The sequence below is a fragment of the Anas acuta genome, chromosome 26 (assembly GCF_963932015.1).
Source record: "Anas acuta chromosome 26, bAnaAcu1.1, whole genome shotgun sequence".
Taxonomy (NCBI): domain Eukaryota; kingdom Metazoa; phylum Chordata; class Aves; order Anseriformes; family Anatidae; genus Anas; species Anas acuta.
This window is the reverse complement of record NC_089004.1, coordinates 3,987,944-4,129,708: the sequence shown is the minus strand read 5'-3', so window position 1 is coordinate 4,129,708 and position 141,765 is coordinate 3,987,944. Positions and strand designations below refer to the sequence as shown.

The 141,765-nt window shown below is 40.8% G+C and overlaps 6 protein-coding genes across 10 annotated transcripts in view; 2 read left to right on the top strand and 4 right to left on the bottom strand.

The window, feature by feature from the left end:
- MYO9B (myosin IXB) overlaps nt 1–43,015 on the bottom strand; it is a 45,391-nt gene extending 2,376 nt beyond the window's left edge. For 2 of the 3 annotated variants that reach the window (XM_068661418.1, XM_068661419.1), the window contains exons 1-38: nt 42,891–43,015; nt 36,496–36,605; nt 32,326–33,219; nt 24,000–24,094; nt 22,056–22,118; nt 21,825–21,924; nt 21,571–21,671; nt 21,213–21,342; nt 20,652–20,741; nt 20,302–20,418; nt 19,847–19,981; nt 17,804–17,925; nt 17,262–17,403; nt 16,775–16,970; nt 16,120–16,195; nt 14,423–14,533; nt 13,208–13,247; nt 12,610–12,732; nt 12,066–12,146; nt 11,775–11,885; nt 11,118–11,240; nt 10,461–10,610; nt 10,180–10,346; nt 8,860–9,810; nt 8,286–8,352; nt 7,792–7,922; nt 7,200–7,357; nt 6,888–7,078; nt 6,361–6,459; nt 5,679–5,855; nt 5,144–5,185; nt 4,432–4,543; nt 3,926–3,996; nt 3,260–3,452; nt 2,846–2,974; nt 2,121–2,226; nt 1,598–1,729; nt 338–461 (exon numbers count right to left, since the gene is read on the bottom strand). In XM_068661418.1, coding sequence (XP_068517519.1) covers nt 338–461; nt 1,598–1,729; nt 2,121–2,226; nt 2,846–2,974; nt 3,260–3,452; nt 3,926–3,996; nt 4,432–4,543; nt 5,144–5,185; nt 5,679–5,855; nt 6,361–6,459; nt 6,888–7,078; nt 7,200–7,357; nt 7,792–7,922; nt 8,286–8,352; nt 8,860–9,810; nt 10,180–10,346; nt 10,461–10,610; nt 11,118–11,240; nt 11,775–11,885; nt 12,066–12,146; nt 12,610–12,732; nt 13,208–13,247; nt 14,423–14,533; nt 16,120–16,195; nt 16,775–16,970; nt 17,262–17,403; nt 17,804–17,925; nt 19,847–19,981; nt 20,302–20,418; nt 20,652–20,741; nt 21,213–21,342; nt 21,571–21,671; nt 21,825–21,924; nt 22,056–22,118; nt 24,000–24,094; nt 32,326–33,162 — 5,793 coding nt within the window. In that variant the 5' untranslated portion in view covers nt 33,163–33,219; nt 36,496–36,605; nt 42,891–43,015. Of the gene's footprint in view, nt 1–337; nt 462–1,597; nt 1,730–2,120; nt 2,227–2,845; nt 2,975–3,259; nt 3,453–3,925; nt 3,997–4,431; nt 4,544–5,143; nt 5,186–5,678; nt 5,856–6,360; nt 6,460–6,887; nt 7,079–7,199; nt 7,358–7,791; nt 7,923–8,285; nt 8,353–8,859; nt 9,811–10,179; nt 10,347–10,460; nt 10,611–11,117; nt 11,241–11,774; nt 11,886–12,065; nt 12,147–12,609; nt 12,733–13,207; nt 13,248–14,422; nt 14,534–15,572; nt 15,663–16,119; nt 16,196–16,774; nt 16,971–17,261; nt 17,404–17,803; nt 17,926–19,846; nt 19,982–20,301; nt 20,419–20,651; nt 20,742–21,212; nt 21,343–21,570; nt 21,672–21,824; nt 21,925–22,055; nt 22,119–23,999; nt 24,095–32,325; nt 33,220–36,495; nt 36,606–42,890 lie in introns of all 3 variants that reach the window. The other variant, XM_068661417.1, reaches the window with a different exon arrangement.
- A 156-nt stretch (nt 43,016–43,171) lies between these two features.
- On the top strand, nt 43,172–49,943 carry HAUS8 (HAUS augmin like complex subunit 8). The gene is made up of 10 exons (XM_068661428.1): nt 43,172–43,700; nt 43,783–43,838; nt 44,133–44,229; nt 44,925–45,038; nt 45,495–45,577; nt 46,234–46,305; nt 46,784–46,942; nt 47,975–48,116; nt 48,209–48,350; nt 49,077–49,943. The coding sequence occupies exons 1-10, from the start codon at nt 43,631–43,633 to the stop codon at nt 49,195–49,197; spliced, it is 1,056 nt and encodes a 351-aa protein (XP_068517529.1). The 5' UTR covers nt 43,172–43,630; the 3' UTR covers nt 49,198–49,943.
- Nucleotides 49,944–59,324: 9,381 nt separating this feature from the next.
- Nucleotides 59,325–112,564, top strand: CPAMD8 (C3 and PZP like alpha-2-macroglobulin domain containing 8). 3 transcript variants are annotated; one of them, XM_068661964.1, is made up of 43 exons: nt 59,325–59,559; nt 61,842–61,993; nt 63,244–63,266; nt 64,106–64,271; nt 64,416–64,468; nt 64,924–64,941; nt 65,965–66,019; nt 66,163–66,276; nt 66,917–67,001; nt 67,297–67,405; nt 67,862–68,089; nt 68,258–68,428; nt 68,789–68,917; nt 71,162–71,351; nt 71,911–72,083; nt 72,193–72,342; nt 72,450–72,611; nt 74,734–74,876; nt 75,831–75,896; nt 78,297–78,528; nt 79,113–79,266; nt 79,807–79,949; nt 80,409–80,460; nt 81,156–81,454; nt 81,870–82,095; nt 82,658–82,834; nt 85,847–85,928; nt 87,398–87,554; nt 87,725–87,799; nt 89,682–89,847; nt 90,400–90,486; nt 91,280–91,416; nt 91,781–91,936; nt 92,341–92,403; nt 92,813–93,051; nt 95,608–95,695; nt 101,378–101,452; nt 101,803–101,908; nt 101,999–102,109; nt 102,807–103,019; nt 103,480–103,554; nt 108,320–108,482; nt 108,767–112,564. In XM_068661964.1, coding segments are annotated over exons 1-43 (5,547 nt in total). In that variant the 5' UTR covers nt 59,325–59,476; the 3' UTR covers nt 108,768–112,564. The 3 variants fall into 3 exon arrangements, with proteins under 3 accessions (XP_068518065.1, XP_068518064.1, XP_068518063.1); XM_068661963.1 differs by having other exon boundaries at nt 59,326–59,559; nt 75,834–75,896; nt 108,317–108,482; XM_068661962.1 differs by having other exon boundaries at nt 59,326–59,559; nt 108,317–108,482.
- F2RL3 (F2R like thrombin or trypsin receptor 3) lies at nt 112,273–119,842 on the bottom strand. The gene is made up of 2 exons (XM_068661966.1): nt 115,221–119,842; nt 112,273–114,681 (listed from the first exon to the last, which is right to left on the bottom strand). The coding sequence occupies exons 1-2, from the start codon at nt 115,309–115,311 to the stop codon at nt 113,606–113,608; spliced, it is 1,167 nt and encodes a 388-aa protein (XP_068518067.1). The 5' UTR covers nt 115,312–119,842; the 3' UTR covers nt 112,273–113,605.
- A 109-nt stretch (nt 119,843–119,951) lies between these two features.
- Nucleotides 119,952–134,466, bottom strand: SIN3B (SIN3 transcription regulator family member B). Its single transcript, XM_068661965.1, has 19 exons — nt 134,305–134,466; nt 133,671–133,777; nt 132,827–132,980; nt 131,568–131,831; nt 131,037–131,180; nt 130,690–130,812; nt 130,093–130,182; nt 129,541–129,659; nt 128,608–128,815; nt 127,799–127,915; nt 127,197–127,435; nt 126,320–126,503; nt 125,503–126,097; nt 124,841–125,010; nt 124,154–124,327; nt 123,782–123,874; nt 123,370–123,464; nt 123,020–123,224; nt 119,952–122,684 (listed from the first exon to the last, which is right to left on the bottom strand). The coding sequence occupies exons 1-19, from the start codon at nt 134,404–134,406 to the stop codon at nt 122,454–122,456; spliced, it is 3,414 nt and encodes a 1,137-aa protein (XP_068518066.1). The 5' UTR covers nt 134,407–134,466; the 3' UTR covers nt 119,952–122,453.
- Nucleotides 134,467–135,501: 1,035 nt separating this feature from the next.
- On the bottom strand, nt 135,502–141,513 carry NWD1 (NACHT and WD repeat domain containing 1). The gene is given in 10 exon segments (XM_068661298.1): nt 135,502–135,774; nt 136,405–136,506; nt 137,229–137,785; nt 138,115–138,439; nt 139,167–139,312; nt 139,997–140,057; nt 140,091–140,386; nt 140,544–140,666; nt 141,112–141,271; nt 141,274–141,513. Coding segments are annotated over 10 exon segments (2,040 nt in total). The 5' UTR covers nt 141,337–141,513; the 3' UTR covers nt 135,502–135,567.
- Nucleotides 141,514–141,765: the final 252 nt, after the last annotated feature.

Sequence of the window (141,765 nt, the reverse complement as noted above, 5' to 3'; positions counted from 1 at the left end):
TCCACCTCTGGAGTGAAGGAACTCCTCTGCCATGCAACAGACTCCACAATCTTAATTCTATTGATTTAATTATATGGAAATAGATTTAGACCACTATAAAAACAGACCCCCACTCCCACATCCTTTAATTATCAACCAGACTCCAGTACAGCTGTATATTTAGCAGCCACCTACAGTTTTGGGCAAGTGCAAATCCCTTTTCTTCTCTTCTCACAATTAGTCTTTGACTTATCAAAGAGGGTGGACAGGAAAAATAAGCAGCACATCCCCTCCCAAAGAATTAGTGGGATGCTTTCTGCTGGATGGTGTGGTTCTGTGGTTTATTTCAAAAACTTACCGTATTCTGCCGAAGCAACGAGAGTCGTCGAAAAGCAATGCTTTCAGCTGCTTCCAGCTGATTTATTTCATCCATTTTTATCTTGTACTTCCTTATCTGTTCCTTTATCAGCATCTCTACACACCTGGACAAAAGGGAAAGAGTTTATTGAGCAGTCTCATGCTATAAAAGCTCTGGGGACAACCATGGTGGGATGAGATGCCTCTCCTGTCTTGGGGATATTTCTCACACACACAGTCTGCAATCAGACTCTCCCAGTGGTGCTTTACAAGGGGCAGCACCGCATGATAGCAGGATGAAGAGTCTACCCACCACAGCAAGCAAAACAGGACACAGAGCATTGCAGGTAACAGCACATGCTCTGCCTGGAATAACTAGAACCTATAATGCTGACTCCACACAACAGTGGCAAGTGAGCAGCCATAGTGATGTCTGTAAACTGCTTCTGTTTTCTCTGCGTGATTTCCCTGTGCTGGTACAGATTCTAAGATACAAAATGATCCCGCAGCTGCCTTTTTCCACCTCTAAGCCCCTATAGGTGGGTTACAAAAAGCTGTCATTTTCCAAACTGTTTTCATTGGAGGCCAGATATGCAGTGAGTCTTTAGAGAGCCAGAGCTGCTAGAGGGTGAGGAGAACAAAAAGGATCAGGGCCAGAACCTTCTTCAATTCAATGAAAACTTCGAAGGGGGTTTCCAAATAACAACTCAGACGGGGGTTTCCAAGTATGCAGGAGTCAGTTTATACAAGTCATAACAAACAGTAGGGTATCTCAGCAAGATGTATATGCTTAGTGTACAGTCCCTGACAAAATATTATGCTGATGTAAGATAGAAACCTAATTTATAAGACTTATACATCAGTGAATTTAAAAGTCCTGGAAAAAATTAGTTGGAACATTTTCTAACATGAGTATCTGATATAAACACAGATTATGAAAGTTAAGACTGAACCACAGTTCCTCATGTTTTTGTCAGTTAGAAGAGTTATGCTACACTGAAGTTTTGTCTCTTTCATAATACTAGGCAAATAACTAATCCTATTAACAAACATCCTATTTTATTCTTTGTAAATTTGAGACAGTTGGAAGGACTCAGACAAAGACGTACAAATTGTCAGCACTAGCAGAGCCAGTATACAGTAACTTAGAATCCTCAGTTTCTCAGCTTGATGTGAATAAGGTTGTAACAAACTCAGGTGTCAGTAGTAGCCTTTCACCATATTTTGAAGGCCTACTTTGCAGCAGGCTGCTAAAACTTACATGGTTGTTTTTGAAACATCTTTCATGCTGGTTAAAGGGTCTGAGGTATCAGGACAACGCAAGAGGCACGGAGCAAAAACAATGGCCAAGGCATTGGGTGACATACGGTTGACATCTTCTATCAGAGCCACTCTGAAATGCAATGTTTAGAAAAAAAATTAAGCGAAACTTGCTAGAATATCAGCCATCTGGTCAAACTTTGCCAGAGTTTGCTAGTTCCCTAATACAGATATAAGGAGGCTCCTCGGGTACTGAGTACATACAACAGTACAAATAAGTGTTTTTAAATTGATTTCACACCTACTAAATAGAGAAGGTTTCATGCATAAGAAAAAGGAACAGAAAGCCACTAAGGTTAAGCATGTGTCTGTTTTTAAGCAGAACTATCAACTTCAATTCTTTCATTTTTAAACCAGCAATACAACCTCTACACCAACACATTCAAGGGGGCTAGGCTTTTAGAAGGCTAAGAACTCAAACGAGTCACACAGAGTTTTCCAACTGAAATAATTAAACTCATTACTTGACTAGATGGAAGATGAGTCGTTCCAAGGTGTTATGATTTGCTTGTGGAAGCTGTTCAAGGACGCTGTAAATGGCACAGAGTTGCTCCTGTTTTTCTGGTAGTTCTGCACAAGGGGAGAAAGCACAAAATTTTAATTGCTGTGCAACACTAGTGGAAAGGAGCCAAGCACCTTCTGATACTGTCTCAAACATTCTGCAATAGATAAGAGTTAAATTTCTTAGATATCATTTCACTTACTAATTGGTGTAACTGAATGTTAAAATAGCCTTGATGGCACCGCAATTTACCTACTTTTTCAGATGCTGTTATTGTTAGCAATCATGAGACGATGCACCATGATCTCCAACAATATTGAAGATGCCCTACTGCCACTGAAGGTAAATGAATCTAAGGGAGACCTATCTAGATCTAGTCCAAAACATTAAGGAGAACAAAAAAAGAACTAAGAATCTTGCTGTTTTTTGAAAAAGAGATTGTATAGTGACATTCAGCTACAAAAAAAGGGAATTCTGAAGAAAGGGCATGTAAGCTAGAAAACCAATGCCCTGAAAAATCCCCCCCCCTTTTTTTTTTTTCCAAACATGAAATGTTTAAAATCATTGCTGTAAATCAACTGGAAGAAAGCTGTTTAGCCAACAAGAGCATCTTAGAGATTATTTTACAAAGTAAATACTGAGATAAAGGAAAAAAAGAACATTGCTTCAGGCATTTCTATAACCTACCTACAGCACGAAGAAAATCATTGTACTGTGCCGAGGTCATTAGCGGATCCGGTAATTCCCGAAGCCATTGCTTAAGGATGCCCGTAATAGTGTGAATAGGGTAATTCTCCAGTTTCACTGAGTTTGGATCTGAAAAGAAATGTCTATTTAATGTAGTTCGTTTCTCTGATGCATACAATGGGCAACTGAGTGGTAACTCAGACAGAAAAAAAAAGAAAAAAAGTCTGCTGATAGGTACTTATATGTTAGAGTAGCTTTTGCCAGCCAGAAAAAGGAATATAAATTCTATGTTGAAAATATGCCCACCAAAAAGCTGTTTTTAAAACACTTAAGTGGCAGATGCTTTCAGAATAGAAAAGAATTAGAGAGAAAACTGGCATGCAAGGAAGTCAAGCGTGGACAACATTGCCAGACCTGCTTGCAACAACTGCTTCAGCTCCTTCATACGATTTGCTGATCCTGATTTCCTGTAAATGCCTTCTGTGTAGAGGCCATGCATCTCCACATACTCCAGCAACTTCTCCATGACAACGGGGACTGAATTTCTCTCACTGGTCAGAGAACTCACACATACTCCAAAGTGACGTGGTTCTGTATCCTGTTCATTCTGGAATTGATGCAGATTGAGCACTGTGAATGCCTGTTCCCAAAGCTAGAAAATTCTATTATTTCACGTTATAATTAACCTACGTGTCCAGAAAGCAAAAGCTGAATGCTTTATTCTATCTTCCTACAAGCTTTAGTAAGGAAATATACCTTAGGATCAAAGGCAAGCAGTAAAGAAGCTGTATGGTACACTGAAGGCCTTTTTATTTTAAACAGGTTGCCTAACACAGCACACACTCTAAAGGAATTGTTTAGAAATTAGCTCAATTATCACCTTTTAAGAAGAATGTTCCATTTCTACAACTGCTGGGCCTGGCTTTGACTATATGCAAACATAGAAAGGAACTTAACTATTTAATAAAAATTTATTCAGTTTCTGGACATCTGATTTTTATTTGCTGAGCAAAAAAGACAGTATTTTGCATGCATCACCTGCAGTATCATGGTACGGCACTCCAGATGTATAGTTCTTACCTTTTTCCCACAGGATGTACAGCTGCTCTGGATTTTGGACATGCACTTCTTGTGACAAATCAACTTGCAAACTGCAGAGAATAACAATTGTTATAAACATTCCAAATCATGTTACAGTGCTAAGTACCTTGTTTTATTCTCTTATTATATAACCTGCACATAATGCTCAGTAAGACTCAATCTCTATTGGTCAAAGTTATAAGGAAACTATGCTTTCATAGAATCATTTAGGTTGCAAAAAACCTTCAGCATCATCAAGTCCAACCATCAACCCAACCTGCTGAGTCCAATAACTAAACCACGTCCCTTAGTTCCATGCCCACACCTCTCTTACATACCTCTGGAGACAGGGACTCCACCACTTCTCAGGGCAGCCTGTTCTAATGCTTGACCACCCTCTCTGTGAAGAAATTCTTCCCAATATCCAACCTAAACTTCCCCTGGTGCAACCTGAGACTGGTGATTTTGTAAAGCATGTGGTAAGAATGATTTTTTTTTCCACTTACCACTGCAGAGACAGGCCTTTTCCATGGGCCAGATGTAGGATGAGCAGTGTTCACATGACTGCCGAATGCTCACTTGGTAGTTTGTGAATACATGGCCATTATGTTCTTCAATCTGGTGGGAGACAAGGAGAAACTAATGGACTTCATCCCTGCTTCCTCCCCCCGCCTTTTTTTTTTTTTTTAATTTAAACAAAGCAAACAAAATAAAACAAACAAACAAAAAACCCAAACCTACATACCCTATCTTAGATTTTTGACTTTTCTTTTTGCAAATACAGCTGATGGCTTTGACCTTGAAACCAAATTTCACCCTAGCCTAAGGAAGTTGGGTTTGCTGGGTCATTTTGTAACTGACCTCCTGCCTTTGTTAAAGTTCAGCAGCACTATACTTTATCCAACTGCTAAAATATTAATAACAAACTATAGCTAGCTTTATACATGTACAGTTCCATGACTGAGGAAGATGCTATGGACAATCAAGATGCTAGAGTACCACTGATCCCTGCATAAGCAAGATCTTTGATTTTTGGAAACACTTTCAGAATTTTTAAGAGTTTTATACTGTGTCATCCTTTCATATACGAGTTAAGTGATTTATACAGCAAAGAGAAACAGAACTTCTGTACAAAAGCCAAGCTCTTTAAAGCGTGTTTCCACTGTGTTCTTTCAGTACAGCTGAGGACTCAGAATATTGAAAAAGAGAAGTACTTACTGAACGATCTTGTTTTCGTTTCTTCTTCTGGGCTTTGGTTTGCTGCAGTGAAGTACAGAACTGATGTTAGCCTTTGAAATCCAGAAATTTCGTTCCCTTTTTTCCCTATTCAGTTTACCAGACTCCACTCCACCTCCAGATATTAGACACTGCACTGCAGCTTCAACTTATATGAGGCTTTCCTGAGCTCATGCTGACTGTGAACTTCCTAAAAGTCAGTTGAGCTCATAGCCTAATGACAAGGCAATTTCACCTCCAAAATCTTCAGAGAACACTTAAGTTTTTACCAAATAAAATGCAAAAACATTTTAAGATTTTGAAAATATTAAGAGCAAGTCAAATAATGAACAGCTCCATAATAATGTATCAGCATTCAAAATTTGTAATGCATATGATTTGTGTATGGAAAACATTTCCCATATAACGAAAGATGAAGTCATTGAAAAGCTTTCTGAGGTAACACAGGTTCTTTACCCAAGGAGAGTAACATTGTTTATAGTCATCCCACAAGTCAGTTGCAGAGTGGGTTTTATACCTTGGGCTGTTCAGATTCCTCTTTTTTCGCATATCCTCTGATGAATTCATCCAGAAGGGATTGGAAAAGATTCAAAACCAGCTTGACTTCTTTCTCTTCCCTTTTTTTGGCCAGATTTGTAACTAGAAGCTGGTAATTTTCCACCAGATCCTTGTAGCCAACGTGGATTTGCCCATTCTAGAGACGAAAAAAATATTACTCAGAAGATCGTCTTTACAGATACTGTTGATACAGTTACAGATTTTTAAGTGTTCAAGTTCAGAGGTGAGAAAGTCTGCTCATGATTAAAGTATAACAGCCCGTGACAGAAACAAATTAGCATACTTCCCTACTACACTGTAGAAGGGCACTACTTGGCTGAGACAAGGCTGAGATGGAAGAAGATTGGAAAAGGTGTTGGCAACTCTCTTTGGTGATTAAATACAGCAACATGAAGAGGCTGAGGACAGCAAAACCCAGGCATTCTAAAAATAAGTTACAACTGAATGAACAAAAGGAAAACTAAACAGTCTGCTTAAGACTACATCAGAACTGTTATATTCTTTTCTCGAGTTTAACATTCAGCTTTGAATTCTGTGCTAAGAATTGCTTTGTTACAGAGCAGTAGGTAAAACATTTAAACAGTACCCTCGATTAATTTATTAACTATCAATTTTTCACTTTACTGAGATTTACTACTTACAGGAGCAGAGTACATGGTCTTGATATTTCCTCTAAATTTCTCTGTGGCTTCAAAAAACAAACATTCAACACCAGACTTCTGGGAGCGCAAATCATTGATCTGAAACACAAATATACCTGCATCAAGTTTCATTACCTTAACACTGTTTTGTTCTTGTTTTACAGTTACCAGGCTGAATCATTTATGACCATTCCAATTATCTAAAACATCATTTCCTAATGCACTGTGATGATACGAAAAGAGGAGTTAGGCTCTGAAGAACTCTCTACCTCCTTACAAGGAAGTTTGCAAACAAACAAAGGACTAACAAATGTCACCTGGATTTATTGTAATATAACAAATGCAAAGGCTCAAAGGAAGGAATGGGAAGAATGAATTGAACAGACTCAATTCATTCAGGCTACCAAATCAATTCCCCTTTGCTTTAAATCATAACAGAACCTTGCACCTAGAAAAGTAATTGTAAAAAAATTCCACACGAATGATGAGCACAGACCTGAATTTTATCACAGTTGAGTGCATTTTACCTTGTTTAGAAGGAACTCATCAAGATGTTTCAGTTCATTGGCGTTTGCAATCTCACGGACCATGGAAGCTCGCCAATTCTGAGACACACTTGAGATCTTGCTGATCTTGATAGTACGGTTCTTCTTTGTTTTACTGCTCTCCTTCACATGGCGCTCCCCTGCCTGGAGACGACTTGGCTGTCCAGAAGAAGCTGAGAAAGAAATTTTTATTCTAAGGCAAGAGAACTGAATTCTACAGTACTTGTTCTCTCAGTACCCAAAACATTACAGAAAATATATTAGCAAGATGGGGATCAAATCAAAGAAAATCACCTTCCGAAACCTTCTGTGATCCTCCTGTTTCTGGAAACAGGATACAAGATGTAAGAGAGAGTCCGTCACCTTCATCAATCACATCAGGATACTCCTTTGGAATTTTCTTGTCTGGCTTTTTCCCCAAAAGTCTACGCAATGGACTTTTGAAAGCAGACCTGAACATAAAGCAAATGCAACCTTGTCACAAGAGAAACTATTTCACAATAGAAATAACCTCTCTTGTGGATATTTACTCTAAGGCCAACCTTACTGCATTCTTAAGCTTTTCCCCAGTGTCTTATTCCTAAATTGAGATGACAGTACAGTACCTGGACCTTTGATCTGAGTCTGTATGTTGCTTAAGTTAAAAAGAACTTGTTAAAAGACAAGTGTTATGCAAGAAGCAGAGAATCTGTTCCTCAACAGTGTCAGATATCACACTTATGTCAACATGAAGATCAAGTCAGCCAGCAACACAGCCACTTGTGTAGCTGATGTAAATACATCTCTCCACAGGCATGCTCTTGAGATGCACAATTCAAGTACCAGGGGAAAGCTTCCTTTTTTCATTTTCTTAAGGATAGCCCATAGTCACACCCAGAGTACATACTTGGCATCTATTTGCTGACTTGCTGGCTGCATGGAAACAGCTGAATCTGTGGTAGGTAAGAGGTCACTGGGCTTCTTTTGCAAAGGAGATTTCTTGTTGCCTTTTTCTTCTTCTATCGTATCTGGTGATTGCTACAGTAGAGAGAAGAAGAAAGTCTATAAACTACAAAATGATTGAAAGAGATTCTATAAGTGGTTTTAAAAAACGGAATGGTAGAAAAAGTTTGCCATTGCAAAATAAAACACTTCAGTTAATAGATATTAGCTTACTAAAACAAGATCCAAGCATATTTTATGCTTTAAGAGTCTACTTGTTAAAAATTAAGTTTTTGAATTGTCCATTTGCTAGTGAGATTCTTTTACATAGATATCAAGCTGAATATCAACTTGAAAGGAATCGAGGCATACAGAACACACTATAGTCAATTATTCACAGATCTTTAAACTTCATAAATGAGGATAATTAAACATAAGTATGCATGATGGCAACAGTACCTGATTCATAGCAACAGACTGGGCCAACGTTGAGAGATCATTTAATGAAGATGAAGTCCCCTTCTTTCTGCAATGTTACAAGATTAGCTTCAGAACATGTGTTTTATTGAAGCCTGTAGCCTAATACTTATCAGATTTTAAATAACCCCTACAACAATGTTACCTCTGAGAGAGAATCCTTATAAATGCTTGCGACTCACTTTTAAATGCAAAAATAAAGAAAAAGGGTATGTCAGATTTCCTGTCATAACAGAATGATCATGCTTACAAACTGTTTCTAGTGGACAAAATAGACATACAAATAAACTCCATACACTAATTCAACTGAAGCTCTGACTCTCTATCTCAATTTGTCAAGGCAGGCTTTGTATCTTTTGTTAGCTTCTGAAAACGTTCTACCCACACAGACTCAACTACAGAACTGGGGACTGGGGATGAAGCAGCACTTGTTCATTGCTCTGTTTTCTCCCATAACATAGCCAGATGTACTGGATTATCAGTTCTCCACCTATTCTGAAATATTACAGATCGCTGTTGCCTGAAAAAGTCAAAATAACTTGGAAGCTGCCCTTACGCCAACGGATCCTGAGGAGACTGATCTGCACGTGTTCTTCCATCCAAAGACTGGCTCAGTATGTCATTCTGCCCAGCATCAGACTGTCTCTTTCCTTTCCACTTTTCTCTCTTGTACTTCAGTTTCCCTGGGTCATCCACATATCTCTGGATATTGGAAGAAGTAGGACTATCCAGATCTTTGGTTGCCTTCTGAGCAAGACGTTTATTTTTATCTGCCCAACCTTCAGTTGGAGTTTGAGAGCTCCCAGTAGCAGAAAATGTGTTTTCAAGGTTCAGTGCAAGATTTGTTGGCCTTTCAGGACAGCTTTGGCTGCCTTTTAACAGGTTATTTTGGTTCCTTTCTGCTTCCACTCTATCAACTGTCTTATCTACTTTTCCTACTTCTGATGCAGGTGGTTGCTCAGGAATAGAACTACTTTCTTTTATCTCGCTTGAGGGTAGTGTGTCCAAAATGGCTTTTTCTTCATTTGGACTCTTTTCTTCCACACTACTTCCTTGAAGGAGAGCATCTTGTTCTGTGGATATTTTTGGGTCTGGAACAGTTTCCAGGGCCTCTTCAGAAGAGGTTTGTTCCTCATGGCACGTTAAAGCTGCTCCTTCAAAGGAAAGCAGGACATGCTTATTTTGTAACTCATTATGTTCCAGCCCCCTCTGCCGGCGGAATTCACGTTTCTCCCGGCTGTTCGTTACTTTCTCAGAGCCCTCTGTCATGTTCTTCTGAGGTAACGTGGCTTTTTCAGATGAGCTTAGGTTTTCAGCTTGCTCATTTGGAGCTTCGTCTTTGCCCCCAACAGCTTCTTCCGGCTCTGACTCATGTTTCACAGGCAATTGATCTGTTGCTGGCTCATTGCCTTCATCCTTGCTCATATCATTCTCTCTGTCTAGAGCTTCATGCATTTTTCTCTGTTCTTCTTCAGCTTTTTGCTTTTCTATAGCCATTTTCTGAAATCTGTTAAGATGAAAATACACGTAGTTTAATGCACAGCGGTCAAGAAAAATACCCACCAGTTTAAACAGAGCCTAAAAAACAATATAGACTTTAAGTGCAAATATATTTTCACAGTATGACAGCATGGAGGACTGGTTATTAGCACTCACATGCATCAATGCAGCTCAGTTGAATAATTCTCATGTACTAAGGGCTTAACCAGGTTCCACATACCACTAGCCATTTGATCCTGACTGCGGGATCACATGGTAAACAACTAGACAGCTATTACCAGGTCAAGTATCACACACAACTGAACTTGGAGACATAGTCATATAATTAAGTGGTTAAAACACATGTTTTTATGTCATTCTGCTCCTCTTTATTTACCTCTTACGCTGAAGATGCCCTCTCACCATGGCTTGCACGAGACAAATTCTCTTCTTCTGCTGAAGGTAATATTTTTGCTCCCTGTATCTTCGCCATACTGACTGAATATAAACAGCAGCATTATTCCTTTGCAGTGACCTCCTAACACAGCGGGAACGCCAGCAAGCCTAAGAAGGGATATTTCTGAAGTGAAGGAGGAGCACACCAAAGTGGGGAATGCTACTTGGGGTGGGGAGTTTGTTTCTTTTTAGGAAAAAGAGATTGGTAATTCTCAAAGATACCTGTAAAACAATTGCTGCTTGCCGTGTGCGGAGAAAGCGTCTCCTTTCTAAAACCATCCTGAGCCAGCTCTGAAGAAGAATGATTTTCCTGATCACTTCCTTGTGTAGTGTTTCCTGTAGTATTTGCCGTTCAGCCTCTTTCATAAAAACCTGCTCAGTTAAAGAAAAGCTCATCAACAAACAGCTAAGGCATATTTCTGCAAGTTAAAAAATAAGAATGACTTAACTACTGAAGCAAATCTTAGCAGTTGACAGCAATTAGCACTTGCAAAAGTCTTTTTTTTTTTTCTTTTTAAAGAAATCTCAGTGTTAGGACTATAATATATATAGCATAATATAACATGTACTTGCAGTATTCAAATCAGAGAACCCTTCTAAAATGAAAACATCGCCCTTTTTGACAAATACTAATAGCAACGATTTTCTAAAACTGATGCCTTTAAAATACAGAATTGTGCTATATTGTTTGAAAGACAGATTGGCATCAAAACCAAGGACAATATACAATAAATAACTACTAACAACTGTGTCAACATTTACAACAGTTACAAACACATTACTTAAACATGAACCACAGAAAAGAACACTTGTAAATGAACTGCACTGAATACAGTGTACATAAGCATTTCTTATTTTATTATGGGAAGTTTCACAGACCTTGGTCTTCCCTATTTGACAGTAGTTTTTATCCAGTTGTAGTTTATTCAAATAAGCAAAAATGTCTTCCTTAGAGGCTCTGGCATTTTTGGGAAGTAGCACCTGAAACTGATCTATGAATTCCTGTGAAATACAGAGACAGCAAAGGATCAGAGTTAAAAGTCAATTCACAAGTTTAGAGTTTCAACTAGATTTCTACAATTAAGCTAAGACATCTGAGCTATAGGGATATGAAAATAATTATTTATTCCAAATTGAGCTTTTTTTCCCCTCATCTTGTAAAATGCAGGCTTCGTGCATTCTCCAACTAAAGGTAAAGATCACCTATACATGATCTATAAAGCCACAAGCACGAAGTATTCTATAGAAAACTAATTAATGTATGGAGACAATGAGCAGCGCTGATTGCTTATACATGCAACGCAAGACTGGGAATGCTTTCCTTCATGAAACCAATAAAACAACATACTGGCAGATGACTCACACAATAGTTTAGACTACATCTTGTCATCATGTAGCTCTGTCAAAACTATAATGAATTTTTACAGCTCACCCCAAGCTTCTCATGAATAGACACAAAAGACTGAGTCAATGCATGTTTTTCCAACAGCAGCCAACATTTCTGACAGCACAATCCACTTCCAGTTCCTCACATACCTGGAACGTATACTTGGCACTGTAGCCAGATCTTCTGATTCGCACGGTTTCAAGCATGCCAGTGTACCTTAACTGTTGAAGCACCAAGCTTTCATCAAAAAGCATCTCTTTCTGAAAAAGAACATAAGTCAACAGCTAAAAAATGCCTACTTCTGTTCAGTAGAAACAGTAAACATGGTTACCTTTCACCTTTACACAAAGTGACAGTGAACAAGTCAGAAGAGATATTACAGGGCTAGAAGATCTGGGTGCACAGCACTTACATCAGCTCAATTCTTAGGGCAGTCTTACCTTCTCAGCATTGGAGCGGATACAACGGATGAAGAACGGCTCAGCCTTCCCCAGTGTCTCCAGTAATTTATTAAGTGAAGTCTGAAATGAAATATTCAAAAGTATTTTTCCTCTGTATGTCAGCATTTCGATTTACACTTGACAACGATACAGCTCCTTCCTCAGAAATAAGTTTTTTTCAGGTCCAATAGCTATACAAATCCTAATTCATCCAATATGGAAGTTCTTACATACTGCACAGGGGATTTGTGCACTTGTTTTTACCTTTCCCAGGATAATGAAAAGTGCATTAATGCCTATTCTGTTAAAGTAGCCTCATATGCAGATCTAGTGCTAATTGTACAAAGAACTAACACATTTCATAGCATAATGATAATATTTAATTGCAGCCTAACTTTATTAAAGTAACTAAGCATATTTCAAATAAATCCTAACAGTAAAAAACATTTTGGTTTTACAAGCAAGATCAGCCTAGATTGCCAAGAAGGCCTGTTCTCATGAGGTCAGAGTGCACCTAGAGGTGTTTACCACCTCAGTCACCTACCTGGAACTGCGCGCTTATGCTAGGGGGTTTCTTCTTTTTGTGCAAGTGCAAGAGGGATTTTGTAGTTCGATCATGTAGAGTCATGCTTACTATGAGCTTCAGAGATTTGGAATCCAACAAGTTCTAGAAAAAGAAATTCATAATCAACATAAAGTGTAAGTCTCTTAACTGAAGTGGAAATATTTCTGTCTGCATTAAAATAAGATAAAACCTACTGCTGAATGAAACTGCCTAGCTCCATATACAATGTACATGTTACACTTCAAGACTGTTTCATCTTAAATTGCCCCAAGAGTATCCGCTAAGCTACATAATTAGTTTGTCTTCCATGACTTGATTAAAAATTGCTTTATGTATTTATCACATCCCTAGTCTAATGAAACAAATGACAATTCACAATTTTTTTCTGTTCAGATCTTCTTATAAAAGTGAACATTTACATAGCCTTCTGACTGTGAAAACTGAAGTTTTAAAGGATAAATAAGACTTCCCTACACCACAAAAGAGTATTTTCTGAAGTCAGTTCTGTCAATCAAAATGAATAATCACAACATAAAAAAAACAACAAGTGAGAAATCAGTTTATGGAATAACCTTACCTTGGGAATGATCTGCTTTTGTTTGATACCTCTACTCTTCCTGTTAAAATATTAAAGATCATTATGAAAAAATACACATGATTTTGGTTATTCCAGCAAGCCATAAATTGGTGCAATTTATGAGGCAAGATGAAGGATAGAAGAAAATGGGCACAACATCAGGGCATGTTCATGCAGAGCCTCTTACATATGATCAATGCAAGAAATGCAAACTGCTTCGCAACAAGATTTTTTTTTTTTTTTTTAAATAAAACTTTAGGTACTGGAAGCTTTCAAAAATGAAAGCTCGGAAGTTAAAGCTATTAAAACCTGTACTTTTGTGTAGCTCTTTGTTTCACACACATATATTTGTGCTTAGGATTGCCAGGACCATGCACTTAGCCTTGTTGAACCTCATGAGGTTCACTTGGACAACGAGTCATTGACCACAATCTCTTTGAGTGAAACCATCCAGCCAATTCCTTGCCCACAGTGGTCCATCCATCAAATCCATGTCTTTCTAATTGAGAGACAAAGCTATCATAGGGGGCAGCGTCAAATACTTTGCACAAGTCTCAGTAGGTAATGCCAGTTGCTCTTCCCCTACCCATGAATTCTGTAACCTCATGGTAGAAGGCCACCAGATTTGTCTGGCTCAAAATTTGCACTTAGTGAAGCCATGTTGGCTGTCACCCATCTTATTTCACAAGTGCCTTAAAACAGTTTTCAAGAGGATCTGCCCCGTGATCTTGCCAGGCACAGAGGTGAGACTGACTGGCCTGTAGTTCCCTGGGTCTTCCTTTAAACCCTTTTTGAAGTAGAAAACTTGTTTACATTTACTTATTATACAAGAGACCACAGACTGATTTTCTTATACATGCATAGCTGCACACAGGTAAAGAGTCTTAACTCAGGAACATGCATAGCACTGACAAATCTAATAATTTCCTGAAATTCCGGATATTATTAGATTTAGCTTGAGAGGTTTCATTATCAGAAGCTTCACAGCAAGCTTGCACTACCTAACTGTCAACAGGCTTAACTGTCAGCATATGCAAAGGCAGCAACAAAGCACACTCTGTAGTCTTTACATTTTTAGAAGAAATTATTTTGTTCTTAATTGTTGTTTGATTTTTGCAGAAGACAAGCTTGGGATGAGTATATATTTTATGGGCTGGAATAACTGCTTGGTTATGGTTGCACTTTCAAAGCAACACCTAGAGCACCAGAACTCACATGAAGTGGGAGCGGTGTTGAAGTCGATTGAGTGACCGAAGCAGCTTACAGGGATCATCTCCCTGCCATGGAAGTCCTTTTATACTTGCGATGATTTGTTCATGCATGTCTCTAAAACGATTCACAGCAAAAGAAAGATAGCAAACAAAGACATATGGCCATGAAGGAGAAAACAGGAGTTAAACAAGAGATCCCATCACCAAGTGTGCTCCAAACAGCAGCAGGTCAATCCCAGACTACTTTTTCCTAAACATGAATGATTATGATGTCAAGTCAGCACTTTCTACTTTGTTAGTGCCCTAAAATTCAGTTACAAGGGTCACATATTAAGTTACTTTCTAATTCTACCTTTACATGTAAATTCTTAAGTCATCAATTCTGAATACACAGAGGAGAATTTACTTCATGTGCAACGGACCTTTCTACTAAGCTAAGAAGCCTTTTCAGGTAGACAAATACAGGCTTCTCTACAAGCAAGCACTAAATATTTATATACATATTTGACTACTAAAATGAGGCTGCATAAGCAGAGTGCCATGAGTCTAGCAAGTTAGAAACTAGCCACTATAGAATATTTGAAATTTAATTATATTGACTTTTTTCTTTAATATCCATTTCAAACTTATTTACACGTTTAGCTTTTCAAAGTAAGCCTGGGATGGTTCCTAATTTGTGGCTGATTCCATTATTTTAAGCATGCACCATGCTTGTGGAGTCTTGGCAGAGAACTTACCTTCTTTACTCTCCAGAGAGGCACAAACCAAAAATAACAGAAGCATAAGAGTCACTTTAGACTGTTAGATGCTATCACCTTTCTGAGCTGCTCAAAGAGGCAGTAACAAGTCTCAGAGACGGTTACTTGTTTCCCCTGATATCTCTGAACATTTTTAGAATATCAAGATTTTGTTTTAAGATATTGCAAAGAAACAGATACATTAAACTGTGACCAAGCCTGAATTGCATCTTTAGTTCTTGGCTGCCTCAAGTGACAGAGGCTGTGTAGGGCAAAGTAATTACGAAGCAGTATGAAGTCATTACTTGATGTGTATTATGCTCCATGTCTTCACTTTTACACAGAGCATGCTCAGAAGGTTACTCTGTCCAGGAATGTGCCTCCCTGGCCTTTAAGCCCAGGCCTATTTCTACTTACTTCTTGTTTTCATAAAAAGAAATGATGTCTTCAAAAGCATTTATATCGAAATCCTCAGAACAATCAAATGAGAAATCAAGCATTGAGCAGCTGCAAAAGGAACATGTATAAAACCTAAATATTCAACAGAAGGGCATATATGCCTATACAGAACAACGTGCGGAGCCCACTTCTGTAGGGCTTGTCCTACCTCCTAATAAATTCTAAGCCTGCAAAAACCATGAGTGCTCCTATGAATTCTTCAGTGACAGAGTAGCTGCAGAGGAATGCACAACGCTAAAAGCAATGTACACAAAATACAGACAGAACTCAAAAAACCCGTGGTCAATGGGACTGAGGCTGCGCCACCAATGTTTGGTAGGACTGAGTCTTACAAAAAATAAGCCAGGGTATTGTTTGAATACTATTAGAAAGGTCACACAAAACAAGACAGAAGAAATAAGACCTGCTATCCTTGCAGACAGATCAAGTTGACATCTCATATACAAAAACATGACTCAGCAATTCAAGTCTTTTCCCTGATACAGGTTAAGTACGCGTTTCTCACCGGTAAACTTTTTCTACTGGTGTATTTGATCTCTGGAGTTCTCCGAGGGGAACACGGGGTCCTTGGCGCACCACTCCTGTTATGAAATAATCAGTAGATTGAACATCGACAGAGACATAATATACAAAAATAACCCACCAATTATAACAAGCTAAGTATCTATCCAACTGTCTGGACTTTTCCTCTATTAATTTAGCTACAAAGCTAGACAGACCACTTGGTTTCTCAAACTCCCTACAACTATCAAGTAAACTGCAGCTGCTCAGAAAGGCTTTTCAGAGTTACTATTTCATCTTGAATACTCATTTGAAACTTTACGGAAGTCTGAGAAGATCAATGAAGATCAAAAACAGTGATAAAACCAACATGTACACTAGAACCTGTGATATCTTCCCAAATTTTTACAAGTAGGACTACAAACTTGGCACAGCCTGTTGGCAATGGTGCACTAATTGGAGAGGAAGTCTGAATGATCTCAGATAAAAAGTGACAACCTCTGTTGTGTACAGGTTAAGTCATTTTCACAAACTAGTTTTGTCTCTAGTATCAAACCAAGATTGCACCTGGAACGTTGACAGAACTAGCTGACTGCAAAACAAGCACAAATCAATTTAAAAGTATTTGAAAAGTATTTCCAGAATGATTCACATCATACCTGCAGTCTTCTGAGCTCTCTGGCGTCCAGCTTCTGCAAAGACAGCCATTGCTCGAATAGCTGCTCGCAGAACAGCCCAACGGAACACAGCTACAGGGTCCATTCCTATCAGCTCCCGAACATAAGCACTGTCACTGCTTCGTAGTAAAGCAACGATATCCGGTCTCATATAATCCATATTTTTCTCTCTGAAATCCTGCAGAACAGGGAGATTGAACCACAAGCTCTCAGGAAAGCGGTTACACAGACACCAGCCAGAACTGTGTTTTGACCTGATATTTATCATAATTCAGAGTAATTATTCTAAATATTTTTCACCATAGTGAGCATTATCCTCAAGTCTGAGCAGGGGAAAGTATCTAAAATATACCTGATCAAACATCTGATTCAGCCTATTCCCAGCAAAATTTCTATGCTCTGACAAAACTGTCATAAAGGCAAGGAATATTTTTTTTTTTTTTTTGTGGCCATCAGATCCATCACCTACTTTTATCTGGTATTTAACTTTCCCGGCAAAGTGTCGAATAATAAAAGCAGGTTCCATTACTGGGGTTCCAACAAAAAACTTGTTGTCCTCATGCTGCTGTTTGAATTTTGCAAGTAGAGTTTGGTTGGTGGCATGTGGAAAACTAGGAAAACAAAACAGAAAGTCAGCTATTTTTCTCCAAATACTGTTACATTTACTGATGTGCAAGATGACAAACTAAAGAACACCTATTGATCCTTGCAGAAAGCATTTATATCAAGATTTTTAAATTTCAGTTGCTACTTACACATCTGAATCTTACATTTCCAAATCTTCCTAAGCCAAGGTTCAATTTTAGCATCAATTTGTATCACTGCCATATTGAAATTCTTAGAAACAACTGAATGTTTGAACAATCCCAGCCATAAGATGACCCTTTGCTTCCCCCAAAATTCCTTTCTTTATAACAAAAAAGTGCTGCGTTTCTGTTCCCTTCCACAGCTCTTCCTTCTTCCCTTCCACATACATATTTTATTTTACCCCAGAAGATGTTTGTGGCTTACTTGCTTTCTTCATCCAGAAGATAGAAGAGACCAGTGGGCTTCTTGCTGATTAAGTGAATGCAGGCCACATTATCAGTATAGTCAATATTGTGCCAAGTGATCCCTTCACTCTTATATTCCTCCTGTGTAGCTCAAGAAAATTCCCTCATCAGTACAGCGCCCCGACCTTTAACATACCATGGTCTAAGTGCTTAAAAGACATCCTTAAACAGCTATGGCAAGTTGATTTTGTTAGCTCAAACAGCAAAAACAAAAATTAGGAAAATTTATAAACAAGCCCAGAACACCAGGCATACTGGGTCAGATCGAAGATCTACCTAAGCAAATCACTCAACAGCGGATGTTTAGGGTAGAACTATTTAAAAATCCAAACAGTGAAAGAATGTTCCCTCCCCTATTACGTCTTTCCAGCAATCAGTAGTCTACAAACTTGGAGTCAGAAATGACATCTACGCCATTACATTTAAAATCCTAGATAGACAGACTTGCATTCTACCAGCGCGTCTCTTTCATAGCTCTTCTTTTATAGGAAATTACATTTAATATGAATTTTCAGCACTTCCAAATTGCACTGTCAGATGAAGTTTCAAGACAGGCCGTTAAACCCTATACAATATCAACACCAGAACTTTACTAAGGAAGCAATCAATGTACATTGGTCAGGTTCAGAGAATTTAGAGCTCTCTTTGACAAGAAAATACAAAACTCTTCCGCAGAAATGATAATGCATCAAATGCTTGACAGAACAAGCTTCTCATCAAAATATGGAACCAAAATATCACTTTTCTTACTGCTGTAGATGACTACCAAAATGAGTTAAAGATAGGCTAATAATGTTAAAAAACTCAGAAAATTAAGTGAAATAATTTTTACGTTTAACAGAAGACAAAGACGTCTCTCACTGTTCTATGACGATAATAGAATTTTTTAAGTAGGTAAAATTAAATCTAATAACAGACAGCTCAGTGTGCACGCCACATTACAGAACTGAAATACCACTCTCCACAAACAATAAAGCCTTTCTTTAAAAGATATAGAGACCCCTCTACCCACCCCCTTCCCGAGGGCTCTCATGCTGCAAGAGATACAGGAAATGGGTCATTCAAGGATTAAGCTCATTTGGAGAAATGGCATTAGAAAAAAGAAAACAATGTTAGCTATTTACTCTAGTTAGCCTGGATAGCCACTTCTGTCATAAGTTACAAAACAGAGACCTCAATACTATGTTTACATATGAAGTTTGTATGCTTGGCAATTTCCTTCCCTTTAAAACGCTTGTTTAAAGTTATCTACATATTGTTGAAAAATACCACATATTACAGAATGACTTCATTCTTTCAGCAGAGCAACCAGAGAATAATGTTTTGGCACAACCCAGTAAAAAGTCCAAGTCTAGAGAAGAAAGCCACCAAACCTCAATCTAGAAATGCAATCTGTTAGCTCTTGCAGCACTCTGAGCTCTCTGTAAGAAGACAATACCTTCAGCAAACAAGTATATCAATATATGCCAGTAGCATCAGGATTGCAGAACTATTGCAAATATCAACATATAGTTGTATCCCTTATATGCAGTTAGGTGGAAGTAGCAGCAAACACTACTTATTAAATATTTACCAATTGACAAACATAAGAGAAACTGTACCAAAACTTTTTTTTTTTTTATTAAAAAACAAGCAACCAACCAAAAAAAATGAACCATACACCACACCTACTGACTTTCAAAGTTTACAGTTTATCTGATTTATGTCTGGGGTTGCCTGTTTTTTTTTTTTGTTGTTGTTGTTTCCTGCAGTCAAAAATTCACTGCTAGTTCTCTGAAGAAAAAGCCAGCTATCAATAGCTAATGCAGAGCACTAAATGCAGCAGAGCTGCAACATATAAATTATATCGTAATATGCAATATTAAAACAAGAAATAAAAAGGTAACACTTCTGGAAATATATTCAACCAATTATAAAATTATGCCATGAGGTTTTGCAGAACAGTTTGCATAACAGATGAGCCCTCACATTAAAGTTTTTGATTCAGTAACTACTTTCTTACCTGTTCCAATTTGAAAATATGCTGATTGAAATAATACTGAAGCTGCTCGTTTGCATAATTTATGCAGAACTGCTCAAAACTGTTGGTTTCAAAGTCTTCAAACCCAAAAATATCCAGTACACCAATGGACAAACACTATTGAAGAAGAGGAGAAAATCTTGTTAAGTAATCTGTCATACAGAGAGTGACTTAACACACAACAGCTAACAATCACAAAAGCTGCTATATCATACATTGATACATTTCAAATAACTGGAGTGTACATCAACAGATGTTGAATATTTAACAGTTGTCTGTTGTGAAAACAAAAATAATCAAATATTACGCAGAAATTTATTAGGAACTTGAGAAGAATCTAGGTTTATCCCAGATATCTGAACATGTCATCTACAACGTTCTCTGATAGCTCTAAATACAGAATTGTACAGAAAGACTTGCTTTTGTGCAAAACTTACTGTAACAGATTCCTCCATGTCCTTTTTATTAAGGAGTGCATGATTAATTCGCAGAACAATCCAATCAAACAGAGCACTGTACAAAGATTTTGCCATTGAATCACGAGCAGTTATTGCCTGTAGATGAAACAAAGTTCATAATTTCTTTTAGAAAAAGCATTTCTATTTCAGACCAGTGTCACTTAGAGGTTACGATCCTACCAGAGACAAAAACAGAATCTTCCTTTAATTTCTAACATTCCAAACATTCCTTACCAAACATGAAAGCATACCACATTAGCTTTTTCATAACCAAAAAAAGAACTAGGTTTCAATGATTTAAAATAATTCTATTAGTGTTTTTTACTCACCTCATTGAGACTATATGGCAAAATAAGTTTATCATTAGCGGTCACAGTTTTTCTTTTTGTTAGGACTTCCACTAAAATCTCGCGTTTGACCTTCAAAACAAGCAAAACCAAGAGTCATTGCCACCCTAAAATTCCCAGAACTCAGTACAGTGAATACTCTGATAACAACAGTGAAGTCCAAGCACTTTGAAAACTGCTACATTTATCATTCATCAGGAGCTTTACAATTTTCTGAATTCCCTTAGATTATTCTCAGCTCAGATTCATACAGATCTTTCCCTATGATGGCAGAGCACAGATCTCTAGTACAGTTATTCCTGCTCAGATCGTATTAGCAAGTAAACAAATTCTACTTCCATGCTATGGGCTAGATTCCATCCCTAACCTCAATAACTTCACCACATTCATCCATTTTCCATACCGTTAAGATGAATGCTGTTGAGGTACCATAAACCAGATATAAACATAACATACTGGGCTGCCACATAGTCAAGAAAAGTACTGAGGCTGAGCATGACAAAAAGGTATGTCAAACACTAGAGCTAGAAAGAAATACTCTACTTTCAAAAGCTGAGAAAGAATGTCCAGCACTTCAGGAGGTCCCACTTCCAATCCTTCCTCACGACCCGTAGCTTTCTTCTTGTAGGTAACGTTGCCCAAATAAAGAATAGCTGAAAGCACTGAAAAAATCCTAAGGAAGAAAAATTAATTTTATAAGAATTTTTCCTATGACTAGAAGTTCATTTTAACAGGCTAATAGATCCAATTCTGTTTCAAGAATTTGTCCATAAGCATTCACAAATATTCATCTCTCCTTGATTCCTACTGGAATAAACGTGGTCCCAATGTTTATACAATTTATTGCAATTCATGAAGATTAACTAGCTGTCAGTAACAAAGGCTGAAAAGTTACACTTACTGTTTTTTTGTTGATGAAAGAAAGCCAACCATCTCCATCGCTTGTTTTAATCTTTCGAAGTCATGCCGTAGATCTTCCCCATCTTCAATTTTCAAGTTATGCTGTGAAGAAAGCCCATTACTCAGATGCAAAGAAAGTAGCCCAAACATTACAAGAAAATATGTATAATCTGTTCTGGTTTTTTTTCATCTTTAGAACAACATCAGAGAGACAACAATTATCAATGTGATCTGTAAATCCCTGTCACAGATTACCTGGTTGAGGTAGAAATAATCTTCGGGTTGCTTGAGGTGAAATTCTTTACGCTCTTCCTCATTGACTCCAAGTAGCAAATAATAAAAGACATGATAATTCCTACAAATACAAAAGGTCACATACATTTCTCTTTCACGAAAATACGCTGATTATTCTTTTATTCTGTATACTTCAAATGATATTAAACTCTCATAACAATTATGATCATACTGACTGTATGAATCTCTTACCTTTCACCTTTTTCATGAGAAACCAGACGAGATTTTTCAAGCAGGTATTTTTCAACAACAGCCCTAAAGAGACCCCCCAAAAAAAAAGAAAACAGCATGAGGCCACACATACACACAAAAATCTTCACAAAACATCAGACAGCATCTTTCAAGAGAGTTCAAATAATGAAATCTACATTAGCATACATAAGAAAATAGCTTAGCCATGGGCACGACACCTCCCACCAGACCAGGTCACCCAAAGCCCCATCCAGCCCAGCCTTGGGTGCTGCCAGAGTGGGGGCATCCATCACTTCTCTGGGTGGCCTGTTCCAGTGCCTCATCACCCTCAGAGTATAATAATTTCTTCCTTATATCTAATCTAAAATCTCCCCTCTTTGTAAAATTGTTACTCCCTGTCCTATCACTACACTCCCAGGCAAAAAGTCCCAAGAACTATCCAAGAAGCACTTAACTTTAGTGTTCAGTTCTAGTAGATAACTGGAGAAAGGCAGTGGGAGCTGAGAAAAAGTGCTGATGAAAAGTTATCGAAAGAAACAAGATGCAGAATGCTAAGAATGTTACCCACTCCAACTATTAGCTGACAAAGAATGCAAAGACTACAAGACCCCAAAAATATACTGAATAGTTGCTTCTCAAGATAGCAAATTTGATGTTATATACATCAGCCTAAAGCAAAGGCAAGGAAGACAGAAGACTTACTAGCTTCACATAGTAAGCTCCTAAACAATAACCTGAACTCCGTGACATGGGCTACAAAGATAACAAGGCCAAAGTTTAAGCAGCTTTTTCTCACGCTGAAGACAAAACAATTGTACTCAAATTGTACCAATCTCCTGAGCTAGTGTGACTTATTGGCAAAGAAGCCAACTTTGTTCAGAACAATACTCCAAGCAAACGTGGTACAGAGTTTCCAGCCATTTCTGTTGCCATTTTGTAAACTACAAACATGAGGATAACCCAACGGGAAGCTATGCTGCTGCACAAAAGGCAGTAACAGCTAGTGGTGCTCCACAGAGCAGCAGGCTGCAGGGCCTGCTGGTACAAGGAAGCAGGTACAAGGAAGAATTCTACACCAATATTCTGCATTTTGACATTGCACCTGAAATAGCACAGGTGCATCTTGACAACATCTGCAACACACTGCTGTAAATTTTTCAGATATAGGCCTTTACAATTTAAGATGAATTTTACAAAGCAGGATCTAAAAAATGATTTTATGGTGGGATGTTAGAAAGGAACTACATGAGTATTTGAACACAAATTTCTAATATCACAGAAAAAAATTGGACAAAATTATTCACTTGAAGTGTCTACTAATAAGGAAAAGCAAAATATAATCTTCAGTCAATAATACTGAGGCACTACAATAATATGACATTATCGCCTCTACTACAAGGTGAAAAATGCAAATAAAACTCTAAGACTTAGCTGTGACTACCATATGTTAAAAAACATAAAATTAGACGTAGAATATTTCGAGCTTGTCCTTCAGACCTAAGCACACAATTTCAAGTAAGCCACGTAAAAACATGTATTTTTTAGATTTTCTTTGTAACTGGTATCTGTTTCTTTAAAATGGCTTCCTCAAATCTATTTCACTTCTCCCTTAGTCCTCTCAAGAAAAAAATCAGATCTTCTGGTTTTAATTACAAAATGGCAAGGAAAATGGGTGTTATGGAGAACGCCTTTTTTTAGTATGAAGGTGAAGAGGCATCAACGGTCAAATTCTAAATGTGATATGGTTGTACAGCAAGGTAAGAACATTATCCATCATCTGATTATTCCACAAAGCTTGGTCATAGTGTCTTGAAAACATTCTACATTGGCAAGCCATTCTCACACGAGAAGAGCCTCGATAAGGCAGGATTTTGTACACACCAGTCTTCACAGATTCCTAAAAGCACACAGAGCAACTGCAGCAGAACCTCAGACTGTACTTACCCTCGGACAATACCGTTCTCTAAATAGTTGACTTGAATGAACTTTCCAAAACGACTGGAGTTATTGTTATGTGCTGTTTTTGCATTTCCAAATGCCTGTAATAAAGCAAAATGAGGTAGTTTTCAATTAAACTAAATGGCATGGCATTACTAACTCATGTTCATTGTTCAGCCCCATTAGCTGGCAATATACGCAAAATTTTATAGAACTGGCAGCACACAGACACCAAAAAGCGAGCTTACAAAGCCTCTGTTGTTCCTCACAGGTGTGTACTCATTTATTATTTGCCATATGCAATAACGTTTGGGAATATGAGGAAGGCAAATAATAAACTTAAATACTTTTACAAGGATCTAAGGTAATTACAGGAAGGGTAATCACAGCAAGAGAGCTCAAATCAACCTCAATCATTAACAATTATGTACTTGGAGAGGATATTTGGGAGGAGGAAGGCAGCAAAATTACCATGATATTGCCTCCTGGATAGAAAAGCCACAAACCGTGTCTTATTCCTTCATGTACTGCTCCCTTGTAAAATTTGCACAATGAAAATAATTGTTCTTTAAGTGAGACCGGAACATACGATCCCACTGACAAAGCCAGCCCATGCATTTCCAGAGTTGTGTATTCAGAAAAGAGAGAGACAAACAGAAAAACTTTGGCTTACAGAAGCAGTTTCCTTAGGAGGTGTTAGGGAAGGGGGGGGGGGAAGGTCTGGCACAAATTCTAATTATTTGTGCCTATGCATCTTTAATACTTTAGCCCCTCAGATACTTGTTTGCACTTACAACACAAAATGTCTTCTGCATGAGCCTTTCCTAGAAACTCTAAGTACAACCTATTACATCTAAATGTTCAGTAGGATTAGTTACTGAGAATATCCTTAATGTTATCAACACTTAATTGCATTATTAACACTTAACTGCGTGTCCTTAGGTTAATAAAAACTTGTCATCCTCTTAATATGTAAAGTGCAGTCCAGTAGCTGGAGAAGTCAATGTAAATTCAATGCAACATGCTATTGCTTAGAAAAATACACCACCCAGCGTGGAGTATCTCCAGCAGTCCTGCCACAGATATTTCCTCTTCAGGCTCCAAGTAATTAAGGCCTCCATTAGGAAATCCGTCTCTCCTAATATAGAACGTTTGTGGAATGATTTCACAAAAATGCCGCTCTTCCTCTGCGCACACACATCCGGAGAATGACGGACATGTGAGCACTGCACACAACTGAGAACTGAGCTGCTGACATAGAAAACTACCCAGTTACGGCGTATAGCCAAGGGGAGTACAGTTTTCATGAGGTTGTATTGTTTGTGTATTCAAACTCTTCCCTCCTTTTATTATTTTTTTTTCAAGTCTAAAGTTGCAGCTTTATTGCAGTATGACACTTCCAAAATAGGTCCCCAAAGATCTCTTCCAAGTAGATTTTTACTTCCAGTTGCATGATGTTCAGAGGCTACCAGAACCATGCAAAAATAAAACACTTCTTATAGCTGGGAGAATTACCACGATTCTTCGGACAAACAGCACTCTCTATCTAAAGGAATAAGCTTCAGGAGCTCTTCCTGGGCAGGGTGAAAACAGACCCTGATGTAACTTAGAAAAGGCGGTGGGTTTCTGAAGAGAGGATTTGTGCCCAGCAGTGCTGATGGAGGCAGAGGTCAGCCTGGTCTCTAGAGACCCTGCTACCCATGCTGCGCTGCAAACAGCATCCCCACTCAGATCTGTCAAAGGCAGCATTGAGCAGTGTTTTTGTACCTACCATCCAACAACTGATTTGCATACTTCTTTCTGTTTCTTTTCCAGAGCCCACGTTGCATAAGCAGCATGTGAATGTACTTCTAAAATCCCAGCCAACTCTCATAGTTAATGAACAATATCAAACCAAATGTGGAAGGCCAGCAACATAAGCACAGCAAATTCTCAGCTCTGTAAGTCCTCTCCCACTGACGCTGGCTCAGCAAAGATCATCATCCAGCTTCTCTTTTATTGTATTATAAAAAAAAATCTCATGCAGTAAAGCTTTGCCAAGCTGCAGAGTAGTGGACTTGCAAATTCCTCCTGTAAGAACTTCTTTTCAAGAAGTTTTCTAACTCAAGCCCCCAGTTAACCATCAGTTTCCTAGAGATATTACAGAAACCAACACACAGAACAGCTACAATTGGCAAGTTATTTTTTTTATAATCCATATTTTGGCGTTACAGAGTTAAGAAATCCCATAACCCTGGCTTCCTGAACAACTTTTCTTAGTGATTACTCATGTAAGCAATGAATACAGTTTACAACTAATGGCTCTCATGATCTCATGTGTCTGGTATTTAGTCAAAGCATACAGCAAATTCTTAACAGCTGATCTAATATTATCAGTTTTTAGAAAAGTTTTCAAGTACTGAATGGTTTTCTCATAAAAGTCTTTAACATCCACAATTTTCTAAAGAACATTCCAAGTCACTTAACATTTTGGGTGGAAGGTTGCTTTTTCCTTTTTTTTCCCGTAACATTTAACTCTAGACCTAAAATCCCATTGCTGCTACCATATTCTTCCATATACTTTGAGTTAGCTACAGAAGAATCAACATTACTGCCTAAAATCAGAAAATTGCAAACACAATAAATATTTCAGTATTTAGTAGTTCAATATCTTTAACTGAACATAGCTTTATCCTAGAGAAAGCAGATTACAGATAAGATTTAAGCTCTCGTACTACCTAGCAAGTGCTCTGTAGAGAAAGCATCTTTCCTGGATAATTCTAGCCAGGTGCTCTATACAGAGCTCAAATTCAACTGAAATATCTCCCTGGGTTGCCTTCAAAGAAAGCCACCTACGTCTTTACAAAATAAGTTCCGAAGATGTGAAAGGACAAGATAGATTTTCAGCTAAAGAGAAGTGATCATTTGTATAACCAAAGCTATTTACTGTTTTCCCTGGTGAATCCGTGAGGAGACAGATAAAAATGAAAAACTAAAAGTGAACCACTCCAAAGCAAAATACTAGCTACAGAAAACGAGGGCGAGTTGAAAATAGCAGACCAAGGCCAGCAGGAATCAGAACTGGGATGGGCTATTCTGGGACTCAGGAAGTCATCCAACCCATCCCTTTACCTTGAAACAAGAGAGGCGAGAACTGGAGGCTGCTGGTGAAAAAGCTGCCACTGTTGTTGCAGGAGTTAAGGGCATTCAGGAAAAAAAAAAAAAAAAAAGCAAAGTTCTCATTTGCTGTAAGAGGAAACCCCCAAACGACATCAATGATCCACCTCAGGAACAGAACTAGAAACCTGATTTAATTCCTTTATAAGAATTGCCACAATCTGAAAAAGCTATCAGAGTTTCTATGTAAACCACTGTAGTCCAGGGCAGAACCACCACTGTTTGAAGGCACCAAATGACACTGAAGAATCAAATTGCACGCCCTGGAAAGGGAAATGACTACTTCAGAGTCGAACTCACTTTTGAAATGATCTTCACAAAAACGCTGCAAAATATCCACTCCCCAAGGTGGAAGTTGCAGCATTCATGGTAATTTTGCAACTCTCTGTGCTCCGGGGGGACAATCCTAATAATAAGACTGCATAAAGGACAAGGTGATTTTTCCCAAGAGACACGTGCAGCAGGGAAAAGTACATTAACAGCACATTTCTCCAAAAAGGAAAAAAAAAAGGCTAGCAAGAAGGAAGTTCCATTCCTTCTCTGATTATGATTCTTAAAACAAACAGATGCAGATAATAGCCTCAAAACAACCACTTTAGCCTAAATAGAACTGGCTACGCCCACTAAATATACATGCAGACTTTTATGGAGAATGCAAACACAAACCAGAGTTGAGGCAGCACTAAGCTTAAGCCCGTCCCATACAGAGCCACATGTGCAATGGGACTGTGATAAAGCAAGCTGAGAGCAAATTGCTTTATTCTGTTCTCCAAAGAATGGAGAAACATAAAAGTTCGCTTTCTACAGGGAAATGTAGGCTTTTAAGTATAGTGGGTGAGTTCTAGACAACCTCCCACCCCGCCCCCCACTAATCATGCTGTCAATTAGTTAACTCATATTTAAAACTGCACTCTTGACATAGTCACTTAATGAATACTTGCTCTTGGACTTTCCATTTTATTTAGGTCTTAATTCTTTTTGTGAATGGGTCAGTGCGATTAAGAAATCTTTAAGGACACCAAATCCAAAGGGAAGTAAATGCTTTTCAAAATAATACACTGAAGTTCGGACAACTACAGTGTTTCCATCTATCCACCTCTTCTCACCTTCTATTTCAGAGGGAAACAAAAGTCTCAGTGCACAAAGAAAATAATTTTGAAATAAACCCAAGATACTGAAGGTTACAATTTGACAACACACAGCCAGCCAAGTGCTTTGCTGCCAAAAGAGGAAACTCTGGCTCTCTTATTACGTCCCTTGCCACATGCTCTCATCCCCTTGCTTAATTTTCTGCCATTTTACTGATTTAATTGCCCTGAAGAATCCGTTAAGTGCCAGACCCAGTGCAAACAAAGCACAGAGAAAGGGAAAGCGGACTTCCCACCATTCACCAGCAGCTCACATCTGTCAGGTCACTGTCCTCACACTGTACCTCACTTGTACAGTGAGGAGCTAAGTTGGATTTTTAGCTGAGTTATCCAAACAAAAAAAAAAAGAAAAAAAGAAAAAGAAAAAAAGCTTTTTGTGTGCGTGTTTTGTATTTGTACAAGCTGGATGGTCAGATACAGCTATCAGGGCAATGAAACCTTACATTTTAATAAAATTTATCAACATGTTTATAAAAGCTTGTACTTATTTCAGAGATGTGCAGTTAACATAAAAAGTTCAGTCTCAGACTGTGCATTTTGTATCAAATGGTTTATGACATTTTTCCCCAGTGAAAGAAAAATACAAATTACAAATTTCTTGGAAACTTTATAGCTGTGCATGGAAAGGTTTAACCGTCTTGCTTGAGACTCTATAAACTAAACAATGGTTTGATTCACTATTCCCAATTTGACCCAAATAATAGTTCCCAAATGTAAATTCCTTCCTAGGACTTCAACCGTAAGCTAACTGAACATAACAGTTCTGGAAGGCACAACTCCAAGTCAAGGAGCTATACTTTAGTCTCTAAATTTAGGGGAGGATGAAAAAGTCAGGAGTATCTAGCTTTATTTTCCTGCCAGTTTTTAAGAACCCACTCTTCAGTAAGGATGATCTACATCAGCCTGGAGAAACATTAAAAAAAAAGAGAACAATTCTTGTATAGCTAAGGCAACTGTGTCTTCGGAACTGTTTTAACAAGGTAAGCTGCTGAAAAGCAGCACAGAACAAGACACGTGGCTTCAGGCTGTGCTGAAGCATCCGTGTCCCATGGAAGCAAGCAGATTTACAATATTCTTTTTTGTCTAGAAAGCTGCAAGCAGCACCAGACATAACCAGAACTAGTGCAAGCTCCCACTGCTTGTTCGATCCTCATTAGGAAGTGTTTTAACAGGTCGTACTTTGGTGCCAAGGCTGAGCAAGAAGCATCTGAGGATCAGAGGCTAATCCACGACCAGCCCTCCTTTCACTAGGGCACGTAACGGCAATCCTGCTAGTACCACATTTAATTTTTGACCTATCTTGTCTTGGTTTCCTGTATTTCATCTCTCCGATGTTTGAGAAGTAATATCATTCAACTTTCAAGGTCGCATCTCCTTTCATGGTACACCTCTAACTCCATTCTTCAAAGTCTATAGGTTGGGAGTAAGGGGCTAGAATATTTGCCGTAGTTTAACTACGGCTTTGGACAGAGGCTAGTGAGCCACTAAAGAAGAGGGATTTGGTAAGAAACATTTCCAAGATCCTTGTGTTCACGATAAAATTATAAATCGACCCTTACAGTAAACTAACATTGCTCACCTCTTCTACACTAGGAAGTTTGGCTTTAACTCCTTGAACTTTGACAAAAGGTCAACCTATCAAGAGACTTTTTTTTTTTTTTTTTTTTTTTTTTTTTTTTTTTTTTACTTAGGTGTCAGGAAAATTAGAGGTGACTGAAAAGAGGAAGCCCTGACCCAAAATGCAGCCTAATTTTACATCGTTAAAGTTACGGAGACAGATTTCAGTCAAGAGGACAATTCATCTGTGGATACCCTTTCTTGAGGACTCAAGATAAAACATTCTCAGATATTTCAGGCACACTACAAAATTGTTCAGGCAAAAAATCCCCTGAAACACCCATTTAAGAAAAAAATTCCCTTGTACCACTTCAGTTCCGTTAAGTAAAAACCCAAATGAGTCACGTACTTGGATTTAAAAGTGACCAGCTGAATATAAGAGTTTTTCAGCAGTTTAGCTTCCACAAAGCAAAATAAGCTTTGGTGCATTCCTCCTTGACATCGAGATTTGACTTATTTTTTTCTTGAATTGCTCTTACTAAATGGAATTGCACAAGAACAACCATAATTGGGAAAACTGGAAGCTTCACTGCCCAGCAAGTCTGCTCTGCAGCATCCAAATGAGGACAGTTTGATTCTACATCTCTATGACCTAAACCTATTACAGCTTTTTGATGCACGCTGCAGTTATGTCAACCGAGAATTAGATTAAAACAGCCCCAAACAGAGTTCTACCACGATTACAGACATCCCAGTGACTCTTTTTTTGCCTGGACAAGTCTTACCTTCACATCTACAGGTTTCAGAAATGCTTCTTTCTCCTTAATTTCAAGTTAACGAGCAATACTTGTAATACGAAAACGTATGTTCAATTCTGAAAGGTGCTTTAAGATTCAGATGTTCCTACATTTCTGGCATTTTGACCCTTCACTTTTTGCAATATTTGGCAGGACACATTTATGGTGAATCGATTTATAACTAACAAACACCCTCAAAGATGTACAATGAGAACTTTGAGAATTTCAGAGAAGGGCCTGACATTTTAGACAACACGTACTCCAACAGCAATGTTAGAATCCGTCTGGCAAATTTGAAGCTAACCATTCAATCGGTCATCATATTTCTAGCGAAATTTTCTTGTGAAATGCATGACAACGTGCTCAGTGGGTGGCTGAAGAAGCCACAGTACTTCTGACAACCAATCTTACCATAGAAAGTCACAAACATCTTTGCATGGAAATTCCCAACATATGCTACCTTTACCTGAGACTCTGGCAAAGTTGTTAGCTTTAATTTTGAACCTAGGGCTAGATGTGCTTCTCATTCGACAGACAAAATGCCACAAGATTTCACCTCTGCCTGCTCTGAGACAGCTGCACCACGTCCTGCATACCAGGGTCTGAAATAGTTAATTGTATCAAAGGCAGACGGATCAGCTGATCGAACAGTGCTTTCCACAGTGACCCCTTCCTGTTTTCTATTTAGAACTGCAAACTTGAACTCCAGAAGCCAGCAAACCTCAAACAATCTTACTTCTGCTTTCAAGCAGCAGAAAGCAGGGCAAAAAAGAACTTGGACATATTCCTCATTCTTTACCAAAAAGCTCTCAAACCATATTTATAAACGTAACATTTTAAAAGTAACTCCATTGCATTTTCATGTTTTTATCCAAAAGTTTGAAAAAATCCTTTTAGGAAACCATTGTTACATTTGAAAATATTTAAACCTGAAAAATATACTAGCTGTGTTCAACCTCCTTGCTGTTCAAGATTTTGTTGATGGTGACCGTAACATTTCAGACTTTTCAGAGCTTTCAGAGTTTTTTTCTTTCAAACAAGAGAAGAAAAGGGGGAGGCTAAAGCCTACAAGATCAGATTAAGTTTGTCCTACCAGTACCTCATGCAAGAGGGTTGTTGTACCCCCCTTCTCACGTTTAGTTTTGGTTTCTGTTGGAAATGATGTAGTAATTAAAAGCCAAACATGACTCTCACTTTCTCCACAACTAACGATGTTACTCTTTTCAAAGCAAACTTTTGTAGAAAGGAAATAACTCCCCCAAAAAGCAGCTTCATAAAATGCTGCAGGACATGCTTACACACAAAGACACAATCACGCTAAGTGGTGGAAAAACCTTTCTTTGAAACGTTTACTTCCAACTTGAGCAGTTCGATTCAACTGCCACCAAAACTAAGATGGAAGACACAAATAACCTCTGTCCCAAAGCGTTACTGTTTACTGGTGGAAAGTTAAGTCAAATATCAACTAACAGCAACAGGAAGTCAACTGCACAGCAGGACGAATTAAGGAAAATCAATTGGAAGCAGTCTAGCAACACAGACAAACATCAGTGTGACCCAGAGATATTTAAAGCCTAAGCCAAGTAGGTGACTCTCAAAAGTAGCATTCAACAGCCGCCATTTGACGGTTTCAAGAAACAGTTTTGACAGAAGACAGTTTTAGCATAAATTTACCTCCAGAACTGGTCCAGCTCCTAGAATAGTTCTCTCCACACCACTTGCGTACCCTTTCTGGCTCAGTGCTGTGAGGCAGTGAATTAAGAAGTTTGTGCTTTGAGTTTTTCCAGAGCCACTTTCACCTGATATAACTATGCACTGATTAATGTGTTTTTTAAGCATTGTGTGATAAGCCACATCAGCAATGGCAAAGATATGAGGCTCCAGCTTCCCAAGCTGATGATTCTCATACAGCTTGACATATTTAGGATTATAAATGGGCAAGAACTTGAAGGGGTTAATTGCAATCAAAATACTTCCTGCGTAAGTATAAATTTTGTGTTTTAGAAAGCGGCACTTCAGATTTTCTAGGAGTGTTTTCTCTGTTAAGTTGGGAATATTGCACAAGTCATCAAAGTCCTCCTGATGCCATGGAAGGAAACCTCTTTCAACCAATCGTCGAGCATCTGTCTCCTTTGAAAGCAGTTGCATCTGGGCATATTTGATGCTCCCATCAGTGTTCCTTTCTTGCAAAAGAAAGTAGTACCCATCCTTTTGAGGATGCTCATCCTGAGCACGGCGAGGCCAAAGTAAAACTCTATGAACAGGGGAATCATTTATATCAAGTACCCATTCTTCACCACCGGATTCTTTCACCTCCACAAGCACGTAATGTTTTGAGACATCCAAGTTTAAGATATTAATCACATCCTTGATGACATCTGAAGACGTGGTGTCCTTGGTTGCTGTCACTTTGCAGCATGGAGCACTTTCTGCTGAGAGTTGGGGGTAAATATGAAGATTATAGGCTGCTTTTGCCTGGCAAACTGCACTGTCAGCATCTGTTAAACTCATTCTGCCCCAAAATGGGCTTCAGTCTTCCACCCCTGCTCAAGATGCAGTGCCCATAGTCTAAAAAAAGAAAAAAAGAAAAAAGAAAAATAAGTCAGGTGTTACAAAATGTGTACAAGACATACTAAGGCAAGGTATTATTTTCCGGAAGATGAAAATAAGTTATTAACTAGACAAATTATTAACTAAAGAACCCTATTTGTGAACATTAGGGCTTATTTCAGTCTGTTTAGCCTATTCCATGGAATGGATAACCATAACAATATCTATCCTCTCTGCACTTTTGCTTCTATTCCCGTACCACCCTCTCCTCCCAATTACAGCAGCACAAGCATATTTATTTTTTATGGCCACAAGGCAAACTGAACTAGGATAAATGTCTACATTAAAACTTCCTTGTCTCCACAGGTTAGTTTTAACCTAGATAATTTTCCTGATGACCTGGTTCTCTGCATGGCTACACAAACATTTATTCATCCTCCCACACAAACTCTCCCTTAAAGCTGTGCGAGCAACTTGAGGTAGAAAGAGTTTGATCGTTTCTTAAATCAGAAGTGCCACAAAATACAGCAGAAGGAACAGTGTATAGGTGCAGAAGGAAGACAGTTCTAGCAGCGCTCACATGTTTTTTCTTCTTTCCCTGACTTCTTTTCATGAAAGTTCCAAGACAGGCATGATATTTACAGCACTCAGCTTTAGGAAACTGTGCCTAAAACTGAGCAATGCAAACAGCGCTGTGATCTCCTTCTAACCCTGCACGCCATGGTGATTTCTTGAGCATGAATAATTTACCCAGAAAAGAGACTGCTAATTTCACTTGAGTCAACCACATCCTTGGTACAGAAAGGTTCGATCTTCCCTTTTATCTCTTATTTTAGGTGACACAGTAAAATTAGTCCTATTGCAACTACATTTCAGTTCAGCTAACAAGATCCCAAACAACCCAGCTCATTCACAAGCCTTTATACCTAATCACATCAACCTTATCCTCGCTAGATTTTGGGAAGCTCATTCATGAGACTCCAAAAATCGTCTATTTCTTTTGCTTTTACTTCCTGTCAGCCCTCCCGGAGGCCAGCAACCTAACTTCAACCTAACAGCTGCCTCAAGGAAGTCAACCTCCTCCTTACTGCCAAACCTAAAAGCCTCTAGACTAACAATCTGAACCTTTGCTGTTGGGTGATTTTGCTCTCAACTGCAGCTGGGTACACCTGGATTACCAGGGCTAGGTTTGATTACATTGATAAATTAACAAACTGTTAAACTGAAATAATGTATATAATAGAAGGATAAAGAAGGATTCACTTTTTTTTTTAAACAATCCATAAAACTTCATACCCAAAACACCATTTAAATTTTAGTCTCAAGAACAAAAGCATTCTAAATATATAGCTACATACTGAGTATTTTTTTTTAAAAAAGAAAGTGGCAAAGAAATGCTATTGGCCAATGAAGTTGCTTTTTGCCACTAAAGAACTGAACAGGAACTTGCATAAGGCCACACAGAGCAATCATTTCAAATTAAAATCAGCAGAGCTGGAAACATTTAGCTGCCACTTCCACTGCAAGTAATGAATCACTTCAGAGAAACATATGACATGGCTCTGCCTCATGAACAGCCTCAGAGTAGAGAACGGTGCTTGAAGGGAGTTCTGAACAGTAAGCTTTCAGAAGACACTGTTGTGCAAGCTAGGTCATTCTTAGTGGCTACTCATCAAAAGGCAGGCTGAGCAAGCCAGACACAGAAAGACAAACCACAACACATCTCTGCTCGAGCTATATGATCCCTCAGAGAATGGTTTCCTGCCCTGTTAAATTCCTCATTCATTAAGGAGGCTTACTGCAAGAACTTGGTGATACACAAGGACCGACCAGTGAGCTCTAAGTCCCCTCTCCATTTTCTGTGATCATCACTGATCAGTGGATTGGAAGTCTGAAGTATCTTTGAAGGAATTCCACAAGTATAAAGCTTTCTTAACCTACAGAAACTCAAACACTAACATACAGTAGAACCCTACAGTAGACTGCTGCTGCTCATAGGGAAGATGAATCTGGAGCACTGACAGAAAAAAAAAAAAAAAAAAGAACAAGTGACCATTTTCCTTTCAAGCTGGCTGGCTAGTTCAAGGGAAACAGTCTTGTGCAGACTTCCTTTTTTTTTTTCCCCCCCAACAACTAGTTTCAGACACACAGTCTGCTGTGACAGAGGAAGTCCCCTCAGAGAGCCTTTTGACCAGCACAACACCCTAAGAAGCGTGGCACCAACTTTTTGCCCACAAAGAAAAGCTGAACCCAGGTGCTAACCTCTGACTGCACTGATAGACATTTCTGAAGCTCACCTCATGTGAGCTACCAAGATACATCTGGTATATTGCTCGAGACTTCCACATCACACTTTCTAAAAAGGAAACCAGAATACAAATGGCCTCTCTTTACTACTGAAAAACACAGGCCAGGATATTTACAGCAAGTAACAACGTGATAGATGACAGTCTCTGCTCAAGTGTGTCTGACAGAAAAACTGAAAAGAGAAAGACTCACTCATCCTAAACAAGAGATTTCTGGCAAAGCAATACGCAGGCATCAACTTTAATATTGTCATGCTACACACAGCTTTTTTAATTACACAGTCATCAAGCAACTTCATGGAAGTTAAAGCATACAAGCGAGTTCTGCTTCCCCAACCATCAGCCTAGAAGAATGATTTGGAAGATAAGCTACAGTAGAAAGAATTTGCTGAAACATGATTTCAATGTAAGGTCATATCAGCAGTAAACAGAAAGACAATCAGTATAACACTGCCTCTTTTTAACCAGATATGAAATCCAGGCAGTGTTAGCTTGCTTTTGGCAGCATTGAGCTTTGAGACTGCTCTTTCACCCAACAATAACTTAGAACAGATACGGTCTTTTGAATCATTTATTACTGACGATGAAGCTTTAAGGAAAAAAAATGAAATTCTGGAAGTCACTTAAGGAAGAGTAGCACCCAACTACTATTATGTCCTTTTAATCAATTGTCTTTTTGTTACATACAGCTTATATGTCAAAAAAATGCACCAAATGTGTTCCAGGAAAAAAAAAAAAACACTTTTAAATATTTCTATCCAAGAATCAGAATATTTAAAAACACAGGTTTGAGGAAAAGCTGCTGCTTCCCAATTAACGTGTGATTTTTCTTAGGCTATCAAACTTGTTTGATAATAACACTGCTCGAAGAGACAGACTTTGGTACACCTCTGACCTCATCCTAAGCAGTATTTTGAATAATAAATTAGATCATAAAAGTAAAGGATCATACACAGATAGTAAGAAGAACAGATGGTAACTTGGCTACCTGATGAGTCCCAGTATTCAATTATGGATGGATTATCATCAAGCAAATGGAGGATTAGATTCTAGTGAAGTTGGATTCCTGGCGTCAAAGTAAATATTTTCATCATGATTCTAAAAGGAAGAAAAAAGAGTTACTGATAAGGAATGCATCATACAGAGATTGAGAAGGCAATAAGTAATCAGAAAGCTAATTCAATGATACAGCTCTGCAGGATAGGAGCAAGTGAACAAATTCCAGCTGAGTTCACAGGTAAACAACTTCAGATTTACTTAAGAAGCAAGTCACGCCAGAGGGATGGAATGGGAGCTATCCTGAAAAGCAGTAACTGAAGCAGGCTTGGAAAGCGTAGTGGGTAATCATTTAAACATGAGATTCCTACATAACACCATAAGCATAACAGTTATTGTAAATCCAAGATGCACATCAAATGAATATTTAGTCAGGTGGCCATTCTACCCTTGTACTCCGAAGGTACACGACCTAGAATATACCCCAAATTCAAGTAAGAAGCTGACAATAACAACAGCTACATTAGAAAGTACCTCCTTATAGCAAAATACTCTAGAAGCTTTGTCTGTAAGAAACACACACTGCAGACTGATAGCAGTTTAAGTCCTTGCACGGGGAACTGAAGTTTGATAACGCTCACCAGTCTGGAGGACAAAACTATAACAAAAGCCTGTGGCTGGAATTCAAAGCTAGACAAAGTCAGCTAAACATAAGACAAATGTCACCAGAAGGCTACCCTCTGCTGCAGAAACTTAACTGGCAGTAATAATGAGGCCTGCTAAAGGTCTTTTTAGAAAGTCAGCCAGTCCCCAGTTTCAGATGTGCTGTACAGGTGCTACAGTTAACTAGGCACCACCCTCATTTATGTTGAGCAGTCTGAACAATCACTCCCAATTTTATGATCTATAATTACCTAGAATTCTGTTTAAGCAATCTGAATACTTATCACTTCTATTAAATTTGGCCCATCATGAAAGCACGAGCCCGAATTCAGGTGCAGAGAATACTGGAAGAAAAAGGAGAAATGCAAGAGTATAAGGTAATAATGAAACCATAATGGTCAGCATGCAAAACAGCAAGCTCAGGAAAACAGCAGCCTAACCACTGTTGACTTCTTTTTGTAGGAGATGGAAATTTCTGCAAAGTTACCTCAATTTCTTTCAGTACTCCTCCTTATAAGAGGCTCCTTACAAAATATAGGAAAAAACAAAGCTGTGTTAGAGAATTTAATAAGTGGGAGGCAGAAGCTGGCATTAGGTGAACATCAACTAATTTTAGACTTCACATTCAGACTCCTTCCTGTTTTCCTTAAAATGTTTTACTTTGTACAAGCCTCTAGTAGTGCAAGTATGCCTCTTCATAGCAATTAAAGTTGACTAAGTACAGCTGTCAGCATCTGCAAAACAATAAAGCGTTATTTTTCACCATACAGGTGCAAACACAGGGGAAGAATTAGGCAAGCTGGGCAAGAGAAAAAAGTCAAAACAGAAGTTAGAAACACAAAGTTTGATTCTAATCTTTTATTCAAACCATCGCACTGTACTACTTCTGTGGGTGTGAGTGGGGCAACAGCTGCAAGGGATTAGCATATTAAAAGATATAGAGATACATGATTTGCACCCTTCCAACAGCGGTTTTGTTATGCCAGTGTAACGCATGCAATTTAACAGTACTTATTTTGAGCAAGATGAAAGAGAAAAGGGAAACCTTGAATACTGCAAGACAAATTTAAACACAAGGTACTGGTTAGAGGCTGCCTTTACTCAGCTATCCTAGCAGGGTAATTCCTATAGGTCTACAAAAATGGAAGCAAGTCTTCACAACCTAAAATCTCTTTCCAAGATCATCTTTGCAAACCTACAAATGGTGTATTTGTCAATAGTACTAACATAAAACATCTATAAGACAACAGTCTAAAGCTATATTTGTTTTTAGATTGCCTATTAATTATTACTTTCACTTGCTTATAAAACAAACAAAGCCACACATAAAACCACTGGGTTTACCAAACAACAATCCAACTGAAAGTAGGCTGCAGTGTTTAAGTATGTTGTTGTAGGATTGGCTACATTTGCCACTTAAATCACCAAATAGGGCAACATTTCAAGTAACTACTTCAATACTTTATGAAAGAAACATACTAAGCTACATGATTTATCATTGATCTGTAATGTTATTCCTCCCCGCCACCCCAACAACATTACCAGGAATAGAGAACAGTCAAATTCTACACGGTAATTTTTATGGTATTTTCTAAATGTCTTCAAGTCTCCATCAAACTAATGAATTTTCATCATATGCATTAAAGCCAACATTGCCTATTTAGTAATGTTGTAAAATTCTAGAAAAGAACTTTTCCCCAATCAGCGCAGGGTATCCGTTTAGTTTAAATAAGGCCATAATTTGAAGCCACATGTTTAGTCAATGAATCATAGTGAGGCTAAAAAGGGAAAGCTACCATTACGGCAAAATTGTTGAGGATCAACTTTGTAATATTCCAGTTCTTCACATTTTCATGTACGTTTCCAGTGCTGCATTCCTCAATCCACAAGATCTGAGCTCCTAACATCGTTCATCAAGTATTTTTCAACACAGACGTAGAAAGGTATCACATGTACCTCTAATATTCTTGAGTACCAGATTTGTCAACTGCTGTCCCAAAAAGAGCCCCCTCCCTCCAATCAAACTGAAAACATTTAGCAATTGTGAAAATATTCAGCTATTACTTTTCCTTAGATTCCAAAGCAAGGAACTTCCAGCAAGATAAAGGGCTACAGCGACACCCTAGGATTTCAAGGACCAAGTGTGCTTTATAGGTAAGGCAAAGGCCTCAGCCCTTGCCTCACTTCACATCATGAGGACACACAGTTGCTATTAGCTGAGCTTTTCCTCCCCCCCCCCCCCCAAATATACCAGACTTTTGTAGATTAACCTGAAAATTGCTTTGTGCTCTAGTAACATTTCAATGTTTTTTTTCCTGTTTAACTTAACAACTCTTGACCCTTGGTTTTCTTTAAGTAAAAGCTCTTGTTTTCTACTCCAAAAGGCGTAGTTCTGAATGGAGCATGCCAATTTACAACATATTTGTTACTACTTTTTGCAATCAACCCTGGCAGAGATGTTCATGTATGCAACAGACTGCCTAACAAAGGAGAAGCTGGCCTGCAGTGCAAGTAATGCAATGTAATACAGGAAAAAGTCAAAGAAATTACCTCCATTGCAAGCAGTTCCTTCTCAGTTTCCTTCTCTCTCCTCCCTCTGGCCCTTGAGACCTGATCCCAATCTATGCCCTCAGCTCATCTAAGATGCAGGCCAGACTTCCTCTGAATGGCTCAGACGCACAATTTAACCTCAAGACAAGGCTATCTTATCAGGCTCACCGTGACTTTAAAGGCCTATAGCATGTTATTAACTTACACTGAGTGCGGTGTCATAGCTACAGATGTGCTCCTGAGTATGATTCAGAGGAAATGAAAATGTGGCCTTGTTGAGAAAAGAAGGACTGGAAGCAAAGCAACCGAGGGTGCTAGCAGCAAAGAATGAAAGTCAAAAGAAACTCTGAGACTATTCTCACAACCTTTCATAGTTGTTCTTTATTTCATCCTTACTGGTGTTACAGACATCAACAAAGCAAAAATCTTACTGGCCTAATGCTGCAACTGCACTGATAAGAAATTATCTTCAGAAACTCTAGGCTGAACGTTTGTGTGAATTGGGAAAAAAGAACTGATTCATCAGCAGCAGAACCTGTGTGTGTCAAACAGTTTTAAAAACACTTGTTTGTGTTAAATACTGTTGGTATTTTAAGGAAGAAGTTTTGCTAGGATCTGCATTAAGTTGCATTTGGTGACACGCTATCAGATACAACCTGAATTCTGAAATAAAGGCACTGCTAACCCTTTCAGCAGACAAATGAGCTATTAAACTAGCCAGCTATTAGAAAAATAAATCCTTATAAGCATCTCTGGATTGACTTCTCGATATTAGTTTTGGACAGTTTTCTCCTTAAAAAAATAAATACACAAATGCTTTTTTTTTTTAATAAAAAAATTAATCAGAACACACAAACCCTGAAGTGCTACTCACTGATTAAAGTTTTTAAAAAGAATTGTGATAGTATGTGTTTTTAAATGGCACCATGCACAGGTCTACCTGAAAAATATGCATCATATTTAACCACATTAGAGAATGTTGTTTCAATAAAATGTAAACATGATTGACAAAAAAAAATCCAAAAGTCAGAGGGAAAAGACAGGCAGAGTAAGCACATCTTGTTTCTTAGAACTGTGAGTTAATAAACACCTTCAGCCTTCAAATTCACAAAAAAAAGTACTGAACCACGGACTTTTTGTTGAATCATTTTTTCACTATTTTCCTTGACTGGTAAGATAGTTAACAGTGTTACATCTTTCAGGAATTTTGCTTCTGTAAATTCCCAAGATAAAAGAATCCTGTCTCATGGCTGCCTCACCTCCCCCCGTGTCCATCTAGCTAAGGAAAGACCATATCTAGCCAAAGTAATACCGAGCTATATGCATATGAGTCAAAGAGTTATTCACACACAGAATTATTCAAGAAGTCTAACGTTTGAATCATCATTTGTCAGAAAATTCAGTCTGTACAAAGCATTACTTACTAAATGAACCTCAGTTAAATTTTTCATCAGTTGTGTTTACTCTTCCTGAATTATTCAGTCCTACAAACGTTTTAGGTTCCACAGAAAAACACAGACCTATGAGTCCTCCCACTCTGATTAGACTATCCTTTTGCAGACAGCTGCCCTGTCACCGCACAGCCTACAACATTCAACTAATAAAAAATTAAAAAACACTTTTTGAGGCAAACGTTCAAGCACAGTGACAAAAAAGGCAAAAAAGCCCACACATATTTCACAGTTCTACAAAAACAGTTCCATCACGTTACTGCAGTAACTCTCGAGTCTGATGGTAATGAGTTAATGCTTCTAATGAGGGAAACGGCCTTAGAAGCAGCAGCCTGAGAAGTAGGGGTGTTACCAGACTTTAAATGTAGGGCAGGTAAAGGTAAAAATAGGTAATTGTTCCTGGAACTACGAGACAAAACTGACCAAAACTAACTCATCAGAAAAAAGTTACAGTGAATCTTGAAGCGAAGATATATTTATCTGCATTAAAAGTCACCCGTACCTCTTTTCCTACATTAAATAAATCTGTTTCTGACGAGACTCGGAGCTAAAGACACCAAAGACTTACTAAAATTTGACGGGCGTGACACCAACAGACTGAGCTGGAACGCAGGGTTACCTCACACTGCTACTTTAGGGCAAGTCCTTCAGTCATGTATTCCAGCTAACAAACCTGAAATCAGAAATCTTCTAATTACGCATAACAAAGTCTTATTTGCAAAGAGCTAGGTAGACACACCGATACCAACCCACCTCTAGGAGCAACGTGGGAGGATACTGATGACATCTTTGAAAGGCTAATTACATCTGCCAGGAGCCTGAGATCATCTCCAGCCACTCATTTCCAGAAGGCAAAATCAAGTAAAGCCGAGCTCATTTGGATACAAAGAACTTGTCACTTCCCACAAATAAAACTTGCAAACAAAGCTGGGTGATAATTCTGCCAGACTACTTACAGAGTAATAGAAAAGTTTTAAAACAGTTCCAGGAAGTCCCTTCGCATCAGGACCACACAGACCTGCATCAGGCACGGTTGAAATAGCCACGAAGGAGGACAATAAAAGCACTACATTTAGGACAGTAGGAGTGCCACATGTAGTCTGCAATCATGCAACAAAAGAGATGCCCCCAGCTTGCAACAGTTTGACTTTCCAGGGATTGCAAAACCAACCTTACCGAGAGGACCTAGCACAACCCAGACACAAGCACCAGTTAGGCAACACGGTCGGCGTGATAAAGCACAGCCTCAACACAGCAGCAGCCTTGGTATCATCAAGAGCAGCTCAAAACCAAAACACAACAAGAACCCTGAGACTTTGAAGGCCACTTTCCAGAAGTGCTGAGGTAGGAAAGCTTTCAGGCTGCTCTTAGAGAGAGTTAGAGCCACCAGAAGAGGCAGCGAAGCCGGCACACTGGGGATGAAGGCCAGCAGCATGCCTGGAGGCAGCGAGGGGTGTCCCCGCTGTCCACCAGGAGCCTGAGGCGAGCTCCCCGGCCTCAGGAACATCCAATTCCCCGGCACACCAAGCGCAAAGCGACCCCCGGCAGCACCCTGCCCCTACCCGCCGCTCGCCCCCACCCCAGAAACCCCCTCAGGGGCAGCTCCCGGCCCACCAGCCGCCCCCTCAGGCACCGAATTCAGTCAGCGGGCGAAGCAGGGAGAGAAAAAGATGGAAAAAGAGCGGGCACCCAGGGCGCGGGGCCCGCGCTCCACCGCCTTTACCTCAGCCGCCGGCGAAGCGCCGCCGCCGCCCGCCGCAGGCCCCGCTGAGGCGCCGCTTCCGGGTGGAGGGGGGGGGAGCGGGGGGAGCAGGGCGGCGCCCGCACTGCGCGTGCTCCATCGGCCCCCCCTCAGCCGGGCGGTGTGAGGGGAATGGGGCGGCAACGGGGGGGATGAGGGCGACTCGCTCCTCTCAGGGCTCCCAATACGGCTCGGGTGCGGGTATTCGCCGGCTGCTTTCTGAGCCTGTGGTGGCTGGGCTCCTGTCGGTAATCCCCCGCCTGTGGGGGCTCCCGCTTGGGGGTCGCCGCTCGCCTCATGAGGGACAGCCCCGGTGTGGGCTTGTTGAGCTCCAGCGGTTCAATATGTGAGGCGCCGCCTCACCCCACAGTTAACCGGGGAAGAGTTTACCGCGCTGAGGGCTTTGTCGGTCCCTCACGGTGACCTCGCAGACTCCCTGTGGTGCTGAAGGGAGCGCAGCACCCCATGTAGTCGCAGCCTGGGTAGGAGGCATCCCCCCCAACTCCAAAAAAAAAAAGCCCTGGGGGTGGCCGCTGTGGAGGTGCAGGGTCTGCCCCGCTCCTCCGAGCCGCCGGGGGGTGCCCGGCTCCGCTGCAGCTTGGGGGCGGTGCTGGGCGGGAGTTCCAACTGGCTGAGGGGAAGGAGCTGAGGGGGGCGGCAGCGGCTGGGCGCCTTTCTCTTCACTCGGAGCCAGCTGCCAACCCCTACCTTGTTCCTGAGGGATGTCCTCGCTGGAGAGCGTCTCCGGGACGCCGGTGAAGGACGGGGAAAGGTCCGAGAAGAAGCAGAAAGGTAGCTGGGGGTGAGGGGGGAAGCGCGGCCCCGGCTGAGGCGCGGTGGCGGGCCCGGCGGTGACCGCTCTTTGCTCCTTCAGGAGGAAGAATCGTGAAGTCCCGCTACCTGCAGTACGAAAAGAAAGACCCCAAGAAGGTACTCGAGCACAAAATTGCGGGCTCGGCAAAGGGTAGAAGCGGTCCGAGGAGCCGCTCGGCTTGTGGAAGAGGGACCTAAGCAAAAGACTGCTGTCGTGACGAGGGAGGTGTTATGCATCACCAAACTGATGCGGATTGGGATGGGAATTTGGGGTGTATTCAGCTGACTTGCCAAGAACCAGGTCACCCTAGGATAGTAGCTGTTTATTGTCAGCATTCGAGTAGGATGTAAGAGATACTGCTGATTGTGCTTACTACCTGTGTTCGCTCATACCTGTGTTTTGATTGATAGGATACCACAGCAACTTCCTTTTCAAAGTCGATTTCTAAAGCACCTTCTGCAGTTAAACCAAAATCGGTTCCTCCTCAGAAAAGTAAAGCTTCTGCTGGTAGGTGTTATTAGAAGAATTTAAAAGTGTTTTTTTCTTTTCTGAAACTGTTTTTCTACCACATGCAACTTCTAAAAACTCTAAAAACACCTAAAGGAGTGGATTTATATTCTGTCACGGGTAATTATTTGTATATGAAAGGTATTAATATATAAGAACTTTATGTGAGATTAAGGGGTGTAAACTGAAGTTCATTATATTAAACTCTTGTCTGGATATTCTCACAGAATATTAATCTGAAGTTGTGTAATTGGATTGTCTCAAATAAGCATGTCTCTTGCCTTTTTTGCAAGACTTTGAATTATTCTTTTGTCCTCACCATTGTCCTGCTTCTTGTATTTAATTTTCTTAATAAGCCCAGTATAAATGACCACAAATTTCTGTCAGCAAAATGATCCATTTTTATTTCTTCAACAAGAGTTTCAAAAAAAATTTCTCGTGAGATCTTGATTTGAAAATCTTGACGAAATATGATTCTATTTTCACACCTGGGTGGTATAGTTCAACTGTGGAATGTTTAGGAGGATAAGATTCTGAATTACTTCATTTCTAGGTAATTTAGGGAGTATACAAGTGATGTATAAAAAGAAAATGTGTACAAGGTTGCCCCCTATATTAGTAAAAGCACACACAACTGTGAACTTGTGCATAACCTATTCTATTTCTTTTAGTTTGATAACAGCTTCTTTCTACAGGTGTTGTTTCTGGCTCATTAAATCAAAGTAGCTTTGAGAAAAGTGATTTGCAGTCCACATTATTAGATGGAGATAAAGTTACTAGACCAGACCTTGATCTTTCAGCTATTAACGGTAAGCTTTCACTTGTGTTCAATTTGTTGTTTTAATATTTTTAATATATATGTTATAACTTGATTATAAGTAACCCTTATTTCTACTATATTCACGCAAGGTTGTTGTTAAATAAGGTAAATATTATTTTTATGTGTCTTTAAAAAAACATATTAAGGCCTTCAGGGTTTAAGATAACCTCTTGATTTTCAATATCTCTTTGGTGTGCTGTTTTAAGTTTAGGATCAAATATTAAAGAACAAAGTACCCTCAAGTATTTGTAACTGATAGTGTTAGATTACCGGCCATTGTGAGAATTGTACCTCATCTGTCGGTAACTGTTACTTTCAGCTAAGTGCTTGTGATCCATGTCTTCTAGTTAGCTTAATCAAAGCTGGAAATAGAGCACAAAATCTGATGGTATGTTGACTTACGTACATTGGTAGAAAAGAGTCATAATTTTCTCATGTTATACAGGTAAAACTACCTTTACCAGGACTCCTGGTTCAAAATCTTCTTCCAAAAAAGATACAGGGACATGTGGAGAAAACCAGGAATCGGTAAGTCTCACTGCTTTCATTTGTTAAGTATCTTTATTTTGAAATGCGTGAAATGAAGATTTTCTGTTTCTCTAAACTTGGTAAAACTGTAAAGGTTTCTGGGATAATCTAAAGCCTTATGGCAGAAGTCAGGTTTGTTGTGCTGCTAGAAATATTTGTCTTGTCTCAAAATTTTACTTCAGTTTTACTCAAAGTTTTACTTCAGTTCCTTGTGGTAAAGAATTTGCTCTAACTGCAGTATATCTTCAGCTTGATTTTTTTTGTGTTCTTGTGTATGCTTTGAAGTTATTTCATATTATCTTTAAGTATTTTCTATCACGTTTTCTCAGAAAACTAACCTTGATTCAACCTAATTTAAAGTGCCTTATTTAGATAACTTATTCAACATAGTACTGAAACTTCAAGTTTTATACCTGTGTTTCAAACATCTGCTGAAAACAGTATAAAGAGTGGTGGAACAAAGAACAAATAGGCATATTTAGTTAACATGCATTGTTTTTTGTTTTCTTAAAAAAAATATAAAGCTTAATCTAGGTGACAGTAGATGATAATACCAATTGTGGCCACAAACCGGACTTTCAGTAATTTGTTTACACACTGAAAATATAACCGTTTAAATATCAAAATTGATCTAGAATGTTCATTTCTTTATAAAGGAATGTGATGCTGATGTTCTGAGGGAAATGCTGGCATCTCAGACACTGATTTTAACTTACCTAAGCGTGAAGGTGAGTCAGTTGAGTATTTGGTGTTTCAAATTGAAAAGGAATTAAACAACTCTGGTGTCAAGTTCTTCTATGCATTCAGATTCCTAAAAGTTATATTCATGTTTATGGTTGTAAAACTATATGACTTGCTTTGAAAACTCTCTTAAAATGGGCTTCGTACCACTTTATTAAGCTGGTGCTGGTTCTTCATGAAGTAAGGATATGCAGAAGTTTCAGAAAAAAAAACAGGAGTAAGTGTGTTTTGTGTTCGGGGTTGTAGCAGTAACTTTGTTCTTTGCTCATTTGATGTTGTATATGTATATCTTCCCCCAAAAAATACCGGGGGAGAAGATGGTTGGAGAGCTTTAATTATAACATGCTGAGCTTATTCCACAATATCTACAATTCCTTCATTGAGACTTTTTGACCTGGATATGAGGCTTACATTTGTTGTTTCAGAATATGTTAATTACTTATGAATATTTTTTGGATGTAATAGGCTGAAAACGATGTTGCTGAGCTTGAGAAAAAAGCAGAAGAAAACTTGTTATTGTTGTGTGAAGAAAAGGAAAGAGAACAGGAGAAACTCTATGAGTTGAAGCGTGAGGTTCTGCTCAGAGAGAGAGAGCAGAGACTTGAAGAGGCGTTAGACAAACAGGTAGGCTTTATTACAGTTCATTCTTCTCCTGCGTTTAAACAGTCCATCTTAATAAGTGGTCCTTTCTCAAGAGAAGGTTTCTATGCTCCTGTGGCCTGCTGTGGTACAATTTTATGCATCTCAAATATCTACTTCCTGTTGTGGCATGTTGTGCTCTCTAATGATCTAAACAAATGCCTTTGTCACTTTTTTGGTTGTCCCTTGTGGATAGGCAGGAAGGAGAAGTTAGAGAGCTATTAGGCAAGGAGCAGCAACAGTGCACAGGTTGCCACAGCAGCTTACGTCTCCTGTGCATCGACTGTAAACATCTTAAAATTATGTTAACATCCTGAAAGTTATGCAATTACAGTTATGACTAGAGCCAAGATGCTAACCATTAAATGAGTAGTGAACATCTTCTGTCCTTTATCTGTCATATTTTTATAAGTTAGACAGCAATAGTTGTGCTCCAGTTGGAAGAAGGCAAGTTTTTAGTGTTTTTTTTGACAGTAAATGAACTTAGAAGCTAAAGCCTCCACACTTTCTCAGCATTTTCCCAGTTTTGTTGTGTCAAATAGAAAGAGTAACATGTTTTGAGTAATTGACTTTCAAAACTGAACTTTTATGCTTGCTTAAACAAAATGCATTGCAAAAATTAAGACTTGTCTCTTGTGAATGCGCTGTAAGCTGCAGTCAAAGGATCGAATGTAAAGCACCTTACCTGCTATGTTGCTAGTACTTCTTGCCGTGGTAACAAGGAAACTATTATTGATCTAGGCAAGGTAGGTAATAGAGGAAAAACCTGTTAAACAGTGGGACAGGAATATCACACCACAGACTTTCTGAATTCTTCTGTCAATGTCAGAGTAGCATTTGTATGTGGTTGTTTTTTTTTTTTTTTCTCTTATATACATATAATTCTGCAAATTGTTTTTCTGTATTGACCCAGACTAAATCACATTCTATATAGAGAAAAGCCAGGTCATACGTTCTGACTGTACTAGCAAAGTGGCTGCTTTGTGAAGAAGTGTTGGTTGTTTGTGTTCTTTTCAGATGGAAGTACTTTCTCCTCTTGTTTCTATTTTGGGGCGCTTTAAAGAGCAATACAAAAGCTTTGCAGCTTCCCTGGATGCTACTAGGCATGAATTACCCATAAGGAATATTCACATAGAGGGAGATAAGCCAACGTACTTAGGTATGAAAATTTCATTTCATTTATCAAGTACACTTTCACAAACTTTTTTTTGTATGTTCAATGAGATGTTTTCTAAATCTCTTAAATTGTAGATGAAATGCAAAAGCAGTTAACCATCACACAGGAACTTCTGGCAGAAGTTATGCCAAGCTACTCAGAAGAAAGTGCAGAAGCATGCACTGTACTGAAAGACATTAAAGAGGTGTCTCAAGAACTGGATAAAGAGCTTCAAAGGTACTTACAACAATCAGGTGAAAAGACTCTGTCTAAATATTCAGAGAAAAATCTATTTATCTTACCCCTGAATCCAGAATGGATATTAGAGGGTTAATTGAGTTTGTAGCAGACATCTCTATTTCTGTCCTTATGCTACCTACAAAATAATGTCTAATGTGCTGTTCTCTGGCAATTTTACTGAGAATTCCAGTGAGCAAGTGCAAATGTGCAGGAGAGTGGAGAACTACAGGAGGCAAAGCGAGCTGGAAGCACTCTGTCTGAATAACTGTACAAATATAACTGTTCTTGTTTTTCCTTCTTTCCCTATTAAAGTGTGCACTTTCCCTCTCTATTTGACATCATTATTGGGGAGGAACAAGGAGCGCAAAATTATTTTTCTCCCAAGTATTGTCAACAAATACAAAGTAGTATCACTGAGCACAAGGAATTGATAAAACATGGTAAATTTTCTTTCCTTCCTTCATTTCCCTGGAAGAGAATATAACTGAACTCTTTGAAGACTGATATACTGTGAAGCCACTCATCTCCCTCTCCTGCAAATTTCTATTCCTCTTCTCCAAATTTTAGCCTTTGAGGAGAAAATTCCTATTTTACTTTTTTTTTTTTCTTCCAGTGGCTATGCGGTAGGAGAATGATGTGTCTGTGTGCATAGTCTTTGTGGTTAATTAAGTAAAAGTTGTTATCCTCCAGAGAAACTCATTTACCCTGCTTTTTTTGTTCCAGGAGCTTCGCCCAAGTGCAGAACCTGTCATATGAAGTTAGTAAAGAAATTTCACTGCATAATCAAAGTATATGTGAAGACAATTATGGACTAGATGTTGTGAAACACTGGTACTTCAACTAAGTTTGTGTATTTTATTTTTTTACTAATGGGTGGGTGCTAAATCAGTATCATTAGACTTGTTATCTTTTTTGCTTCTTTGTTTCACACCCTTGATTTACATATGAACATACAACTTGTCCGGTTCTTCAGTTATACCAGAATATGAAAGAAGCAGCGTGGATGACTAAACTAACATAAGAATGGTGTTTTGTCCTGCATGCTGCCCTATAAGGAGACATCTTTTTTTAAACATGCATTTCTGTGGTGCCTTTCTCATCACTTGCTGCCTTGACAATATCGAAAGGTACATAATAAGAAATCATATTCTTGGCAAATATGAACTATGTGTTCTTACTTTATTGCACCTGTTTTCAAGTACGTTGCTTTACGTCTCTTCCCAAGGTAGTGTTCCTTAGAGGGCAATGTATCAGAACAGAAATGTGGAACTGTGTATGTCGTACTGTGTGTTGATTTAGTCAGGAAGACCTGTAGGGATGTACAGCATTGTACATCATTGGTGACTCAGTGAACAGCTTCTGGAGGAACTCTTAATTGTCCCTTGTTTCTGGATTTTCCAAGAGGAAAAGCTGTGTGGATAATGAGGCTGATGAATGGAAGAGGAGCCTGGTCACTTGTAACAAGTGGAAAGTTTTGGTAAATTGTTGCCTAATTGCCATGGAAACAAGTTACTAAAACATACACTTTTGTATTAACTTGAAACTTTCTTTTTAAGTACTTGATATTTTTACAATAAAGATTGTTTTCCACTGCTGTGTTAAGAGCCATCATGTTTGAAAATCTTCATTGATCTCCTAAAGAAGCTTTTGTTTCCATCTGGGTTTACATGGGGCTAATACTACACAATGTATACAGTGGTGGGCTTATGGGCACTAACCAGTCCCAGTGGCAAGCTGCATCCTACTGGTACCTAAAATTCTGAGGCCAGTAGATTCTGAATGTGGAGAGAAACCTTTTAATCTAAATATTGAGTAAGTGCCTTGATGAGACAAACTGTGAACATTATGAACATACGTGCCAGATGTGGAAGTTCTTTAACATACTCTTTGTTTTAGAAGTGGAATGTGTTTCTCTATGAAAGACATGCCGTACCCTGTATTTTTATCTGTGTATCCCTTTTCTGTGATGCTTTGCTTTGTATTGTCAGCATAATGGTACATTTCTGGTTTAAGCTGTGTCTGTAAAGCTTTTTTGCCTGCTGAAGAAACACCTGGAGCGTTCTCCTTATGCACCCTGAAGTAAGTGCTTTTAAATGCTATAAATGATTCAGGCTTGCTTCCTGCTATTAGCAAGGGTTTAAGTAAGTTCCATCTCCCCTTACCTTAATTCGCTCCTATTTTTTACTATAGTAACTGGATCGGTAGATGTACAGTACATTGAAATAGAAGTCCATAGGTGACAAGCTAGTAAGACTTTTCTTGTATATAGGATCCGTATCATTGTTTCATAGCAACTTATCCAGGAGCCAGTGAGAGGACGATCAGTTGTTTTAAGGTGTTATCTATTATTTCTTCTTCCTCAGCTACTGTACACAGCATGATTGTATTCCTGCTCAGGAACACGAGCTGCACCTACAAACTTGGCCGCTGGATGGAGAAATTTGCTAAGCAGTCAAGTCATGGGTTAGCGGTAAATTAGCAGTCTCGTTTTGGTGGATGGAGATGTCAGTAGAAAGGGTCCCATACAATGAAACAACTGGTCAAACAGTTTTTCCTAGGCTTTGGATAATTGCTAGAACATGTTTCCTTATGCCTTTAACCTGTTCATAAGTGTGCCATGCTAAGACTTAAAAGGTAAGAGGGCTCTTAAAATGGAGTTGGTAGAGATGAAATAATCAAGTTTACAGTGTCTTCACAATTTTGTCTCTGCACAGACACAAAGCAGAATGTCTCTCCTTGGATTTCTTGATGGTAGACCTCATTCATCTCAAAAAAATAATAATTTTAGGAAATACTTTTAAATCGAACCCATCACCTTTAGTTAAGTGACTTACTACCACTGAAATGCAGTTGTATGCGGTGCACCAAAATATTACTTAAGCAACAGACAACAAAATATTTGTTTTTTAAGAAGTGCTTTTATTTCAGGAACATCAATTTCCATCTAAAGAATAAATGTGTGTGGTCTGGTATTAACATTCCCTTTCACTTAGTTGTTCGAATTTGGGGTGAAAGAAAACAGTTTCAGCTTCCTTCTGGACTTTCTGATCAATTTTTAAGCTATTTAAAATTATTATATCTACATTGATATTGTAAAGTGAAATCAAATGCTCTTAGTTCTCACCCTTGAAGGAAGGTGGAGGAGGAAGGTACTTGCTGTGGTTGCAATTAAAAAGCTCTAAAGCTTTCAGGGAAGTAGCTCATCCTTGTTGCATCCTTGCTGCAGGTGGCAGTCATTGTCTATACAACAAGCCTAAGGCAAAGTGGAAATCTTGGAGCTAAAGGCCAACTGCTTGTACAAAACAATAAAGTGCTTGGGGATGTGCACTCATTGTTTCAGAGGAATCAGAGGCATTGATGTGATCATCCTGGCTGTTCTTTTGCCTAAATGGAACACGTGTAATTATTTGTACAAATAAGTGTTAGGTAAAGCAGCTCATCTTTAGGACAGGGTTTATATTTTGAACTCACTTAATTCCATCTTGATTGAACTGGATACTCTAATTGGTTCTGTTTCGTCTTCTTGAAGGAAAAAGAAGTGTTTCAAACTGACTCCTCCGCCTTGAGGTAGCTGCAGACATTAGATGCTGTCATATTCAGCACAGTACGAAAAAGAAAAAAACAAGACTACAGGCTCACTGGAGCAGGAACTAAACAGATGTGACACCACTTATTTCGTATTTTCCACTTATTTTCTGACAATGTCACACGCTCTGAATCTTAACCTTAGCTCTTCTCCTGCAGGTTATTGATCTTCTTACTTTTGCACCTAGAAATAATGATGCTTTTCTTTCTATAGTACTGTTTCAATATGGATTTAGTTTTATTTGAATTCGTGTAGTACTTAATACCTGTGTGTTCATCTTTTGAGCCAGAAGCTCATATTGCCCAGTTATTAACACTGAATTGTTCTAGGGCTTTTTAAAAATATGTTGGGCATTTTTTTTTCTCTCCCCAAACCTGAAAACAGTTGTGAAACTAGCCAACTAGGTCCAAGCTTGGGGGAGGGGAAGGACATGATGGAAATATATTTGTCCTCTGCAAAATTCTGTTGTTCTTGGTTCTCTGTAAGGCAATTGGTAAAGATCATTTTAAACTAGTTTTGCGTTGCAGAGATTGTGCTGCCTGGATTCTGGTATTTCTTGGAGGGCTCTGACCACGTTCTCTTCTATTTTGCTGGTATTGCCCAAATGTTTTAACCACCAGGTTAGGAGGGCTGAGTCCAAGTGGTTTTTCTGCTGTAATTCCTGTGCTGTCTGTGATGAGGTCACCAGGGGTCAACATAAGGGAGCATCCCTTTTTGCCCAGGAGATAATTGAGGCCTGTTTGTCTCCTCAACCCCCCAACCCTACAATTCTTTGTTCACACTAGCTGCAAATGGAGCTGATTCTTTGCTCATCAACAGCAAGTAAGCAGCTCATGACCCCAGCAGATGTTTCTGCATTTTAGGCTAATGAGAACTTATTGGATTACTGCAGTCTTCCCTGCCTTGGAGTAAATACCACTTTGTTGGAGATCCGGAAACTCATACTGAATATGATAAACAAACTGCTGGCTGGACTGCGATTGCCAGGACATGAAAAGTTTCACAGAGGCAGAGGATTTAACAGCTCTGAACTGCATCACTGAGCCACACCAATTAAGAGCATTTCCAGTGATTATGTGAGCATTCCTGTTCAACTCACAGAAATAATTTTAGATTGTTTCTTCCGCTGTATTTGTGTGGTCTGGAAAGCAAGCACGAGGATGGAGCCGCTGATCAGTTTCTCTTCAAATATTTCTGTGAAAATGTATATGTAAGACCTATCACGTTTCCTGCTATTTTAAGATCTTACATGTTAAGGAAGCAAATACAATTTACCTCTTAAGTCATCGCTCATTTTTTTGTTTAGATAGGTCACATATATTTGGAGATGGCCTGTATGATATCCAAACTTATTTTAATTTCCCCTTCATATAGGGCAGGGAGAGTGAAATAGCTGGTCGAACAGTAGTTCTTAGGACTCCAACCCAAGAAGATACTGTGGTGTGTAATCCTTTCTGCAGTCAGGTTTTGTTGGGTATTTCTTCAGAACTTTTATGCACTGTTTCAGCAAGTGAAGTGGTAACCATGTACCTATAGGAGTGCAGCACTGATCCCAAGCTAATCCAGGCTGAAGATCATTAGCTTAACTATAAAGCAATACTAGTACAGTTATACAACTTCAGCATATTATGGGAAAGCCTGGTAGCTGTACAGGCAACACCAAAAGATGTCAAGAGTCCTTAACCCTTTCTTGCTACATTCATTGTTTTAACAAATTAAAAATAGCTTTACCTAACTGAGCAAAACTTCTCAATTGAATATGATATGATAAAAGGACTCATCTACATGGATGAGTTATGAAGGTGTCCGCTTCTTACTATGTGTCTTAATGGCAGCCATGTCTGACTAAGCAGCATTCTATTTCTGTTCTAAATCATTACTTGCCCATGTTAATGATTCCTTAATACTATTTCATTCACTTTGGAATTAAAATGTAGTATTACTCCAAAGATCAGCCTCTTCTGTTTTGTAGATGATTAATAGGAATTTTTGACATAACTATTTAATAATTATATTCTTGATATTGTTATCCTGTTATTTTTATATGCTACTCAGATTACATTCCTATTTTGAATGTGCTCTTTAATTATCCTTCCCTTGTAATTTTGTTCTAGGGATGCTTGTATTCTCAGGAGGCAGGATCAGTCTTGTTTCTACTACTCTGTATCTGGACTGATGTTGCAGTTCCTGTAAAAAGTCATTATCCTCATTGCAGGTAAACTGGGATTTGCATGGCACAGCCAGTAGGATACTTGTTTTGCAGTTGCTTATGTTTGGTTAACAGGAGGCTGTCACAGAAATGCATGGAAAAGGGAGAGCAAAACTAGCAGTTAAAAAATAGGTGTGTTTTGCCATGAATATAATGCTGTAAAAATTAACTGAAACCTTAGTCTTGTCACAGAGTATGTAATGACTGGCACACATGTTTTTCCACTGGCAGGGAGAGACAAATGATTCTGGCTTCCTTACAGCTGGTGACTTGTCTGATTTTTTTTATTATTATTATTTTCTTATTTTATTTTTATTTTTTATTTTTCATCCACCTTCTATTGGTATCTAGCTAGTGCAGGACTTAATGACAGCACTAAATCATTAGTGGCTTTGTTTTTATTACAGCATATTTTCTTATGCACATAATTTGCACATGTATTCATATCTAAGTGAGTATAACCTCCCCTGCCTTTAGGCCTGAACATTTCTATGACAGGTTAGAGTGATAACACCCATGCTGAAGCAGTTAACAAGGGTTAATTATTAAGAGTGTGACTCTACTACTTCATTCTTGCGAGTAGTCTTACTGATCTCAATTTTGTAATTGAGGGAGGTGTAGAATGAAAAAGGAGGCCCAAGTGAGAACATCAGTACTCAAAAATTAGTATTATTTAGATCTTAGTGCTAACTTTTTTGTTTGAATACTTGTCCAATAATTCTGTTGATACATATAGTTTATTTACTAGGTAGATAGAACATTGGGGAAAAACTTTCTTTTTGAGAATAATGATGATAAGAATGTATGGTCAGTATCTAACTTGGATCCGTTTGGAACCAATTTAGATGTACTCACACCTTCTGAAAACTGCAGACTCTCCCTCACCTTTCTGATACACTGTTATAGCCTCACCAATCCCCTGCACACTTTCAACCTGGGCAAGTGCCTGAGATTCCTAAAATTTCATGAGGAGCAGAATCACGTTTTTTGTAAACGAAATAAAAATCTGAGCTATGTGCAGTGCAAGCGGTGGGTGAATATGGCCCATAGATTTGACTGATGAATAGTTTTTATACATAAGCAGTTCTTACAGAACTTCCTTTAAACTCCTAACTATTACCAGATGTGGGTTGCAGGCGGCTGCTGGAATTCCAACACCTGTTGCATCACACTGAATGGGATTCATTTTGGCAGGCACAGAAAATTCCATTTCAGTAACTAAATAGTTTGAAATGATATCTAAAGCCTCCTTTTTTTTTTTTTTTTTTTTTTTTTTTACCAAACCAAACTGATTCTAGCTTTATTTACAGGATAGCACATACTTTCATAATTAAAAGATGGTTTGCAGTCTTCAGAGACTGTAATTGCCTGGTATTTCTTATAGTCAGTAAATATCAAATGGAAAACCTTAAATTTTGAAGAAGTCTCTCCTTTAAAAAAGTTAACAATGATTAAAAAGAGCTATATTCTACATAGAGAAAATTCCTAGCTGTGATTTCTGTTGTAGAGATGCACTTTTTTTGTGTTCAAAAATATTATAGCATTGTGCTGAAGATGATGGAGCTCTGTTTCAGAAATGTACTCTGCTGCATTCATCAATTCATTGCTGGATCACATTGTTGCTTCACATTCTGTACACAGAGGTTTTTCAAAGATAAAATGTGCACTGATTTGGATGACTACCTCATGAACATTTTGTGGCATGTTGCAGCAAGTTTTCGCGGTACATACTCCGTAGATCTCAGGTATGAATCCGTAAGGAGCCATTTCTGTATCTTTTCTATATTGATTAAGTATAGTGGGGTTTTTTGAAAGCATGATGCTGTTACCTCCAAAATTTGTCTGATCTCAGCGGAGTTGTTATCAAAGTCATTGTTTTGATTGTTGAGATACTGTACATCAGTTAGAGGCTGCTCTACCCCAAGAAGAGCAGAGGTGCTTTGTTTTCACTTTGCCTCCTTACTTCCTTTAATTAAAGGATCACAACATGCTATTAAGTAGTACCCTTAGAAAGAAGGCTAACATTAGTATTGCTACTTTGTGATAGGAGAATTGAGACATGCAGGGTTCTGTGAATCTGTCTGACAAAGTGATGAAGCTGGTGGTTCTGAATTCTGTTATTTTTTCAGTCCAGTTTGTCTTACTTAAAAGCATTGCCCTTTTAATATGCTTTCTAGTAAGGTGCTTCTCATAAAGCCTAGTTGGATTGCTGGGGAAATGATCTCTGTTGAATTAGTTGGAATAAACTGAAGGAGAATGCAGTAGTAAGGAAGAACTCGCTTCTCAATTTAGACGCTCTAGGTAGTTTCATTGCTAGTTGAGTTTCAAACACCAAACAAATTAGTCATTTTATCAAGAGCATCATAAACTGCTTAAAATGTGACCTAGGTTTGTCAGGGTTGACACAAGTAAATGATAACAACTATGCCGCAGTTGCATTTAGTGTGGAAAAAAAAATAAACAATTTAACTAGAACATTAATTTTTAAAAACCTGAATGGCAGGCATTATATTTAATTCTACATAAAACCGGTGTAATGTCAGTTGAACTGACACGACCCTGAAGAGTACTAGTGCAAAGGTTGTGGAAGACAGATGATGTCTTAATTAACTAATTAACATAGTTTAACAAAATGTGTTGTTATGGATACAGCCTCACTTATATACTTGACCGTCATAGCTATCATAAACTTCTAGTACAAGAGGAAGAGCACCATTTGAGTACAATTATACATTTTTGAGGAGTGGGAGATCAGAGGAAAAACTCTATATACTTTATATAGAAGAAAATGTGTATTAGGAGGGCCTCTTTTTACTTCATACTTTCTTGCACGTGTCTTCAATTTTAGACAAACAAAAGAGTCCCCTGGTAACTCTCATAGTGTTGTTTGTCATGTGAAGATACATGAGCGATGAAGTGAGCAAGAGTGGAGCAGTTGTGCTTAAACAGCACAGCAGCAAGCAAAATGGATTCAGCTTACTTAATATTAAAAGCTGAAAGCTGCTCCAAGGCATTCTGCAACTCCTCCCACAGATGAGCTATAGCTAGAAAAATGCTTTTAAAAATAAATAAAAATAACCTTTCCAAAGGTGGTGAGCAACCTTTCAAAAACCTCTTGTTCAGTAGCAAGAGAATAACTCTGATGTTCTTACTGTATTGAATGACAATTATTCAATACTCCACTCTCATCTTGACAATTAGGGTAAGTTTGAAAACATTAGCTGTAGACAGGCATTAGTCAAGGATTGTCAATGTGTATTAATTTATGATTTAATAAAAGAGGTTAAATAGGTGACTTCTTTAAACCTTCCAAACCTGCTTGGCTCCGGTTTTAACTGTCGTTTCCAATCCTAAAAGCTGTAATGGGCCTTACAGAGTACATATTACTTCTGATTTGAGGCTGCTAAGTTGTCTGCTATAAAGAATTTTCAGCTGAGATGCACTTTTTATAGCCCTAGCCTAAATTTTCCTGCATTTTTTATTATATTTGACAATTTGTCTCCTCCTCTGATAAAATCATGCCTCTCCACAAATAAGACAATGCTGTTTTGAGAAGTTTGAGTAGGAAAATGTAGCCACATCTATCAATGCTATTTTTTATTGGAGGTAATGTGAATTGATCAAAAAAAAAAAAAAAAAAAAAAGCTTAAAAAAGCTTAAATAACTTACCCTGTTTGAAACTTACAATTTTAAAAAAATATATATTTAAATATATATTTAATTTTTAACAGAAAAAAGTAGGAAAAAAAGTCCCTCTCCTGGCTGTGGACTGAGGTTCCTTAAATTTTATTGGTGAAGTAGTAAAGGGAAACTTCTCTATTTTTGATGATTTTGTATTTTGGGAGAATGGACTGACTTGCAGAAAATGTGTTAGCTTGTAATGATACTGCTGAAATACATGGTGAAACCATTTTTACTTGCAGAAAAGTCATTTCAAAAATTAATACCTTTTAGTTGTTTTGCTTGTCAGAAGCTAGAAGAAAGGGACTTTGGTAAAGTATCAAGCTGACTTTTGGATGCAAATCTGAATTTATGCTAAATAAAATGCCGGGCTGCCTATCAGTGATTTTTAGAATAAATAGAAGTGAGGTTCAAATAATGGAGTTAGCATTAAAAAATAGCATTTCTTTTTCCAGTTTTAGTAGTAGTTTACTTTAAACCAAGTTTGTAGTGCTGGGAAAAAAAAAAAAAAAATCACCCTACCCACATTGAGGGTTTTCGTTTATTCCTGAGGGGGAGAGTGCAGCTCTGTTGAAGCATGCCTGGCATCCCAGCTTGTCCGCGGTGGCTCCAGCAAGGGTTGGAGAAATCGCTCCTCGGTGTCTGTATGCAGAAGTTACTCTGTGGCTCTGAGATGTGGCACTGTCACCTTGATTTACTGCTGTTGCTTTGGATGGGGATCCACACATAGTTATCTTTCTGGTAAGAACAGTAGTTACTAGGGTGCCTTTTTATAATATCCTCCTTTTTTAGCAGCGTTTTCCTGCTGTGGGCAACCTTTTGTGTACAAACCCAGCTTTGTCCTCAACCAGCCAAAGCCGTGTGTAGGGACAAACTTCTAGTGATGTACAGGATCTGTAGTAACAGCTGTGACACAGAATTAGGGCAGAATTAGGAGCAAAAGGGAGAAAATAAAGGCCAAGGTGCCAGCTTTTCCCTTCTCTCTCCTCTTCCACTCCCCCTCTTCATCAGACGGGCGCCCTGAGAGCTCCCCCTCCTGTCCTAAGCCCCCGTAGCCCCCAGCAGGGTCTGAGGGATGGAGACGGGGGCTGGAGGAGGAGAGCAGAACCGCTCCGGGGAGCCCCTCAGCGCCTCACGCCTCGGTTAACGGGGGCTCGGAGGGGGGAGCTGGGGCAGCGAGAGGAAGAGGAGCTGGGGCAGGTGGCTTTCTTCTCCTCCTCCTCCTCCTCCTTCTCCTGCCTGGGCTCGGCCGCAGGGGGGAGCCGATGCCGCAGCAGCCCCCTGAGGGGAAGAGCGCGGCCGGGGACGGGGGGGGAGGCGAGGACCGGGAGCCCACCGGGGCCGGGCCCTGACGCACCTGGGGCCGGGGGCGGGCGGAGGTGCGGGGCCGGCCCCTTCCCCCGGTGCACGCCGCCGGGGAGCCGCAGACAAAGAACCGGGGGCCGGAGCCGGAGCGGGCACCGGGGCTGGGAGGGGGCGGCCCGGGGGCGGGGACGCGGCCGGGGGCGGCGGCCAGAGGCACCGGGGAGCCGAGCCCGGCGGCGGGGCGGCCGGGAGGCGAGGGCTGCGCTCGCCGGGGAACAAAAGGCTCCTGCCCGCTCAGCGGCGCCGTGCCCAGGGGGCTCCCGAGCCCCTTCCCCGAAAGCCATGGCCCGCAAGGAGCCCGGCTGCGCCTGGGGGGTCCTGCTGACCCTCTGCAGCCTGGGTGCAGCCCAGCCCCGGCAGAGGCAGTAAGTACCGTACCGTACCTGCGGGGGTCCCGGCGGCTCTGCAGGTAAAAGGGGCGGTGGGGAGGAAGGAGCGGAGCCCCTCTGCTCCTCCCGGGGTTCATCAGCAGCCGCTAACAAAGCCTCCCGGAGCCCCCCTCCAGGGGTTGGGGTCGGGGAGGCGAGCTGCGGCGCTTCCCCGGCGGAGCTGCACGTTTGTACTCGCCGGCGCAAAAGTGCATAGCGAGAGAAGGGGAGGGGGGATTAAAAAAAAAAGGCAAGGTCTCCTTAGAAATACCTGTCTCTAGCTCCTCCAGCGCGGGGCTGCGAAGCTTTTATCTGCGAACAATTATTTAAGGAATCCGGGGTGTTGCGCTGAGCCCGGGGTGGCTGAAGGTAACGTTGGTCGTGCCCGAAGAGCACGCGAAACATTCCTGTGGGGAAAAGCAAGCGGGGAGAAAACGTTTCACTTCTGAGAGTTTTCTGCCTTTTAGAAATTGAATCCGCGGTTCGTTCCAGTGTGTTTAGGTTAACTTTGATTAAAGTTTGCTTTGTTCTTTATCCCTAGTGCATTATAGCCCGTCAACATCGTGAATAGCTGCATTAACTGAGTGCCATGGAGAACTTATTTTCACTTGCTTACTAGAAAATATTTCTTGTCCTGCCAAGTTTTGGTGTAACCTGACAGAGCCGTTAGTCAAATATGCTTAAAGGATCTGTCCAGTCACTGTCAAGTTAACTGTTTCGTTGCCAAGTTAAATATTTAATACTCAAATGCTACTTATTAAGTGACTTAAATAACTGTATCAACAAGCTGATACTTCGGGAAAAGTTGCTGCAGTTTAGAACAATGTGAATACATGTGTTTCACATATGGCACTGTAGTGCTGTGCTTATGTGACAGTTTGAATCTAATCATTTCATACCGGAGGCAGATGGTACTCTTTTCTCCCTCTCCAAATAGATCGGCTATGCTTTTCTTACCAAGAATGCAGATTTAAGGCTAACTTTTTATTGTTATTTATCGGTGTTCTGATGAATTTTCAAACCTGGTGACCATAAGGTTTTGAATCTGTACCCCATGCAATTCAACTCGAATGCCATGAAGATCTGAACTTCCTTTGGGGGTAATGGGATCTCCATGGCAATGAGGCCTGCTGAGAGAGAGACATGGGGTTGGAATTTGATAAAAAATGACTTTGGGGGCTGTAGAATGCCATCATCCTCATCCCCAAGTGGTAATTAATCATGAAGTAAAGCAACCTGATTCGTGGCACAGTAGAAAGGCATGGGCTGAGAAACTGTGCTTAAACAGTCATGAGGAATTGCCTTGTTTAAAAAAAAATCTTTTTGCATAGAAAACAAACAAAACAAAAAACCAAAAAGGTGTGTCAAGTCATGAAAAGAATATAAATACATTGCTTACAGCCCAGCACATCAAAGAGTTCAGAGTTTGTAATGCTTTTAGTTGACAAGTTCGTGGCGTGGTGCCATTCAGCACAGAGGAATGGAATGAATTCCATTCAGAAACACGAAGATTGTATTATATATGGGATGTCTTCTACAGTGGCTTTAAAACTGTCTATGCCTGCTAAAATAATTCCTCTTTGCCAGAGTTTTTAAACTTGCAGTATATAATTATTTGAACAAAAATATGGTAACAGAACTGAGAAATTGAGCCCAGTCTTGTAATTGCTCTTTCTGATTTGTTCTCTATAAACTGGAGATTTAGGTACACTACATTTATGTGACTGACATCTAGAAAGTCCTGAGTATCAGCACTGGGAGTCATTTCTTTGTGCATCAAGTTGGCCTGTGAAAATGGAGGCATGAGAAATAATTGAGGCAAAAATGTTAGAAGCATTTAAATTGTAGTTCATGCCTTGTTTTGAAACAACACTTTACTGGAGATTCAGCTGCATCCTTACTCTTTCATGAAATTCAGTCTCTTTATGATTAGCTAATTGTATATTTAGTTTGTTTAGAGATGCAATAAACATTTATATGATTATATAAATCAATAATTAGTGTATCAAAACGCTAAGGGTTAAATCCTGTAAGCCATTTAGGCTCTGTTCATTTCTATGTGCATTCTGCATGCGTTTTATGGAAATTAGATACAGGCTTACACTGCTGGTGGTCACAGGTCTGAGCCTAAAGGGGTAAATTGTGGGAACCTATATTACAGAATTGTCTGTTCTTTACTTTGTGTTTGTACATTAAGTGGCTTACAAATAAGCTTTTTGTAAATATCACACTCTTGTTACTATTCTTGATGACCGTCTACTTCCAATCTTGCTCCTTAGGGGCTATTTGATTGCGGCACCTTCTGTTTTCCGATCTGGTGTTGAGGAAGCTATAAGTGTGACCATTTTTAACTCTGTCAAGGAGACAACAGTCCAGATTCAGCTAGTTGTGAAAGGAGAAACTGTGTCAAGAGGCCATGGAACAATTCTGGGTGAGTTCCTGTTATTCTGAACTTGAGAATTAAGTTGAGGTGCTGTGGGAGCACATCAATATCTCCTAAAGAAGTGTTTTGGTTGATAATGAAGGTGGAACTAAGCTAATATTTAACTCATTGGTTACTGCTGAATGTTCTCAGTTGTGATTGTGCTAATGTGGTTTTGATGTATGGGATCTCAAGCTTCCACAGATGATAATTTTGGAACAGCAGGATATGCTGTCAGAGACTCTGAGTAAAAATATCACATTGATGTTCAGGAGTATTATGGTGAATGTCTTTCCTTTTGAAAACTGAATTCTTGACGCTGGGAAGCTGTATAACGAATAAGAGAAATTGAGTATGAAGAAAAATGCAAAGTCTGTAACATAGTTTTCTACCCTCGTGTTAAAATGAATGCTGGAAATGCAGTCTCTCCATCATTGGGACTGAGTATTGCTGAGAGAGGTGGCAATATCTGTGTATATCTGATACTGGATATCTTTAAAATATGTGACACATCTGCCTGTCCCATGTAGAGAAACAAAAAGGTTTTTGATTATGCCCAGCTTAATTCTGAAGGAATTTACATTGGTGAAATGAAGTCCAGTAGCACTGTTCTACCACTGCTAGTAGTGGTGGCAATTCAGGCAATCCCATTCTTTAACCATAATGTTTAACCCTTCTTTGTGCACAAATTGGGAGTTATATAAAAACCATTTCCGTTCCTGGAACAGATTCTCTGTTTTTATCCTCTCCTTGTTCTCTTTGAAATTGGCTGACAATTGCTAACTAAATCAAGGAGAACGATGCTTACACATGTGGACAACATATGTTATCTTAGGTATGGCTGTATCCAGCAATCGAAATAGATCCTATTAGTGTTTGTTTTGAGTGATTCAAATTCCAAAAAAACTTGGTCCTTTCTATAGCAAAACAATTCTGTAATTATAGAACGCCCTCTGATGAAACCTCAGCCTTGGTGGAACTCTAACTGTAGAACACCATGTAGTGCACCTTAGGAAAAAAAAAAAGTGAATAAATGTGGACCAAGTTTATGTTGGAGAATTTTGCTAGGTCTGACTTGCTCACCCTGCTGATTGTTTCATGCAATGTGGGAATATTACTTCAGGTTAAATAATAATGAAGGGGTATTTCAGTTAAGAGTTCAGTTTTACAATACTGAGTCTCCTTTCAGCCAACTGCAGTTGTCTAAAACGTTATTACCTTAGCTTGAGAAGAATAACTCTCTCTCTCTTTCATTTTAGATAAAGGAACAATCAAGTTGAAGGTACGTGTCTGGTACTTTAAGACCTTTTTGATAAGAATGTGAGGGACTGACGTTCAATCACAGCAGGCATTGATCTGTGAGCATTTAAGGCACAAGTACAAGTCACGTTCTGCTGCATCCACTAAGGAGGAAGCAGCCTTTGTGAGAGGACAAGTGGAGAGTGAAAAGAACAAAGATTATTTGTCTGTCAAGCTCTTACACCACTGAAGAAAATTACAACCCATGTAGTGATTATTTTTATAGATGTGACAGTACCTAGATGTGTAAGTGACATGGAACAGATCACAGAAATTCATGGAAGGGACAGATTACCAAGCAACTGGATTTAGGTCCATTCACCATGACTCTTTGGGCCTGGCCACCCAGCCAGATTTTAATCCAACAAAGCGTACGCTCATCCAAGCCTTGAGCAGCCAGCTTCTTCAGGAAGCCTTACTGAAGCCTAGTAGACCACATCCACAGCCTTTTCCTAGTCCACTGAGTATGTCACCTGGTCGTGACCTAGAGCCATGTCTTCCATAACATGGTCAATTTTCCCATGTAATGTGCCATATTCAGTGGAAGCTGAACATGTAGATCAGATATCACCATGAGTGATGAAGATAAGGTAGAAGAGAATTTCCTGCCATGTTTTTAGCATGACTTTGCCTCCTTTGAAGTTTTTATGTTGTAAAAGGTCTAGCTGTTCTTCATTTTCTTTTTATTACCAACACACAGTTACACTGAAATGCAGCAGGTGGCTGCTCATCGCTCACTTCAGCGACAATTATTCTAGGGTAGTAACTGTACTTTCCCAGGAAGTTCAAAGGCTTTTCTATTTCTGTCTCACTGTTTTCTAGGTGCCTTCAGGACTTCGTGGACAAGGACATCTAAAAGTTTGGGGCAATCGACATATAGCAGAGGAAGGCTACATTTTTCACAACTATACCACAGTAACTATTGATAGCAAAGGATCATCAGTGTTCATCCAGACTGATAAGCCTGTCTATAAACCCAAACAGAAAGGTAAGGTGGCCTTGGAGAACTTGTCAGATGCTAGCTAGGGCTGCTTTCAGGCAAAAAAAAATTTCAAGGGTATATTCTAGGATAGAGTCTTCTGCTCAGTGTCAGCTGTGATGAACAATTAATTTCATCTCTTCCTTCTTTTAGTGTTGATAAACCTGTTTATGGTTACTTCTGACTTGAGACCAACCAATGACAAGGTAAGGGAAATTGTTTTATTTCACGCTGTAAAGTGTGGTGAGATACTTGGCAACCTGTATTTTACTCTGACATATTTATGCAGAAACACAGTTGATTTCTTCATCTATTTTGGCATCTCACGTGAATGCTTGTTGTTATTTGCAATTTAGTTGTTTTTTTAATTTGATCACATTGGTGTTGAAGGAGAATACATTCTTGTATTGCTATTAGATAAAAATAACTATACCAAAGCAGTTAGAAGAAGAATAATTTTTCATAGCCTTGCACTCCATTCAGGTGTTGCACAGATACATAAAGCATTGCTTTTCCAGTCAGATGCTTGAATGAAACGTTTCTTTCTGAGGCTTCTCTTACTGAAGAAGAGATGCTTAAACTTTGCTTCTTTGTGTGTCATACCACGCTCAGCAGTTTGTCAACTCTTGTTTCATACAGTCTTTTATTTTTTTTCTTTCAGATTGAAGCCTATGTAGTGGTGAGTATCTGCCAATCATCTAGCATGTATTCTGTAGAGGCACAAGATCCTCATAGCCTTAAGAGGAACAAGTCACAAGTTTGTACCTTTCCAAGTCCATTATGGCTATTCCCAACTGTAACCTATACCATTGTCTCTACCTCTGTGTCTTTAACAGATTTTCGTGTCTTGGTTGTGTTGTTTTTTGTTTGTTGTTTTTTTTTTATCATCAACAAATATACTTGTTTTCTACTTCAGTGTCAGAAATCCATTCCCATTTTTCTACCTGAGAAGAACTGGTAGATTCACTGGGGTTTATAAATGTAATAGTCCCACTCAATTTCTCCCTTCTTTTCAATGCAGACCTACTCCTATCCTTCATCTGGCTGGGCTGATATAGCAGGGCCAATCTCATCTCTGCACCCAAACATTATGATAGTGGAAAATAGAAATTCATGGCAAGGAAAGGGTGCTCCTGTCTTCTTCCTTATGAGGTGAATGAGAGGTTCCTTCCGTGTCTAGTCTTTTTTTTTTTTTTTTTTTTTTTTTTTAAGCCATATGTTTTCTTTTGCTGTCAGCAAGTAGAAGAATTCACCCTCTTCCTTTGTTTGCATTCTGTCACAGATTTAATGCTGACAAAAACAAGATTAATTTCATCTGGCTTTGTCATCTAAAAATTGTCTTGTTAGTTGTACTACTCCCTCTGTAAACGGAAAGAAAGCATCTTCAAAGGCCTGTTCATCCCATCCAAAATAGTTACCCTAAGACAGGTGGAAGATCTGCCCCTTGACAGTGCTTACCCGTGTGTGTTGGCTGTAGAAGCAGCATCCTTAAATGAGCACTGAATTTTAGAAAGCAAATACCCTTCAGTAAAGTAACTTCAGAAATTTTGGACAGATGCTAATTACATATGAGCTGTTAGTGAAGTGTGTGTGTGTATGTGCATGTGTGTATATATAATGTTCTTTGTTGCAAACTGAATTAAACATTATTAGTGATACTCGCTTTCACTGTGATGTCTCTCATTCCTAAAATATTATTCAGGATCCTCGGGGGTCTCGTATGATAGAGTGGAGCAATTTGAAGCCATTTTGTTGTGGTAAGTTCCAGATTGTTTTAGCTCAATGTGTTATTTACCTTTGCTAGCTGCCTCTAGCTTCTGCTTATACTGAATTGTGTTCAATAAGCCTTTACAAGGATTAATAACTGGGAGAGTTCACAGTGTGTTGTTTTCTTCCTCAGGCATTGTAAATATGAGCTTTCCGTTGTCTGATCAGCCAGTGTTTGGAGAATGGCTCATCTTTGCTGAAATGCATGGGCACACATACAACAAATCCTTTGAAGTTCAGAAATATGGTGAGTTATCCACCTTGTGTTTGATTGTAACCCAAGGATATTTGGAAGAGCAAAACATTATGAAATGTTTTTGCTTAAGATGAAACACCTGAGAAATAATGCATTAAAATGTCATCAGGAAAAAATCCTTACAGGTTATGTATTTCAGGGATATAGACACTTGAATTTTAACCAAGCCTTTGTTCATGTCCTCCACACTACAAAAATGACCTGAAATAGAGTGTCATATTGCACAATCCATTTATGTAACAAAGATTTAATGTGGCTTTGGAAAGCTGTAAAGATGCTTTAGTTCTGTCAATGCTTTCCTTTCTTTCCCAGAGCCCTACTTGGAATTCTCAGTTCCTTTTTTGCTAGCCCTTTTTTGGTCTCAAAGTCTCCCTGTATGATGAAGGGTGAGCATTGTTCCACCCAGCACACCATCTATATTTTATGACCTGATCACCCAAGCTTTGGCAGACACTGACTTGCTTTGCTGTTCTCGTTGATCTATTCTCCACTCGATGCTGTCCTGCCCCTGTTGCGTTAGCTACACCGCCCTCATCCGACCATCAGCAGGGATCTTGTCAGAGTTGTGTATGTCTTTGCTATAATCTGGAGAGTAATATCTTGAAAAGACTTGTATTTCCTTTTGTTGTAGTGTTACCCAAGTTTGAGTTGCTGATTGATCCGCCTCGCTACATTCGTGACCTTTCCAAATGTGAAAAAGGAACTGTCCATGCCAGGTAGGAATGTATTCCAAGTAAAGCTCCATTACTGTAGCTTGTAGTACACGCACAGCATGGTGCAGTCACTGGAGCTCAGAACTCCTCTGCTGCAGACTTCACAGATGATTTCTGGTTGTCATCAGAAGCTTTCCTATGTAAGAGCCTTCATAAAACATGTTAAAAATGACAAATTGGAAAACTTTGTGATGTTTTTTCTGTTTTCTAGATGTGCAAGTCACATGGTACTACCCTTAATATAATCAGGGAAACAGAAAACAGCTGGAAGTTATTCATTATCTTCTTTCCATTTCAGATATACATTTGGAAAACCAGTGACAGGAAAGTTAATTGTCAATATGACTATAAATGGTGTAGGGTATTACAGGCATGAAGTGGGACACCCTGTCCTCAAGACCACCCAGGTGAGGGAGACCATTGAGTCAGCTGCAATAAAATGCCTGATCTGTACTCTTTGAAGTTAATACTATGGCTCTATTTTATGTCACTGATGGGAGACCAGAAAATAAATGCAATAGTTGGGTCCAGCATAGTAAAAATATTACGTGCTTTTACGCTATATGTTATTATTTGGGGGAAAGAGAACTTGTTGGTGTAGTATTAATCTTGTTTTAGAGTATATGGGGCTGAGGGAGAACATGACAGAGAGAGACTGGGACAGAGGTAGCTCAGATAATGGATGAGGGAGGAAAATAAAAACTTGCTTTTTTTCTCCTGCCCCCATTAGTTCCCTCCACCTCACATCCTTTAAAAATACTGCTGCAAATTCCTGTCAAGTGTCTACACTTTAGAGTTGGCTTCTAGACCCTGTTTGAATGTATATGCAAACTTATGTTTCCCTTCCCCAACACGCTTGGTAGATTGATGGCTCTGCTGTTTTCGATGTGTGTGTGAAAGACATGATGCCAGCTGACGTTCCGGAACATTTTCGAGGCACAGTCAATATCTGGGCCACAGTGACCAGCTCAGATGGGAGCAAGCAGGTTACATTTGATGACTCGACACCTGTTCAGAAACAGCTGATTGATATCAAGTATTCCAAGGATACTAGAAAACAGTTCAAACCTGGACTGCCTTACAAAGGAAAGGTAAGATTAAAAATAGAGATACTGACATGTAGCTGATGTAAGGTTATACAGACCTGATCCTAGAGTGTTACACCATGTCCTGGTGTGTTTTTCCCACCTGCTGTTTTTATCATTGACTGGAATTGCCAATAATGTAAAACATTGTTTTCTAAATGAAACACTGTGTAGGTAGAAGTCACTTACCCTGATGGAAGTCCAGCTGACAGAGTCACTATTCGAATTAAAGCTGAACTCACACCAAAGGACAATGTTTATACAAGTGAACTGGTATCAAGAAATGGCCTCGTGGAGTTTGAAATCCCCTCCATTCCTACAGCTGCCCAGTATGTCTGGCTGGAGGTAGGTGAAAGCTCTTTATAGGATTAGTAGGCTTTAATGTAGCTAATCTTGTCAAACCCGCACTTTATAAGTCATTGCTACAAACAGGAAATTGATGCCTTTTACCTTCAACGTATTTATCTGTGTATGGCAACACTTGCTTCTTTTTTTCTTACTGCTAATTGAACTGATGTTTATAACCATCGTGAAAACCTACTTCTCCATAGTTCAAGTGTCCAGTATTTTGAGAGTACTGTTGCCATGTGAAGATGACAGTAGAGATAAAGAGAGAAAATATGGGAGGTGGGAATACAGGGTAAGAAGAGAGTAGGAATTGAGCTTGCTATGCATGAATAACATTCCGATATAATTTTTGTTAAGACCAAAGTGACAGCAATTGATGGGAAACCATCTGGAGATCAGTATCTGCCAAACTACTTGTCCATCAGTAGCTGGTACTCACCCAGCAAGTGTCACATCCAGCTCCAAGCACCAGATAAACCTTTCCAGGTATGTTGGCTTCATATTCCTTCATGGCAACAACTGCAATGTTTGGCTTTATGCACTTTGGTCTAATTAAATCTTTCTAGCCTTTTCTGTTTCCTGGGGTCATGGACTGTTACTGTTTCCACTATGAAAGTGCAGTTGTAGCTGCACTTCCCACACCAAATAATTGTTCAATGTGGGCTGCACATGATTCCAAGCGAAGTTCTTGTGATGTTTTGTACAGCATCTCGTTTTCTTTCATGTTGTGGGAACAGGGGAGACAGTTTGATATGAGATCAGGCATTTATTATTTTTTTTTTTGTATTTGAATGTATATTATACTGTTCACCTCCAGTAATGTTCACGTGAATTGTTTCTGCAAATGACATGCTTTAGTTCAAGTCACCAAATGCTGAAAGATTGGAAGTGAAATCAGAGGGATTAAGTAGCTTTATTAGTAAAGATCCAAATTAGGCTATGTAGCTTCTCTAGAACTTACAGTTTAAATCTCTGCTGAATAAGTTTAGCCTTCAGTTCTCAAGCTATGCATAGTTACCTTGTTTTCTTATGTAGCTTTTGTAGGAGCCTCTCTAAAAATGTGGTCCTTCTGTATAGAAACTGTCATGATCCTTGTCCAGTGAAAGATCTGATTTAGCCATGATTTCTGTTGCATTCTGTTTTACAAAGAGTTGTTTAGGGTTTGCTCTCTGCCAGGGAAGAGGCACGTCTCTAAGGGACAGCATATTGCTTTGTGAAAAAATTGTGGGTTTTGGCAATACTTGTGCATAGTTTTCTATTATCAGCAGATCTGTCAGGTTGGTTTCAGACTCATGGTATCCAAAAAAGAGCATTTTTTTATCACTGCATTTCATGGTAGTTTAATGGCTAATTAATCTTTTACAAGTTTCCTGAGGTATGGAAAGGAGATTATACACTGCTAATCTGAACACATTGTTCTTATTATAACCTGATTAGAACTAATTCTTCTGTGGGAAAGCTAGGAGTTGGATGACCAGCTGATGTGGGAACTGTTTCCCTGCTTTGCCAGCTCTTACTGGGTGTTCCAATTAGCTACATTCATTTTTTAATGAATTGTTTCATCATTTCCACTGGGGAATTCTTAATACTTCAAATATTTAATGTCACGAGGTACTTGGACTCTGTGGCATTCTGACTGTATTTAACCATTGCCAGCTCCTTGTATTCAAGTCCTTGCCAGTTTGGTTTGTACCATATGTATAATCTGGCAAAATAACACTGTTAGTGCTGAAGAAAGAGTTTTCAAAATATGTCATTGGAATTTAACATTTCTGTTTAGTCTTAATAGTCTTAGGTGGCCATTGTTATGCTTTAAATGGCAGGAGGGTCAGGAGTGGAAGTTGATGAAGAAATCCTGTTTAACACAAGTCTTCATAACCCAGAAGTAAGAAGTTTGTGTTTCTAGGAAAGTCGGCTGCTTATTGCTCAGACATTACCCATTCCTTATACCCTGACAGAGCACTGACATCTATTCTGTTGGGATTGGCATTATTTGGGATTTTATCTCCAGGGGATTCAGTACTAAGCACTTCTGGGTATTGGACTTCAGTGCAGAAAAAGGGCAGGATGTTGGTTTGCTGCTCCGAAGCCTTTTGCAAGCATCAAATGTGTTTACCCACAAAAAAGAAGCTTGCTTTCTTGTTTATTTGTATGTTTGACAGCTCCCTGAGTGCCAGACTCAAATTAATATCAAGACTTGTGTAATTTGAAAGCATTTTCCCTCAGATCTATTCCCAGTAATTTTAGGCCACACTGGCTTTGTTTGAATTAGTATTTGCCATGTGAAAGTAATCACCATGTATAATCTCAATTAAACAGCAAAGACTCTCAAACACATCTCTTCCCACCCCCAACACATCTCTTTCTGTTTTGGGCTAGACAACTGAAGGGGTGTCTAAAATTCAACCAATTCTGACAGCTGCTCTGTGCCAAAAGGCTTAACTTTCAGGATTCCAGAGATTCCTTTATTGTTTTCATTAATGCATGCAACCCCCCAGCCCATTCTCCTGTTAGACTTGTAGGGAGTGAAGAGCTGAACACAGGCCCCTTTTTATTGTGAAGAAAGTCCATGGAAACAGTACTAATGTAATATTCTTTTCAATGCATACATTTCTTAGAAGAGGGGTCACGTCTCTTTTGGACTGGAAACCCAAATAGATTTCCATAAATTGCAAATGAAAAGCATGCCTTGTAACAGACCAGATCTTCTGCTTCTCTCTCTGACTGCAGGTAGGAGAGGAGGCTTGGATTGCAGTGAAGTCCACGTGTCCTTGCAACTTCACTCTACATTATGAAGTGGCATCGCGAGGCAACATTGTCCTTTCAGGGCTGCAACCCAGCAACGTCACCCAGCAGAGGAGCAAGAGAGACACCTTTCCCTTTGAGAAGAACATTGACGTTGCACATTTCCCAGGAACAGGTAGTTAGCATCAGAAATGCAAACTCTCTTCTATTTTTAGGGAAAAAGCACCTTTTTGCAAACCTAAGTATGATCTTTTTTTTTGAATTTGCTCCTTAAGGGCATAGAGTAACAGTGCAAAAGAAGTAATGATATCCATTGCACAAATAGTCATATAGAAAAGAGAGAAATTTCTCCAAGAGGGAAAACTCTTGTATTTTCTATACTCGTTCTGTAGTCTTTCTCTGTTTTAAACAAAAAAGTACATGTATTACAGACTTTCTTAATGTGCTCAACTTGGAATCCACTGAGTGGTAGGGATGTATATGATGGGATTGAGGGAATTTACTGAACTAGTTGAGCTTAATCCAGGAAAAGGGCATTAATATATGTGGATGTATATAATGTGGGTTAGGCTAAAGGAGATGATGATGATGATGACTGCTGTTAGCAAAAAGATACTCCATAAACCTTGTAATCCTTTTTCAAACCCATTTATACTTGCTCTTACCAGTGTTCTGTGTCAATAAATGCCTTCTTTTATTTATTTTAAATTGATTTATTACAATTTATATTTTAGCACCTACTGGTACCCCTGCAGCAGAGGTTGAAGTCTGCATGACATTCCTCCGTTTCTCAGTAACTCATAACATGGCTCCATTGGGCCGTCTTCTGGTGTATTACGTCAGGGAGAATGGAGAAGGGGTCACAGACAGTCTGCAGTTCCCTGTGAAGTCCTCCTTTGAAAATCAGGTATTGGTAACGTAGCTGATGGAGAGGAAGGGATGGTGTCTTGTTGTTCTTTGTAGTTTTGTCTGTTGAGCAGGAATTGAGATGATGGGGCTTATTATTAAATTTCTAGGTTGCAGTGACTCTTTCAGCAAATGAGACCAGACCTGGTGACGTTGTGAACATCAGGGTCAGAGCTGCAAAATCAAGCTGTGTTTGCATTGCCACGGTGGATAAGAGTGTCTACTTGCTGAAGACAGGTTTTCAGCTGACAGCCAGTCAGGTAAAAAGAAGGTTAAGGCATTGACGCTTTCTCTCTTAGTGCTGGTATCTGCACTCTACCTTTAATAAGTAGCCTTTATACCTAAGGACTCTTCCTTTTCTTTACAGGTGTTTCAAGAACTTGCAGAGTATGATGTATCTGATGCTTTTGGAGCTCCAAAGGAGGAAGGGCACTTCTGGTGGCCAGGCATGTCCTCACGTAGACGTCGTAGATCTTCTGTCTTTCCCTGGCACTGGGACATCACCAAGGATGCTCGCTTCGCATTTACAGTAGGAAGAATCAGCCTCACATCTCTCTGGAGTGTCTTATTATTTTCATGTTTGCAGCATAATTTTGCATGATAATTTTTAGCTTCATAGCTAATTTCTTAGTTCTATTCTTTTTTCACATCAGAAGTGGTTTCTCCGAGGGGGTAGCCTTAAAAGTAATTTCCAAGAACAAAGAGTAAATTGTTCCAGCAAAGATATTGGAGAAATGTGCTTTGATTTTTGGCCAATCTTGAGTAGAGGGCCAGATGTCCTGTTTGGTGTAAAAAATCAGTTCTGGGGCTCTGAAAAATGAGACGAGGTCCAGAAAATTCCTCCACTTATAGGTGAACTTACAGGTCTCTTTGCAGTTACTTTGATGGAAATGAAGGTAGAACATGAGTCTTTCCTTCTAGCCTTTCTCCTTTTAGCCTACCTTTTAAAAATCCTTTTAGCTTCCTTTCTGCCACAGTTCTGGCAGATGCTGTGGCTGTCTGTGTGAAAGATTAGTTGCATTTTCTTTGTATTCTTGATCAGATTGCTACTCAAAGGGCATATACTTATTTCTGTTAGTTTGGTGTATTTCAATAGTTAAATTTGACCAGATCTTAAAAATCTTATTTCCCTTAATCTGTGCTGTGTATTTGCTTTGACTTGCAAGTTGGGCATTTAAAATGAGTTAATTAGTTCTCCTTTTGTTTAATGTATTCATGCACTAATTCATTGCTTCATTGCTAACAATGCAATCCTTTAAGATAAAACCAGTTCAGTCTTCTGAAGGTTTTCAAAGGCATGTTATTATGTTTCCATTAGCTTCTTGCTTTATTTTTTTATTAAAATTATCATTAGCTGTGGGTGATCTATTTGAAAAGTTCTGTGTTGGCTTGTCTCTTACCTTCCTGCAGTTGCACAGTAGAGTCCATCTACCCTTTTAGACTCTGCTGATGTCCTGCCTCTTTGCTTTATGTACGCTGCAGCATGTAATCTCTTTTCTCTGACTGCCAGAAACTGTGAGGATGTCATGTGGAAGGCCATCCGGTACTGGCTATTTGTTTTATATTCTCTATATAGGCTTTCCATAGTGACCATCCTTAAAGACAGACTGGCCTCTAAGAAAAACAGTGTTACAGGTCTCGTGTTTTATGCTCTTTCTATTTTTAATTCATGCAACTTCTAATAATAATGATTTTTGTTTCCTTTGGATCCATTCTTTCCACTCCCTTTGTTCTTTCTGCATTTTTAGCTAAACTGTTTTATTGTGTTGTCTTAAACCCCATAGTCTCTCATGTATTCCCCTAGTGTCTCAATTGCCTAATCATAAACTCTAAATCCTCGTTTAATACCCACTGCTGCAGGAGTTGCTGCTTTTTCTCCTCTCCCTGATCTGTTAGGGGTTTTGTTCTGATGTGTTTTTTTTCTTACTGAGTGGCATAAACTCCTGGGAAAAGAGCCATATGTTAATAGCTGCTGTTTATGCATTGCTGTATACCTGATTTGTAAGAGTTGGATGTGTACGTGAAAGATAACAAAGCCCATACTCCCTTTGGTGTCTGGGAGCTGCTGTCTCTTATGAATAAGTGCATTTAGGGAACAGAACTGGCAGACAGCTTTCTTGTGAATTCTGTATTTTTACTGTGAAGCTGTGCAGACAATTTCCATTTTGCTTGGCATTTCTTGTAGAGCAGAATTGGGGATGTCTGACGTGCAAGCTGCCTGCTAGCTACAGCAGAACACACTGGAAACTTTTAAGAAGAGCAAAAAGCTGTAGAGTAATATTCAAGGGGGAAAATGCGTAATAATTTTTTTACCTGTAGTTGTCTGACATTTAGACACATGCCCAGTAATGTTAGATATTGGTGAAATTCATTTTCCAAGCAAATGAGCTTTCTTGTAAAAAATAAATAAATAAAAAATCCTACCTACCAAGTACCTACATATTTTCTCATTAACAGTAATTTTTATTTTTTGTTTTTTTTTTTTTAAATCCTCAAGTTTCAATTGAACATTACCCCATAGATATCAGATTAGGATTGGGGGGGATTTTCTTTTCAGAAAAGCTTTTATTGGTACATGCTTAATTCTCTCTTTCTCTCTCTCTTTTTTTTTTTTTTTTTTTTCTTTTGCGGTCTTCATTTTTATTATCTAGGAAACTGGCTTGGTTGTAATGACTGATATAGTCAGCTTAAACCACAGACAGAACGGAGGCATGTATACAGATGAGGCTGTCCCAGCTTTTCAGCCACATACTGGGACACTGGTGGCTACAATGCATTCTAGAGTGGCACCAAGGTAATGTATGTTTGTTTGTTGTAATGCATATTGTCTATGATACCTCTTACCTTTTTTTTTCCCTATATTCTCAGCCATTTCATACTCCTATGCCTCCAGAAAATAGCATAGTTTCCTCAAGGTGGTGGTTGGGAGGGGAAACCATCTTCAGTTGTCTTGATAGACCTAACAAAAGCTTTGTTAAACTTAACTTTGCATTTTTCCATAATTAATTTAAATTTAACAAAGTAATATTCTTTGAAACTCTTTGTGCATCTTGGTTTTCTACAAATTTGTTGCTGCTTTTTGATATATTAACTACTGCTTGTCAGTATTTGCATGCTAGCCCTTGTTTCAGAATTGTGTGCTACTCAGGTGGTGCTCAAAATAAATAAAATGAGGGACTTCATGAAGGAAAAGTCATGAGATACTACAACTAATGCTGCAAACTGAGGATATGCTTTGCCTTTGTATTTTGAACCGACTGGTGGCTTTTCTTAAGTAGCATTTAAAGATCATTTAAGAAACAGATAATGAGGCATCTTGGGTAGAAAAATAGAACAAATTCTGAAAATATTAGAGATCAAAATAATTCCAACTTAAAGAAATGGAGGGGAATATAAAACAGTGATTGTAGTAACTGCTATTAGTAAGGCCAGATGATGATGTCATGGGAAGTCACATGCTGTACCTGTTCTCTTTGATTTTGCTTGGTGAAAGAATTTGGATCACAACGTTTAGATTTTTTAGGTTACTTATGGCTTCAGACTGATGTGTGTGTGCACAATGAGAGGAATTGAAAAGACCATGTAACTTGTGTTATGAATGATGCACCGCTTCATTATGAAACTATGCTAGCTGGAGTTTTGGTTGGTATGGGAGCTGCACTCAGTTGGTAGCACTGATTCATCATTTAATGTTAAAACTAACTGTCTTATTAAGAATTCACTCTCAAAGGCTTATTTATTCTTCTAGCAGAGCAGAGAAGAGGAAAAGAACCTTCTTTCCTGAAACATGGATATGGCACTGCCTTAATGTCAGGTATGGACAGGGAATTCCCTTACTTATATCTTGGGGGTTGTATCCTCTTCAGCTGCAGAAAATGGAGCTCTTTAAAACCTACAGGAGCTACGTTGGCAGTCTCTGATCTTTGTTGTTGTTGCTTGTCTTCATTACCGCTTTAATTAATGATCTTTCTTTGTAACATTTCATCTGGTCTTGAAGTGTACTCACTTCAAATTGTAGTCATGACAGAGGTATATTGTACCCCGCGTGTCCAACTCGCCATGATGCCTCCAGTGGAGGAGCATCTTGAGCGAAGAAAAGGAGCAGTAAACTTCACTCTCAGTAAATGATTAGAAATTAAATTTGACAAGAACTTGTAGCAAGTGTATTCAAATCTGTTCAATTGAGCATGAAATATGCTTTGTAGAAATATACAAAGAATTCCAGAAGTGCCTTTTTGGGCCTCAGCAAGCTTGGGCAGTCAATTATAAATGGGAGAGTGTGGAATAAAAAGTTGCAGATTACATTTTCTCCACTTTATTGAAACAACTGAGCTAAGCATTGTTTGATTTCCACTGTCTTGAAGAAATTCGTTTTTTGTTTCTACCATTTATAATTATAATATACAATCCTCAAAATAGAAACAAAAGCCTAATGTCAACTTCCCAAACCAATTCTAAAAATTCCTAGAGCCTGGCTGGAGGGTCTAATGGCTGGAAATCTGTGTGTACTTTGGCCCCCCGCCCAGAAGAGTAAGTGCCCTCATGTGTGAAAATAATGTTAATGCTGGTTATGGGCTGAAATCCCAGTGGAAAGAACATCAGCTGCAACAAATTGTCCAGTTAAACAGACTGGAATGCTGCCAGTTCTGAAGCTAGAACACCCTTCTGCTTTCTCTTCAGGGCTGAAGTTTCTTGCAAGTACTGGCTACCTAACTCTGGTTAGGATGAGGACCTAAATATTAAGAAACTGGTGTGCTTAAGAGAAGTTCAAGTAACTTGTTGCTGTCGAGCCACATGCATTTCATAGGCTCTTCCTCTGTAGTAGGGAGCTATATCCATTGCCAGAGTGTTTGGAGATTGACCAAACCTACTATGTCTGTTCAAAGGCATAGTGATCTCTAGTTTGTTAGTCAAAGTACTTGTTTTTATTGTTTTTTTTTTTTTCTGTTGTAATATGAATACAAAGACCAGTATGTGATATGCTGCCAATTTACTAATAGTTGCAGTAGCTTAGGCCCATTGAAAGTTACAAACAGTTGACTTAGATGATAAAAGTAAAGATACCTCATTGGTGCCTAAAATTTGAATAGCCTTCAGATTTGAAAAGCAGCAAAAAATACAATTCTTCAGTTTGTTCTGGATGTGAATCAGCAGGTATTGCAGCAATGAGAAGCAGTATGTTATGCTGTAGAGCTTAGTCTGAAGATCTTGCTTTCTTACTTTCCATGCCAACTACAATGCATGTACCTTGCAAAAGATTATGAAGCTAGCAGCATGTGTATCGAGCTCAGGGGAATAAATAAGGGCTTGAGAGAAAACAACCTTAGGGTGTACTCATAACTGCACCAATCATCCTGCCAGTTGAGGCATGAAATAGCTTTTGTTCTTGCTTTAGATGAAATGTTTTCTGTTCCAAGCAAGGCCAAAGTTTCTTTGCAGGAGAGAAATTGCAAAGTCTGCAGAACTAAACTGAATTTCTATATTATGAAGCATGGAAGAGTGTACCAGTTTATGGTATCCTGTTGTGGTACACACAGTAGAGCTGAATACTCAAAATAGAAATTTGATTTTTAATAATTAGTTTCAGTCCTCACTAGAAGAAAATTATATTTTTGGAAATTTTCTGAGTCAGACATTCCAAAAACCAACAACTAAGGTGTTTCTGAATCAAAATATGCTCCTCTAGACAAGCAGTTTCTGAACTTAGTGCCTAGAATTTTTTTTTTACTTGCCTTTATGTTCAAGTACAGGCTGTAATGTGGCAATGTATACAAGGAGAGTGGGTTCCAACAAAAATTACTTTTATTTCACTAAATGTGAAATAAATTATTACTGAATTGTTTTTATCTAGGATTCTTTCTTTATTTTTTCTTTACTGCAGATATTTACCTGTAAGAAAAGTGACCCTCTGTAATGGGGTGTAAATGCCTGTAAAGCTTTTCATCCAGTAAGAATTTGTTAGACTTTGTTATGCAGAAACCACTAGTTACTATTCTGCTCCTTATAAATGCGCATAGTTCTCAAAAATGCTGATACTTAGCAAGAAAACTTTGAGCTTTTAATAAGCTGTTGTTCAAAGCAGATACTGATGCTATGTTGTGAGTTTGGATCTGGAGGGAAAACCCCGAAATATTTGGCTCTGTGTGCTTTGTTTTTGTTCAAACACATTTCATTAACCTGATCAACCCATGTTATTTCGTGTTTTCTTTGGCAGTAATACATCAGGAGAAGCAGAGCTGCGTGTGGAAGTGCCAGACTCTATCACTACGTGGATAACTGAAGCTGTGGGTCTGTCTGAAGAGAAGGGGTTGGGCATTGCAAGTCAAACAGAACTGAAGACATTTAAACCTTTCTTCATTGATTTTACACTGCCGTACCACGTCATCCGGGGAGAACAGACCAAAATCCCATTGACTGTCTATAATTACTTAGCTGTCTGCGTAGAGGTAACAGCCCTCTTTGTTCTGGTTGCTAAGATACTAAATTGTAGTTTCTTATCAAGTTTTTCTAAGTGATCTACAAATTACAGTAGAAAAGATGCAAGGATAACAGAATAATAAGTTCAGCATAAATGCTTTGAAGATTAATATTGCTTTTCATCACTAATAAAAGTCATTGCTTTATTTACTTTAGCTTGAAAGATCTGTAGTAGTCTTGCAATTCTTCAGAATTCAGTATATTGATAAATGTAGGGAAGACAATTAGAAAGCTCATGTTGAACCACAGAGTTGCTTCATAGTTGGCTGCTGAAAGCAGTTTGCTTTGAAATAACTTTTTTTCAAGAAATGCTCTCTCCCCAGATAGTTTCTTCTCAAACACATTATCTGCTTAGCTCAGGTAGTATCTGAACCACTTGTAGAATTGCTGGGCTGAAAGTAATGCTGCCAGTCAAATATAACACCAGAAGGTTTGAAGAATAATCTGTGCATACCATGTTTGTTATTACAGTTTTTGTAGTTTTCAGATTTTTCACACATCTGTTGGTTTTGCAGATGACACTTGCAATAAATGGCATTCAAACTTTTCACAGGTTCACGTGAAGATTTCGGTTCCTAAAGGCATAAAGTTTGTTGGGCACCCTGGGAAACATCATCTGACGAGAAAGAAGTGCGTTGCCCCCGGGGAAGCTAAACCCACCTCTATTGTTTTGTCCTTCAACGAGCTTGGACTGAGCAACATCACTGGTAGTACACAGATAAAAATAGCTTGCTGCTTGAAGGAGTTTTACAAGTGTTTCTTCTTACTCCTCTTTCAGAAGAGCATTCTTCTTTCCCTAGTACCTGAAAGTGAAATCATTATTTTGCTTACTGCCAACTTAGCTTTTCAACCTCATTTTTATCTTACAAACTAGTTCTGTAACTGTTATGCACTGAAGAGTCTGTATGAGCAAACTTCAGAAGATTCCAAGATCTTCAGAGATCAGTGTAAATTTTTGAATAAAGAATAACAAATCCTGTACATATTTAAAGGAAATAATCCTAAATGGTAAAACTTGTACAGCATGGGAAGCTAGGGAAGAGTTTCTCTGTTGCCTTTGATTGTCCAAATATTTATGCAATGTTGGATGTGACTGTCCAGATTATCTAGCAAATAGAGCTGTAATTACAAAACATTTCATGTGTTGCTAGTCAACTGTATCTAATTAATTTAGATCGATGCTTTGGACTCTTGTAGATCAAGATCATATCCTGAAATCTCCACTTCTTTTCCGTTCTGTTTCTTAGCAAAAGCTTTTGCTTATGGTGGAACTAATTGCTGTCAAGATGGGATGCAAACTTTAAAGAATGGCAAGCACTCAGAGGACAGTTATATGGACAAACGGACCCCAGTTGGAGTGGATTATGTTCGCAGTAGCGTTATTATTGAGGTAAGAAAAATATGAATTTGTAATAATTCCGAAAAAAGTGATAAATGTTTGGGCAAATCATGAAAGTTTTTAGGTGTGATATCAAACGAGTAGGTTTACAAGAATTGTAAGGTGTATGTTTACATGATTGGAAATAATTTTTGTGGTACAAGTACAAGAAGGGCCCATTTAGTTCTGAGTTCATGCTGGTGAATCTTCAATACTGCTCAGAACAAAAAGGAATAGAAATTGTATTGGGTATGCTTGCTCTTTTAGTCTAAGAAATATGCTGTGATGCAAGATTAAATACTAGTGGTTAGCATATATGCAGCTAACAGCATACAGTGCTGTTACATACTTTTTCTCTAAAGGACACAAAATGCTGTACAGCATATTATGTGTTTTGTAAGTGAAACTGAATAGCTGTTGCTGCGAATCCAAGGACTGTATTTTTATATATGGATTTCTGTCTTTATATAGCCAGAGGGATTGTCCAGAGAGTACACCTATAGTGTGTTCTTCTGCCCAAATGGTAAGTTCATGATTTAAATGAGATAAAATTAAGTTTGTTGAATTTAGTTACATATAGAAACATGTGGCTTCATCCCATGGAAGAAAAAAAAAATCTTTGTTGCCGTTTGTCTATGATTGATGAGTTATGGTGTGTAGGAAGAACTTCTGAATAAAGAGTCTTTCTTACCTGGCTGGCTAATTATGAATTTGCTCTAACTGCCCAAGTGATTTCTGGAAATGGCAATTAAATTCCTTTACTTTATGAAACAGTTTAAGTATTCAGCACTGTGGACAGTAACTGTGGCTGTACTATATTTTCAGTTGATGTTTTAAACTTCAGTTCTGGAATCAGTATGTCCTTTCTGTCGGAAATTTGGATAGCTCAAAGTTGGCTCTGCAAGCTAAACAGAGATGCTTTTGACCACTAGATTAGAACTGAAAAATCACTTGCAAACTTCACAAGAAATCAGCTGAGCAGTTTCAGCTGAAGAAGCTTCTATAGTGCAAGTGGATAGAAGTAGAGGATAGGAAGAAAAATCCACATTTATTTTTAATAGTTTAAGAGAAGTGGTGGGGGAAAGAATGAGTACTTAGGATAGGCCTGTTTGTTTAAATTTTAGTAATTAGCTATGGGTTGTTGTTTGTTTGTTTGTTTGTTTTAAATACGTGAGCTGAACTCTAATTCTTAAAACATTCCATTATTTTTCTGACTAGAGAAAATTCACATTTCTACACCTAACAAATATGAGTACCAGTATATGCAGAAACCTGCCCAGATGACGCACTTTGATATTGCCGTGAAAGCTCACAATGATGCTCACCTGGCCCTGTCCTCTGGTCCACATGACATGGCAGAGATGACGGAGATTGTTATTGGTGGACATCAAAATACTAAAACATGGATTTCCATCAGCAAAATGGGTGAGCCAGTGGTCAGCAGAGACACAGCTGGTATCCTGTCCTGGGATGAATTCCGCAGCTTCTGGATCAGCTGGAAAAATGGAATTGTTCAGGTACTGGATTTATTTATGTCTGGAAGTTTTTTGCTTCCTTAACTAGAGTTGGAGCACACATGGCAGTTTTTCATTAGGTACATTGTAGAAGGAGAAAGCCTCATTCCTTTTGCTTTTTCTGTATTAAGTCTTGATCAGACTGTTTTAATCAGAACATGTTTGCTTGCCACTTCATGTCCTCGGAACCTCAGTCTTCACTGTTTTCAGTGTTAAGTCTGCTGAAAGGTTTGGAGGTTAAGCCTATGGAGTTATCTCATTAAACTTCTTTGAACTGTTTTGTGAGTGGGAAAGAGAAAGGTAGCAGTCTACTTACGATGTTCTCTAATGCACATATAGGTTACTGGGTCCAAAGCAGGCTGACTTCACATGCATGGGTCCTTGGAACTGTATGGATTTTTTTTTTTGTTCCTTTCAGGTTGGCCATGGTACTCGAGTGCTAAATGAATCTATTATTGTGGAGTGGACAGTCCCCAAACAGTTTGAGGTGAAGTACATTGGCTTTTCCACAGGCTGGGGGTCAATGGGAGAGTTTAAAATTTGGAGAAAAGAAGAGACTGATGAAAATCACAATGAAGCGTTTACTCTTGGAGTTCCCCACAACATAATTCCAGGATCAGAAAGAGCTACGGCTTCAATAATAGGTATCAATTATGAGGAGGTATCATTAGGTACCAGTTATCAAATACAAAGAGATACTTCCAGCTGTTACTTGCTTCTGACTCAGTATTTGAGTAATATGGGCCAGATAAAGTAGTCATAGGCAGTTTACAAAGGTATACGCTGCTGAAATCTGAGACAGGGAATTATTTTCCACAGTCATTTGGCTGTTTTAGATGATGTTGACATAAAGTTGATACCATCAAAGGGCTTTGCAGATGTCCTGTCTATTATAATTCATAGTATTCATTTCATAATCATCATAACCACACATTACTAACTGCATTCTAATCTAGTCTAAATCATGTAGTCACAGATAATGGTCAAACTCTGAAATGTGAAATTTCTTCTTTATTCCAGCAAGAGCTTGAAGGGATAAGACTAAACATTTGAAGGACTTTCAATTTCTGCTACAGTTTGTTTAAGCTATGTGTAGCTGGCAGAAATCAGTGTAGTCAGGTGGTTTTTAATCATAAGGCATCAAAAAGAAGTAAAGCATAATTCATAATTCCTTGATAATGAAACTATCAACTCTTTTTCAAACAGGAGATGTGATGGGTCCTACATTAAACAACTTGGACAATCTTTTGCGATTACCGTTTGGATGTGGAGAGCAGAACATGATCCATTTTGCTCCTAATGTTTTTGTTTTGAAATATCTGCAGAAAACCAAGCAACTCAGTCATGAGGTGGAGAGTGAAGCTACTGATTACCTTGTTCAAGGTAACTCATTAAACTTAAAGTTTATAGAAGGAGGAAAAGCTTACAAGTTAGAAGAGAGTTTTGTTACTATCACATTGTCCTTTTTAATGAAGAGTATCCCAAGTAATGGCAATTCATCATTTCTTGCAGGACAATCTCACAGATTAACAGATTTTGATGGCAAGATGGTTTTCTTGATATGCAGCCTGTATTTCCTTTCAATAACTCATGGTTAACATGTTTGTTGTGTGTTTTTTTTGTTGTTGTTGTTTTAATTTATACATGCATATATTTAGGTAACTTTTTTCTGTATTCACAAATTTCAGAAATAAATGGAAAACTAAACTTTTTCAAAATCTAGAAAAAAAGCAAAAAGAACTAAATATATAACTTGTCTTTCTAGTTCTTTAATTACCACATAGATTTTATCTTAATTTTCTCCAGTTTATCATATTTTCTCAGTAACAGTATACCCAGAATCAAGAGTTAGTATGCAAAGTAGAGGCATACATTGAAGACTTTTTTCTGTCCTTTCAGTGCCCTGTCCTCTCTCTCTAAGCATCTCAAAGCAATCTATCTTCTTATGCACTGTTTTTCTCAGCATTTGTTTGGGAAGCTCCACTTGCAAAATAATCTGTAAGTAAATATGGTTCTTAGGACAAGTAAGAATTTGGAGATCATTAATGAAAACAAGAATGACCCAAAGGGACATAGCTGTCTTGCAAGTGAGTCAGACAATAGTCATGTCATGAAATCAGAGGTGACAGGGTTAGGCAGTTCTCCTATGAAATTATAAATATAAAATGTAATATGTAATTTATTTTTTGTTTTCAGCAGTAAAAGTCTAGTGCTGCTTCCTTTGCCTGGCTACAATTATTTTCATTTATAATTTGTTGTGCTCACTGATAGCAAAAGTAATACAAAGGGATTTTTTTTTTAACAGTTTGTGTCAATTTTTCCTTTTAAATATTATTTGGTTTTGTTTCTTTTTATGAGTCTGCAAACCTCACAGGTTTTTGGCTCCAAACTCTGCCCATTAATTAGCCCTGACAGCAGAAATCCTCAAGAGTTTTAAACCTTTCTACGCTTACTGGAGCCTGGCCAAGTATAAGGTTTAGATGGGAGAGTCTTTTTGCTCACTCTAGAAGGCTTTTATAATGTACCAAGACATAACTTTTTCATCACTTAGTCATCCATCACAGAATGTGCTGATACCCAACGATTCCCATGTATCCCCTAATTTTTAACCTAATTTAGCCTGAGCTAAGCTAGTCAGTAATTTTTCCTGCTTTCCCATAAAGCGGTTCCACAAAAGCAGGTGAACAGGTGAAAACTAGAAAGGTGAACCTCTCCAGTGAGTCCAAACATCTAGAGGAATGTTTAGAAAATAGAAGACTTCAGATGAGCAAGCAGACAAAGTCTGTGCCACTCAACCTAGCAAGCAAAGAAGAATAAATGTAAGAACAATGAAGCATAACTCAACACAAAGTGAACATTTGAATAACAGAACAGAGAAAATCATATTATAAAATACTAATATTTTATTTGCCCATCTAACATACTGGAAGTGAATGCTTAAGAAAACTTTGAGGAAAAGCTTTATTTTGATAGTAAATTGTATCTGCAGACTGTGTAGATGAAAAGCAATCTAATTTAATACAACAGCTATTTGGAGAAACAACAAAAAAAAAAATGTTAATTGTGCTTTCTGTCTCATGCTTGTATACATTCCCCATCCCCGAGACAAAGATGTTTTTACTGCCAGAGCATCATTAATATCTAGGGTTTTGTTCCTCCTTTTGCCCATTTTTCAAACCATTCTATCTGTGTTCCCTATGAACATCAAAAGGCTACAGAGCAACAGAAAAAGGCGTAGGAGTCATGAGCAGCCCTTATTCAGAGACTGTGGAACTGCCTGTATCTGGAGAGGTCAACAAAGAAACTTTGTCTCTGGAAATGAAAAAGTAATCCATTCCCATAAAAATGTCATGCAGTGTGAAAGAAAAAGTCTATTCATGTATCAGAGAATTAAACAGGCACTAAATTTCTCTGACCCAGTCTTCTTGCAGGTTTGACATATCTTCTTATCAGAAACGCCCATTTTGAAGGGTTTGATTGCATCTGGCTTTGTCAAATTGTGTATCGAGTATTCCTCGATATAGAGACTTGCTGTGTTTTCTTAGCATACTAATAACAGTTCATGGTTACTAGACAAGTAGGTTTGAGAAGCAAATTATTTTACTGATGGGAAGAGCATTTTGACTGTTTTTATTTTCAGTCTTGAAAGACTTCCAGGTAGAATCTTCAGCATTCAACTGTTTTGCTGAACTTGTCTAAAACAGGCCTTGCAACACAGGCCTAGTAGTGTACGTACACAATAAGATCACACATCGCCCATCACATCTCACACATGGTTCAAGAAAGATATGTAAGAGTTCCTACACCTTCATCTCCTTTGGAGTTTTGGCACTGAGCACTCAGCTGTTGCTGTCATGTTACCTTAAGTTGTCCCAAGCACCAGCTTTGGAGAAAAATCTGAATCAAGTTGTATTGTTAAGGCAAAAAGCTCCTTATCTCCATGGTGCTCTCAGTAAAAAGGAAGGAAGGTGGCTGTATGCTTAAGTAAAAATCGTTATTTTAATTTTGCATCTTAAGGAGGGGTATCAAGTGTTTAACATTTCTGGTGTCTGAAATGCAGGAGTTGATTTTTAATATTGAGTGTTTTAGAAACATTCTTTTTTTTAACAGATGTACGGCTCAGTAAGAGACTAAGAGCTAGAGAAATAACGTTCCATTCATTTGTCTTCAAGAGGTATATGTAGCCTTACAGATGCTAGCCTGAACAGATTTCTGAATAAGCTGCAGTGTACGTACACAGAGCTGGCTCTATCAAACACAGCAAAATAAGAGGTTGCCTCGGGCAGCAGAATCCCTTATGCTAGTGCCAGATGGTCTGAGTCTTCATTCACTTTAAATACTTGTTTTTTTCTGTGTGAGGATTTTGGACTCCCACAATTCTTTTTTGACTTCCAGGCTACCAGCGCCAGCTGACCTACAAGAGACAAGATGGTTCATACAGCGCTTTTGGCGAGAGGGATTCCTCAGGGAGTATGTGGTGAGTTGCTATTTAAAACAGAGTTAGAAAATTCAGTGTTTGCTAAACAGGAAAAATACACAATTGGCAAGGAAAAAAGAGTAGTTTTCCAGCTCCCATCATGGTATTGTACAGGGAAGAATAGAAATAATACTCAATGACTATAGGCTTACTGTTTCAGTGCTGCTGTGTTCATACTACACTAGTAGGTGTACTGTTATTGCTTCAAGACTCATGGGAGGTTAAGATAGTCACATCTACTAATGAGTCTGGGCTTCAGGCTCTGAAGCTATAGTTGTGGATCATGTCTGGTCTACAGGAAATGCAGTAGCACTTAAAGCATCTATTTCCATTAGAGAATGGAGCTTGTCTTGAAGCATGTATGGAGAAACTTGCTAGCTAGAAGTATTGGAGACTTCTACCAGGGTAGAGGGGAGAAGGGAAAAAAAAAAAATCATTCTTCTAAGTGTTTTATATCCCCTCATGGATGAGATGGAATGGTATGGATTTGTGCCCTGAGAATTGGAAGTGCAGGGTCTTTCAGAGAGAAACAATACAAGAACCAGAAATTGTGCAACTGGGAGATCAGCTCATCTCACTAATGTCCCCCTTAGGAAACCATGGCCTTTAAGGCTGTGTGTTTCCACACGTCAGGATGGTTGTTGACTATAGTGTCTCAGACCTAGTAGATTCTGTGATTCTGTGATTTTTGTCTTCATTCATTTGTTTCTCCTGTTATTTGGCTTCTCCATCTGTTCTGCATTTTGCTTCAAACCGATTTTCTTTGTGAATTCATCTGAGGGGAAGTACCAGGTCTGTGATGCTGTTGCCTCACTGTTTTGAAGATAGTAAACTTTTATCTCAGACCTGGCATCTCCTAGTCCCTAGATATAAAATACGGTGACACAGAATTACTTAACACTTGAAAAATCCTCTGCCAGGCAGCATGCCTTCTACCCTCCCATTCCTCAGAGGCTTGTAAAATGAATGATTCAATCTCCCAAAGCTGGCCAGAGTTCGCACTAGTTGCATGTCAGAGGTTTAGAATTCCAAAAACACTTCTATTGCTTTCCTAAGTCTTAATTCTGTATAAAATCTAACACTGCCTCAGACTTTAGCAGTAGGTCTGGATTTCTTTTTTCTTTTCTTTTTTTCTTAATTAAGACTGTAACAGAGTTGGAATTTTTATTCTTTTCTTTACAAATACTTCCATATTTATAAAGATATTGTCTCTTAACTTTAAAGTTTTAATTAGTAGGCTAGCAGCTGAGCACCTATAAAAAGTAACTGTATTTGAGTGTAACATAACTTTGACAAGCATATCTTCCACTTATACTTTTAAATTTAAATTTAAAAGTATTTTTTTTAACAATATTTAGTGTTTTCCCTCCCAAGATTTTCAAAATTTGTGCTTTCTAGGAATGTTATTTTCCTGGTAATGTGTTATTCAAAATGTTTTCTTAACAAAAATGGTAAATGTGTATTTACAGGCTAACAGCTTTTGTCCTCAAGTCCTTTGCACAGTCTCGTGGGTTTATTTTCATTGACCCAAAGGAGCTAACAGCTGCCAAAGACTGGATCATCCAGCACCAGAAAGAAGATGGCTCTTTTCCTGCTATGGGCAGGATACTGAATAAGGACATTCAGGTAAAAACTATACAGACACAAAATTATGTAATAGTTGCGTTTTTAGAGATCTTATCAAAGCAGGAAGGGATGAAGTTTCCTTGTATGAATATTGGGCTATGAATATCTGTCTTGCTTCAGGAGTCTTTTCTCCAGTTTTCATCTAGTGGTTTTGTCTTTTTGCTCTCCAGGGTGGAATCCATGGTAAGATCTCTCTGACGGCTTATGTGGTTGCATCTCTTTTGGAAACTGGTGTAACTTCTGAGGTAACAGAAACTCAGTTGAAACAGATCTTGTGTTCTATCTATTTTTTAACTTTTTTTTTTTTTTTTTTTTTTTTTTTTTTTTTTTTTTTTTTTTTTTTTTTTTTTTGTGGCTGTTCACTTTCAGAGGTTCTTTGCTCATTTAGAGTGGTAGCATTCAGGTAACTGAGGCTGTTTGAAAGCCTTGAGATACTTCCAAAGTAAGGAGCATATTCCAAAGTTGTTTAAGGTGATCTCCTAGTTTTCAGACATCAGCTCAGGGTTTATTCCACCACAGCAAAGCTCTTTCCTATAACACCATGTCCCAACCTCCCTGGAAATGGCTGCAGATACCACTTTCAGCCTTGTAATTTCAAGGTGTGACTGCAGTCTGTGTAGATACTAGTTGCTTAAATAGATATACAGAAGAGAACTTGTAACTAGCTAGCTTTGTGTGCATATGAGCTTAACTAGAGCTGCTGGCTTAGGGGATCCAGAAAACTTTTCCAGTCTGCCTTTGGTGCAGAGGCCAAACTGCTACTGCTATTAGATTACAGGAGTGCAGCTCTCCAAAGATACTGTAATCTGCAGTTTTGGGAGAAATTATGTATTTCTCTGGAGAAAAATGTTTCTCTGTAATCAGGGAGAACAGGAATACTACAGAAAAAATAATTGCTACATAGGAATGTGCAATTACACTGCATAATTTTTGAAATAAGGAGAAAAATCACTTCCAATACCACTGGCTTTTTACAAATTCTTTCTTAAAACTCCTGGTAAAAACAGTGCTGCTTTCCTCTGTTGTATTTCTGCCTGCTTGGAAATTCTATATACTTGAGTATTCTCAGACAATAATTTACTTCAACATTCCTACTAACTATGACTGCAAGAATGTCCTCCTGGAGATCCACTGAACAGGTCATGAATACAGTTGTCCCCTTGCTCTTCAACCTTATTAAAAATTAAAACTAAAAATCCTTAAATGGCCATAGAATAACTTTCTGCCTCCCTGTCAGCAGTGTCCCCCTCTGAGGAGTGATGTGATGTTCTCTGTGGGCTGCTGTGCATCAGGACAGCCCTAGCGTTTTTATTTGCTGGAAGTGCAGTTTATGTGGATCTAATAGTTTTCCTAGAGGAGATTTGCAAGTGGTACTAATGATCTTAGCTAGGAAATGAGGAAGGAGAAGGTTAGTGCCACAGGGAAATCAAAGGAAACCAAATTACATCAAGTCCAATTAAATTGTTTCTATAAATTATCAGAGCCACGTTCCTACATGGTGAGGTCATTGAGGGAGTTAATAAAACATGTTTGTTGGCTGCAGGGACCCCTGGGAACCTTGGCCTTTATTATCCTCTGGCGTCTGCTAGACGCTCCGGAGTGTCAGGAACACAATCAAACATACAGTGGAGAGCTTGCTTCTGCTCTGTTCATCTGCTGCCTCGCAGAGGCATGAAATTTTCTCAGCTTTAAGGGGAATAAATTCAGCTCAGTGTTTGTCTCGATTATTCTTGCTGTGCTACTTGCTTCTAGTTTTAAATTTGTGATTAATGGCTTTTCTAAGGGAAAGTGTTAGTGTCATTCTACACAGAGCAAAATGTTTCTTCCCTAGTTGTTTTTAATGGACACACAGTCATGAGAAACACAGTGATTCTAACTAATCTGCCTGCCAAAGGCAAGTAGTGAATAAATTCCTTATTTTGCTTTGCTTGTGTGTGCAGCTTTTACTTTACCTATTAAGCTGTCTTTTTCTCAACACACAAGTTTTTTCACTTACACCTTTCTGATTCTCTTCCCCATCCCACTGCAGGGGAGTGAGCAAGTGGCTGCGTGGTACTTAGCTGCCTGCCGGGGTTAACAGAACTATAGAGGCTGGTAATATGTCTGGGCTCTTTCCCTTAAATATAGGAAGAAAGAACAGCTGTTGACAAAGCAAAACACTTCTTAGAGTCCAACTTATATTCAGCAGAAGACCCCTACACTACCGCCTTGATTGCATATGCCCTGACACTGCTGCACAGCCCCTCTGCTGCTGTGACACTGCGGAAAATGAACAGCATGGCTATTACACAAGGTACTGTGCACCCGGGGCCAACCTGGCAAGTTCTTAAATTGGCAGCCCTCTTATGGGGATAAACAAATAGCCCTTGCAGCTTGAATGATATATTTGAGTTATTGGAGAGGATAGAGCTTGTGAGACAAGGTCTTTCTCACAGCACAGTTTGACCTTGTAATGCAAGAGTTTTCCAGATTCTCAGGAGAGATGGGCTGAGTACCTTAGTTCTATGCACGCAGCTGATGCTGAAGGAAGGCAAGTATGTCAGAAGCTCTGCAGTGGTTTTCCAGTCAATATGTCACAGTTTGTCTAGAAATACATTGCATGCCTCAATGCTCTATTTTAATCTCAGATTCAAGAATCACATTGAGCCATCTTTGCAATTGCAAAGGGAGCAAGAGTCTGCAGCCTCTTGCCCAGAGAATGTTCCTCTTACTGGAGGCACAGTGCAGTTCAGGGCATGAATCAGTTGGGTCAGTGCAATAGCAAAGCTTGATGCTTCCCATACACAGAAGCTGATCTTCAGTTCTGCAGTAATATCATACATGTTCCACTGTCCTATTTTTCTAGATGGTTTTACACACTGGAGTTTGACGGGAAGTCTCGTTACTGATGAAGATACCTTCATGGGATTTAATGATGGTCTCTCCCAATCAGGTACCTGTACTGCAGAAGTGAAAATAAGGGAATGAACTGCAATAGCAGGTCACTGACTGCATTTATTCCAGTGAATTGATTATAAAATATGCTTCAAAACATCCCATGTTTTTCCTCCCAGTTTTGGTCCCTAAAGAAATCTTGTTTTGCCAGAATATTCTGAAAGTGGCAGTCAGTCAAGGCCCGGTCCATATGAAGGGTCATTCAGGAGTGAGAGCTGATAGAGACAGGTAGCTTTATTCTGAAACAGCTGATTAAGTGCAAATGAGGGACAGAGCTAGATGTGGCTGAGACAGGGCTGGCTTTTCAGTCCCAGCTATTTCACCATTTTTTACTCCAGTTTCATAGACACAATGAATAATAGAGTGAATAACAGAGGAGTGAGAGCCACAGGGGATTCCATCAGGGAGGAATCATTTGAAGTGTAAATCTGAGAGAAGTCAAATACATTTAATTTTAGAGTTGTTTAGCTTTGTATTTTCAAATGTCCAGGACAGGTATACAGTAAGGGCAATAGCAAAGTAGATCTGGAATGGGAGAGAAATTACATGTGGGATAAAATCAGATAAAAAGATCATCTATTGTGTAAAGGAAAGAGGTTATGTAGGAATTAGGCATATCTTTAGAAGATGATGATTCTTGGATGCATTATTAAACTTCATTATTATTTCTGTGTTTCCTCTAATTAATTTTTAGTTAATGGCTATTCATAGAACTATCTTTAGACCAGCTTGATTCTCACTTCTAGATGGTAGTTCAATTTATCTTCCCTATCCCTTTGCCTCTCTTTCAGTTGTTTCTGCAGAAGTGGAAATGACGTCTTATGCCCTTCTGACATACACGCTCCTAGGAGATGTGGCCTCTGCACTACCAGTGGTAAAATGGCTTTCACAGCAGAGGAATGCACTTGGAGGATTCTCATCTACTCAGGTTGGCTGTTTTAGAAAAAGGTAGCTTCAGCGCATGCATAATCGGTTGTAGAAATCAATTGGTTCAGGAATGGCTAATGCGGAGTTTCTGTCTAGAGTCCAGAAGAAGCTTCCCAGTAAGAAGAAAAACTTGCCAGTTTTCTTTACTATGTCGTTCTGGAATTAATAATTTGAAAGGAATTTAGACTTTGTCCTTACAGATGCCTTTGAAAGCAAAAGTGAACACAACCTGGGATTTCTTTTCTATATGAATTAATAATGATTCTGCTACCAAAAGCCAATGACTGTACAGCATAGTGCTTGTTTCTAAGTTTAGAGTGCTCCTGTGTTCTTCACTATTCTGATCTCCCTCTTCTTATCCCTAGGACACATGTGTAGCCCTGCAGGCTCTGGCTGAATATGCTATCCTTTCTTATATTGGAGGAGTCAACCTTACAATTTCTTTGGCTTCTACTAATCTAGACTACCAGGAGACATTTGAGCTTAACAAAATGAATAAGAAAGTCCTCCAGACTGCAGTGGTAAGTGGTTTTGTGTTAATTTAGACATTTTTTTAAAGTGATCCATCTGAACTGAGTTCTGAATGACAACTCAGGTGAGTTCAGCAATGGTAAAAGTATGAGTGAAACACTGTGACTGAGATCTTGGAACTTTCTGGTGTTTCTTGGCTGGGTTCTGATGTGAAGGAGGCAGCACTCAAAGGTATTTTTCACCATAGCCAGTGACTGATGTTTATTTTGAGCTGCTGCTTGTTTCTGCCACTGTTAATTATAGGTGGCTGAGAAGAACAAGACACGTTCATTTCACTTGTGAAGTATCCTTTGTAACTGGAAAGATCTCTTGCACAGAATAAAGCTAAAATTGTTATTCATTTACATCCTGATAGCCATGTCTTGTCTCTGTCTTAACTTTTGGCTTTCCCCAGATACCCAGTATTCCAACGGGGCTGTTTGTGAGTGCCAAAGGTGAAGGCTGCTGTCTGATGCAGGTAAAGTTGCTCTGGGGCTGGAGAAAGTATGTGAGCAAGTGATCTCTAAACTGACAGTCTCTTTGCTAGATTTTTAATCCCAGATTACTGTGAGGAAAGAGTTGTACTTTGAGTTTCTCTCAAAGTAATTAAATAACCTGGTGTTGCTTTAAACCATGGAAGTAAATATGATTTGTATCAGGGTGAGTTTGCTTTGGTACAGCTTTATCTGTGTATTTACATATATGTTTAATTTAAAAATTGTGTTTGAAATCCTTGGTTGCTTCTGTGCCGGCCACTACCTCTCTCTGAAGAATTCTGGTGTTTATGCATGTCTTTGGGGAACATTTGCAGATGCTACAAAATATTGGGGTCTTATAAACTGCCATATTTTGTTTTGTTGCTTTTTTTCTTCCCTTTTCTGCTGCAGATTGATGTCACTTACAACGTGCCTGATCCAATTGCCAAACCAGCTTTCCAGCTGCTGGTTAACCTGAAGGAGCCAAAGTCAGAGCAGCATCTTCAAGCTCCAAATCTCCTGCGATCTGTCTCTCCAGATGAGAATCGCTCTGAAACCTTGCACAGAGAGAGGGCACTGGTGGATGACGATGACCCAGCTTCAGATCGGGATCATCAGGAATACAAAGTTATACTGGAGACGTGCACTAGGTAGGAAATGCCAGTCTGCATCCCAGACTAAAGTTCCAGAAGCATCATTGCTAGATCTCAAAACACTTCGCAAAGACGTTAGCAGTTTTACATCTCTTCTTACAGATTAGGAAACAAAAGGTATTAAGAGCAAACAGCTTGCCTATAGACAAAAAGAGAGCAGCAAGAATAGTTTGTCATGTATTCAATCCACTTACACATGTTCTGGTTAAACATGCCAGTGCTGCTGCAGTTATCAGGAGATGCTGATCTCTTTACAAAATGTTTCAGTTTTGAATGAGGTTGTTGGAAAGTTTGCCCAAAACAGGGAAAGCCACAAGCAAAGTAAATAGAGAGGGCTTACAGCATCCTACAGTGCCACAGAAGAAACCATTCCCAATGGGATGGTTTCATAATCACTCTGTTTATCTGTGACCAGGAGCATGGCAGGTGGTGGGGCTGCAACATCACTGCATTCAGATGGCAGAACTCAAGCAAGCAGCTTGGATGTAATTCAAAGAAATTGAAAAGTTTTGCTCCCCTATCAGTTTCTGTTTCCTTCCTTCCTACAGATATGAAACCCTACAGAGACTACAGTTCTGAAAACAGTTAGCTGCAGTGGCTCCAGGCAAAGATGTGATCTTATCTCTGTCAACACACTTGTCCCTTCCTCACATGGTTATGTTGCTGGCAGATGCATTGCCTCTGATTGCTACAAGCCTGTGAAATCCTGGGTCAGGCATTTCTTGGGATGGTTGAATTCTTCCTTCCTTCATTAACAACAGCCAGCGATAAGCAATTCAAACTCATCATCCAAAAGTTTGCAGTCTGTCTCGCTGTGTGTAATAGTACCACCTTCTCATCCTCTTTCCCCCTCTGCCTCAGCACCACAGCTGATATTGGAGAGAGGCTTAGGAAGTCTTGTCAATCCCTTAAAGATGCTTGTAACTAAGGAGGCTGCCCTGCATCAACACAACCTTTCTGTTGTTATTTCTGAAACTTTCTGCCCTGGGAATTGTTGGAGCAAAGACAGAAATTTGAGAGGAAGCCCAGTCCGAGGAGATTGATTGCTTGGAAAGAAAACAAAAGCAAATGAAATCTTCCCTTTCCTCCCCTTCTTCCTGTAATGATGATCTTTTAACTCCTTCATCATCTCATTCAGGCAATGTGAACAGAGGAGTGCATCTAAGGATGATGGTGGAAATATGTTGAGCAAGGGTGCTGCTCATAATGTAATAGTTTTTAAGAGTTGTCACTCTCAATTAAGTCCTTGGGATGTTTTTCTGTAAAGAAGAGTTGGGGAGGGGAGAAGTATGAAAAAGAGAAGATTGTGATTCTGTAATTGTAGGTCAAGGGATACTGTAGGATTTCTTAGGGTGTATGGTGCATGGAGTTAGTTCAGGATCAAAAAGGCTTAATGTCTCTGTGGGAGACTTAGCTCTGAACTGGAGCCAACTGAAGTCAACACACCGTCCAATGCCACTGTGGACATATGAGCTTGGGTGCAGCATTATATCCAGGCTGGCTCTGTGCACTGCTTCAACAAACTCACAAACCCACCCTAGCTGTGGAGGTATCCAAACAGAGGCATCCAAGTAGCCCTGCAGGAGCCAGATTTGGCAACTTTGGTCCTGGAAGCTGTGTGTCGTATTTCACACTGCTGCTGGCTGTGAGCTAAATAAGCCCTCTAGGGTCCAAGCTCATTGTCTTTGTGCCTGTGGTGCAACTAATCAGCCAACAGGTAAGCTGCCAAGGGAGGGATAGTTGACAGTAGACTGTATGCGAATACAGAGAAAAAGGGGGCATTGTTCTGGAATTAGCAGGAGCTTTCTTGTTACGATTTTGACTCTTCTGCCATGCTGCAAAAAAATTGAAATCTTTTCAAATAGACCAAATAAAATTTCTTTCAATGTCCCCCCACCCCCTCGTGTGTTTTTAACGCATACTTCAGTAGTAACAACACCGGATTTCAGTGTTTTGGAGTCCTCACTGGTGTTACACAAGATGATATAGGCAGTGAATTCCTTGACACTATTAACTAGAGAGCGAGGCTGGTGACTCATTAGCAAAGACACTTCTCTGTGTCAATTAGATGCTGGAGGGAAATGGCCATTTACGAAATACCAGGGTGGAATGACTTCCACCTTGTATTGGGAAATATTTTTTTACACCACAATCCATTTGCAGCCCTCCACTTAAGAAGCACAGAAGCTTCTTTTTTTCCAAGAGATTGTTCCCTTTTACCAAAGTACATTCTCTCAGGGATTAACTGAAAAATAAGGCAAGCAGCCTCACAGGAGACTACATCTTTCCTTCTGATTTTCTGCCATTCACCTGGACATCTCCTAGAACTGTATCTGTAATTTTTGTTGAATAAAAGCAGAAAAGAGGATTTTGTTTAAACTGTGTAGTCTATGGCTTTCAAAAAATTCTTCAAAGAAGAGTAGACACTTTGTGTTGTATTTTTTTCTCTGAAGCTTGTTTCAGTTATGCTCCATTCTGAGTTGTCCATGTACCATTTGTTATCTTGGATCCTGAGTTCATTTTTGTTCTCTCTCTTTTTATTCTTATGGGAAGATGGCTGCATTCTGGATCCTCTAACATGGCGGTCTTGGAAGTGCCATTGTTCTCTGGGTTTCGTGCAGATATTGAGAGCCTAGAGCAGGTAAGATGTTGTAATGAGAGTGCAAGACATGGTCTTGGGCTGGGACCGGGCTCTGTAATTGGTAGGGAGCAATAGGAAGTAAATGCTGTTGTCTCTTAGAGCACTGTCTGAAAAGATGCAATTAAAATTGGGGGCAGGAGATTTCACACGTCAAAAAATATTTATCTGAAATGAGTAAACAGATGTTCTGAGCAAGATTAACAAATTTACCGAACACAGTCAAATGAAAGTTTATTACTAAGCACAGAGCACAGTAATTAAATGAGACCCATTTGGAAATGCTGAAGTGAAAATGTGCACTAACAGGAGCTGTTTATGGCTTCTTAGTGGGCTGTGTTATCTCCAACATCTGGATTCCATTTCTTTGGAGGCTCTGTGTCTTGGAATTTTTTGCCTTTTTTTTTTTCTTCTGGGAGAACATCATGTTTATTGCAAGCCAAACTGAGGTGGACAGAATGTGCCTCTTACCCAGCCAGCCCTCTAGGGGAGATGAACTGTAATCTTTAGCTTTGCTTTATATTTTGTTAAGGCATTACAGCGTATTCACTTGTGTTTTTTCTATGCTGCAAATATTTAAGGACTTAGTTTTTAAGGACTGTAACTGAAGAGGTGTAAAAAGGAACTAAACTGCATCCTTGAGAACTGGTAAAGAGCTAAAAAAGTATTTCGTTTTAAAAAGATTTCTTCCTGTAATAACCTTATCTTCATTATACAGGAAGGCAGGGGAGAGAGGGAAATTTAAAGTAGAATCATAGTGAAGACCAGGCACTTTAATTTGACATCCTAGTTCAGTGAAAAAATGCACGTTGCGTTGTCTTTTCTAGGATTTCACTTCATTTGGCTAATTTCTTACAAACATGGTTGCTTTTTCTTGGGGAATATGAGATGGATGTGTTCTTCCTTGGGGGTTTATAATCCATATCAAAAGCCTGCTGTCAGTCTCCTAGGGCTATCAGCAAAACCAGAGAAATCTGTCCATTAGTCCCTGGGAAGAGAATTGAGCCGTTTCAGTATTAGGGAGCTGTGCTTGGAATACTTCTGTACAGTGATGTATGTTGATCAGATAGGAAATTATTACTGTCAAAAGAAATATCAAAGTTTAAATCCATTCACAAGCTGCATATCAAAAACTCTCTGATTTACCTTCAAATGCATACATGTGAAATATATTGATTTTTATTTGCACGTTGATATTTGAGTCTGATGCTCGCTCACATGAAACAAATGGTGCAAAAAATATGTATGGCTATTCAGATGAGGCAAGACCACCAGTAAGATTTCCCCCAGTATCCTTGTGGTAAGAGAAAGGAGGAAATTGAGGGGCCTGTAGTGGTTTTGGTTACTATTTTATCTCCTCCTGCTGAAGTGCTAGCATGACAGTTGTTTGTACTGCTTTCAAATAAATTCTCTTTCACAGTAATTTACGTAAATAATGGCAGAGAAAATATGGATGGAAACCTGGCTCAGGACCAGAGATCTCAAAATGGGACAGGAGCAGAATGACAGGATGTCTTCATAGTGTTAAATCCATGGAAAGTTTTATCAGCAGAGTAAAAGGAGGAAACTAGTTGAAGCAAAGAGTGAAAAGGGGTTTTGATTACAGAAGAGAAAAATGGTTAGGTTAAGTAACAATTCCCTATTGCTGAAATGGGCTAAGAAGAAATTCCAGAACTAGGAGTTACCATTGTCCAGGCTGTACTGGGTGAGTGTCTCTTACTGGTTTCAGCAGGGGACAGAGTAAGTCTCTAGGCTGAGAGTCCTGAGAGGGGCCCCATGTTTTCTCGTGTCACAAGGAACTGCAGAGATTCTGCCATTTCTGTACAGACAGGGGGATGAGAGGCTGGAGAGCAGCCCTGCAGGGAGGGAGCTGAGGGTTCTGGTCACTGGCTAGTGGAAACTGAGGCAGCAGCAGTGTGCCCTGGCCTCCCCTACCCCTGGTGGCATTGCTGGTCAGATGAGGGAAGGCATTGTCCTGCTCTGCCCTGCCTGGTGTAGCCTCACCTCAACCACTGCGTACAGCTTTGGGCACTGCGATGTAAGAAGGACATAAACTGTCAAAGGAGGGCTCCAAAGATGCTCTAGAGGGGAAGTTGTGTGAGGAGTGGCTGAGCTCTTGTGGTTTGTTCAGCCCTGAGCAGAGCAGGCTGAGGGGAGGCCTCATGGCGGCCTGCAGCTCCCTCACAGGGAAGCGGAGGGGCAGGCGCTGAGCTCTGCTCTCTGGGGACAGTGACAGGACTCGAGGGGACAGCATGGAGCTGGGACAGGGGAGGGTCAGGCTGGGTGTTAGGAAAAGGTTCTGCACCCAGACGTGGTCGAGCACTGGGGCAGGTCCCCAGGGCAGTGGTCACAGCACCGAGCTGCCGGAGTTCAAGAAGCATTTGGACAAAGCTCCGACATATGGTTTGATTTTTAGGTAGTCCTGTGTGGAGCCAGGAGCTGGACTCGATGATCCTTGTGAGTCCCTTCCAACTCAGGATATTCTGTGATTTTACGATTTCAAGTCCTTGAACTTTTTTTCCTTTATGCCAAGACAGCTGTGCTGTGGCATGAGGCTTGTTTACATGGCTGGTCCCGATAGGTGTTCCAGGTAAAGACTTTTAAATCAAACATCCTTATTTTGTATTTAGTTACCACTAAAAGGCTGCCACATGCAGCAATTGCTCCTGTGCAGTGTCTGATGATTTACGCTAACCTGTGTTCAGGGCAAGCTGTGTGTGTTCTAAGCAGAGGAAGCACTGAAGGCAGCTGGGATTGAGATGAGTATTAAGATATACACTCTGCAAGGAAACCCTAATTCTGGTTCTCCAGTGTTGCATGCTTCAAAACCCTTCTGTTTGCAATGCCTCTATTCTCCTTTGCCTTCCAGTACGTTGCCATACTCCTTGGACTCTGTGACACCCACCTGCCTTTGATGTTTGTTTTCTTCCTGGCTTTAAAGATGCTTGCATCACATTCAACATCATCTTGCTGGTGCCTTAGCATTGCTAGCTCCTCGACCAGGTGCTTGTCAAATCAGAAACTAACAGTGAGCATAGTGAAACTGGAGCAGGAGACTTACCCGTACTGCTTGTGTCTGATAACGTGTCAGTGTCTGGGAAGTATTGTGTCAGCTTCATGCCCTTTCTATGTCCTGTCATATCCCTCTTCCTGGCCTGGATGGAAGCAGTCAAAGGGTTAATAAATAAATAAGAAAGCTGCAGAAGAGTTGTTTCCTCACAGCTGAATGAACTCTCCAGCACATTAAGCAAGAACAGGCTTTCTCTAGCACCAAGCAGATGAGTTGGTTGTGCTTTCCCTTGTGTCATCTGCCCACCCCTCTGAATCTCACGTTCTGCATCTGTGAGTAGAGAAGCAAAAGTCCCAGTGTAACCCCATCTGTTAGGGTCTCAGAGCACACAGTAACAGGTGGCTTGGTTCTGCAATTGGGATTCAGTACTGGGCAGTCCATTTCCTTAACCAAAAGTGAATTACTGATTTGGGGCAGAAGAAAATTTTGCTAACTTGGCAGCGATGTTCCCCTTGAAAAGTTGAATTCCATCCTTCTTACCACAGAAATCCTTTGCATCGAAAATTAGGGACAAAGCTCAAGCATATGGGTTGGGTAGTCAGTGAAGATGCAAATATCTGTATAGTTTGATTTTGGCTATCAAAAATGTATCAAAATCGTGCACCCACTGATGATATGTTACTAGTTTTGTATTTTGGCCACCAGCTTCAGCAGAGGTAAGCCCCATCATTCCTGTTGCTGCATTTTCTTGTTACCCTAGCCCTTCCCTCTGTTCTTGGTGAGGAGGGGCGAGGCTGTAAATCAGATTTCCTTGTTTGTTGTTTGCCCTCACAAGAGAGCAGTGTGCACAGAGCGGACCCACGTGCAGCTCCGGGGCAGCGATGGTTAATGAATACTCTGCGCATTGATGGCAGCCCCCCTGGCTGTGCAGCCACAAATCCTTCTAATAATGCTGGGTGTCGACAAGGTCAGGAGGTCACCACAGGCTGGTATATATCAAGCTTCACCAGAAAAATGCAACTTTAGCTGAGCTGAGCATTTCCCGGTGGCGCCAGCCTCTCCAAGCCCTCATAAAAGGACTGTCTGCAGCCATCTACTGCTGAGTAATAACAGCCACCACCAGGCCCCTAAAATTATAAGGACAAATTAAATTGGCCCTTTCCATATTGTGTGTGACTTAAACACATGTTCCTTTGCTTGTTACAGTAATAGCAGGAAGCTGTGTGCAGGGTTTTACAACTGGAAGCACTATGCTGAAAAAATTCACAGTTAAAGCTGTTGGTAGCAGGTTTGGGCAAATTTCGGTAGGAATAGTTTTTGCTTGATGCCGTTCATTCTAATACATGACAATAATTCTTCCTTTCCACAGAGTTTTCATTCTAGGATCTCACAATAGCTTAGGAACATTTATTTATTTATTTATTAAAAAAGGGATTAAAACTCAAGAGTCCTTTTCCACAAGCCATCATCTTCCACAGTTTCTGAATTAAATGTTTCTCACATAATAGATGTATTCTGAATACAATTTATCAAAGCAGAAATGACTGATCAATCGATCAAGTACATGGAGCATGCTAGCCATTGTAATATCAAGATGTTATTTGTCCAAATGTGGAAAATCACAGAAGTAACTCTTATGGAAACTTAGAGGGGAAAAAAAAAAAAAGACAAAGCTTCATAGAATTCTATCAGATTTATTTATGTTTCATGGGACATTCATTAGCATTCTGTTCCAGGAAGATGGTTACTGCGTTCTCTGAGGTGGTGCAGTATTTCCATAAACAAGTGCTCTTGTTTCACTGCGTTCATGATCTGCTGACCTGCAGTTAGCATGAGGAGGTGATCTACAGCATGTCTAAAAATGGCTGGGGTAGATTACGGACGATAGCACCCTAGATGTGGGAAGTACTCTTACACCTTGTTCTAATGCCCCTTGGATATACAGGTTGGATATACCAAAATAATAATTAAAAGAAAAAAAAAAATGGTAGATGTATTCTGCAAGTACTATGTACAATGTATATTACAAATCCCTGGGCCTCAGAGGGAGGAAAGATAGGTAGTGAAGGCCTGGCCTGACCCCATCCCTCAAAAGGGAGGATGCCAAGGGCTCTTTCAAATGGCTGCTCTTTTCAAATGTAAGGATTAATTTTCCTGGCAGAAGAATGTTTTGGATTTTTCAGCTGGTGGGAGAAGGGGGGTCTTTAATAATCAGTGTGATCCAGCAGTGGTGGTCTGAGAGTGTAAATAAGAGACTTTACTGAGTGTTTTGGTGCCACTGAGGTCTTGCTTGAGCCTTGGTACTGAAAACAATCTGGGAGCTATTCAATTAGATTATGGATGACATGTCAGGCATAGTCTGAGGAAATAAATGTACCCCTCTCCCCAGGGACTAGGAAGAACACCCAGCATGGTGCACCTTGTAAGCGTTCCTCATCAGATCAGAAAAAAGAACACAGACAGTTTTTTCCTCAGTTTTCTGACAGCAGCTTCAGTCCTCTTTGCATTTCCCCTCTCTTCCTGAAACATCTATCTCCAGCAGAAGAAATCCCTGGATTTTAGCATCTGACCATGCTTTTTTTTTTTTTTTTTTTTTAAGTAGTCTGAAATCTTTCTTCTTTCAAACTGTTTTCTATAAAATGAGATGAACCTAAACCTGTTCATTTTTTCCCCAGTTATTGATGAACAAGCAAATTGGATTAAAAAGATATGAAGTTGATGGAAGAAAAGTCCTTTTTTATTTTGATGAGGTAATGAATTTTGTTATTACACTTATGTTGCTTTTCAATGAAAGTCAAATGGCCAGTTGGTAGGGCAGAGATACTGTGTATTGCTGTTGATAGTCCCTTGCAGATGAGGATTATGATGCAGCTTTAACTGGCTGGTTGCCTGAGTATCTTTTCACGTAGGCAAGCATGGTTTTGGTTGGAAATCAAAGCATAAAAGAGGCAGTATTAGTACCTAGTATTGGAGGTACCTTCATTTTCACCAAGCGTCCAGCACAGTGTGTTATATTAGGGGCCCATGCTGCATTTATTTGTCTCTCTTCACTTACAGTGTAGTTTTTGTTACAATGAGTCTTTTACATCATTTCATGCAGATTCCTAGCCAGTGCATGACCTGTGTAAAGTTTCAAGCTTTCAGAGAGTATATAGTTGGGAAAACCGCTCCGGTTCCTATCAAAGTGTATGATTACTATGAACCAGGTATGTGCCTGATTTCCTTTTTATTTTTGCCAGCATTAGGGCTCCAACCATAAGACTTAATTGTGATTTCTCATTCTTTCCGGCCTGCAGCTTTTGAAGCAACTCGTTTCTACAATGTGAGTGAAAACAGTCCCTTGGCTCGGGAGCTCTGCGATGGACCAACGTGCAATGAGGTAGAGAGCTCAGCTAGCCAGTGGGTTGGTAAGTTGCACGAAAGCTTAGATTTTTTTTAGAAAATGGAACCTGCAGACGTAATGTCTAGGAATTAGTTAGAGGAGAACTCAAAATGATATTTAGAAAAATGTTCTATTTTGGTATCTGTATTAATAGAAGGTTTACAGATGTGTGTGTGATAGCAGTATAAAAGTTATGACAATGAAACAGACCAAGATAGTCTGCTTTCCAGTCACCAGTGACTATTATTACTTGCTTCAGAGGCAAGATATAATGTATAAACCTGGACGTACCTGTGAAAAGTGAGAAGTTAATAAATATAAAAGTAAAAACTTATTTTAAGTGCAGTTTGGTTTTCTTTCTGTAAAATATCTTGTGGTAGAGTTTGTCAATTAATTGTAGGAAGATCAAACAATTTCACTTGTCAGAGACAGGAATAACTTTTTCCAGAATGTACAGTTTCCTTCCTATCCTGTATGTCATCCAAACTGTGGGAGAGTTGCATTATCCTGTACCAGCAGTCTGCTGTAGCTTTCCTCCCAGAGCATTTTAGTCCACTAAGTTTGTAATTTCTATGAGAAGTCTTAGAGAATTCAACATGAAAACTTACATGAGAGATAGGGCAACAGTTTTCTTATTTCTCTTTCCCCCATCCTATGTAAAAATATTCCTTTGGATGTTTGATTGAATTTGAATATATGATATGTTTTCATTTACTTTTCAGGTTTTTTTCACTCTGGACCATGCAATAATATTTTTGGCTGCTTGGAGGATGAGTATTTTGAGCAATGTATGTGTTCACGAGACTGTGGCTATGATGGGGAGCCTGTGTGTGGATCAGATGGGCAGATTTACCAGAACCATTGCCAAATGGAAGTAGCATCATGCAGGAATAATACGAGGATAGAACAGATCCCCATGTCGCAATGTTCTACATGTAGGTTTCATTCAACTCCCTTTTTCTCTTACGACCTACCTAGGGAACACTACAAATCTTCATCTGAGCAAACGATAATTACTTGTGTGCGGTAGGGAAAAGAGGAGACTTCAAAACCTCCTTTGTAGTATTTTGCTACCCATACTGCAGGAGACGAACTTCTAAGAGCAGCTACCTACCTGCTTAGCTCAGAACTGGATTTTCTGATACCACAAATACATGCTTTACCAATCTTAATGGACCTGAGAAAATTTGGTAATACTGCTTATCTGGAGTGAATAATCCTAGGTAACAAATACCATCCATGAATTTTAACATACTTTGGAGGTTCTACATGAGCTTTCAAGATGTGCTGTTCGGTATACCTGAACTGAGTATTATCACCTCCTTAAATGAAGACGTTTTCTAAAGAGTCATTAACAAATTTTATGACCAATACACTTTTATTTTCTACTTACAGCCAAGAATTTGCCAGAAGAAAGGGAGACGCTTTCCCACACGGCTGAGCAACCCAGTGTACAACAAATTCCAGCAGGTAATATCATACCTTTGCATTTATCCAAGGCTTTTTTCTTTAAAAAGTTTAAAGCTTATTCTGTCATTATACTAAAGTATACATAACTCCTAAGCATATTTAAATAAAGATGCTGAATACCTTTATCTTTTAGAAACAACAGAACATGCAGAAATCAGAAAAAAAATGAAGCCATCAAGGAAATATAGGAAATTTGGCTGTAGACTGTGTTCCAGTCCTTTCAGAAATTCTTGCATGATACCTGCTGTATTTAGTGCACATGCCTGTTTCTATGAACAGTTGCCTAAATCTTGCAAATGACCATCCTGTTTTCTCAGCCTTGGTATATTTGAGTAATACTTCAATCTTTTCCTTAATATCAAGCTAGAAAGATCCTATTTGAAACCAGGCTGATGTAATATGTCTCAAAAAACAACTGAGCAGTACATGACAACAGACAAAACCATTGCAAAAACTAGAATCCAGGTGGATCAACTTCTGTTCATAGTTCTGTGTAAAAATTGAGCTGGCAGTCCTGATTCTCTCAGAGCTGCTGTTTGGAATAAAGGCCTTAGTGAGCAAAAATTTTAAGGTCAGTAGATGGAGTAGCCAGGAATTTGGCTGCTCATTTTATTTGGTGCTTATATTCATACATTTTTTTCCAAGACTCATGTCAAACTTGCTCCTGGCTCACAATAAATCTCACCAAGAAGCAGTGGAGGGTCAATAGAATAGTTTGTTTCATGCTGTTTCTAGTAAATAAACTGGACTAGATTTTTCCTGGCTGCTTTCCACTCATTAATTTTCCCCTGGCCTCTAACTCTCCCAACAAATTGGTAAAAACAAGTTAGTTCTTCAAGAGAAGTCTCCATGCCTTCCCATATCCTTCTTGTGCACCAAAGTTCAGTCTTCATGTGTCCAGCATGAGATAAGCTGTCCTGTTCTTTACCCCTCTGCTCTGTGGAAGTTGATGGATGTTATTCTTAAGGTGTAAAAGCATGGTGAATACTCTGTTAGGACTATCTCTGTAGGTCATCCAGTCTTAAAGTGTTTTAATGCCTTTCCTATTTCCTTTCCCTTTGTTTCTGAACTTAATGTGAATATATATCAGATTGCTGTCTGTCAGAGTAACTAAAATGAATGCTTGTTGTCTTTTATTCTGTGCAAATGCAATGTATCCAGCGTGGAAACAGTTTGCAATCTGAACCCTATAAAGCAGCATTCCCAAACTGCTCTGTAGGATGTTGTTGGTATGCAAGTTCATAGTAAGTGTTTTGTTGCTGGTCTACAAAATGAGACTGCCATTACATTGTTTTTCAAATACATATTTGATATGAATATGGTTATCTGGGGGAAAAAATGTTGAACTTGACAATAGTCCACAATACAAACGTTTTCAGAACAGTGTTTCTGAAATAATCTGTACTGAAACATCTAAGAAAAATATTCCTCTGTTTTCTGTTTTAAACAGACAAAGGTAGTACTGTCTCAGGCTATCAATAAGATCAAAAATGGCAATTCAGATTGTGTGTGTGTGTGGCATTTGTATGCACATTAGATTAATAACCACATGTATGCCATGAGGATATGTTAAAGTGCTCACAAATGGTATGAGCTTGCTGCATTCTAGGATCTGTGAGTGCTAAAGCAGAGAGTCTCCTGGAAGGCTGATACTCTTCTGAAATGAGCTGTCTGAGCAGCTATGGCAGAGTGAGCATTCAAAAATAAAACAGACTAAATCCTGCATCAGGAAAAGCGCCCAGCATGTGATTTTCATTAATCCTCTGGCCTCCTCTCAGGTCAACCACACGGTACATGAATCAAAGTTTAACAAATGAATGAATCCCTCCTTATACGTGGGTCTCATTTGGGCTCAGTGGTTTGTTAGCATTGAAGCATGTGATTGGTTTAAGTTGACTCAGGTGCTCTGGGTTTCTAGTGAAAGTTCTGATCAGCCATGTCTAAATTTGTGATTTCCTTAAAGGATGCAAAACTCCGGGAGCCAAATCAAGATTAGGGCAGGTTGATGGAACTGCCTCAGTGTGCTAATCTTCAGGAAATACCATTTTCGTGCAGAACCTCGTGGTGTTTATATTGTCTGAAATCCTTCTCTATTTGCCATATGACTTGTGCAGGCTCAGCTCGGTTTGATTGATGCTTTCATTGTTAGCTCTTGTCTATGTTACCCCAGCAATGGAAACAATGAGAGCCAGCTTCCTTCCAGCAAACAGTGGGGAACTTCATAATGTGTTTGGGCTCACTCTGGCAGACAGACGTGCAGTATAGTTCCATATACCCCAGTGAGTTTGCTAGAATAAACAACAGCTTATGAGTTATGCTATTCAAGGTGAGTAATCATATGTGGCTATCCTGAAAAGTCAGGATGCGGTGCTTCTTGTGGCACCTACCTGTTGTCAAAGCATTCTGAACTGCCTTTCGCAAGGCTGCAGCAGATGTTGCAGCAAGTGAGGAAGAAAGCTGAGGTTTGTCCTTAAAACTATAACCTTTTTTTTGTACAGATGTGTAGGTTTTCTTTGCAGCTTCAGAAATATTCTCTTAATTTAGAGAGAAGACCATAGGGTAACGGGACTCAACAGAAGTGAAAGCCAAGGGGAGGCACTCATGACCAAATCCTCTTCCTCAACTGTTCATTCTCACAGGTGAACTAGTGAGACTCAGAGATGGAGCAGGCTCTTCATGAGTAGCATGGACTCACCTTTGCCTCTAAGCATTGTGGCTCTGCCTGTGTTTTTTCACAGCCTGTTCCAGTCACATTTATTTGGAATGAAAGCTCCTGGAGCAGGAGTTTGATTGCCAAGTGGACTATGCCTTTCTGTCTGTGTTTTTCCTCAGACTTGTCACACTAGGCTACAAAATTATGGGTGGATTTCAGAGCCTAAGGGATCCTCAGTAGCTCTGATACCACCTCCCTGGTGCAGTGCTCCTTTGATTGCTTCCATAGATCTTTAATGTTCCTCTGAAATTGCCTGTATTTGAAATTGTCAATCAAAAATGCTAAATGTATAGCTGATGGGGCTGGAAGGTATATTGAGATCACAGTAACATTGTGATTCTGCAGGTATTTGGAAAAGTGATATCAAAGTGTGGCACAGCAGCACTTAGTGGTGTCAGTAGTGCTGTAGTGTCTCACTCTGCGCTGCTCTGAGCCTTCTCCCTGCAGCTGGAGCCATGTTATTTGTACAGTTTTGCTCCAGCAGTTAGAAGGTCCAGGAGCTGGAAGCAGATTCTTGGTGGTATGATTCTTTAATTCGGTGTCATTATTTTAAATAAATAACTAAACAAACTCTCTCCCATCCACCATCGCTAGAATGTCAGAGGGAGCTCTGCTTCTAGATGGAGTCATCCTGCAACACTCCCTGGCGGGCACACTGTTCACAGGAGCGCTGTTCTTTTAGGATTGATTGAACTGGCAATGGGCCACTTTTCCTTTCACCCCATCGGTGTTCAGCAAACATTGGCTTAGGCGCAAACATTTGGAGATGGGGGAGTGGTTTGTATGCAGCAGGAAATGTCGGCCTTTCATCTTTGCTTTGACTCCAGTCCTGCATTCCTAGGAAGAGTGAGGTCTGTGATGTTAATTCTGTCCCTGGTGGACAGCAATCATCCATTCGTAGAACAACTTCATGATCTGGCAGGTTCTCACGTGGAGAAGGCCAAGAAGAAGTGAACACAGACTGACTCTGCTTTCAGGCAAGCATTCCCTTGCCTAGGGCTGAGCCTGTTGCTGGGAGGATGTGGGAGGCAACAGGGAAGCCTTCAGATATTTTATTTCTAGAGAACAAATGTTTTCAAAGGCCTTGACAAGTGTTCTCCTTAAATAAAGCAAGCTTTTATGAGGGGGGACTTCTCCTCCCTGCAACAACGATGTTTCAGTGATTGCTTCGGTTTGGATTAGAGCAGTGTATATAGAAAGCAAACAGGCAAGATGAACAGCTGAGCTGGCTCAAGGAACAGCTTAGGAAACAGGGACCTATTGATATTCTTAGAAGTTTTGTCTTGCAGTCTTACCCTCCGGACCGTGGGCAGTCACCCACTGAGAGGCACAGCCACTTTGAGAGGGATGCGCACTGTGTGAGCAACCTGCCCATGTCTTAGTATGGGCTGGAGTGAATGCATGGGGGAGAAGTACCCATTTCTGCCTGTTCCTGTCTTAAATGCTGGAAGTTCCTCAGTGGTATGAGACTGTGCTGAGGCAGACACAGCTCGGCTACTATTCAGCTTATTACTTAGTGAAAGATGAAGTATTGTCAGGGTGCGGTGCAAGGTATCTCTGACATCACAGATGAGGTATTTTCAGAGTGCAGTGTAACACACCTGTGACATCCAGTATTCCCAAAGATAGCTGCCTTTTATCTTGACTGTATATAGATCGTAGGGTGAACTGCTTCCCAACTTAATCATCTCAGTTAATGCCTAAAATTAGATGCTTTAAAATGAGATCTAGAGATTTTTCAAATTGCCTGGCGCTGTGATTCCTTTTATTTATTTTTTTACAGCATCCAGTTTTCAGAATGGGAAATCAAAAATTCCCATCTATAGCAGCTTTTCTACCTGTATATGAATCTAAGCATTCATGCACTGGGCTATTGACATGTGTAGCCTCCTTTTCACTGTAAGACACTGATTTGACTCCTGTTTTGCCTCCCTTCTTACTATTCCTTCCCTTTAATGTCATTCCCATTCTCTCTGTGATGCAATATGTAATGCTGAAATGCAGTTTCTTTGGATAAAGCACAAGCTGAGACTATGGTTTCCTTTCCAGCAGAGGAAGGCCCTCCACCACAGTCAGATCTGTCATATTATTCCTATGAATATGACCCGGACCCCTATGCCTCTGAAGCTGACGTTTTTGAGATTGTGGCAGAGCTGACGACAGCAAGCACGTTAAAAGTGGACAAGATTCAGGAAGTAGTGACCACAGTAGAATGGTGAGCCCTGAGTGTGGGGGTTTGTGAGTTATAATTTACTAATTCATGTGTTGGGTCAAATGTACTCAATTCCTCAAAATGGGCATTCTTACAAGCGACTTGCTAGCCTCTTTAGCAAGGAATCACCAGGAAAAAGATCTCACTGGGACAGCATCCAAGTCTTCACGGCCTGGATGTCTCCATTTCTAGCAGCTTTTAAGTTTTTCTCTGCCCTGCCTCAGTGATGTTTCACAAAGATATGTAAGGGGAAAGTGACTTTTTTTGTTATGTTCTCTTTCCAACAGAAATATATAATTTAAATAAAGAGAAGAGGCTCAGAATCAACTCCTGTATGAGTTTGTTCCAACAGACGACCTGCTGCAGAACAGAAACCGAATGATGACTACTTCCTGATGCCCTCAGAACTGTAGGCTTTGCTGCCCCATGGGGGTGGATCTGGAGCGCTAAGGGGGACACTCAGCATTATTCTTCTGTCAATTTTCCTGCCTTTTGTGCATCCTCCTAGGATTACTTCCAAGGATGGGAGGCCAATATGCTGTGCCCTCTAGGTGAGAAAAATAGGGGCTGGAATTCAAACTTATAGACCTTTTCAGAATGTTTTCTCTATTATCAGGATACTGCAAATGCCATTTCCTAGCTACATTTAGAAGCTAAGTCCAGGCCTCGTGCTTAGCTGAACTGCTGTTTGAGGAAGGATGGCTGAGGAGTTTTCTCGCAAATTATTATAATAAAAATCAGTATGTTTTGCTAATTATGACATAGCAAGAGGCTAATCATCTTCTCTAGCCTATAAGTCTACTGTACCCACAATTATGTCCTACAAGAAGAAAAACTGTCCTAATGCCTCCATGTTCAGGAAAGATGCTGGGAGGTCCATTTCACAAGAGAAAACTCAAATCCACTGTCAGACAGGGCTGAAAAGCTTCAGGTGGGGAGTTTGCTAGCCATAGCAGTGACCAGGATCTGGTGGGTGAGCCCTCTTCATTTTGCACTATGTGCTGATGAGGTTTGCTTGCAGCCTTCTCAGCTCTGCAGCCCCTTTCCTCTTTGTAACCCTGACATGAACTGACCCGAGGCACAGTCCTTTTAAATGCTCGCCTGACTTCACCAATCACTTTTATCTTGCTCCCACCAGCATTCCTATACAATGATTTTTATTTTTTTTTTCTGGATATGGTAATCTATGCATAGGCCCTGGGCCTGCTTGCCAGTATAAATCACTGGTGTCACAGAGACTGGACTCCCTTAGACTGACCTGCCCCAAGCAATGTGGTAAAACTAAAAACAAAAGCTTTATTTCCAAAAGTGCATGAGCCAAGACTTTTTGGTTTCCCTTCCTGCCTGGAGCAGCATTGTTCTCTTTGGAGGAGTTAGATGCAATTGCCTGTTGCAAAATAGTGTTAATATTTTATCTTCCCACGTCTATTGTTACAAGGACCCGGAGTGGGGTGGAAACTCCTTTTGAGGGTGTTTATTGGTGAATGGAAACAGGAAAAAGCCCAGCTCCATTCATTTTTAGGGCTTGTTTACACAGGAACCCTGACAAGAATATATCCCAGTATAGACATTCCATTCCAGAATAAAAGCAATTTTATTCCAGAAAGCTGTCTACATGGGGACAAAACAGGAGGTATCCCAGAAGTTGGGCATTTGGAGTTTCCAGTCCTTTTTGTCTGGGGCTAGATATTTGCAGAATGTAACTGACACGATGAAGGTCTGGGTCTTGAAGTTCTCAGAAATTTCAGAACTGCTTTGTTGGAAAGTTACCAAGCCTTCCTTCGTGGCTGCTGTGAGCTCTCCTCACAGCATCTTGACGTGGCTGTTGCCCGTATGCACCCACTGCTTCTCAGCAGAGTTTTTTGCCACGTCTCTTCAGTGTGTATGAACAGACCACGTCCTCACTGTGTCCCCACTGCACAGCAGAAGCACTGGCGGCTGCATTCCTGTCTGGCAGGTAAATAAATGCCTTTAAACTAAATTCCATCTCCTGTAAGCAACTGGCCTGGCAGATGCTTGCTATTGTGTACACACACAGGCCTGAGTCAATATTTATTCCCTGGGTAAATAACAGACCTAGTATGAGCTGCAACAAGAGGTTGTTTTGTTGTTTCTTTTTTTTCCCTTTTCTAAATATCAAAGCTGCACAATACAAACCCTGCTGTTTGCTGGTTCTAGCCTCAGCTGTTTTAATGCTTCAAGGCTGGAGAATGAGACATTTGGTCACCCCGATAATGTCTGTGTGAGTGGCTTCCCACAGAAGATGGGACCTGTGCTCAGGGTTCTTCAGCCTCCTGTCCTCTGTCCCCTTCTGGCTTTAGTTTCCCTGTCTCATCCATTTAATGCTTTTAGATAGATATTCTAAGTAATTTCATATTGCTTCATCCTCTCATAGATCCTTGGGCAGTCAGTGTCACCACTGGGCACAAGAAGATGAAGGTAGGGAGATTCAGTTTAGTATTAAAGATGACTTCCTTCATTTTCCTCAGTCTCTGTTACATGTAATCTGCTAATTCAACATGCAAACATTTCCCCGTTACTGCTAGCTACATCTCTCCTTGGTGCCAGCCTATCAATCATAGCTTTGGTCTGAGGGCTCGCTGTGTGCCAGAGCACTCACCTGTTTGAGGCAGGGGAGTCTTGCTTCTGTTTTATCCCTAGAAGAACTGACAGAGTCCTGGACCCCTAGCAGGCAGAGGCACAGCAGCCTCAGTGTCCTTCAGCAAAGGCAGTTCTAAATGGGATGCTGCACGTGAGGTCGTGTGCCAGGTTTTCTGTATCCTGAAGCTTGTGTTGCTGCTTCACACCTTTCAGGGAAATTATTAGTCCATTGTCTCTTCTTCCTGTGTTCCTTAAGTACATATTGGCAGCCTCTGCCTCCCCTCACTCCTGCCACCAAACTAGCTCCTTTCTAAAGTTAAAAATCAGTCGTTTGATTTAAGGAATCAAATAAAGGAGCCTATAAATACACACCTGTTTGCCTTTTCTCCCTTGTTACAGTAGTAATGGAGCAGGTCTCTGTCCTCTCCACCCCAGCTGCTGGTCAACAGCTTTCCCCTGTCCCCAGTTTGTTGTTCCTGTTTCTTGTTATCATCAGTAATTCTTATCCAGGAAAAACAAAACTATTTTCCTTCCATTCTTCAAAGTCCTAGATGTAATACGCAAACTCTTTAGGGCTAGATCCAGGAGGACCACTTGACACAACATAGCCATATCAGACTCAGTATTACTGAAGAAAAGCAGAGCTTCTGCTTCTTTGGGCTTTGAATTGTTTGTGGCTTAGAGATATTTGCCTCCATCTGTCAGAGAGATGCTTCTCCTTTCCTTTCTCTGATGGTCCCTCACTGCAAAAGGAGAAAAGTGCTGGTGGGTTTGTAAGACACAAATTCCTACATACATTGAGTTATGTTACTGAATAGCTACAGCAGTGCTAGTTATCAGTGATTTTTGCTTGCAATCCTTTCAATGAAATTAATATTTATATATTTGTAACTGTACATTATGCAGAGTAATCATTACCATGGTATTTATTTTAAAGCAATAGTTCCCTTGTCCTTTCCTGTCCAAGTGTTTTGGCCTTGCCTCTTTCCCTCCTTAATCAGCCTCAGTAGGAAACAAATATCAGAAGAATGTTCAGTTTGTTTGAATAGCATCATTGAAACAACAGCACTTGCTTTGCTGACACTGATTATTGATATTTAATGCAGAGTAACCTGGTTTTCGTTATTGCGGATAGATGATCTATTTGGAAAACCTCAGCTCAGTTTGTTGGTTGTTTTTGTTGTTGTTGTTGTTTTTGCAGTACTTGCTATTTCTGACTGAGTGACAGTAGTCTTGGCTTGCAGCCTGGCTCCACCACATCTCCTGTGCTCAGTAGCTGGCGCGTTCTCTGTGCGTGCACTGCTGCACCTGTAGGAGATGGGCTCTAGTTTTTCACCTGCATTTCACCCCTGCACGTACATGTAAACGCAAACAGTTCTATGATCATTTGCATTTTGTTCACACACATCTTAGCAAGTCTGAGTCCAGAAAAGGGTTTGTTTTAGATTATAATAAATATTTTATTAAAAACTGATTTTAAAACACTGCTGTTTGTCTCTCTTTATTCACATTGTAGGCTGTAAGCTTGTTTGATCATAGATCACAGAAGTCATGCCTTTACCCGTAAAACTGAAGAATTCAGGACCTCTAAGGAAGTTGATCAGTCATTTTCTACCTTGTGCCTCACTGGGTTATTCCCCAAGATGAGCTGGCTCTATTTTGTCAAATTTGCCACGTGTTCCAGGATTGAGCAACAAGCTTGGTTCATAAATGCAAGGTCTCAATTGCATGTGTCATTAAGCAAAAGCAGCAATGAGTTTCTAGAGTGAGGGTTTGCTCAATTCCTTCCTGAATATTTCCCTTCAAGAGACATAAAACAGTCTTTGCCTCAGAGCAATCATGGAGGCCGAGCAACTTGAGGATGAATGAACAGGATTTTTTACACTTATTACCAACAATGGGCTGGCATTACCATGGTGGTGTACATTTGTTCAGTAGTGAAGCCAAGAATGTAATTGGTAGAAAAGCTAGCACTGTACATTCTCCTGCCAGAGGAGTATTTTATTTCAGGAGAATACCTTCCACAAAAGTACCTCCTTAGTGCTTTTGGAATGTTGAGAAATTTGATTTTGCCAAACACCTGTTCTTTTTCAGTTTTAGGTAAAAGGACTGTGTGTTCAAAGACAGCGAGAAAGCCGGTAGCAGAAAAGGAAATAGAAAGCAGATAACAAGCAGCTTGCAACGTGTGTTAGGAGAAGCAGACTGAGGTGTGTTAGCAAAAGGATCCCTGGCAATAGAAGACCAGGTGAGAAGGTACGTGCAGTGTCCCAGTAACAGATCTATTCCCGTTCAGCACCCCACATCTTATCTGGACTCCACACTTTTCAAGGAATGCTGTGGCCTAGGTTTATTTGGTCTCAGCTATGCAGACAGAAGAACGTGGCTCTTCCTTACCAGGACTTGCCTACTGGGACGTACTGCTTGCTGCTCTGGATGAAACCTGTGAAATCTCAGCACTCACTGGCTTTGTGTTATCCCCACTGTATGTTGTGAGTGCCTTGGGAGCAGGGAGCTGGGCTGGAGGTTTATACAAGCAAATCCTTGGAACTTTTCTGAGGGAGAGTTTCTTTGGAGGTTTTTAAGGACGTGGTGGTTTTTTTGCTGTGGTTGAAGAATCTCCTCCTCACCTTATCCCGGAAATCTTCAGAGACGTAGTAGTAGACGAAGGGGTCGGCACAGCTGTTAAAGGTGCTGATGGCCAGGCTCACCATGTAGCTGATATACAGGTTACCGTGCAGCTTGGAATGATAGCTGGAGTAATGAACGAGGAGGAGAACGTTGCTGGGTGTGTAGAAGGCCACGAGTGTGAACAGCACGAGAGCTGTGAGCTTCATGGAGTAGGCGTAACGCTTGCCATTGTCCAGGAGGGCTCGTAGTACTGAGCAGTAGCTGAACAGCATCACCACCAGAGGAGCAAGGAAAGCACAGGCAATGAGGCAGATGAAATAGTAGAAATAATACCCGTCGTCCTCGTGCCTGGGGAGAACATCGTGGCACAGAGTGTTGTTTGCTCTGTACAGGGGGTATGACTGCTGCTGCAGGATCAGGGGCAGGGTGAGGACAGCAGCGCAGAGCCAGATGGCAGTGCAGGTACAGGCAGCAAAGGCAGGGGTGCGGAAAGAACGGGAGAAAAAAGGATGCACCACAGCCAGGTACCGGTCAACACTGATGCACGTGAGCAGCAGCACTGAGCAGTACATGTTCCCGTAGAAGAAAGCCGTGGTGACCCGGCACAGGCCTTCCCCAAAGGGCCAGTTGTTCCCCAGGAAATAGTAGAAAATCTTGAAGGGCAGCACCAAGATGAGCAGCAGGTCTGCTGCAGCCAAGTTCATCAGGAAGACAGTGGAGGTCAGCTTCTCGGCCCTGGTAGCCAGGACCCACAGGGCCAGCCCGTTTGAAGGTAGCCCCACGAGGAAGACGAGGGTGTAGAGGCAGGGGATGAGCCGCACAGTGACCATGCTGTTCAGCTGAGAGCGGGTGGCATTGTGTATCAACAGGTAGGTGATGTTGTTTATCGTTATCTTTTCTCCTGGGATGGCTCGGGGACACGGTGTGATCTCTGGTGCCACTACCTGCTCGTTGGTGACATTCTGAGAGTAATCTGTCGGTGCAAACACAGCCTGTTTTGCAACTTGCATGCAAATGCTAGCATTTTGCAGGACAGGCAGGATACATGATGCTTACACCAAACACTAAGGTTTTGCATTTTATGATGGGGTCCCTAGCAGCAAGAGTATTCTGTAAAGTGCTGCTGTGCCATGGGTAGAAAAAGCTGGCTGACAGAGTTAGGTGTGTGCAAGAGTAACCATCAGCGACCTTACTGAAAACTTACACAAATGTTGTTTGGTGGGGTCCCACCGCTCACAAACAATTGCTATGGCGTGCAATTATCAACAGGCCTGGGGAAACACAGTGCTTCCTCTACCCAGCTTTCAAAAGAATCCAATTCACCCCATTTCTTTCCCTTTCATAAGCATCTTCTATCACCTCCTGCTCTAACGTGAGGATGCGTCAATCTCAATTAGAGCATGCACCCCTATGGTAACATGACACAAATGAGTTTTCAGGGATCTCATGAAGGCACCTACCAAGTATCCAGTACTTTAAGAAACAATTTTTCACCCAAAAATGTGCACTCACCGTCATAATCTGGAAAGGCCAGGCAGAGTCCCCAAAAGGCACAGCAGAGCACGAGCTGGGGTGACAGCCATCCGTTCCTGGAGGTCCCCATTCTAGTGTGGCAACCAGGGAGCTGCTGGGCTCACAGCTGTGTGGGAAAGGCAGGCGTGCAGTGACTGTGCTTACGCATTTCCTTCTCACGGTCCTTAACGCACGGAAGCACCAGGCTCATCCTGCGAAGTTGGAGGCCTATGGGGGTTGTCACGACATCCCTGCAGTCCGTAGAGTCCCAGCAGTGATGTAGCTCCAGGGGCAGCCACGGGACCAGGATGGATGCACGTATCCAGGTCCATGGAGACTGTGTCTCATTGTCAGAGCCTAAGTGACTCATTTTGGGCTTTCCTCCTGCTCCAGAATATTCCTGAAAATAAAAAATGTCACATCTGATGCATTTTGCATTTGGTGTAGCATGTAAACTGAATTGAAATGCCTCTGAGCTCCTATAGTCAGTGTCCTTCCACTCCAAGTAGCTCTGCATGTTTCAGGTCTTTTCCCACACTAACCCAACAAGTTGGGAAGACATCGTCCCCTCACATAAACATAAATGAAGTACTGGGGAGCTACAGATCCAAACAAACCTCCCAAGCTCCTAGGGATTACACAAGGTTCTTACAGCCTCATTTTGTGACAGTTCAGGGCTTTTAGTAGCTGTCTTGCATTCTCCAGATAAGGCTGGGCCTTTCAGAGTTCTTCAATTTCTTTATTTCTGCTCCTGCTTCCAGGGCAGACAGGGAAATGAACTGCACCTTCCTTCTTGAGCTGGCTGCGGAGGTTAATTAAAAGCCCCGTGCATGGGATCTGTTTGCACTTGAAAGCAGCAGCAGTAGCACGCACCAGCCTGGGGTGCCGTCACATCCAAGCGATAAGGGGCAAGATCCCAGGGCTGGATGGAGACGTGAGACGTGCTGCTGCCACTGATAAACCCCCAGGACAATGGAGAGCAGCTCCGTCCAGCAGGAAAGGGGCCTGACAAGGGTCCGCAGGAAGCCTCTGCTGTTGGGCAGATAATGGAGAATTTCACTCACTCTTGCCCAAGAAAAGCTGTGTTTTTTTCTAGAGATGTGCAGCCTCCACCCGCTAAACCCCCAGAAGAGCAGAGCTCTCATTTTTAGCTAGCAGCCTGGAGCTGCAGCGTGCTGCTGCCACGTACCTGCTGCTTGCATGGAGATGGTGACTCTTATAGAGTTGTAGGAAGGACCCTTTGCACTGGCAGATAGTCCCTAAGCCTTTAGGACTGTAAAAAGATTTTTTGCTGGTCCCCCATCCTCTAACTTTGAGAGTGTAAGTCCCTTTCATGCTCTGCCTTGCGAACATCACTGTGAAAGTCCCAAATACTCTCCCATCACCTGTGTATGAGCTCCATTAGGGCCACTTCCCAATAATCAGAGGGTGGGCAGGAGGTCGGAGCTTGAGAGGCTGCTGGTTTTTAGGCTGTTGCTCTCCAGTCCCCTGCCTGGCTCTGCAAGGAGGTAAAGACAGAAGCTGGAGCCCGGGCAGTAGGAATTGTAAATTTGGTTTGGCAACCCGAGGAGGAGTTCAGTTCTTTCTCCTCAGCTTATGAATGGCCTCTTCTGTGAAGGTTGCAAATCTGAGGCTGGCTGCTGTTTGATGAGATTCCTCTATTCCGAGGAGAAAATGATCCTATTTCCTTTGCTTTCACCATATTCCCACATCCTTGTGCCGAGCGTGTCGAGAGGTGGGGTTCCACTGGCAGGGACAGGGAAGATGCAATGTTAGATGTTTTGCTTTTGTGATTCTCTCAGGATTTATGAACCATTACAGAATGACTCATGTGGCCGCATATTTTCCATGCCTCAACCAGGATCCTTTCCATGCTCTGTATGCAAAAAATTAGACATAATCAGGTTCAGATAGTGTGCAAATCGCAGCCCCGCTTCCTATGGCCAGGTCTCTGGAGTGGAGCAGAGAGAGGTTAGGCCTTGCCGTAGCCTTCATTTTTCAGATGCTGTGTGATCTTTAGTGACTGCTTTAGATGCAGAACAGCTTGCATGAAAATTCTAATGCCAGAGGTTTGTCACGGCTTGTTAACATCTCTTTAAGTCGTGTGATCCCTGCCCTGTGGGGTAACAATTTGGTTTGAAAGCTATTCGTTGTGCAATAGATCATCTCCTGGGAGCAGGCACGCTTTTCTTCCGGGCTCTGAACCCTGAAGATGTAAGGAGAGCAGGTTAGGGATTTTAAAGCTTTGAGGGAGGGTACAAACACGACCTGCCCTGCCCCAAACATACATCTTTAAGGCCTGGAAGAACAGACTTTGGGAGGGAAATGGCATCTTCATAATGGGGCTTACATTTCGCTCTGTTCCAGGAGCTCCAGGGAGTTCTTCAGCTGCGAGCCAGCAGGTGTGAAGACAAATCTTAGTGCAGCTAATACCTGCCCCAGGCTGAGCTCCGTTTGCTTTGCAGACACGAGGTGCAGCTGACTGTGGAGGCAGCAGCTCTGCCTTAGCGCCAGCAGCACGGAGCATTTCCACCAGTGTCAGCACAATGTCACATTTTCCATGAGTGCAGGACGGGCCCTGCCTTTCCCAGCCGCTGGGTGTGCGAGCATCTGAGACTTCTCAGAACCACCAGGCACAGAAACTTCCACTGACTGTTGAAGTAGAAATGATATTCCTTTTAAACAGGATCCCCCGCATCCCAAATCTGCCTTTGCAGGCTCTGACACCTACAGGCTGACTTCATGCCCTGGGCCCTTCCTGACTTCTCCAGCTCGCCCTCCTCTCGCTTCATGGGGTCTCACACTGTCACCCTGCAAGCTCCCCAGCTCCAGAGGATCTCTGTGCCCCTCTCCTGCTTGTCCTGCTCTTCTTTTCCACTGGGATCCCACATGTAGCTTTTCCCATCCCTTCTCTTGTTTGTTTTCTCCTCACCACTTTGTAAGCTTTATGCTGGTGCAATATTCTTTGGGAGACTTTTCTTTTTCTTTTTTTTTTTTTTGAGAATGTCTCTTCTTCTTGCACTTTTCACTCCAGAAGGTAAGAAGCTCACATGAAGTTACTATTCAGGAAGGGCTGAAGTTTATCAGCATCACTCTAACTCACTAGATGTTCTGCAATAGCTTCTTCTGGACTTTTCTCAGCAAGTTATTGACATTGGGGTGGGGGCTGCCCTGCCTGATACAGACATCATCCCTTTTCAGCACTGGGTTTCGATTCATCCTTTAACACAGGTATGGCTTAGGATTGCTAGACTTTAATTTAGCCTTAAATTTTGATGAGTAGAAGGTAGAAGGTGCCTCTGGTTTCTTTAGGGTAACTAGGTTCTAATCCAGAGGAATGAATAAAAGCATGAATAAAACCTTAACTCATGTTTACACCCACATACTTGTAGGATACCTGTCACTAGTTCCCAGCCCCCTTTCTCTCTGGGCATCACCGTGATGCAGTAACACGGAACAAAAAATCCTGAAACATTAAATACCGCATTTGGGTATTCCCTTTAGCAATTCCTAATTTAATTTATAAAATCATTAGTTCTTACTCCATCCTGCAAACCTGACAGATATTTTAAGCTGTCTGTCATTGCCAAATGACCGTCCACTTGCCGAGATCTCCAACTGCTTTTGGGTGATGTCAGCTCTGGCTGTCCCTCCGCAGGGCCTTTCGCCTCCCCTTGAGCACGGGGAACGTTCTTTGTGAGGAGTCCAAGATCTCGCAGAGTAGACTCTTGTGTAAAGTGTATTGTGTCCTCCGAGACGCCATTACCATCATTTTCATCAAATTATTTCATACAATTTATGCAGCAGAGGAATGTTATTAGGAGAACAACAGTTTGTTTCCCTGTGAGCGAGTAATTCGCTGCACAGAAAGGAGAGTTGCCTTTTGTTATGGCAACGGAAGTGTTGAGGATGATGTAAAGGAAACTCCTATCAGATCTGGGTCACATCACGACAGCTTAATTTGCAAAATCTACACATGCAGTTGTTGTGCAGAGCTCACAGGGAAAACAGTTAAACATGTTATTACCCAGGAATTTGGGGAGGCTGAGGGAAAGGCGGGGCGGGGGTAATTTTCATGGTTGCAGTTGTATTGTCTTAACCTGGAGCAGATGTGCTTATAGATTTCGGAACTGGAATCAGTCACTTTCTTGAACGTCTCTTGTATTTAGCGTGCGAGTACTTGGGGGCCAGGCCTGGACCATGTTTTTGTACCACAACTCTCATGGCAAAGGTGCTGCTAGAAATAAACCAATCTGCAGCCAGATACGCTTGGCTGGCACTATACATTGTCTTTTGATACCTGTCTCCACATGGAGCAGCTGTGCCACCTCATGGACCTCTGTGCTCTCATCCAGGCATGGGCCTTTGCTCCAAGAGAGGTCTTGGCAGCACACACCTAAGCACAGAGCCACAGGCACCATCTTCCTGCACAGGACCTCTTATTGCACGCTACTTCCAGGAAACTTGTTTCCCTTTTACGTTAGGTAGTGCTCTAACGTACCACTGGGGGTACGTTTAAAGATTTGCTGCCTGCTGTCCAGTGGAAGCTGGCACACATCAGAACCATTACATGCTGCAGCCTCCCTGCAACTGCTCGAAGGGAGCTTCATCCAACTTTTCAATTGCATTTTTTCTATTTAAAATTCAGTTTCAGGTGCACAGCAATCACTTCTGGGAGCTGTCATAGCATTTAAACTAATTTTAAATGAACTTAAAACACTGAGACCTGCAGACTTTTAAAATCAATATTTTATTTTACTTGAATGTGCAAATAAATATAAAAAAACTACATTCAAAGAGCTGGCAAAGCAATTACAAGCCCAAAAGCAAAGATCCTTCAAAAAAATGGAAGAACAAACTCTTGAATCAAGGTCGTGCTAGCAGATACACAACAGTTGAGCTTAAACTCTCAGACGTTAGCAAGCCACTCTCAAACCTGCACTGCCCGCTATTCCATCATTTCACATCGTTTGCTACTATCATTTTTAAGACAATAGCACTGTAAAGGGCCACAGTCTGTCTTCACCTGTTCAGATTATAAATTAAGGTTTACAAAATAAGGATGCTTAAAAATACCTGAAGTACACTTAAAAATGGCAAGATGGAACAGGATGGCGCACAGGTGTGTTACCCTCCTACACTAGGGGACACCTGGAATCAAATGCATTTTAAGCCACAAGTTGCAACCTACTGTCTAGTAAACATTTTCTGTATCATAAAACCATAAAATTTGGCACAGTTGTCATCTCCACTGGAAGACAGCAGAGAGGTGAACAGGACTGAGGTGTATTTTGTTGAGCTGTCTGGCAGTGAAAGGGGAGACTGTGCTTTGCACTGGGCTTGTCACCCCCTCTCCACCCAGCTCTCCCCTAGCTACACCCTCAGTGGCTTTTATCACTTACTGCAACACGAGCAGGGGAAGAACCTCCAGATCATTTCCGTAACCAAAATTTAACAGACTCGGACAACGAGAACACGAGTTTTTGATGAATAGTGCTCCACTGGCAATGGTTGTGCAACTGGCCACGAATGCCAGAGACTGGTCTCCCTCCTTCCCTCCCACAGATTATTTTGCAAAAAAGACAAAAGAGTCGGTACAGTTTTCTATTAAATGTACCCCAAAGGCCAATTTTTGTACTGTCAAGTGAGACAATTGCAAAACCAAGTGCTGTACAGTGGAAATAACTCAGGAGGAATCCTACAGGCTGCTACTCAGGTCTGGCAGAAATTATAACATAAAAATCAAAGCCACAAAAAATATCCAGGTGGGGCGTTACTCCCCCAAAAGCCAGGAAAAGTTGGAAGCCGAGCTGAAAGGAGGCCAGACCTGCCTCAAGACATGACATTTGTAATACACTCCATGACAGTGTGCTTGCCTTTGAGAAACAAGAGCAAAGTCACAACGGGATTGCAGGACAGACACGACTGAATTTTCTTGATTTTTTCAATAGATTCAGTCAGATAATTGACGTAGTGTTCTGCACGGTTCAAGGTACTTTTTGTCTTGCTTCTTTTCAAAAAGGCTTCGAAGTACAGATGGTTCAATGGAAAAGTTCGTCTACAATGATTGTGGCTGGATCTAATCCTCCCCATCACAGGTTTCCATGTGTCACTGCAAATACATCATCTGTGCTGACCTAGCAGAAACAGCAGAGTATCTGGGACAAACCTCAGATCCAGCGCACATACAGTGCTGCAAGAGCTCCATCTCCCGACGTTATTTAAGTGGTACAACCCAGCAGAACCACGGAGTCTGGGCATGCACAAGAAAAGCGAAGCGCCTGAGAACGCAGTCTCCAGAGGCTGCCAATCAGCATGCAAAATCCCCCCAAAAAAACCCAACCCCAAAACCAGACCAGACCTCATAATGGGTATTCCTTCCCACGCACACGCTCCAAGCAGCTCCAGATGTGAAAGGCAGAGCCTGCAGCAGGTCGTAGGTTCACGAAGCAACGACACGGGATCTGGCGCAGCACCTGCAGGCAGGTAGGTGACGGGTCTTAGCTGTCCTGTGCCACCAGCTGCTCTTGCCTAGCACTGCAGGTTACAGAGTTTCTTCCCCCTTAGTTCATGCTCCAAAATACACAGTTGATGAGTGAGAGTTAGAGGGTTTAGCGCACCCTTGTCTCAGTTTTGGCGTTTTCTCACCAGAGCATTGGTGACAAATACTGCAATCGTTGCCTTATCAGTACGCACAGATAACGAAGCACTCTGCAGCAAGGCTGGCAACCTGTGCCAGGTTCTTTCAGCCACACTGGCACTTGGAGGTTACATTGAAGAGTTCTGCAGGCTCCAAGACAGCACAAACTCAGGAAGATAGGGAACATAAAACCTTTCAAAGTGGAAGCAGCTGCCAGCATCTGCTCAAGCACCAGCCAACTCCATCTCTCCAACGAAGCCACTAGTGGTGGTTTGCCAAGAGCCTGACCCCCTCATTCAGACCTTCTGTGTTGGCTGGTCAGCAGTGGCCTAAAGCTATGAAACTACTAAAAAGTATGTGGCAATGCCAAGAGCCCTCTTCCCATAAAGCTGTTAAGTCTCTTCATGATGACTGGAGGATTACGCTGCAAGAAGACAAGTCTATGCCATATGGAAAATACATCATAATCCAAAGTAAAATGCTGTTTGGATAAATATCATTAATACATACATTGCATTCCCACCACTATTCTCAGAGTAAATGTGTTTCATCAGCAACGCTCCTACTTGTCTTGGTCCCAGGCACAAGTCTCCTCATGGTGAAGCTGGACGGCGACTGTACTGCACTCTGTATCTGTTCACCGGGACCCCGTGGACATTCACTGTCTCGCAAGTTGTTTTACAGGGCACCATCTCCTCATCTTCATCTCCCATTAGCCAGTCTTGAACTACATCAACTGCTTCCATGGTCACATTCTCTTCTAGCCACCTGTTGTGCCATTCTTCAAACTGCTGGTGGTGCTTTAACAGCACCATTGGCTGTACCTGAAAGCAGGACAGTAAAGATCACCAAGAGGTCAAAGCCTTCACCTCTTTGGATGTCCAAGATGTGCATGCTTTACAACACAACACAAACAGCAAAACAAAAAGCTGCATCCCTGCCTTTAAAGATCTCTATTTCTTACTGTTTGGTACTCGCCCTTAAAATTTGCATGGTAAAAACTACTAAACTAAACCAAAGCACACAGAATCTACTCTCTCTCCTTTGTTTCATCCAACACAGAGAAGTAACTTCTGGATGCAGCTTGCAGGAATTCAGTCACAAGATCTCTTACTGGTATCTGTCTTTTGGCTGGCAGAGAGAGTAATAGGAGATGTACCTGCTTGGCTCGGCAGAGAGCTCCCCGCCTATACATGTAATCCTCTGAGTTCATGATGAACATCATTTTGTGGGTGTTGAGCTTAAAACGGCAGTCCACATTGCAGGCGCTTTCTACCCCAATCAGTCTCTTCCAGGAGCTCTTCACTTCACTCCGCAGAGCTCTCACTTGCTTACATTGCCACTTGCGAAATTTTTTTAGGTTTCTAAAAAAAAAAAAATAGAAAAAATTATGAAACGTTCATCACACTTAGTTTTTCATTCTCTTAAGTACATCACCCAAAATCACTGCCACGTGTTTAGAGGAAGTAGTACCAGCTGCAGGCATGACTAAGGAGGGAGAGAACTCACCTTTGCAGAAAGACTGGTTTCAATAAGAAGCCATCATTCTGGTTGTTCGGAGCTCCTTCTACCCCAACGTACTGCTCCATGTAGTTAGCAAGGTGCTACACAAGAGAAAACAATTTCAAGTCAGATTTCTCTCATCAGGACAAACACTGATGCAAAGAACTGCTTTACTTCCAAGCTGCTTTTTATGAAGATGCTGGTGTCTCACTCAACCCCAAGCTGATTTATGTTTGAACTGTTTTGTTAACGCACACACTGCTGTCAATGACCACAGCCCCACATGTAATCTTCCCACCTCCTAGGTAAGCTTATCCTTCTGGAAAACTCTCACGTTTTGGAACAAAAAGGCAAGAAAGCATTCTTAACATCTGCTTTGTCAGTCATACAGCAGACTCCACGATCACTGTAGTATTACCTGGACCTCCACAGGATCTTCTGTTTGGGTTTCCTCTGTATCCAGAAGCTCAATGGTCATGATCACCTGCCCTTTCCGCTGCAGAAACATTACCTATAATACAGTGACAGGTACGAGATATTGGCCACATGGGTCCACAATAGAATGCTGGATATTCACAAGTCATTTGGACAATAAAAATGATAACAGGACAGGAATAAGCAACGAGGCTTTTCAGTGAGCCAGTACACCACTTTGCTATCTGTGGTGGTGTTGGAATCTTCTTCCCATATTGCTTTCTCTCGACACTGTAGCCTTGGAGCTTCCAAACCCACTTCTCTGAGGTGAAGTGCTACAGCCACTTTATGAAGTTCTCTGGCAGCAAATTCTTACCTTGAAACAGTTCTCATCTGCCATGCAACGTTCAGCCTTCCATTGATAGCTGGTCTCCTTTGCTGCCCGGACACATCGAGAGGATAAGTTACCTCCAGCAGCACCTCGCTTCCTTTCGTTTAAGTAGAGCTCAACAACCTTCAAGCAGATGTCATCGCTCACTAGATGGTGAAGCTTCCATTAAAAAAGGGGGAATTCAGTCAGCAAGTCTGGGCCAAGAGTTTACTCTAGTGTGTTATGAAAGGAGTGCAAAACTCAGCACAGCGTCACACCTCAGACAAAGTACCAAAGTTCTAACTTCAGAGACTTCGCACCCTTCACTCTCCTTTTCATTACTTTGCCATGCAAGGAACAGAGAAGAGCAGGGGCTGATATACCTTAACTGTAACTAAACTACAACTAGAAGACAGATATTGAGTAGAAAGGACTGAGCCTTTCTTTTGCCTTAGATATACATTGGAAATGGCAGAATTTTGAAAAAAATGGAACCTAAGGCCAGAATGAATCAATCCCCTGAGGTGATCCCTGTACTGTAGGTGATGCTGAACTATCTCACTGAAAATCTGTTGGGCCCTTTCCACTACAAACATACCTTTTCTAAGAATTTGCTCAACATTTTCTGACTTTATATAGTACAAGGTAATGTGAGAAACCCATTTGTCTATGGGACAACAGCAAACTAGTTACCTGGCGGACAATATTCTGCACTAGTTTGTCCATAGTAAAGCCAATATAGGCATGGATAGTGAACATCTCCCTCAGCGTGTCCTCGTACTGTGTCGGGTCGATATTCCCATCCAGCAGACTCCTCACCATATCCAGGAAGGCAGGATAGTACTCCTCCAGCTCCACCTCACCTGGACAGGGATACAGAGCTGTCATTACTACATGAAAGTAGCAGAGTGAAGTCAGGAGAAGTACAGGACAACACTGCTCAAGAACCAAGACGTTCAGTACTGGGAACATGTTTACACAGAAGTCTCTGGAAGGAGTGCTGGGAGGCTAACAGTTTTTCCTCTTCCATTACTACCTTGTGTGGTTAACTATTTCATTGTGTAGCCATTCACATTTTAATCAAAGTCACAGATTAATACAAGACACTTCAGAGCATCTGACAACAGTGGGCTTGCAGGAAGTCTCTATGAACTATGTATGAAAGCCCTCAAAGGATAAATGACAAACTAGCTATCCAGGTAAATCAGCTGCATCCAAAAATTGCAAATACAGTCGAGGTTTGTACCTCTACATTCCTTACAAACTTGCTTGTTAGTCTCAGTTACCCAGATATAAACAGTCAAGTGCTAACAACCATAACATTAAGAACAGACTATGTCCCAGATTACTCTTACTTGGTTGCTTCAGTCTTAGTTCCATGGCTGGATCATTGGTCTTTTCTTTTCTCCCCTCACAAAGGAGTTTCTCTCTCTCTTTTTCTGTCCGATATTCTAGAAGCTGCTTCTGAGCTTGACGATAAATCTTTAGGAGCCTCGAGCACAGAGTCTGATGAAGGCGGAGGAAGAAATACCAATTATTATTGACAAAGAACAGACTGTAAACATCATCCAGAGTGTTGTGAGGCTCAGCAGCTGTAACATCACAGAAGGTTGCTTTTGCCTCCAAAGGACTGCTTGGAGGCCCAGGCATATGTTTTTTCCGCAGCTCAGGAGTATCCAGGTTCTGCCCCTGATGGTTTTCTCTGTCTTCATCTGTTGATTCTTCAGAAATATTGTGTTCAGGGGGCTGAGAGAAAAACAGCTCAGGTATGAAGTGGTGCACTATCTGCCGAATGGTTGCTTGATCCTCCTTTTGGATAGTAGGCTGCCGTTTTACGTAATAGCTGATAAGAGATGCTGCATCTTCCAAAATCTGCTTGTCTTCATAGATAAAGATCAGATGAGGCTCATTTGTGGATGAGCTTCTCCCCTCTGAGTGCTGCTCCTGATGCTGTAATCAAGAGACAAATAGGTAAAGATCCTTCCATTCCATGCTCAAGAGACTTTCCTGCCAGAAGAAATAAGCCCATGTTAATGCTATGCTTGGGACAGTCATTTTTGACTGAGAACTCTTCCAAGCACTACCTTCAAGAAGGTCCCAGGAGTGAGGTAAACCTTTAGATAATATATAAATGAAGGACAAATAGGATGCATTATTTGCTAGCATACATACCTCATCATAGACACTCTCAATTTCATTCAGCAAGCTCTTGGAGCGCAAAGCTTTGGTGTCATTTTGTTTGAAGTTGACGGCCTGGTGGTCAAGAGACTTCAGGTAGGCTTTCTCATACTGCTCCCGCCAAATTTTGTTGAAGCCCTGCTGGGCCTCCCGCCACTCCTCCTCTTTTGCTTTCAACCTGCGTAAACATGCACTCTACTTCAGTTTGAAAAGACAACCACAGAAATGCAGACAAAGCATTTTTAAAGTAGTTAATCGTGATGCACTACAAACTTTTCAGCATTCCTAGGACCTGTAAATAAATAAAAATGCACCACCATTGGAGAAAGGTTATCCTCTCTAACAGGACCTACAGAACAGAGTTGATTAAAAAACACTTAGGAGGAAGTCTAGAAACCCACAATAGTTTCCAATACCTTAACTGTATAACTGGAGATCATCTCACAACACCTTTCAGCATTACAAAGAGACTGTGTTTTGTTTTGTTTTGTTTTTTTAATAATAATAATAATAATAAAAAAGGATGGCTGAAGTACTCAGAAATAGACAGGACTTACAACTCAAAAATAGTTCACTCCCAAGTCTAACTAAAAAATGTGGTTTTCCTGTAGGCACAGTCTGAGAAGTTTAAATACAGAAAGGAGAATTTTCAATAAGCTAACAAAACATTTTTACAGACTTTTAAGAATCTGCTAGAACATTTGTCACTTCAAACAGAAGCCTACTTTATTTCCTATTTCTGTCCTTTGCTGTAATCTAAGAAAGTGAAAACCAAGTCACTTACTTTTGTAAACAAAACAAAACAAGAAGCTTTACAATCCTGTAATAATTTCTTAAAGATCCCAGGTGAACATGGGAAAATGGCAATTACCTCTTAAGAACAACAGGAACTGCAGTAACTGGGTTTTTCTTAAGGCTTTCAATGATTTCTGGTGCTTTATCACCGTAGATGCGATAGATGGCCCTGCGCTGGATCACTTCTGATGTTCCTCCCAAGCAGTCATCGAGTCGAAATTTTTCTTGATCCTCTTGAGTCAGTCGAGAAAGCTTTTTCTGTACGCTCTCCAGCACACGTATTGTAGCTAAATTGGTCTCCAAGACAACATCCAACTGTTAAGAAAGAGTTCAAAAAAGACAGCGTTAAAAACAGGCATAGCAGGAAAACGGAGACGAGTAGTGCACAGTTCTGTTGCCCGCTGGGTGGAGCTAAGAAGCATCACCAGGGTTTCCCACTGGGAGTAATAGTATAGGTATATTTCTTAAAGACAAGAAGCTTTTCAGAACTGGATCCATGCCTAAAAAGAACTATTAGACTCCAAGCAAATGGAAAACACCAAACTAACTCCAATCAATGAATACCAACTGAACTTCCGTTATTTGGCCCCCAAATAGTTCAGTCAAAACCCTCATGCCTAGAAGTTTTGCTTTCTGAGGAGAAAGACAAGCAGAAAGGAAGCTGAGTAGCAGAGGTACCTCAAAACGCTCATCTTCACAGCGGTGCAACTGTTCCTCATAAGGAGTCTTCTTGGAGCTGACAAAAGTTGAGTCTTCAGACCAGGACGGGAATGAAACCCAGGTGTCGTTTAACACCTGCAACAGTGACATTGAACAGAGCCTTATGAGTCCAGAGCTATTCTCAGGGGGCTGATACTTTACTGTTTTATTCTTGCAGAGTTCTTCCCTCAGTTTCTACTGGAATTTTCAGCCTAGTTAACACTGTCATGAGTGCTCTTAGGATGATTAGAGGTCTGTGTAGAAATGTGTCAAAGTTCAAAAGCACCTCCACAATCATCTCACAGAGCACAGAGATCACTCTGCATTAATCCACAACTGTAAGTAAAGCAGACGCAGTTGCCAACAACAGGGAAAGGTGGGAGCCTATACTGCATTATGTCTGTTCTCAGTGACAACAGCGCCCGTGACACTCGCTAATGGTGCTCTTTCAGGAGAAACATTGCTTTTAAAAGTTAGGGTCCACTGCTAGAAAATTAATTTCATCCTATTTAATGTTCTTTACTATACAAATAATTTTGTGTATGTACACAGATTTAAAAGAGATTAAACTGAAAGAAATGCTTTGAGATATGTTTAGACAAAATTAGCAAGCTGAATGTGGATACTCTTATTTCAATAAATTGGATGAATAACTGATGAAAGATTAAAGGCAACTAATCAGTGTTAGAGAGGAATCCATGTGTAGAAGCTGTAGCACAAACTACCCTACTTCAGGTTACCTAACTACAATGTGTGTACAGGGACTGAATAGGTTGATCCCCAAATACCTCCTTGCAAATGGCTGTTCTTCCACTGCACTTTGGCTGCTGATAGGTTTTGGGAAGAGCACGGTAACTTGATCCAATGCGTTTGCAGGAAGCATAATCAATTTCCCGACTCATTCCATCCCCAGATCGGTCACTCAGTGGAGAAGCAAATGAAAGCTCTTTCACACCAAGGAAGGACTTGAACTGTGCAAACAGTTCTGGGAATTTCCTTCAGAAACACAAGTAAGCATAAGCTACGTTATTTCATTCTGACAGTTTTAGGGTGCCTAATGCACGTCATAAAAGTGAGGGTGAAGACCCAAACAGATTTAGTACTGTGGTGAGAAATCCTTCACCAACATTTTACCTCTGTTATCTTTCCCTCTGAAATGCTTTATGTTCTTTTGGACTTAAGGCAGAAAGAGAATTTCTCTTCACAGCTTCACCAATACTACCCTTAACTGAGGAGTCAGCGTTCCTTGCTGTGTGACTCCCTCTTCTGTTGAAAGCCAAACAGCACAAGAGACTCACAACAAAGGTAGAACTATTTCTATTTTTCACAGCTCTGTTCCGAGCTTCCATGTTTATACCTGTATTTTACAGTGAGAGATTAGAACAAGGAGTGTGAACAGAAACCACACTCCAAAGTACAAGAGATTCTCTGCCCCCATTAGTACAGCATAGCATCAGGCAGTCTCATAAGGTTTTCAACTGGATGTACAAGCAGTAGAAAATATCCTCCCCAAAATGCACAAAAGCTGTATAGATATGTTAAGATGCGGATTTTATTATTCCTCTTTATGGATTAGCTTCCAATGTCTGGCATGCTACCTGGAAGGTATTTCTGAAGTTAAATCCAAAGCTTCAGTAACAAAGTTCACAGTGCCTACCAAAAATTAACAGAGCAAGGCCTAAAAAAGTACAACACAGCAGAGATTGCAATCAGTAACTTACCCTAGAAATGGTGTAACTAGTTGGAGCAGCTCAGAGCCAGAGACCAACTCCTGGTTGAAGAGAGCAATGCAACGGAGAAAGTTTTCATAGACTTCCTGGCTCTTTAGCACCCTACGCACCTAAAGACAGTTTGGAGAGAAATGATCAGACGGCCTGAATGTCATTTTTATTTAGCGTTCATATTCTGAAGCACTCTGAACTATGGGTATGGTGGCAAACCTCTATCTGCACCACAATACAGTAAGAGAACATGCCCCAAAAGTCCCAGTTTCATACAATAATTTAGTAAATGCATTTGGTTACTAAGAGGAAATATCACTGAAAAGCAGAGAAAAATGTATCTGTCAGAGACAAACATTCAGGAAAAGGTTAATGATGAGTTTCCACTCCTCTTCCAAAATCATCTTTTTTTTTTCTTGGTCTGTCTCTGCCACCCGAAGTCAGGCAATTGCTAAGTGCTGACACACAAATTGTACACAAAACGAACCAATTAGTAACCACATAAATGGTTGAAAATTAGTCCACAGATGGGAGAACAGGCCAAATACCGACCTTGTCAAAGAATGAAAACTCTTGCAGTGTTCCATATTTTCCCACTGTTGCTACTGACAGATCTTTGGTACCTCGCAGTTTCATTTTCTTCTGTTAAAAGAACAAACAGTTTTACTTAACACGCTGTCACTCAAATACTATCAAATTCCACTTTGTGGACATGTAACAACTCTGAGCAAAGGCTGAAACTCAGTATTTCCCAAAGAGTGGTCTAGCATTGCTATGTCAAGTCCTCCAGAGCAATCTCTATCAAATGACTCCCTAAGCAAAGAAAACACACACAAAATGGATCGCTTCAGGAAGAATTCCAAAGAACAATTCCCTTGTAAGAACAATGAATTGGCCCTTTCCAGGGCCAATACTTTGTACGTAAGGTCTTGATATTTAGTATTTAACATGGTACCGCATACATTAGAACATACTTTAAACAACCTCTTTTGCTGCAGAAGATTAGTATTTTTAAAAGAGCTTTGAATATTTTCTCGTATCTAACACCTACGTACCTCAAAGACACCACTCATTACAACTTTATCTAAGGAATTATATAAACACAATGAGTAATACCAGGTTACTCTAAGTTTCACTTGCAAAAGATACCTTTGCTGGGCCAGAAACAGGACGCAATAGCAGTGGTCTGGATCGTTTTTTGCTGTGTTCAAGATTCTTTTCATGCTCAGTTTTCTGGACACTGTTCACTTCACATGGTCCATTTCCTGTGAACTGAAGGAAATAAATAATCATTCTGATGCGCTCTCCTCAGTCCGTGCAAATAAAGAATCTGGCTTATCCGAACAGAGAGCATGTAGTTCAGTGACCTGCTTTGTGAAATTCCAGACAGCGAAGAGAAGCAAATTTCATCTACTGGCTGTATGTTTTTCCATAATATATTCCACATACAAACAGGCAATGTTCAATAATCTGTCTTGTTCCAAGCATACACATACCAAAGACCTCTTAGCCTCCGGAAGAAACTGTCCAAACTCAGAGAGCAGATCCTCCTGTCCCCTGAACAGATTTGCTACTTCAGTAAACACTTCTTCCTCTGACATGCCTCGAAAGGGTCGACCTTTAGTGTTCAGCTGTTCTTTCTGCAAAAATATGCACAGATGTTAGATGCAAAAACATATAATGCAAGAAAAACTGACAACTCCACAACAGCCAAAAGCCCTAGGCAACACAAACTTGATTTAACTAGCAGACAGCCCAGGGTTTGTACAGCGCATTCTATCACAGAGGATATCACTACATCAACTGAAGGTTAGTGAAGGCAGATGCAGATACAACTCCTTCACACCTCAGACCCCACAAAGTTCTACAGTTTTCACACTTCTATCATTTCCTCAAGTAAATATCTATGAGGCAGTCATTGGACAACAGCTTGGGAACCGTTCAACAGGTTGACATTTCATTCGACAACAACTATTCAACCAGCCACACTGCACACCCGCAATATCTTAACACAGAAGGCTTTTTACCTGGTAAGTATGAAGAATTTCTAAAAAGGATCTGTAAATTTCTGGGTGGTCAAGGAAGCGTGTTTTGATCTTATTCACGTAACTAATAGCATTATTGAACTCTACAGAATCAGACTCCAAAGGAATCTGGGATTTATCTTCTTTGTACGGAAGCTGTTGCCTGAACTCCTCGGAACAGTCACTGTGGTTGTGCGAATTCTCCTGCGAGTAATGCAACAGCAGCCCACTGCCAGGGACAGCGCTGGGAACAGGCTCTGAGGGCACCTAGTGGCGTAAGACACACAAGACAGTGACTCGTACAGCCACACAGGTGCAAGTTCAACTACAATCTATCATCAGTATTTTCAATGTTTAACTAGAAAAGATTGCGACATGAAGAAATAAGGAAAAAATATTTGATTAGCCAATGAATTTCCTTACCCACGTTATTAATGCCATGAGTTAAACAAATCCCGTAAGCTGTATCGGGCTTACAAACCATCTGACTCACTGCTGCTTTTTGACTGTCACTGCATTACCCACTACCCTTGAGAGGGTGTACCAAATCATGCATGCTGCAGTTTCTGGTACCACTTTTCTACTCCACAGGAACTGTCAGTTTTAAGAAACATTAAAATGTAAAGCTCAGAGACGCTAAATTTATAAGCCACAGAGAGATCTATGGAAACTAAGACCTAAAAGATATTTACTGCTACTAATTAGAGTTAAACCACAAGTTTATCAGTCGAATTCAAATGGTAGCTCCATTTCAGCCTCCACAACCACACAACACGAACAAAAAAGAAGCAGAAGCCAATACATATCCACCTACGTTACAGCAGAAGCCTTTCATTGCAGGATGGTACCAATTGCATGGCAACACTTGACACACATTTTTTTGCCTACCGCCTAAACATATTCCTCGGTTTCTCATTGGAAGTATGACTCTTCCAGATCTTTTTTTTAAATTCGTCACTACACACCACACATTGAGAGTCTATAAAAACAGCTCAAGCCAATTACAATTTCAGTTTTCAAACCTGCCTGAAGTATTTTAAGTTGCACTGGCACTTTGTGCAGGAATAGCGTTCTAGTGCAAGCTAAACTAACGACTGCTTTGAGAAGAAACATTCAAATTTATGTTGTACCCATTACCATACTTTGAAAACCATGTAAAAACTTTAGCAACGTGCAAATCTACAAAGCCTAAACTGTGTGAGAGATGTATACAGTGATACATATAACAGGATTTGCTTAGAATAATGAGCTCCGTAACCTACCTGACTAGCCAACGGTGACTGTATGCTTAACTTCCCGTTCTTTGGAATTTCTATTCTGTATCCCAGCGGGAGGAAAGCATTGAATCCTACAATGAGGTCAGGATGCTCATGGAACAGCTGCGAAACACGTCGGATTACGCCAGGTGTGTCAATGCTAAAATTGAGAACAGTTTGTTACTTGTGTCTAAATCAGAAATCTGAGTCAAGCCTAGAAAATTACAGAGGTACATCAAGCAGCTGGCTTCTCACAGATGCGGTTTTTAACAAACTTTGGGAACTTTAGACCTGGAAATTAACCCAAGCAGAGGGAACAACCACCATCCACTGCAGCCTCACCCTGGGAGCGTTGTCCACAGAGATAGATGTGCGTGTGCAGGTTACGTAAATCGGGCAAGGCAGCCATCACCTGGAAGGCTGATAGGTCACAGCTCTCTGCTTAGGAGTTTTATTTTCCAGACTCGTGTTTCAGAGTGGGAAGTAAAACCACATTTTTCTTTTTCTGGGGATTTCTGCTCTGGAAAACAATGAAGCAGAGGACACCAGGGTGGACAGACACCCTTCTCCACTGTCTAGCGGCTGTGCTACAGGGGAACAGGGCCAGCAGGGTGGCCTGTGTGTCTGAGGAGATGGTAAAGGTTGGTTGGATGTGGTGCTTAGGGACATGGTTTAGTGGGTGACATGAGTAGCAGGAGGATGGTTGGACCAGCTGATCCTGAAGGTCTCTTCCAACCTTAAAGATCCTAGGGCCCTAAAATGGTGGGAAGGCTGGGGAACCCTGCAAAGGCCCCCATAAAGCCCAAGAAGCTCCACGGGGCAGCCCCGGGGTGCGGGGCCTGGCCTTTACCTCTGACTTTTGAATTCTTTCATGATCTCCAGGAAGCCGTTGTAGGTGGCGGGGTCGCTGCCGAAGCGGATCTTCACCTGGTCCAGGTAGGAGAGCGCGTCCTCCACCTGCAGGGAGGGAACGAGGCTGAGGCTCTGGGCAATGGGGGGGGGGACACCACACAAACCCTGGGGCACCCCAGGGCACCGGGGAGGGGGAAAACAGCCCCGGGAGGACCTGCACAGGCCCGGGAGGACCCCCACAGCCCTGAGGTGGGGGCACACGGTACCAGAGGGGACGGCAGCCCCACGGGATGGGGGAGGGTGGGCTGCAGGGTACCGGTGGGGGGCACGACACAGCCCCGGGAGCAGGGGGATGGGGGGGGGGGGGCACGGTCCCGAGGGAGAACAGGGCTCGGGGGGGGGTGGACGGGGCCACGGTACCGAGGCCGGGAGAAGAGGGGCGGGGGGGGACCACGGCACCGGAGGACACCGGAGGACACCGGAGGAGGCGGGCAGCGGCTCCTCAAGGCAACGGAGGGGAAGGAGGGGGGGGCACGGGAGCCCGAGAGCGGGGCAGGCCCCAGGGGCGGGCCGGGCGGAGGTGGTGGGGGGGGGGGTCGAGGACACCATCCCGGGATCGCCCCCGCACTCACATGCACCGGCAGCTTCTCCTGCGCCACCGCCCGGCCGCCGCCGCCGCCCCACCGCGGGGCGCTGCCCCCCCGGCCACCGCCGCCGCCGCCCCCCGCCGCCATGTTGGGATCGGGGCCGCCGCCGCCGCCGTGCGCCCCCCTCCTCACTCCCCCTCCGTCCCTCCCTCCCGTCAGAGCGCGCCGAGCGCCTGCGTCACCGCGCACGGCCCGGCCCGGCCCGGCCCGCGGCGGAACCTTCGCGGCCGCCGTTGGCGGCGGCGGCGGCGCCGCTGCTGCTCGGGAGCGCGCGCGCGTGCGTGCGCGGGTCGGGGTGCGCGTGCGCGCTGCGTCCGCCCGCTCTGAGGGGATCTGAGGGGTTCTGAGGGGTTCTGAGGGGTTGGGGGGGTGGCGGTGTCCGCTGGCGGCCCCCGCTCGGCTCTTCACATTAAAAAAGGTGGGTGGGGGACACGGACACGATACGGTTGACGCTCAGTGGCTGGTTTAGGCAATTTTTCGTTTTTCGTGGAGTCAAAGTTGGAAAAGATTTCTAAGATCGTCCATCATGGAGTCATAGAACGGCTCGGGTTGGAAGGGGACTCAAAGGTAACCCAGCTCCAAGCCCCCTGCTGTAGGGCAGGGACGCCACACACCACATCAGGGCCCCGTCCAACCTGGCCTTGAACACCTCCAGGGATGGGGGTATCCACAGCCGCCCCCCTCCCACCAATATCACCCCCTCCCACCGCTGTCAGCCCCTAAACCACGTCCCTAACACCATTTCCAACCTCTTCCCTCAAAACCCCCAGGGACGGTGACTGCACCACCTCCCTGGGCAACCCCTTCTAATGCCTGCCTAAAAGATCTCCCACAAAGGCTGCATGTGTAGTTTTTCATCAGGCAGTTAAACACAAATATCTGTTTTGATTTATTTTCCCTATTTTACAATGCACAGAAGGAATATCTCTAAGGATTTTTTGCTTATTTACTTTTCCTAGGTCGTCATTACGATACTTTTGTGCCAGGGCATTGATGCTCTGAGGTAGTCACAGCAAGGGAGTTTTCAGCGATATTTAATGCTGTAGTTCTGAGACCTAAAGCAAAAGGATACAAAAACAAAGCCACAGGCTCAGTCCTGGCTGTTTGTGCTGTTTAACCTTGCTTGTCTTTGGTTTTATACCACAGAACAGATCTGAGAGAGCTTGTTGGTATGAGTCTGGATCTCAGAAGAATTTCCTTGATTGTGCTGGTGCTTGCTTGCTTTTTTCCCATCTTTCTTTCGGGATTCTACTGTACACACTGAGGTGAATGGAATGTGTTATACTGAGAAGTGGTTGTAGGACAGTGAAACTTCTCACGAATAATATAACAGAGCTTTGTTGTTGCAACAAAGCCATCTGCAGTTGGCACAATTCTGGTAGCTGTTGTGTGTATGCACTGTACCGCCAGTACGGCACCTGCAGAAACTAAATTCAGAATAAGGAACCCTAAACCCTAACCCTAACCAAACCTTAACCCTAACCCCTAAGCCTAACCCTAATGCTAACCCTAACCCTAACCCTAAACCCCCAAATTGCCCCCAACAGAAGCCTTTGGGTACAACTGAACTCCCCAGGGGAGCCTTTACATAACCCCACATGCAACCGGACTCTGTGCCTTCGCTCTTTCTGAACAACCCTAAACAGAACCATAACCAGAACACTGAGTAGTAGGACCTGATTTAAAATACATCTGCCCCAAACAGTCCCTTGTCAGCAGGCAGTTCGCATTCAGTAAAACTGGACCCCTGATGTTACCTGAGGAGAGAGGAAGAGAGTGGGCAAAATAAGCCATGCTGCCTGTTTCTCCTTAGAACATTATAGGTGGTTTGCATAACAGAAACATGCAGAGGCTTTTACTTGCTTTGCCGTAAAACTTTCAGCTATTTGGGCCCATAATATTTTTCTTTATTGTATGCTGCAGTACTCAAACTGTAACTTTGTTATTGTAGCTTCCATCACAATGCTAACATCCAGCTGCTGGCTTCAGTGTTCCAGCCTCTCATTCTGGAATACATTTCCTATTGTTTTGAGACAAGGGAAGGAAGGCGGACAGGTTCTAATGACTCAGTTACTCACCACTTGCAACATCCCAGGCTGTAATGGTCTGATCCAGTGACCCAGTGTACAAGTACTTGTCGTCTTTTGAAAAGCAAGCACAGCGAATGCCTTTCAGGAGAGATGCAGGCTGAAAATGGACAATGGTTAGGATTAGATTGCTAAACTGGTACATACAGGTTGAGGTGAAGATGCCTTAGAGTGCCCAGTGGTTATTCAGTACCTTCAGAATAGTGGTAAATTGTAACTAAATAAAGATTTTTGTGAGAGTGATCATGGTAGGAGAGTGGGAAATATCATGAAATAAGGTCCTTGGCTCTGTAACAGAGCCTGGTGAGGCTGTACAGAAGCCTATTATTTCATCTGGGGAAAGGAGTAGTTCAGGTGCATCTGTCATATATTGTCAGGTGAAAGACCGGCAGCTTTGATCCAGCCTTCTCCATCACTTTTTTTTTTTTTTACTGGATTTCCCTGCGCTGACCCAATTTACCCCTTCTGTTGCTATTGTTAACTTGTGATGCCTCATTCTCCTCACTGACTTGTCAGCTAGCTTATGCCAGCTAAATGAGCAATAATGAGCTGTAGATAAATAACTCCTATGACTTATGTTTTAGTTTCGCAGGGGTGTTTACAGCACACTCCTTCAGTCAGACAGGATTGACACCTTGATGGTGTATCTAGATGCTCAGACCTAAATGCTGAGAATAGCTTGCTGCCTGTCGGTGTGAACGGCTATGTGCAGGATTTGGGTATCCTGTCTGAGAGCTGGGAATCCGGTCGGTTGGATCCCCCTGATAGCTTAGGGCAGTAATTGACTTTCGGCACTGCTTTACCTCCCTGCCGGTGTAGTACCTTATAATAGCACATCTCGTGTTCCTGCTGACAGGACTCCAAGTCCCACAGACACTGCAGCGAATCCTCAGCTCCACTGAGTGCCCAGTGCTCTCCATGACTGCTTTCCAAGCAGGAGATCTGGCTTCTGTGACCTTCCAAAGGAAACACCTGGGACTGTGGGCAGTCATAAAGGAATAAATCCCCAGTAGTCATGCCGTAGAGGACTCTGTAATCTGCAAGGACAGCCACTCTGGAAACCAGAGCACCAGGGATCTGAGTATAAAAGGTGTAGGTGGGCCTGTGGATCACCGGACATGGATCTGCAGGGATAATATCCAGCACAAGGACTAAATCATCGTATGCTATGGCAAGCTGCTTTTCATGCTTGTTGATTGCCATATGGTTGACTGGTTTCTGTGACTCTGGAGGTGGGATGCATGCTACATCCTGCTTGGAGTTCGGTGGGAAAACAAGGACTGTTCCAGACATGAGTCCAGTGAAGAGGAGCTGGGTTTGCTCAGCTATTTCCAGGCATCTCACTTGAGCAGAAGTGTCCAGTGTGTCACACACTGCACCTGTAAAAGAGAAGGTAAACAGCAACACTTCTTACTCGAAATGCATGTGAATGTCTTCCCTCAGATAAGACTCAGGATGGCTCCTTTTTCTGTGAAATCACTTCCATATTATTCATTTTTTTTCCTATATTATAATAATAAGGTATTCTAGACAAAAGTTTTGAAGAGATAACAAAGCTTTCCAATCTGAACCCTATTTTCCTAAAAGCAGAAAGGAGCAGACTGTACTTGACATCTGCTCAGAAAGCAAACCACGCATTCACTGCCTCTGTGAGTTGTTTTTCTCTTCTACCCCATATGCAAACTTAATTGTGTGAGATGCAGTTCACCTTCTGTGGCATCCCAGATGATGACTTCCTGTCTGTCCTCAGGTTGGGTTAAATAGACGTAGTTCCCTCTGTGGGACACTGCAGTGCAGCCTGTGTCTGTGACACGTGCCAAGATTTCCTGCTGCTGCTTGCAAACGAGGTTCCACACTCTGAAGTACATCACGCTGCAGGAATCAGAAACCAAAGTGCAGTCGTACAGGGCTAGGTGTGTTACTGGTGCTCCCATGCCATCCAGCGTGTCCATCAGCAACCCTTGCTCTGATAAACTCCACACCTGGGAAAAATTGGTGCGGGGGGAGTAAGTGTCTGAGCCACTTCCAAAATGCTATTAAAGAGGTGAAACAATACAGCTTAGCTAACTTGTACTGAAACAGAGGTGAAGTCAAAGAATAGCATCCAAGCTCTAACACTAGAAGGAAAAATGTTGAACAGCTACGAATACAAAATGTTTCTAAAACAAATGTATGAAGCACCAGGAGCCATTCAGACCACTTGCTTTCTTTTGCTCTGAAAGATCTTTAATTAGATCCTGCACATTTTGGACTGTACTGCCTGTTTACCTCTTTCTTTGGCAAGTGATGGTGCTCCACATGTTGTGTATTCCATCTGGCTCCTGCTCACACACGGGTAATGAGGCAGCTTTTAGGAGTTGAAATCTAATGTTTTAGAAATGAAATGCACTGGTTTGAGGCTGGCCCTTGGAAGTGGTAAAGTGCTTTTCAGTCAGTTGCAAAAATAAAAGGAGAACAGAAAGGCTTGAAGCAATAAAGATAAGGGTCAATGGTCATCCGCTTTTTGGAAGTGTGGCAATACTAGCAGCACCTTCAGAACTGCAAATCCAACCCCCAGGCAGGTTGCTCGAGGTCAGGATGAGCTCTTTATTGTGTCAGGGGTATATTTTGTGAGCTGGATTTGTAAGAAATGCTTCTGATGGGGAAGCTGCCCAGCCTGCCTTCCCACCTGGATACATGCAGCCTGAGAATACTGAGATACCTGGCATGTGGGAAAGCAGCTATTGCTAACATTCTGTGAAGAAACGGGTGCTATTAAACCTGCAGAATGGACTCATCTTCTGAAGTAACCACAAAGCAAACCCTCCCAGGAAGCTTCTCAAGCAGACTGTTTTCATCAGAAGAGATCTGCAGAGAAATAAGGCAAAAGTTAGACATGAAGCTAGGATAGCTGAACTGTTTCTCTCCTGAAGGAAAGAGAATAGATTAGCAGTGAAATTTAATTTGGCTTCATGGTGCCAGGTAGACTGTGCAGCAGGACAGAGAGCGTTATACTTGTCCACTTGGGAACCAGGACATGGAAATCTGAAGAGGGTGCTCTATTCTGAATGGAGAAGGAAGGCCTGTTGGTTATCTGACCTGTTGCCTGGCTCAGCATGCTTCTGGAGAGTATATGGGAACTGTATTTCATTTCATTTCACGGTTGTGTGGTGGCAGTGTTTCTCCAGCACACCCTTCACCCTTCCAAGGGTGTTCTGCAGAACGTTACAGTTATGTTCAGTGCTTTCTGTCCAAGGAGTTCAGTATGATAAATGTGTGTGATGCAGTGATGCATCAGCAGATGCAGAGTGGTCGTGCTCTTTTTGGAGGAATATAAGCCTTATTAGAAACTGGTTTGCTTTGTCATGAAGCAAATCTGGGCCAGGGTGGGGAGCAGAACCCAAACTGGCAATAGTGGAAGTTCACAGTCCTATTGCTGGTGACTGAGAAGTGGACAGAGGGAAGAGCCAGATCACCTTCCTTTGGCAGCCTGAGGATTGAATGAAATGTGAAAATATGTCATCCAGAACAGCTTGTGGTGATAAATCCAAATATCAACACAGTCATAATCACCTGCCTCAGGCTGTGTACTGCAGAACACATCCACGCACCCGACACCTCTGCAGAGATCTGGAAGATGAGTTCTGCTGTCTCCAGGTGCCAAACATTGACCTAGGTGGCAAAAGAGAGAAATGTAGCAAGGACCAAGGTAGATTTTCTGTCTATAACCTTCATGACTGTGGCTGTAACTTCTATAGTTCTTGTTCTTTTAGCAGACTTTAAGCTAAAGAATGGCCCTACCTTTTTGTCTGAGGAAAAATACACAATCCTGTGCCTCTCATCCACATGAAGGTGATGTGAGGGCTGCTCTTCAATATGTGTAACTTGGATAACAAACTTTACTCTGCCAGAAATCAAATTCCAGATGCACAGACTGTGATCCATGGCAGCTGAGACAGCACAGGTTCCTTTTCCAAACACTTTCACACACCTCACCTCAGCTATAAAACAAGAGGGGAGGATTAACAAACCGAGGGCTTCCCAGTGCTTTCAGCAACTGGCAGAATGCTGGCAGCTAGGAGGCGATGGCTGAGTTATCGGAGCTCTTTTTCAGACATGAAAGAAGCTCTCCAACCATAAAAAATGGAGAATGTTCACCAGAGTGCCCAGGGAGGGCGTGCAGCATCTCAATAACTTCCATATTCCAGACAAGCTTTGAGCCATTCTGGGAACCTGCCACCAGCAGCCGGCAATCAGAACTAAGTGCCATCACTGTGATTCCTGCCGAGAGACACAAAGAGGAAAGTCTGCTTCTGAAACCGTAGACAAAAAAGAGACAATTTGAGATTGTTAATATGTTGTGCTTCCCCAACTGGAAACCCCCTATACTGCCTGAACCCCGCAGGCTGTGCCAAGAGGGAGATTAGGTTCCCTCAGACATATCTAGGTCAGTGTGTGCTTTTGTTGTCCTGGCGACAAAATGACCCACTTTCTCTATTCTCATTTGTCGAAGCAATTGCAAGTGGGAATGGTGCGTGACTGAGCACGGAGGCAAACGGACCTTTATCCTGCCTTTGTGTGAGCTCACGGGGAAAACTGTATTTCCATGGAAATATGTTCTTTCCTTGTTGCTCTATTTGTTTATGACATTACTTGGATCCCATTCATAACAGATGGATGATTAGATGTATTCTTGGGCTATAGCCATCCCCAGGACTAATCGTACCTTTGAGGAATCCGGTGAGCGTTGTGTGCAGGGGCCCAGCAGGTGGCTGGAGAAATCCACATGATGGAATGAGAACAGGATGGGGACAGGTGCTGAACCAGCTCAGACACTGCTGGCACAGCTTCCCAATTACCTCTGGGTAAGAAGGCACAAAAAAAAAAGAAGCCTGGCCAACACCTCTGTGTATATTATACTCAGTCCTAAGAGGGCAGAGAAGAAAAGCATTTTAAAACAAGACTGTGGTGGGCTTGAGAGCTACCATAGTTGCTATCTAAAGATCACAGAAACAAAAAAGATCTCTACCTCCCTGTTCCAGTACCTCTGTTATTTATTTATTTATTTTTCCTTCCCAGGCAATTCGTTGAAATGGTGCAGAACCGTTATCTATCAAAAAATGACCAAATCAAGCGACATTTTCTCCTGGCAGATTTTTTCAAGTGGACTTGGGAGCTGGGGAATGAAGCTCTGATATTGGGACTCCGGCCAGCAGGGCTGTAAGATTGGTTTTGGGGTGAAGGAGAACTAAGGGAACAGGGCTGAGCCTGGGGACTTCTGATCAAAACTGAAGGCTGGGCTGGGGAAGAGGGAGAACCTGAAAAGGGTCAGCATCCAGTATCCATGCAGTCTGCAAACAGCCGGGACGAGCTCAGAGCT

Excerpts from the sequence above, each read along its gene's own strand:
- HAUS8 (XM_068661428.1), top strand. The coding sequence starts at position 43,631 with ATGTCCTCGCTGGAGAGCGTCTCCGGGACGCCGGTGAAGGACGGGGAA. Across the intron at positions 44,230-44,924 it reads GAAAAGTAAAGCTTCTGCTG|GTGTTGTTTCTGGCTCATTA; the intron begins GTAGGTGTTATT and ends TTCTTTCTACAG. Across the intron at positions 45,578-46,233 it reads GTGGAGAAAACCAGGAATCG|GAATGTGATGCTGATGTTCT; the intron begins GTAAGTCTCACT and ends TTCTTTATAAAG.
- CPAMD8 (XM_068661962.1), top strand. The coding sequence starts at position 59,477 with ATGGCCCGCAAGGAGCCCGGCTGCGCCTGGGGGGTCCTGCTGACCCTC. Across the intron at positions 67,002-67,296 it reads AAAGGAACTGTCCATGCCAG|ATATACATTTGGAAAACCAG; the intron begins GTAGGAATGTAT and ends TTTCCATTTCAG. Across the intron at positions 87,555-87,724 it reads TACTGAATAAGGACATTCAG|GGTGGAATCCATGGTAAGAT; the intron begins GTAAAAACTATA and ends TTTGCTCTCCAG.
- F2RL3 (XM_068661966.1), bottom strand. The coding sequence starts at position 115,311 with ATGGGGACCTCCAGGAACGGATGGCTGTCACCCCAGCTCGTGCTCTGC. Across the intron at positions 114,682-115,220 it reads GGCCTTTCCAGATTATGACG|ATTACTCTCAGAATGTCACC; the intron begins GTGAGTGCACAT and ends TTGCACCGACAG.
- SIN3B (XM_068661965.1), bottom strand. The coding sequence starts at position 134,406 with ATGGCGGCGGGGGGCGGCGGCGGCGGTGGCCGGGGGGGCAGCGCCCCG. Across the intron at positions 131,181-131,567 it reads AAATTCTTCATACTTACCAG|AAAGAACAGCTGAACACTAA; the intron begins GTAAAAAGCCTT and ends ATATTTTTGCAG. Across the intron at positions 130,183-130,689 it reads CTGTTTCTGGCCCAGCAAAG|AAGAAAATGAAACTGCGAGG; the intron begins GTATCTTTTGCA and ends TTCTTTTAACAG.